At 40.2% G+C, this 144,179-nt stretch overlaps 1 protein-coding gene across 3 annotated transcripts; it reads left to right on the top strand.

Annotated features, from left to right (window-relative positions):
* Positions 1-34,813: 34,813 nt before the first annotated feature.
* Cntrl (centriolin) lies at positions 34,814-143,776 on the top strand. Of its 3 annotated transcripts, XM_045151244.1 has the most exons (44): positions 34,814-34,878; positions 54,151-54,401; positions 57,508-57,638; positions 59,932-60,062; positions 61,615-61,756; positions 63,250-63,436; positions 66,361-66,554; positions 71,905-72,024; positions 75,258-75,468; positions 77,543-77,652; positions 83,750-83,944; positions 89,074-89,227; positions 94,145-94,365; positions 97,401-97,577; positions 100,468-100,602; positions 102,194-102,339; positions 102,965-103,172; positions 104,149-104,328; positions 105,665-105,844; positions 107,959-108,075; positions 108,341-108,485; positions 108,912-109,063; positions 111,943-112,132; positions 113,549-113,862; positions 115,743-115,951; positions 118,028-118,220; positions 120,037-120,167; positions 120,311-120,451; positions 120,555-120,681; positions 120,841-121,005; positions 121,636-121,795; positions 124,095-124,210; positions 124,289-124,506; positions 128,705-128,862; positions 131,469-131,542; positions 133,211-133,399; positions 134,637-134,862; positions 136,392-136,597; positions 137,511-137,651; positions 138,648-138,914; positions 139,078-139,140; positions 141,122-141,328; positions 142,712-142,784; positions 143,359-143,776. In XM_045151244.1, the coding sequence occupies exons 2-43, from the start codon at positions 54,182-54,184 to the stop codon at positions 142,757-142,759; spliced, it is 6,999 nt and encodes a 2,332-aa protein (XP_045007179.1). In that variant the 5' UTR covers positions 34,814-34,878; positions 54,151-54,181; the 3' UTR covers positions 142,760-142,784; positions 143,359-143,776. The 3 variants fall into 3 exon arrangements, with proteins under 3 accessions (XP_045007179.1, XP_045007191.1, XP_045007187.1); XM_045151256.1 differs by lacking the exons at positions 34,814-34,878; positions 54,151-54,401; positions 57,508-57,638; ... (6 more) ...; positions 77,543-77,652; positions 83,750-83,944 and adding an exon at positions 86,464-86,659; XM_045151252.1 differs by lacking the exons at positions 34,814-34,878; positions 54,151-54,401; positions 57,508-57,638; ... (6 more) ...; positions 77,543-77,652; positions 83,750-83,944 and adding an exon at positions 86,716-86,825.
* The last annotated feature ends 403 nt before the right edge of the window (positions 143,777-144,179 follow it).

The following is a 144,179-nucleotide window of genomic DNA, read 5'->3' as shown; positions in this document are numbered from 1 at the left end:
GATTAAGGCGCATGCTGGCAAAGCCTGACAACTTGAGTTTGATTCTACAGTATCCACATAAAGCCAGAAGCACAAGGTGGTACATGCATCTGGAGTTCATTTGCAGCAGCTAGAGGTCCTGGCATGCCCATATTCTCTCTCTCTCTCTCTCTCTCTCTCTCTCTCTCTCTCTCTCTCTCCTCTCTCTCTCTGCTGAGCATGGTGGTGCATGGCTTTAATCCCAGCTCTCAGGAGGCAGAGGTAGGAGGATCACTGTGAGTTTGAGGCCAGCCAGAGACTACATAGTGAATTCCAGGTCAGTTTGGGCTAGAGTGAGACCCTACCTCAACCTCCCCCCACAATAAAATGTTATAAGTCTATCAGTGGAATGATACATTGATAAGTCAGAGCACTTCTGACCTAATTACTTCCTTAAAGCCCCATCAGCTCGCAAGAAGGCTTTAACATGTAATCATTTGGGGGATATTTCAGATTCTAGTTATGATGGTATCACTGAAGCACCCTACTTGTTTCTGATTAAAAAAAAAAAAAATTCCTAAATTTGTCTTCCTGGAGTAGGTCATAGAAGAAGTCAAGAAGAGAATTAGAAAATACATTGAGAAAGACTAGGGGTAGAAGTCAAAGGTAGAGAACAAGCCTACCATATGTGAGGCCTTAGGTTCAATCCCTACCGTGCGCACACAAGCAGTAGAAGAATAGCTGGCGTGCCTGGTGATTTAGGGTAACAGGTTTTATAATTAACTTTTGTCTTGGTAAGTTCAATGAGAACAGACATAAGGTCTAGCATACACAATAGGAACATGCCCCAGAACTTATCATGAGCTAAAAACATCTTGATTTTTCTACTCAGAGCCTGAAAACTCCCTTCTCTTAGGATCTACCTGTGTTCCTCATTCCATTAGAGGCGAGACAGCTAGTGTGTGTGTGTGTGTGTGTGTGTGTGTGTGTGTGTGTAACGAAGGGTCTCACTCTAGACCAGGATTACCTGGTATGCACTCTATAGCCCAGGCTGGCCTCCAATTTATGGTGATCCTCCCACCTCAGCCTCCTGAGTGCTGGTATTAAAGATGTGTGTCACCACGCCCAGCTCCCACAATAGCAACTCTTAAAAAAATAGCTAGCTGCTGTGTGTGGCGGCACACACGTTTAGTTCCAGTACTCAGGAGGCCAAAGTAGGAGGATTGCTGTGAGTGCAAGGCTAACCTGAGACTACATAGTGAATTCCAGGTCACCCTGGGCTAGAGCAAAACCTTACCTCAAAACAAACAAAGAAACAAATAAACAAAAAAAGGCTGACTATGGGGCTGAGCATATCACTCAGTGGTAGAGCACTTGCCTAGCATGCACAAGGCCCTATAATCCCCAGTACCATCACCAAAAAAGAACATATGTTATATACATTTAACTGTGACAGTATTTGATTTTGATGGTGTGTAAAGTATGTGTCATATAGCTGCAAAGGCAGATGATGGAAGTGCATAAGTAGGGAACAAACATTCTGATGCAAGCAATGTTGTGAACATTTGTACACATTTGATCTGACAAATATTTAACCATGGTTGAGTTGTGAACCAACTGAAACAAGATGTTGCTGACACAGTGACAGGTAAATTCCTGATCAATTTTGCACTGGAAAAGATGATATAATGGAAAGCGATCTAGGAATCAGCAGGTACAACAGGTACCTCCATCATTGATCTAGTCCAAAACATTGTCAGACCAGCAGTGAGAGAATGCTCTCACCTCTGACGAGAAGGATTGTGGCTGCGTTGTAACATATGCCCAAGTATCTCAGTAACTGATCAGGTGAGGAGAAAAGCTAAACTATCACCACAGGTATATGTAATATGGCATCAGCCTTTCTCCCCAGGTATCAAACATTAGGCCACAAAAGAATAATTTGAGGTTCATGTTTGGTCTTCATTCTTATTAATGGACTCACGTTATTACCAAAGAATAAACACAGAGATAAAGATTTAGAGCTAAATAAACTCTTCTGGTCAAATTTCACACTGTTATCAGTTGTTATGTAATTTAGCTCACAAAATTTGGCATTCTGAAATGCTGAAAATTTTTCCTATCTTGTGACAAATAGAAAAAAAAAAATAGCATAGCCGGGCGTGGTGGTGCATGTCTTTAATCCCAGAACTTGGGGGGCAGAGGTAGGAGGATCGCCTTGAGCTCCAGAATACACAGTGAATTCCAGGTCAGCCTGGGCTAGAGGGAGACCCTACCTGGAAAAACAAAAACAAAAATGAATGAAAAGAGCACAGGTAAGGTTATGTTTTTATTCCTTTTTCTAAAATACTGTGATACACTTCATGATTTTGTATTGATTAAAAAAATCCTTTCCTTGTTTATTATATATGTGCTATAGTAAGCATTCTTGATTTTTAAAATAATTTGTTCAAGAATTCCCAGTTTAAGTCTCCACGAGTGGTATTTCCAGGTCTGTGAGGAGCACACGTGTTATTAATATTTCTCAACTACAACCCTGTTGAAATTTCAGTTTAGGTCAAACATGTTCTTTATTACCATCAGCTGCCTTGGGCATTGTAGACTGCCCAAATGTGGTCTCTACCCACCAGTTACTGAGTAAGGACATAAAAATGAACCTGATAATACCAAATGTTCCAGGGTGGGAAGGGGGAGGCTTTTTGTTTGAGAAAATTACTGAGTTGTATGTTTGGTTTACAATTTGAGGGAGAATGAAGCCAAGTGTTCTTATCAAAGATGAAGAACTAACAGGCTTTAAGTGATTATGGAAGTGCTGGAGAGATGGCTTAGAGGTTAAGGCACTTGCCTGCAAAGCCTAAAGACCCAGGTTTGATTCTCCAGGTCCCACATAAGTCAGATGCACAGGGTAGTGCATGTGTCTGGAGTACCTTTGCAGGGGCTGGAGGCCCTGGTGCACCTATTCTCTCTCCCCCCACCCTCTGTCTCTAATAAATAAAAAAATAGACACTTTTTAAAAAGTGTTTAATTTAAGTGACTATGGAAAACTATTACCACCATGACCACCCTTTCCCAAACAAGGACTCATAACTTCAAATACTATTTCTACATTGAAGACTTCCTAATTCATGTCTCCTGGAGATCCTTCTCCTCTTCAATGTTGAAGTTCACTGACCTATTTTCTAGCTACATTCACTCACCAGCTTCATGCATTTGAGCATGATCATGTACACACCAACGTACTTCCACTTAATTCCAAGGATCTCTCTCCTAAACACCAGAATTGTCTATGCAATTGTCTTATGCAAAATCACCACATGCATGTCTAAATAGCACATAAAATCCAACAGCACAAAGTATGACCAGACATCTGAAGAAGCTATACAACGTAGAAGACAAAGACCAAAATATTTAGAAAAACTTGTTGACAGGAGAGAATGCACAAAGGGAATAGCACAAACCATTTCAGATACTAACAAATAATAAATAAAAATATCTTCATTAATAAACTCTAAAGATAAAGGAAGATCTTATATTCTTTTTTTTTTGTTTTTTGTTTTTTGTTTTTTGTTTTTCGAGGTAGGGTCTCACTCTGGTCCAGGCTGACCTGGAATTAACTCTGTCATCTCAGGGTGGCCTTGAACTCATGGCGATCCTCCTACCTCTGCCTCCCGAGTGCTGGGATTAAAGGCGTGCGCCACCACGCCCGGCTGATCTTATATTCTTGGAGTAAGAACAGGCAACCATAAAAAAAATTTGGGCTGGAGAGATGGGTCAGCAGTTAAGGTGCTTGCTTGAAAAGCCTGTCTACCTGGGCTCAACTTTCCAGTACCCATATAAAGCCAGATACACAAAGTAGTGTTTCTCTCTCCTTCCAAATAAATAAATAAAAATATTTTAAAAGAAATTTTAGATGGGCTAGAGAGATGACTTAGTGGTTAAGCACTTGCCTGTGAAGCCTAAGGACTCCAGTTCAAGGCTTGATTCCGCAGGACCCACGTTAGCCAGATGCACAAGGGGGTGCATGCATCTGGAGTTCGTTTGCAATGGCTGGAGGCCCTGGTGCACCCATTCTCTCCCTCTTTCTCCCTCTCTCTCTCTCTCTCTGTCTGTCACTCTCAAATAAGTAAAAATAAACAAAAAAAAATTTTAAAGAAATTTTAGAGAGCAGAGTGAGTTCTTCAATGTTAAAAAATAATAGCAGGGCTGAAGAGATGGCTTAGTGGTTAAGGAACTTGCCCACAAAGTCCAAGGACCTAGGATTGATTCCCCCATACCCATGTAAGCCAGATGTACAAGGTGGAGCATGCATCTGGAATTCATTTGCAGTGGCTAGAGGCCCTGTCATGCCCATTATCTCTGTATATATCTGCCTTTATCTCTGTCTCTCTCTATCTTAAATAAATAAAATATATATTTTTTTAAATGACAGCATAAATAAAACCTTTTAAAAAGGAAAAAACAAAAAAAAGACTGAAGCTGCCTGGGAGTGAACAAGCCGGGGAAGCTCAGCAATGGCAGAAAAAATGGAGGAGAACTAAGATCCCACTGATACCCAACTGCCCACCATAACACATGCCATCTCTACCACATCTATCAGGACCCGAGAGAAATTGCAGAGGAAGCGGGCATGAGCACTGACTGCTCTTACTGCTAGCCTGACACCAGCTCCAGGGTGATGATGACAGACGGTGTGTTGGGCTCTGAAAGGCCCAGGTGTGAGGCCTAGTGGAACTTCCTGAGCCTAGCTAAAGTTTGGCAACCTGTCTCTGGCCAGGTAGGACTCAGCAAGACACCTAATGGCTTCTGGCCTGCCACTTTCACGTGCCAATTGTAATTCCCATTTCAATAGTCACAGTTTACTATTGGCCCTTACCTCTCCCCCATCCTAAAATCCCCACCTTCATCCCCAACATGATATAGGCAGCTGCTCATAGCAATAAAGCGAGTTTTTTCTGTAAGTTCCTGTTTTGAAAAGACTCCCGACTCAGTGTGGTTTTTCTCTGGTGACCAGGAGAGGTTTCTGAGCCATCGTACGCTCATCTTCCTCCTCAACCCCTACAGAGGAACCAGCAGGCCTGGTCCTTCCTCAGCACTACCTGTCTGCTGGCAGTGCCTGGCATTTGGCGCCCAATGTGGGGCTCTGGGAACCTGGCAGCCTAGTTCCCCCGTGAGAGGCAGTTGTTGAGGAGGTAATCAGTGTACATGTATGGGTGAGCATACCCCCATGAGTTATAAGGCAATCTTCATATTTAATGCGCTAAACTTTGCTTCTATAACCTATACTTGTTTGTCAACATCTCTTCATTCCCTTTCTCTTTCCCTTCACCTTCGGTTCGCTGGTGGATTTTATATTTCTAAAGGCTTATGCTTCTCTTTCTCTCTCTCTGCTTGGACCTATAAAGGCAGGCCAGATTTTTCTACCATTATGGAACTTCCCCTGGATCTGTAAGCTTCAATAAATATTCCTTCCTCCATAACTGTACCGGGTCTGGAAGTTTATCTCAGCAAACCTAAAACTGTCTAATGAGCTGAGATAAACCTGACCATGTGGATGTTGATCTTTTGGAACCTTTGTTTTAAAGAAATAGGCATGGACTTGGTGCTTACAACTAAAGGTGTCTTCTTGAGTGGTAGGCCAAATTTTATGGACTATTCAGATAAAAATTTAAAAATTCTAAGTACAGACAACATTAAACTTCGAGGCTTAGCTTATGAGCTTTCTAAGAGGAAAGAAAGACTACAGGGAACTTCATTACAACTGGGCTACTGGCATAAGGGCTGGCTGCGTCCTGCTGCCCAGGCCCAGAGAGTTTAATCAAGGTTAAATTTGTAATAGACTGATATGCTTAGCTAGAGATATTGGATTAAGAGATTTAAGTTTTTTTTTTTTTTTTTTTTTTTTGGTTTCTCGAGGTAGGGTTTCACTCTAGCACAGGCTGACCTGGAATTCCCTATGGAGTCTCAGGGTGAGCTAAAACTCATGGTAATCCTCCTATCTCCACCTCCCAAGTTCTGGGATAAAAGGTGTACACCACCACGCCCAGCTGAGATTTAAGATTTTAAGCTAGAAAACCTCAAACAAGTTAAAATTATAAACACAAAAATTGGCTTTAGATTAAAAGTGTTTAACTTATTTAATTTTACAGATCTTAATATCTTAAATTGGTCAAGACTGTGGAGACCTTTAAAATTACTAAGTACAATTTATAATATATAATAGTTATAAATCTACTGGGAGCCAGGGGCAAAATTTGGTAATTTAAATAGATGGCCCTCCTCCTGACAGCTTGTGCCCAACCCTCTCCTACTGAAAAATGGTGGGCAATCCACCTCCTGGGGGACTGCCACGTGGCCCCCTTGGAAAGACCCAGGTGGGGACAGGGAAAAAGTCCGCCCTCTCATGGTGACTGGGCTTATTGACTTTTCCCGCACCTACTGGGCATCAGTACATGCTGAAAAATATCTAAACAACTATTAGTCATATACTTCAATGTTTTGCCACTCTCGGGCTGCCTAATCAAATTAAAACAGATAATGGCCTCTGCTTCCTAAGCAAGGCCTTTATAGATTTTCTCTAGACCTAGAAAATCTCACATTCCACAGACATTCCATACAACCCCCAGGGCCAGGCTATTGTTAAAAGATATAATCAAACCCTCAAGTCTCAATTACAAAAACAAAAGGGGAAATCCTTACCCCCACACAACCAACTAAAAAAACCATTATTTACCCTAAATATTTTTGAATTTTTCTAACAATTTATAATGTGTGATGGTTATAAATCTATTGGGCTCCAGGGGCTAAATGTGGAAATTTAAATAAATGGCCCTCAATATATTCAATTGTTTATGCTAAGGTGTGATGGTGGGTTTCAGATTTCAATCTAAAGATATACAAAGTGTGCCTAACAGGAGTTCCTAAAGTGTACTGTGGCTTTTGGCTTTAGGCTTGTACTTTTAATGTCTAACTATCCTTCATACTCATAGCTTTAAAGTAGCTCCTGAAAAAGTTCAAACTGTGCCTCTCTTTGAGATCTTGGGCTTGATCCTTACCCTAGATACAGTTTCACCTGTTAAATGCTCTATATACTGGGTTAAAAGTTAAAACTCGTTTGGAGTGTCATGTAGACTTTCAATGGATTTGTGTTACTTCTAAAAAATATAATAACAGTCAACAGCATTGGGAAAATGCATTTAAGAGATATCTGATTCAGTTATATTCAGAGATTTTGCCTTTACAAAATAATCATCTTACTTTTGATGCAGCTAAAGCTGCTGATGACTTAATATCTGCTTTTAAATCTGCCTTGTCTGGATGAAATTCTCTTACTTCTTGGATAGGAAGCTTTGCTACTGCAGGTGTTTGTCTTTTGCTCATTCTGTGTCTGCTGCCCATACTCGTTAAGTGCCTCTTGAGATCCATTATAGATATCCGTCCAGAAGTACATAGAATACAGCTACAAACCCAACCCCGGCTTCCTGAGACATTATCTTAAAGCCCCTGCAGAGGCTGGTAGTCAAAGATGGGTAAGATTCTCTCGAGTTAGGTCAACCTAAGACAGGGCATGAATGATGGAATTCATGTACCAATGACGGGTAAGGCCTAAATATCGTAGAGAACAACCTAAGACAGGCACAGTCTTTCTGCACCGAGGCCCGGAGGGGCCCGGTTCATAAAAAAATAATAATAAAAAAGGGGAAATTGTCTAAAACCATTTGGCTGGCCTTGTATCCGTACCTCTTGGCCATTTGACAGCAAGACTTCAGCACCTACATGTAAGCAAGATTATAAACTCAGAGTTACTGATAAGAGCTGGCCATTCCTTAATCTTTATGTTTATATTATTAAAATCAAAGGGTTTGTTTGTTTCCCAACCTTTGTACTGCGAAGTAATTAAAATACAAAAACTCTGTAACGAAAAGGAGTTTTTTGATAGAAACTTATATAAAGCTCATAGAATTTTTGTCCATGGGAAACTTTATAAAAAGGAAAACACCCATTTGGTTATCACTGAGAGACCTAAAATATTTGTCCCAACAAGGGGACACTGACAATCACTTCTCTAGGGAGTGTCCCCCCCCCGAGGACTGTTCCTAAAAGGGTCCTTCACCCTGATAAACTAAATAACTCCCTCCCTTGCGGAGGATTGCTGGCTTTGCCTCCAATCTAGGCCTCTCTGGCTGCTTGCAGTACAATTGCCCATACGACCTTAAAAAACTGCTCAGTCCCCTTCCCCATCCCCATCTAGCTTTTCCCAATGTTTCTTCTGGAACTAACATTTGGGCCCTGCCTTCCCCTAATAATCCCAGTGTAGATGTGGGATACATTCATCCTTCTTTCTGTACTTTTAACACAACTGAGCTCAGTGCTCAATGCTGCCCGCCTACTGGAATGGTTTATGTTTACAGAGGCAAGATGGCCTATGACTTTCTGCCCACCAATTGGACGGGCCTTGTGCCCCAGCCACCTTAATCCCAGATGTAGATATCAATCCTGGAAGCTACATTCCCTGGCTAAGGTAGTCCTACAAAACAGGAGAGGACTAGACCTACTACAAAAGGGAGGTGTATGTTTGTTTTTACAGGAAAAATGCCATTTTTATGCCAATAAACTGAAAATCATCCAGGACAAGATTAAGAGGCTCCAGGAAGGCTTGGAGAGGAGACAGCGGGACCCCCAGGACAGCCCACTGCGGACAGGCCTACATGACTTCTTATCTGACCTTCTCACTCTACCTGTACCCCCTCCTTCCCCTCCTAGACCTTATCCTCACTTCGGGCCTTGTGTAATTAACAAAATTACACAATTTATTCACCAGCAGCTAGAGGCAATAAAACTTCATCAGGTCAAAATACATTACCACAGGCTGGCAACTCAGGAATTAAGTTCCTCAGATGACACACTGCCACCTCCCCTGCCCTCCATGTGACCAATGACGGGTAAGATCCCCAGAAGGGGACAACCTAAGACAGGGGCCATGGTGACTAATGCTCTTACAAAAACAAAAGGGGGAGATGTTGGGCTCTGAAAGGCCCAGGTGTGAGGCCTAGTGGAACTTCCTGAGCCTAGCTAAAGTTTAATGGCCTGTCTCTGGCCAGCTAGGACTCAGCAAGATTCCTAATGGCTTCTGGACTGCCACTTCCATGTGGCAATTGTAATTACCATTTCAATAGTTACAGTTTACTATTGGCCCTTACCTCTCCCCCATCCTAAAATCCCCACCTTCATCCCCAACATGATATAGGCAGCTGCTCATAGCAATAAAGTGAGTTTTTTCTGTGAGTTCCTGTTTTGAAAAGACTCCCGACTCAGTGTGGTTTTTCTCTGGTGACCAGGAGAGGTTTCTGAGCCATCGTACGCTCATCTTCCTCCTCAACCCCTACAGAGGAACCAGCAGGCCTGGTCCTTCCTCAGCACTACCTGTCTGCCGGCGGTGCCCGGCAATGGTGATCATCAAAACCCATCAAAGCAGAAATCCAGAGGCTACAGAGAAGTCAACACTAAATCAGACTTCCAACAGGCCTGCCATGGCTCAGAGAACATTGCAGAACCCCAACGGGTGGAAAAAGTGTAAGAGCTACTAAGCAGGTGGAAATATCCTGAGTCATCCCACAGGATTTGACTGAGGCCTTCATGACCTGACCCCACAGTGAATACTGTAACTCCACTGAGGAGGATGCTGGGCAATGAGGGCAGGAGAAAGGGGATAAAAGAGTGTAACCCATTATAGTATATGTAAAATAAAAAGTAATAAAAATATTTTTAAAGGAGGGCTAGAGAGATGGCTTAACAGGGGCTTGCCTGTGAAGCCTAATGACACAGGTTCAATTATCCTATAGCCATGTAAGCCAGATGCACATGGTGGCACATGCTTCTGGAGTTCGTTTGCAGTAGCTGAAGGCCCTGGTGGGCCATTCTCTCTCTCTCTCTCTTCATATATATATATGAGACTCCCTCTTGCTCAAATAAATTTTTAAAAAATTAAAAAGGAGAAAACATATAGTTAAATGAAAGAAAAATAGAACAAAGATCAAGGCAGCAGTTCCAGCAACTGAAAGAAAGGAATCTCAAAAAAGAAGACTAGTGAGAGCCATCAAGACTCCATTGGAATACTCTTAGAACAGATAAGCACTTTCAGCAAAGTGGCAGATTAAAAAATGTATATACAAATATATATATATATATATATATATATGCACATACATACATACACACATATATGCATGTATATATATATATATATATATATATATATATATATATATATATATATATATATATATATATATATATATACATACACACATTGTGGTGGTTTGATTCAGGTGTTCCCCATAAACCTAGGTGTTGTGAATGCTAGCTCCCCAGCTGATGGATATTTTGGAATGAATGCCTCCTGGAGGGAGTGTATTGTTAGGGGTGGGCTTAAGGGCTTTATAGCCAGTTTCCCCATGCCAGTGTTTGGCACACCCTCCTGTTGCTGTGGTCCACCTTATATTGGCCAGGGGGTGATGTCCACCCTCTGCTCATGCCATCGTTTTCCCCTGCCATCGTGAAGCTTCCCCTTGAGCCTGTAAGCCAAAATAAACCTCTTTTTCCCAGAAGCTACTCTTGGTTGGGTGATTTCTAACAGCAATGCGACCCAGACTGCAACATACATCATCAATAACAAGCAAAGCTGAGAAAGAAATTGGGTAAGCAAATCCATTCACAACTGCCACCAAAAAAGAACAAAAATAAACATATGAGTAAATTTAACCAATAAAGTGAATGACATCTGTAATGAAAAATTTGGGCTGGAGAGATGGCATAGCAGTAAAGGTGCTTGCCTGAAAAGCCAAAGAACCCAGATTTGATTCCCAGGACCCATGTAAGCCAGATGCACAAGGTGACACATGTGTCTGGAATTCCATTGCAGTGACCAAAGGCTCTAGCACACGAATTCTCTCCCTCCCTCCCTCTCTCTCTCTCTCTCTCTCTCTCTCTCTTTCTCTGTGTCTCATTCTGTCTCTCTGTCTCAAATAAATAAAATAAATAAAAAATTTAAAAATCATTAAAACAGTAGAGAGACTAGGGATGGAGGGATAATCTTAATACAATAAGGGCTATATGTAACAGACCTAAACCTGTATCATATTAAATGAGTAAAAACCTGAAGCATTCCCACTAGTGTCTGGAATAAGACAGGGGTGTCCGTTCTCCCCACTGCTATTTAACATAATACTTGAAGTCTTAGCTCAAGCAGTAAGAGAAAGAAATAAAAGGGAGAAAAACTGCAAAGGAAAAAGTCAAATAAGCCTTATTTGAAGATGATATGTTTTCGTACTTAATTGTCCCAAAAGACTCCATCAAAAAACTCCTAGAGCTGATAGACACTTTCAGCAAAGTGATAGTTTATAAATCAACACAGGGAGCTGAGAAGATGGCTCTACAGTTTAAGGTGCTGGGATTAAAGGCATGGGCTGCCACACCTGGCTTTACCTGCCTCTTTTGTCTCGGCTCTAATCTGAGTTCTCCTTCCCTCCTTTGAGCCATGTCACTGCTGCCCAAGAAGGCTATGTCATAGTCCTTTACCATGAATCTGACACTCCTCGTAGATGCTTAGATGGAGCCCCCCATCCCTGGATTTTTTTACCCTCTAAATACCCTATCTTCCCCTGGGGCCCCAAGTCCTCATGCATCATTGCACAGCTGGCACGGGGCACCTGAGATCTCAGGTAAGATTCTAATGGCCTTCCTTCTATGGGGGAATGTCAACGAGCCCAATCTGAAGAGTCTCTCATGTGTTGTCCCAGCTGCTTTTCATAAAGCTGGCAATAGTTGTTTATGCTTTCAGTTCAGAGGGATTTTCCATATAACACATGGTATTGAAAACATAGTCAAAAACCTATGGCTGGGGAGGTCATAAACCCTAGGGGGAAATGAATACTGTTGTATGCTAGATTGATATATTATGCTCACCCAATTGCCCTCTAAATACTTATACTTATGCCCATATATTAGTGCTGCTCTCACTTAGAGACACTTCTCTTTCAACGTGGTGCTGACCACTGGGGAGACTCAAAATTTGTCAAAGTGCTGAGACATGACGGTTGAATTTTCAGCCCTAAATAAGACATCTCTATCACCCCTCTGAGATTTAGGGACCACTGTGGTAGAGGTGGCAGAGTGAATTTAAGAACCAAGGGATGGGAAAGAGTGCTTTGCCACATTATCTATCAGACACAAAAAGACAGTTGCATTCATGATCTCAGTGACAGTTGTTACTTGCACAAGACCTGAGTAATATTGACCATCAACATGTCATGGATGATGGAGGAGGGAAAAAATGAAGTTAAAATAGAAGAGGGAGTAGTTGGAAAGAAGAGGGGCCTCAGTGGAAGTGGATGGGAAAGGTGGACAAAAGAGGATGCTGGGAGGGGATTATGATTAGGGTGTATTGTGCATATGTTGGTTGTCAATAAATTTTAAAATATATATGTGGCCTAGGTTCAGTTGTTATATGATGGTTCAATTGTTAAAAGCACTTGATTACAAAGCCTGCTGGCCTGGATTTAGCCTACGTTCATATCTTCAGTACCCATGTAAAGCCAGATGCAAAAAGTGGTTCATCAGAATAGAGGACCCAGATATAAATCTGGGTAGCTATAGCCACCTGATATTCAATAAAAATACTCACTGGAGAAAAGACAGCCTCTTCAGCAAATGGTGCTGGGAAAACTGGATGGTGCTAGAACAAGGATGAAAATAGATTCTTCTCTCTCTCCATGCACAAGAATTAAGTCCAAATAGATTAAAGACCTTAACATCAGGCATGAAACTGTGAAACTGCTAGAGGAAAAAGTAGGGGAAACCCTTGAACATATTGGTCTTGGCAAAGACTTTCTGAATATAACCCCAGTTGCTCAGATAATAAAACCACAGATTAACCACTGTGACATCATGAAATTACAAAGATTTTGTATGGCAAAGGACACTGTAAATAAAGCAAAGAGGCAACCTACAGAATGGGAAAAAAATCTTTGCCTGATATATATCTGATAGAGGATTAATACCTAGGATATACAAAGAACTCAAAAAATTAAATAATAAGAAATCAGCTGGGCGTGGTGGCGCACGCCTTTAATCCCAGCACTCGGGAAGCAGAGGTAGGAGGATCGCCGTGAGTTCAAGGCCACCCTGAGACTACAGAGTTCATTCCAGGTCAGCCTGGACCAGAGTGAGACCCTACCTCGAAAAACAAAAACAAAAACAAAAACAAGAAATCAAACAAGCCAATTAAAAATGACCAAGTAGGCTTTATCCCAGAGATGCAGGGATGGTTGAATATATGCAAATCTATAAATGTAATACATTATATAAATGGGTTGAAGGATAAAAATCACATGATCATCTCATTGGATGCAGAGAAAGCATTTGACAAAATCCAATATCCCTTCATGATAAAAGTCCTACAGAGACTGAGAATAGAAGGAACATATCTCAATATAATAAAAGCTATTTATGACAAGCCTACAGCCAACATATTACTAAATGGGGAAAAACTGGAAGCTTTTCCACTAAAATCAGGAACAAGACAAGGGTGTCCACTGTCCCCACTTTTATTTAATATAGTTTTGGAAATCTTAGCCATAGCAATAAGGCAAGAGACACACATAAAAGGGATACAAATTGGAAAGGAAGAGATCAAGTTATCATTATTTGCAGATGACATGATTCTATACATAAAGGACCCTAAAAACTCTCCTAGCAAACTGTTAGAGCTGATCAAAACCTACAGCAATGTAGCAGGATACAAAATAAATAGACATAAATCAATAGCCTTCATATATGCTAACAACAAACACACAGAGGATGAAATCAGAGAATTACTCCCATTCACAATTGCATCAAAATAAAATAAAATACCTTGGAATAAACCTAACCAAGGAAGTAAAGAATCTCCACAATGAGAACTTTAAAACACTCAAGCGAGAAATTGCAGAAGACACTAGAAAGTGGAGAAATATCCCCTGTTCCTGGATTGGAAGAATCAATATTGTGAAAATGGCAATCTTACCAAAAGCAATCTACACATTTAATGCAATCCCTATCAAAATTCCAAAAGCATTCTTCATGGAAATAAAAAAAAAAATCCAAAAATTCATTTGGAATCACAAAAAACCTCGAATATCTAAAATAATACTGAGCAACAAAAATAAGGCTGGTGGTATCACCATACCTGATTTTAACCTATACTACAGAGCCATAGTAACAAAAACAGCGTGGTACTGGCACAAAAACAGACATGCAGATCAATGGAACAGAGTAGAGGACCCAGATGTAAGCCCAAGTAGCTATAGCCACCTGATATTCAATAAAAATGACCAAAATACTCATTGGAGAAAAGACAGCCTCTTCATCAAATGGTGTTGGGAAAACTAGGTATATATATATATCTGCAGAAGAATGAAAATAGATTCTTCTCTCTCTCCATGCACAAGAATTAAGTCCAAATGGATTAAAGACCTTAACATCAGACATGAAACTCTGAAACTGCTAGAGGAAAAAGTAGGGGAAACCCTTCAACATATTGGTCTTGGCAAAGACTTTCTGAATACAACCCCAATTGTTCAGGCAATAAAACCACAGATTAATCACTGGGACCTCATGAAATTACAAAGATTTTGCACTGCAAAGGACACGGTGAAAAAAGCAAAGAGGCAACCTACAGAATGGGAAAAAATCTTTGCCAGCCATATATCTGATAGAGGATTAATATCTAGGATATACAAAGAACTCAAAAAGTTAAATAATAAGGAATCAAACAAGCCAATCAAAAAAATGGGCTATGGAGCTAAAAAATAGAGCATTCTCAAAGGAAGAAATACGAATGGCATATAAGCATCTAAAAAAATGTTTTACATCACTAGTCATCAGGGAACTGCAAATTAAAACTACATTGAGAGTCCATCTCCTATCAGATTGACCACCATCATGAAAACAAATGATCATAAATGTTGGCGGGGATGTAGAAAAAAAGGAACCCTTCTACACTGCTGGTGGGAATGCAATCTGGTCCAGCCATTGTGGAAAACAGTGTGGAGGTTCCTAAAACAGCTAAACATTGATCTACCATATGACCCAGCTATAGCACTCCTAGGCATATATCTGAAGGAATCATCTCATTTCCTTAGAAGTACATGCTCAACCATGTTTATTGTTGCTCAACTTATAATAGCAGGGAAATGGAACCAGCCTAGATGTCCTTCAACTGATGAGTCGTTAATGAAAATGTGGCACATTTATACAATGGAGTTCTACTCAGCGGTAAAGAAAAATGAAGTTATGAAATTTGTAGAAAAATGGATGGACCTGGAAAGGATTATACTAAGTGAGGTAACCCAGGCCCAGAAAGCCAGACGCCACATGTTCTCTCTCATATGTGGATCCTAGCTACAGATGACTGGGCTTCTGTGTGAGAATGAAAATACTTAGTAGCAGAGGCCAGTAAGTTAAAAAGGAGACATAAAGGGAAGATAAAGGAAGGGAGGAGGGTACTTAATAGGTTGATATTGTTTATATGTAAGTACAATGATTGTGATGGGGAGGTAATATGATGGAGAATGGAATTTCAAAGGGGAAAGTGTGGGGGGGGAGGGGGGATTACCATGGGATTTTTTTAATAATTATGGAAAATGCTAATAAAAATTAAATAAATAAATAAATTTAAAAAATAAAAAAGAAATCAAACAAGACAATTAAAAATGGGCTATGAAACTAAATAGAGAGTTTTCAAAAGAAGAAATATGTATGGCATATAAGCATCTAAAAAAATGTTCTACATCCCTAGTCATCAGGGAAATGCAGATTAAAACTACATTGAGATTCCATCTCACTCCTGTCAGATTGGCTACCATCATGAAAACAAATGACCATAAATGCTAGCAAAGATGTGGCAAAAGAGGAACCCTTCTTCACTGTTGGTGGCAATGCAATCTGGTCCAGCCATTGTGGAAATCAGTGTGGAGGTTCCTGAGACAGCTAAAAATAGATCTACCATATGGCCCAGCTATAGCACTCCTAAGCTTATATCCTAAGGACTCATGTCATTACCTTACTCAACCATGCTTATTGCCACTCAATTCACAATAGCTGGGAAATGGAACCAGCCTAGAAGTCCCTCAACTGATGAGTGGATAATGAAGGTATGGAACATTTATACAATGGAGTTCTACTCAGCAGTAAAGAAAAATGAAGTTATGAAATTTGCAGGAAAATGGATTGATCTGGAAAGGATTATACTAAGTGAGGTAACCTGCCGCGGACTGACTCTCGGGGAGATCAGGACCGAGGGAGAACAAGGGCGAAGGCTCAGGGAGAACTCGGGATTCGGCGAGGAAATGACAGACAGACACACTCAAGTTGAATATGCTGCTGTAATTTACTGAAGGTTTCATGAAGATTTTATACAGATTGAACAGGGAAACTTAGCAAGCCAACAAGTGATCTCAGAAATCATTAATCTAAACAATCTTAAGTATTGTTCTATTGTAAGCATACATGTAATATTTATCAGGCAGGAATGTACCCATTTTTTAAGAAGGACGCCTTGCATCATTGACCACAGCTTTACATGAATAGAAGCTTGGGGTAAGGGATGTAAGGTGAACAATAGGTTATTTATTTTTTATAAACCGAGCAGAGAGCCATCTCTTTTCACTTATAAGATTATTTATATAATCCTCATATTTATTATAAAAGTGTTTCTATCCAAAAGACCACCAATATTTTAAGGCTGGTTTAATGTTTTCTAGGAATTCTTTTCTTTCTTGTCTAGAGTATAAGCACCAAGGCTTACATGTCCTTGCTAAGCATTTCATAAATGGAAGAGAATGCCATAGCCTCCTTATTCCTTCATAATTCACCCATCTACTACCGAATTCATCATATCCTCCCTCATAGGGGAGTGGAACTAAGTAGATTCCAGCTCTAGGAGTCCACCATCTGCCCTTGATCAAGTACTGAACATATCCCCCAGGAAGTTTCCTGGTGGGAATGTCTAAGTTTTGTAACTCCTTATCTGCAGAACTGTCATGTTTCTTATGAACACTACCGATCAACATTTCTACTTTCATATTCTCAGGCTCAGTATCGTTCTCAAACATCATAAGCTGTTTTTACTTTACACCATCTAAAAACTGTTCTAGAGTTAATTTTTTATTCCTAGTAGAGTTATACATTCTCTCCATTGCCCTAATCATAGGAGGGGCACATTCAATACTTAGATTGTTTCTTGTACTCTGATTGCGTGCATGATTACTAATAAGTGTTGAATTAGTTGTTCTTAGACAAACAGCTAGAAGAAAGCAGGAAAGAAACAGCATTGGCGCCAGCAATTAGGTCGTCGTGACTTCATGGGCAGCAGGAACCTTTACAGTAACCGACTGCCAAGGGGTCACCGGGGGCATCCCTCCGAGGAGTGCTGGCCCTCTGTCCTCAGCTCTCTTCCAGTGCAGAAGCATTTCTGCTTGCTACACAGGCGAGGTCGCCGTGGACGTAGCAGTAACCCAGGCCCAGAAAGCCAAGCATCACATGTTGTCTCTCATATGTGGATCCTAGCTACAGCTGATTGGACTTCTGGGTGAGTAGGAAGAAAACTCAGTCTCAGAGGCCAGTAAGCTAGAAAAGAGATATAAAGGGAAGAGAAAGGAAGGGAGGAGGGTACTTAAAAGGATGGTATGGTATATATGTAAGTAGAAGGATAGATTAATGGGGGTGAAAAGGCCCAAGTAAGGTCAGGGGAAGAGATTGAATAAAGGAAAGGTGGAGAGAGGGCCAATCAAAATCTAAGAGGATATAAATAAATTATATGGAAACCTGCTTTTTTGGACAATGGAACACTCAGGAGCCATAGATTGTTGCTAACAAATTTTCAGTGCCAAGTATGGGAAACCTTCCAGTGAGTTGTTGGCCAGAGAGGTTCCTGAGCCCTCAAAACATTATAGGCCATTGCCGATGCCCTTGGTTTCCCACCAGGAATAAATAGTAAGACCCTAATGCTGAAGACTCCACATACTTGGGCTGCAGGGCTACTGAGAAATCCTTCTGGGACTGAGCTGATAACCTCCTCCATATAGACCAGCTGACAGAAAGCTGGAAGAAGCCATTCTGCATGCAGTTCAATGGGAGAGAGAGAAATCACCAGTGAAGATACTCCACAGAGGATACCGCAAGCCTTATATTTGGCCAGCCAGGCCAAATAATCCAATGGGTATAATAGTGGCACATCTGTCATGGTGGAAACCAACTGCCCTCTAATTGGACTGGAGGCCTGCTCCATGGGAGAGAATACATCCCTGATGCTGAAAACTTAAAACAGGGGTAGTCATGAGCCCTAGGGGTGTAATGTCTGCCACTGTCGGGCTAAATGTATATACTATGCTTATCAAACTGCCCAGTAAGCACTTCCCTTAATGTTCATACCCTTATATTAATGCTACTCTCACTTTTGGTAAAGAATATTCTCTTTTCAGATGGCAGTGACCTTGGGATGACTCAAAAGGCATCATGGTACTGGAAAGAAGTGACTGGAGTACTCAGTACTGCAATATCTCTATCACACCTTCCAAGGCTCAGGGTCTATTGCGGAAGAGATGGTGAAAAAATGTAAGAGCCAAAGGATGGGTAGGAATCCTTACAACATGCTCCCCCCAGACACAAAATGGCCTGGGTACCCATGACCTCTCAGTGCCTGACACTACCTACATAAGACTACCATAATAGGGGGAAAAGATGATAACATCAAAATAAAAGAGAGCCTGATTGAGAGGGGGAGGGGATATGATGGAGTTTCAAAGGGGAATGTGGGGGGAGGGAGAGCATTACTGTGGGGTATTTTTTATAATCATGGAAGATGTTAATAAAAAAAAAAGTGGTTCATGCATCTGGAGTGCTTGCAATAGCAAGAGCCCTGGAACACACATTCTCTCTCTCACTGCCTCCTCAGAAATAAATAAATATTAAAAAATAAAAATCATGTTACACAATTTTTACCATTATCAATGGGTCTAAAGAGCTAATCAGACTTCTCAAAAAAAGAAATACAAATGAACAATACATCTTTTTTATTATTGAAATCATCACCTTTTAGCACCTTACATCCTGAAATCCAAATGAAAACAAAGAAAACCTTCCCTGGATTCTGCAGCCAGATATGTCACCATTTTCTTGCTTTTCTTTATAACAAAACTTTTCAAATAATTACTTGCACTTCTTCCTCTCTGTAGTGTCATTACTTCCTCTGAAGTGAAACATTCCAGCCTACAGCAGAAGAGAGGCTTATAAAATTCAGGAAGTAGGGGCTGGAGAGATGGCTTAGCAGTTAAGTGCTTGCTTGTGATGCCTAAGGAACCCTGTTAGAGGTTCGATTCCTTAGGACCCATGTAAGCCAGATGTACAAGGTGGCACATGTATCTGGAGTTCATTTTCAGTGGCTAGAGGCCCTGGTGCGCTCTCTCTCTCTCTCTCTCTCTCTGTGTGTGTGTTGCTCTTAAATAAATAAACTAAAAAATTCAGGAAGTAAATGATTTCTTACAAGGCTCAGGAAACTTCTGAAATTTATAGGATTCACACTACCCTTCCCAAGGCAATAATAACTGTTGGCAAGAGGGAGCTCCAGGGATGCAGCTTTTGCGATTTGTCTCTCATGGTGGGGTGGGCTTTGAGTTACCCATGCTCCTATAAGTAACCCCAATAAACTACACTAAACCAAGCTGAACTTGGGTGTCAATGTTTTCATCTGTCATCAGTGCTTTATCTGGGCTGAGTAGACATTTGTTCACTTCTCCTAAGGGCAAACTGTAGTAGAAAAGAAGCTAAAAGTTGAACTGATTCACTTAAGAGTTCATTGCTGAGGTGCTAAAACTCCTTTGTCAGCAAATGGAAAAATCCCAAAGAAGGAACTGTCCAGAAAGAGCCCAAAGAGATGGTAAGAAGGAAAGATAGTTTAGGCTAAACCAAAGTAAAATGGAGTTCATTGTCAGGGTGGGCTGACTACAGAAATAATTGATATGCAAATTGTCACATCTTGTTTGTTCACTTCCCCTTCCTCTTAGCTATGAAAACTATAAAATGGAAATAAAATCTCTGCTCAGGGCCAAAGCTTCAGAGGGTTACCTCAAGCTTTTTGACCCCCAGGTAATAAGCTTTCCCTCATTCTGGCGTTGGAGTGATCTTTCCAGAGAACTCCTGTCTGTTCTGCAGCACTAACACTGTGGGAGGTTCACTGTGGGGAAGTCCTCCACCCAGCCCACTGTCCTAGACCGCATGGTCAGAAACACACCATACTTCAGCCGGCGTGATGGGGTGTACCTTTAATCCCAGCACTGCGGAGGCAGAGGTTAGGAGGATCACCGTGGATTTGAGGCCACCCTGGCACTACAAAGCGAATTCCAGGTCAGCCTGTGCTAGAGTGAGATCCTACATTGAAAAAACTGGAAAAAAAAAAAAAACTTCAGAATGGAATATTCAGGGGACTATAATACTAAAATGACACCAGAAAAATTAAAGGCCTCTGTGAATTAGGAAGGCCAGATTTTAATGTTGAATGGCCCCCGGAGGAAACACTAAAAGTAAGATTATAGATAGGGAAAGATGCAAAATTCTCCTACTCTTAAAAGTTACAGAATGGCAAAATCAAGGAACTTCCCTGTAGCCAAGAAATAAATCCCCAACTCTCCCTGGGGTGGAAGGAGGGGACACTCAACTAGAGTCAGAGCAGAAGCTTCAAGGCCAGAGATCATCCCCACACAGCTGCCTTCTAATACACACTGGCAGAACTTAAAATTGGAAAAACCCAAGGCCACAGAAAGTGGGGGGGGGGGGTGAGTAGATAAAGGAGATAATGTTGTCTGGGCTACTGGAAAATTCCACCACTCTAGACTCTGACACTGAAGAAGAAATTAAATGATAGAAAAGGCAAACCAAGAAAAAAGTCTCACTGTAAGGTTTCACAAATGCTTCTGAGTTAAACAAATGTGATGAAAGTCAGTCAAGCCCTAAACTCAACAGTACACCTACCAGAAGAGGGAGAGCCCCTCCACACTTGCAGAGAGGGTCATGCTGTCCTGTTGTGTGCCCCAGGGGCAGAAACGTCAATCAGGAATAGCTAAATTCTGGGGCCAGTCCCAGGCAAGTTCTAGAAACTTGGGGAAACTCTATCTTGCTCTCACATGCTGCAGCTGGAGCAGCTCTCCAAGCTTAGAACAAAATGGGAACTACACATGAGCAGGTGCCTGCAATTGCAATGTGCCATTTAGTATCTCCCCTGCATGGCTTGACCTACGTGATGGCCAGATGGCCCTGGAATAGGAGGGGGAACCTGACACACAAGTCTCACTGGACAGGGAGACAAGCCACAAGTCTCTCTGGGCTTATGTCACCCCCAGGGAAACCCCCGATGGCTCTGCTTTCATGGCTTCCTTGCCTTTCAGAGCCACAGGGATCTACAGGCACAGGGAATCACAGGGTCCTGGTCCCAACCTGATGATGGAGGAGTACGAAATTGCTGCCAACAGATGGGGACCTCTCATAAGACATGTGTAAGGGACTTTATCTCTCTACACTTCTATGGAACTGCTAACAGGCAACAGCCCCAAGATTTGTGTTTAGATTGAGAACTCAATACTGAGTTTAGCTCAACAATTGTCTGGTTTGCCTTTATTCTTAAGCTATGTATAATCAGCCTCAGTCAAGGTTTTACTTAAGTAACTGTCTCATTTCTTGTGTCTTAAGTTCATTACTTATAGATATGTTGATACTTAAGACATGTTCCCCACTCTAGAAAAATGATCTTAAATGTTGCTGTTCTGCTTCCAGTTTGTGCGGTAATTGGTAACTACGTAAGTATACAGAGTAGCCAAAATTGTTTTCAAACACAGATGCCAAGATTTTATACTGTCTTGTCTTTTCCTATCATACAGTTTCTAGATCAAGTCAATTGATTTAAAGTTGTGGATAAGGGCTGGAGAGATGGCTTAGCGGTTAAGCGCTCGCCTATGAAGCCTATGGACCCCAGTTCGAGGCTCGGTTCCCCAGGTCCCATGTTAGAACCAGGTCCCATGTTAGCCAGATGCACAAGGGGGCGCACGCGTCTGGAGTTCGTTTGCAGTGGCTGGAAGCCCTGGCGCGCCCATTCTCTCTCTCTCTCCCTCTATCTATCTTTCTCTCTGTGTCTGTTGCTCTCAAATAAATAAATAAAAAGTGAACAAAAAATAAATAAATAAAGTTGTGGATAAAATATTGTTTCCAGCCGGGCGTGGTGGCGTACGCCTTTAATCCCAGCACTTGGGAGGCAGAGGTAGGAGGATCGCTGTGAGTTCAAGGCCAACCTGAGACTACATAGTGAATTCCAGGTCAGCCTGAGCCAGAGTGAGACCCTACCTCGAAAAACAAAAAAACAAAACAGAACAACAACAAAAAAATATTGTTTCCAAATGGAATTTCAAAGGGGAAAGTGTCAGGGGATGGGGGAGGGAGGGAATTACCGTGGGATATTTTTTTATAATCATGGAAAATGTTAATAAAAATTTAAAAATTAAAAAAAAATTGTTTCCAGGGTGGTTAACATGTTCTGCCTATACTTATAACTGACAGATACTTAAAAGATAAAATATGTATGTTTTATATGTTCCAGATATAGCTTACACTGTCACCTGACAACTAAACTTAAATGTTACTCAGAATGACTTTAAACTATTGTGTCATTCACTGACAAGATCTGCTTTGCTAACCAGATATGTCCTGTACCTTTTAAGCAAAATATGTTTTGTTAATAATATATGTAGTCTCTTTTAGTGATTAATAACCATATGTAGAAGCCAAGATCAACTGGAAACATTGGGGTTAAAAGGATAACCAATAATTTGGTTCCTGCTCCCAGATCAGAAGGCCACAGGAGATGATGGGACACTTGCTAACTTCTAGCCTCTGGTAAATTGCCTGTCTTCTTGATCATGGAAGACCCACAGACCCGGAGATGGACTCCACATCAACGTATCTGCAACAGCAGAGTCACATCAGAGAAAAATCAGTCCTCCAGGCTTTCCAAAAGAGGGCCACTTGGTCAGCACGGCCTTGAGTTATCCTAGTAGATGACAATGCTGAGAGTCACAGAACTCCTCACAGGTCCCTAAAGTCTCTCCTACTGAGCCATGAATGACCTCTAAAATATAATACATAGTTAATTTTTGCTGCCAACATGGTCTTAAACACCCAGTAGAGAATATATTTACAAGATATTACTATATAAACCAAGATTCAGACAAACAGACTGCCCTGCCTAATGTTGTCTTATAGAACTAAACTAACTCATGCTTTCTGCCTCTGCCTGGCCCTGATTAGCCAGCCACTGTTTGCCTTTAAATCAAAGGTCCAAAATTGTCCTCACTGATTATGTTTGCCTGGTAGTTATTGATTTGTACTAGTCCAATCTTTCCTTGACATGTCTTATTAAAAGGAGGTATATCACTAAGGACAGATCTCAGAGCCAAGCCCTAAAGTACATTTAGGTCAAATATAGAGCCCAGCCCTAAGATGTAACATCAGTTTAGAGTTCTGGCTGTTTGTACTTGCTAATGTTGGTGGTGCTGGTCGTTTGATGGTATCTCTTTGCTTGGGTTTATAGAAGTAAGCCAGACTCTCCTTCCACTGATGATGCTTCCTTAAAATTTGTAACACAAGGGGACCCACATACCCTTGCAAAATTTGGTCCACACCCACCAGTCAAGTGATATAAACTCATCACACCAAAATCAAAAGGACAGTATCTTCAGTCAATTGTAACAATTAACAGCTCACTAGGGACCCAGAGGTCCCCTCAAACTCTGGAGGACATCTGCCCCTGCCAAAAAGACTGCGGCCCTGCTCCATACATGACAGAGCCTGAGCACTTCAACATGAGATGCCAAAAAATCAGACACATGCGTAGGATACTAGCCCTTTCCATTTGCTGGCCAGACCAACTCATTTGATAACCTCTCTCCATAGAGAAATTTTGGTTCCAATAGACTTTTATGTCTTTCACTCCTGAGCAGATTCAGTTATTTACTATTGCCTCATATTACATCCTTTTTCTTCCACAGAAATATGTTTCTTTTTGAGGAATGTTACCACCCCTCCTCTACTGCATGAATGTCCTGTGCTCTCCTCACAATAGACTTAGTCACAGTCACTCCTGCTCCTGCTGACTAATCTTGTACAGAGCAGACCCTCCTTGTTCTCTGTCTTTTATTATAATAAGTCTTTTGTGTTGCTATTCATATTTTTTAAGGACAATAATCATGAACTACTTCCTGCTGCTGAAAATTCAATACAAAATTTAATGGTAACAATGTCAGCATTCCCAATAACAACTGACATATGCTTGGCCTTCAAATTCATGCTTACACAAGACTCTGGAGGTCTTACAGCTGATGTACTCAAGATCTCAGGCCTGCCCACTATATGGATTACATGAGGACACTGGCTAGCTCCTTTAATGTAGCCTCTCCTAATAACTATGCTGGGATTCGTGTTAAAAATCCAATGTTCTAAATGCTCTATCCAGGTTCATCCAGTCTCGGATGGAAATAATTAAAATACAGCTGATACACCAGGTATACCAGCCATAACATACAAAATCATAAGGTGTTAGGATGAAAAAGAGGAGAGAATATGGTAGAAAAGAAGCTAAAAGTTGAACTGATTCACTGTAAGAGTTAATTGATGAGGAGCTAAAACTCATCTTTGTCAACAGACAGAAAAATCCCAGAGGGAACTGTCGAGAAAGGGCCCAAAGGGATTTAGGCTAAAACAAGATAAAATACAGTTCATTGTTAGGGTAGCCTGACTACAGAAATTATTGACATGCAAATTGTCACATCTTGTTTGTTCACTTCTCCTTCCCTTTAGCTATGAAAACTATAAAATGGGCCAAAGCTTCTTTGGAGGGCTACTTCAAGCTTTTTAGCACCTGGGTAATAAACTCCTCCACTTTCACTCATTCTGGCATTGGAGTGATTTTTCCATAAAATTTCTATAATAAATCCACACGACAATTTTCTTTTCTAAAAATCTATTTAAGCTGGGCTTTCATTTCCATTCTATTGCTGAAATCACTCATGTTCAAGTTGCCAGCAATCTTAAGTCTTTCTAACTCTATTAGATTTCAAAACATCTTTTCCTTGAACTCTTTATACAGCACAGATGATTGCTGTGTCCTTGAAACACACCTCATCCAGTCCGACACCAAGGTCAACTAGAGATCCAAATCATCTCTATTCCCATTGTCCTATTCCTATCCCATTAACTTTCATCTCTCATGTGAATTACTGCAATAGACTCAGTCTTTTAAAAAATATTTTATTTTTATTTGTTTGACATAGAAAGAGGGAGAGAGAATGAATAGGTGTGCCAGGTTCTCCAGCCACTGCAAACAAGCTCTAGATGCATGAGTCCCCTTGTGCATCTGGCTAATGTGGTTCCTGGGAAATCGAACCTGGGTCCTTTGACTTTGCAGGCAAATGCCTTAACCGCTAGTCATCCCTCCACCCCTAGACTCAGTCTTCTATAGTAAGCAATTTTCATTTTTGATGGCTTAGTAGCACCTAACATCCCTTCCAATTATATCCCCACTTGATTACAAGGATTTATACATAGATACAGAATCAGAGATTTTCTCCTTCCCAGGATGTCTGGCAATATGAGGCCTGTATATAATCATCCAGAAAAACCAGCATGAAAAAGACAAGAACCATCTTAAAGTTACGAGTTTTAGCTAGGCATGGTGATGCATGCTTATTGATAGCCAAACATCATGGACTTTGTATAAACCAAATCACAATATTCTGATGTCTGGAAAAGTCTGATATTAACAAAGAGTAGAGTTTACATATTTAAGGCACATGAGGCTACAGAGTAAATTATGAACAAAAGATCTGTTTACAGAATTTAAAATAAACAAGAAATCTATATTATGAAGTAACATTTTTGGCTTAAATATAAAGACATGAAAAATTTTATAACTTTTTAAAGTTTATCAGAAGTGGGATACTTTTATATAATATATACAAATATATGTTTGAAATGAGGAGATTTAGCACTTTTAAAGGAAAAGACAGGGAATGGGCACACCAGGGCCACTTGTTACTACAAACAATTTCCAAATGTATGATCTACTATGTGCATCTGATTTTACAAATAAGCACCTTTAACTGCTGAGCCAAAAATTATTTTTAATCTCTTTCAAATCAACTTTATAGAACTATATTGAATTCTAAACATACACAATTTTTTTTTTCTGAGGTACAATTTCCCTCTAGTTCAGGCTGACCTGGAATTTACTTTGTATTCTCAGGGTGGCTGTGTACTCACGGTGATCCTCCTACCTCTGCCTCGTGAGTGCTAGGATTAAAATGTGTACCACCACGCCTGCACACAATTTTATGACACAATCTCATAACTATTTGAACCTTAACCAACTCTATAATTCTGCCTGTAATACTTTGGTAAACTTGTTCAGTAATGATGTAAATTAAAACTAATGTATTAAGACTGATTGTTGGAAAAATTGAGGAATTGCATCTTAAATCACAACATAACTTTGTTTAGAATTTCTTTAAAAATTTTTTTTATTGGCAACTTCCATAATTGTAAGCAATATTCCATGGTAATTCCTTCCCTCCCCCCCCCCCTTTGAAACTCAACTCTCCATTGTATACCCTTCCCATCTCAATCAGTCTCTCTTTTATTTTGATGTCATGATCTTTTCTTCCTATTATGATGGTCTTGTGTAGGTAGTGTCAGGCACTGTGAGGTCATGGATATCCAGGCCATTTTTTTGTCTGGAAGAGCACATTGTAAGCAGTCCTACCCTTCCTTTGGCTCTTACATTCTTTCTGCCACCTCTTCTGCAATGGACCCTGAGCTATGGAAGGTGTGATTGAGATATTTCAGTGCTGAGCACTCCTCTGTCACTTCTTTTCAGCACTATGGTGCCTTCTGAGTCATCCCAAGATGACTGCCATCTGAAAAGAGAAGGTTCTATAATCAAAAGTGAGAGTAATGGAGCTGGACAGATGGCTTAGCAGTTAAGCGCTTGCCTGTGAAGCCTAAGGACCCATGTTCAAGGCTAGATTCCCCAGGACCCACGTATGCCAGATGCACAAGGGGGCAAATGCATCTGGAGTTCATTTGCAGTGGCTGGAGGCCCTGGCATACCCATTGTCTCTCTATCTGCCTCTTTCTCTCTCTGTCTGTCACTCCCAAAAAAATAAATTAAAAATGAACAAAACGTCACCATATTATAATCAAACTACCAAACACACAATCCAAAGAAAAAAATATTGAAAACAGTCAGAGAGAAAAATCAAGTTACCTACAAAGGCAAGCCCATCAGGATTACAGCAGATTACTCAACACAAACTTTAAAAGCCAGAAGGGCTTGGAGTGATGTATTCCAAATTCTGAAAGATAACAACTGTTAACCAAGGTTACTTTATCCTGCAAAGCTATCCACTCAAATAGACAGAGAAATAAGGACATTCCATGACAAAAGCAGGTTAAAGGAGTACTTGAAGACAAAATGAGCTCTATAGAAAATACTTGAAAGAATCCTCCATGCCAAAGAGAAGGAAAAGCACACATATAAGGAACCTGGAAAAAAACAATACTCAAATACTAATTCACACAAGAGAGCAAAGGTAGAACCGGAACCACAAAAAAAAAAATAAATAAATAAAAAGTCAAACATAAATACACACCTTTCAATGATATCACTTAATATTAATGGCCTCAATGCCCCAACCAAAAGACATATGTTTGCAGACTGGGTTAAAAAGCAGTATCCTTCAATTTGTTGTCTCCAAGAAACTCACCTTTCTACAAAGGATAGACATTATCTTAGGGTGAAAGGTTGGAAAACGGTGTTTCAAGCAAATGGGCCTAGAAAACAAGCAGGGGTTGCTATCCTAATATCTGACAAGGTAGACTGCAGTCTAACGTTAGTCAAGAAAGATAAGGAAGGTCACTTTATATTGATTAAGGGCACACTCCAACAGGAGGACATTACAATCCTAAACATAGATGCACCTAACATTGGGGCACCCAAATTCATCAAACAAACACTATTAGAACTAAGATCACAGATAACACCAAATACAGTGGTAGTGGGTGACTTCAAAACCCTCTCATCAATTGACAGGACATCCTGGGAAAAAATAAACAGAGAGGCATCTGGACTAAATGAGGTCATAGAAGGAATGGACCTAACAGATAGATACAGGACATTTCATCCAAAGGCTGCAGAATATACATTCTTTTCAGCAGCACATGGGACATTCTCTAAAACAGACCATATATTAGGACACAAAGCAAATCTTAACAAATTCAGGAAAATTGAAATAATTCCTTGCATTCTATCTGGCCACAATGGAATTAAACTACAAATCAATAGCAAGAAAGGCTATAGAGCATACACAAAATCATGGAAACTAAATAATACACTACTAAATGATGAATGGGTCAATGAAGAAATCAAGAAAGAAATCAAAAAATTTATAGAGTCAAATGATAATGAGAACACAACATACCAAAATCTCTGGGACACAATGAAGGCAGTTCTAAGAGGTAAATTTATAGCTTTAAGCACCTTTGTTAAGAAATTAGAAAGGTTGCAAGTAAATGACCTAATGCTTCACCTTAAAGCCTTGGAAAAAGAAGAACAAGGCAAACTAAAAATCAGTAGATGGGAAGAATAAAGATTAGGGCAGAAATTAATGAAATAGAAACAAACAAACAAAAAATCCAAAGAATCAATGAAACAAAGAGTTGGTTCTTTGAAAGGAAAAACAAGATTGATAAACCCTTAGCAAATCTGACCAAAAGAAAGAGAGAAGAGACACAAATTAATAAAATCAGAGATGAACAAGGTAACATCACAACAGATTCCAGAGAAATTCAAAAAATCATAGGGACATACTATAAAAGCATATACTCCACAAAGTATGAAAATCTGAAAGAAATGGATGAGTTCGTTGATTTATACGACCTACCTAAATTAAATCAGGATGAGATGAATCACTTAAATAAACCTATAACAAGCATGGAGATCTAAACAGTTATCAAAAATCTCCCAACTGAAAAAAGCCCATGCCCAGGTAATTTCACTGCTGAATTTTACCAGACCTTCAAGGAAGAGCTAACACCATTGCTTCCTAAGCTTTTCCATAAAATAGAAAAAGCAGGAATTCTACCAAACTCCTTCTATGAAGCCAGCATCACCCTGATACCAAAACCAGACAAAGATAGAAAAAAGAAAAAAAAGAAAATTACAGACTACTCTCCCTCATGAACATAGATGCAAAAATTCTCAACAAAATATTGGCAAACAGAATACAAGAAATATATCAGAAAGATCATTCACCTTTACCAAGTAGGCTTTATCCCAGAGATGCAGGAATGGTTCAATATACGCAAATCTATAAATGAATATACATCATATAAATGGATTGAAGGACAAAAATCACATGATCATCTCATTAGATGCAGAAAAAGCATTTGACAAAATCCAGCATCTCTTCATGATAAAAGTCCTACAGAGACTGGGAATAGAAGGAACATATCTCAATATGATAAAGGCTATTTATGACAAGCCTACAGCCAACATATTACTAAATGGGGAAAAACTAGAAGCTTTTCAACTAAAATCAGGAACAAGAAAACAGTGTCCACTGTCCCCACTTTTATTTAATATAGTTCTGGAAGTCTTAGCCATAGCAATAAGGCAAGAGACACACATAAAAGGGATACGAATTAGAAAGGAAGAGATCAATTTATCATTATTTGCAGATGACATGATTCTATATATAAAGGACCCTAAAGACTCTACTAGCAAAGTGTTAGAGCTGATCAAAACCTACAGCCATGTAGCAGGATACAAAATAAATACACAGAAATCAGTAGCCTTCATATATGCTAACAACAAACACACAGAGGATGAAGTCAAAGAATCACTCCCATTCACAATTGCATCAAAAAAAAAAAAAAAAACTAAATTACCTTGGAATAAACCTAACCAAGGCAATAAAGAATCTCTACAATGAGAACTTTAAAACATTCAAGTGAGAAATTGCAGAAGACACTAATAAGTGAAAAAATATCCCTTGTTCCTGGATTGGAAGAATCAATATTGTGCAAATGGCAATCTTACCAAAAGCAATCTACACATTTAATGCAATCCCCATCAAAGTTCCAAAGGCATTCTTCATGGAAATAGAAAAAAACAATCCAAAAATTCATTTGGAATCACAAAAATCTGCAAATATCTAAGATAATACTGAGCAACAAAAATAAGGCTGGTGGTATCACCATACCTGATTTTAACCTATACTACAGAGCCATAGTAACAAAAACAGTGTGGTACGGGCACAAAAGCAGACATGTAGATCAATAGAGCAGAATAGATGACCCAGATGTAAGTCCAGGTAGCTATAGCCACCTGATATTCAATAAAAGTGCCAAAAATACTCATGGAGAAAAGACAGCCTCTTCAGCAAATGGTGTTGGGAAAACTGGATATGTATCTGTAGAGGGATGAAAATATATTCTTCTATCTCTACATGCATAAGAATTAAGTCCAAATGGATTAAAGACCTTAACGTCAGACCAGAAACTCTAAAAATGCTAGAGGAAAAAGTAGGGGAAACCCTTCAACATACTGGTTTTGGCAAAGACTTTCTGAATACAACCCCAATTGCTCAGGCAATAAAACCACAGGTTAATCACTGGGACCTCATGAAATTACAAAGATTTTGCACTGCAAAGGACACAGTGAAAAAAGCAGACAGGCAACCTACAGACTGGGAAAAAATCTTCGCCAGCTATATATCTGATAGAGGATTAATATCTAGGATATACAAAGAACTCAAATAGTTAACTAATAAGGAATCAAACAAGCCAATCAAAAAATGGGCTATGGAGCTAAATAGAGAGTGCTCAAAGGAAGAAATACGAATGGCATATAAGCATCTAAAAAGATGTTCTACATCACTAGTCATCAGGGAATTGCACACTAAAACTACATTGAGATTACATTTCACTCCTGTCAGATTGGCTACCATCATGAAAACAAATGATCATAAATGCTGGCGGGGATGTGGAAAAAGAGGAAACCTTCTACACTGTTGGTGGGAATGCAATCTGGTCCAGCCATTGTGGAAATCAGTGTGGAGGTTCCTAAAACAGCTAAAGATTGATCTACCATATGACCCAGCTATAGCACTCCTAGGCATATATATCCGAAGGAATCATCTCATTTCCTTAGAAGTACATACTCAACCATGTTTACTGCTGCTCAATTTATAATAGCAGGGAAATGGAACCAGCCTAGATGTCTCTCAACTGATGAGTGGATAATGAAGATGTGGCACATTTATACAATGGAGTTCTACTCAGCGGTAAAGAAAAATGAACTTATGAAATTTGCAAAAAAATGGATGGACCTGGAAAGGATTATACTAAGTGAGGTAACCCAGGCCTAGAAAGCCAAGCGCCACATGTTCTCTCTCATATGTGGATCCTAGCTACAGATGACTGGGCTTCTGCGTGAGAATGAAAATACTTAGTAGCAGAGGCCAGTAAGTTAAAAAGGAGACATAAAGGGAAGAGAAAGGAAGGGAGGAGGGTACTTAATAGGTTGATATTGTATATATGTAAGTACAATGATTGTAATGGGGAGGTAATATGATGGGGAATGGAATTTCAAAGGGGAAAGTGTTGGGCGGGAGGGAATCACCATGGGATTTTTTTTTATAATCATGGAAAATGCTAATAAAAATTAAAAAAAAAAAAAGAAAAAAGACTGCTAGGCCACTCTGACCTGGCTCTTATTTCAACCCTGGAGATCAATGGGTAACAGATGTCACAGTTAACCTGTGCTAACATCTCCCTCACCAGTATTTTTATTGTTAATGCAATTCAAACAAAAAACTTCTTCATATTACAGAGTAAATTATTATGGAATTATATATTAGTACAAGTTAGTATAAAATGCAAGAGTTATCCTCACTACTCCATCCTTACTACTTTTGGGTCAGGTCTTTTAGTATGCTAAGAATGACTATTGATTAATAGTTAATTAGACAAAGGTGGCTCTGAAGTCTCTTAAGGCCTGAGATACACCCAAGGTGTCTACCATGCTAGACACCAGAGTACTGGTTTTTGTATGAAGAATAAATATGGCAACATGAAACTGGTGAGTACCTCTGAGGCGAACTGTATATAAACAGAAACAACCCAGAGGTAAAATAAATGCTTTGTATCACCCTTTGGATATTGTATTTTTTGAGGGCTATTAATGAGATTGATAATGAATCAATTAGTATGATTTGACAATAGATTTCTCCTAAATACTAGTTCAGACTTTGAGGGGCACAGAAATGAGCTTACACAATAGATCCAAAGGGTTAGGGCAATGGCTCAGTCAGTAAAGTGTTTGCCATGCAAGCATGAAAATTTGTGTTTAGATTGCCAGCACCCATGCAAATGCTGGGGTGGGGGTGGAGAGATATGTGCACCTGGAATTTCATTGCTTAGAAGTTGGAGACAAGAGAATCCTGGGGTGTGCTGGCTAGCTAGATAGCCAAATCAGTGAGCTCTGAGATCAATAAATAAGGTGTAGCGGGATTCAGGAAGCCTCAATGTTGACTTCTTGCCTCCATACCCATGTGCATACACCTGCACACACATATGCATCAACACATATCTGAACGTGCATAAGGACAGTCATACATACCACAACACAAATACACAGTCTCTAGTCAAAAAGACAATGAAAAATAAATAAAAATCCAGGCATGGTGGAGCAAGCCTTCAAGGATTACTGTGAGTTCAAGACCAGCCTGAAAATACAGGGTGAGTTCAAGGTCAGCCTGGACTAGACTGACTCTACCTTGAAAACAACCAAAAAACAACAACAATTAAAAAGATATGATGGCTGGCCAGATGGCTTTGATTAAGCTGTTTGCTTGCAAAGCCTAAGGACCCAGGGTCTGATTCCCTAGTACCCATGTACAGCTAGATACACAAAGTGGCACATGCATCTGGAGTTCGTAGTGCGAGAGGCCCTGGTGTGTCCATTCTCCTTCCCTCTCTCCTTGCAAATAAATAAGTAAATACATTTTAAAAAAACAGTCACAAAGGCCAGGCCACAACTTTAATCCCAGTACTGGGAAAGCCAGAGGTAAGAGGATCAACATGAGTTCAAGGCCAGCCTGGGGCTACAGAGTAAGTTTTAGGTCAGCCTGGGTTACAGTGAGACACTACCTTGAAAAAATAAAAACTACAAAAAAGAGAGTAACAAAAGGGACAAAAAACCAGAATTGAATCTCAGCAGTGTACACGTTCTGAACTAGCATATAGCATTTGAACTTTGAATAAAAATGTATAAATTTCCTTTCAATATTAAATGGAGCTTTGCAGGAATTTTGCTTTGTTTTTGTACAACTCCAAGGACTGTTACAACAGTGGTGTAGAGCGGAGCATCATTCAGAAAGTGAATGGTGCCCCCTTTTGGAAGTCACTAAAATTTCCTTCGGTGAAGTTAGTTCTACCATAAGGGAACATCAAATATTTAATCCCGCTTTTAACACTCCTCTTCCATCTTTACCCTCTCTATCCAGATTTTGTTTGGTTTTTCTTGGGTCTCGCTCTAGCCCAGGCTGACCTGGAACTCACTCTGTTGTCTCAGGTTGACCTCAAGCTCGCAGCGATCCTCTTACCTGCTGGGATTAAAGAAAGGCATGCGCCACCACACCCGGTTCTACACCAGATTTTTTTTTTTCTGCACCAGCCATACTGAACTACTTACCATTTCCATGTTGTTTTGCTGCAGCCACACTGACTTACTGAACATCCAACTCAACTCATTACCGAGTTCTTCCCCCCTGTACTTCCTGAGACTTGCACAAGTTGTTCTCTTTGTCGAGCAAACTGCCCTCCACTTCCCTATGCCTTGACTAATTTTTTTCTTTCAGACAGAATGAAAGTGTTAAGAAACCATGCCTAATAAGAAAATAACTAGAACATGCCGGGCGTGGTGGCGCACGCCTTTAATCCCAGCACTCGGTAGGCAGGGCTAGGAGGATTGCCGTGAGTTCGAGGCCACCCTGAGACTAGAGAGTTAATTCCAGGTCAGCCTGGGCCAGAGCGAGACCCTACCTCAAAAATAAACAAAAAAAAGAAAATAACTAGAATATAATGAGAATTTAAGGATCAGCCACTGATTGCCCCATTTCATGAAAAAAAAAAAAAACAAAAAAAAACCTCAGGTAGCGCGGGAGCGAGTTTCCAAAGCAGCGTTAGAGAAGCGAGCCAGACAGCGTGTGGTAGAGGAAGTGAAGACAGGAAGGCACGATTGTAAGAAAACGGTTAACGACGGACTGGAAGACAGCAAGGTGGTTAGGTACGCTGGCACAGGATCTTTTCGTAAAGGTAGCGGCCTCACGGCGATACGATTCACGGGGATGGAAAGGGCAAGCTGGGGAGGACGGTGTTCTCGATCTCGGGCATCCGAGCGCGGGGCGGGCCGCACACGGCCGGCAAGCGCTCTGGCTTTGGCCCCGCGCTCTCTCGTACCCCGGAGAACACTCGCGCGGCCGTCAGCCAGCGCCGAGACAGCGCGCGCCCCGGCTCTCCCGCAGGCGCGAAAGGCGGCGGAAACTCTCCCCGCGCGGCCGACCGCTCCGAGGAGGGGGCGTGGCTCGCCCAGGCCCCGCCCACCGCGAGCGCGCGGGCCCCCGGCAACCGGCACCACACAACAAGATGGCGGCCGTGCCGCGGGTCGCCTGAGGGGGAGCGCCCGCGCGTCGCCGCTGCCGCGAGGCGGTTCGGCTCGGTTCTTGGGCGGTGAGTGTCCGTCCCAGCTTCAGCGAGTTGTCCCTCTGGCGTCCCGAGCGAACGGCCCGGCGAGGCGAGCAGGCCCGGGGCCAAGCGTGCGGCGGCCGGCCCGGGAGGGATGGATGGGGCGGGGGGCGTGTTCTTGGGACCCGAGGATTGGACGCGGAGGGTGGGAGGACCCGCCGCGGCGCGGGCAGGTGGATGCGGGCGGAGGTGGGGTTCGAGGACGGGGCCCCGAGCGGCGGAGGGAGGGAAGGGCCACCCCTGCGCACCGCGGTCGGAGGCCCGGGTGCCCTGAAGGTGGTGTCGGAATTGAGGAACGGGACAAAGTGCTAATAGGAGAGGAAGAGCAAATGCTCTGTGGTACAATGGTTAAGTGGCCATTGCATGTTGAAGGCAGATAGGATTCTTGATTCTGTGATCTTGTGTTAGTCTCAGCTCTGTGGCCCGAGCCGGCTCCCTACCTGACCTGTAAAGTCAGTAGCTAATCGCCTTTGATTGTTCACAAGTGTCAGATAAAGTTCTGTGTATTTTGTATGTATTAATTCATTAAGACTTTAACTGTTGACATACACATTTACAAAGTGACGTCACTGAGTAAAGTCACTAATTTGTCTAACTGTAAGCAAAAAAATCAAGATTTCAATTCAAGCCGTATAGTTCTATAATCAAGGTATTGATTGCTAATAATATACTTGTAAGTAAGATTAATAATTCTGTAAGGATTTAAATTTGGTAATTTAATAAATAATAAATAAAATAATAAATAAATCTGTAGCATGTTTGGCAGGACCCTTGAGTCAACAAATATTTTTGCTCGTAGTCTTAAAGTCTACAATCTTTGCTCATAGTCTTATGGTCTGGTAAGAGAAATACACTAACCAAGTAGTTTCATAAATTATTTATTAATTTTAGTTGTATAAATGCTTACAGGGGAGACCACTTGATGTGTAATATAATACAGAGATAGTGTAGAAACCTTGCCTTCTTAGCTCTATTCCTAGAATCTAACACAGTCCTTGACACATAAAAGTTGTTTGATAAAATTGGATATAAATTAACGGAAGGGGATGGTAAATTTGGTTTCGTGTGTCTGAGAATGGGTGAGATGAGAAAGAGGAAATGCAGGTTAGAGAGCAGAGGAAGTCACAAGAGGCCAGGGTTACAACAGAAAGGCAATTACTAGGACACAGGCTGAGAAAAAGAAGAATGAGTGAAGATGTTGTTTAAGTAGGGGAGTAATTGTAGGTAAGAGTGTTAGAATGGATGTCAGAGTGCTTTCTGGGTTGAATAGAGATAAGCAGCTCAGGAAGACAGGATGGACACAGCAGTGTTGGGTTGGGGTACTAGAATGAATCAGAGAAGTGAGGGCCACTACTGTGGTGCTGGGAACTGAGACAGAATCGGGGAAGAACTTTACAAGTCAACTAGGAGAGGAAAATGAGAGGCAAAAGTGGGCAGCACAGAATGAAGAATGAAGAATGAAGAATGAAGGCTTTAGAAAGAATTGTCATAAGGTTAGAGATGAGAATAAAGGAAGACAAGAATAAAGACAGGATTTCAGAGTGTTAAAGAGCAAGGGTGTTTAAATAAGTCCGGGAGTGTGGAATGAAGTGAAATCAGAGGGGATGTATTGACATACAATTAAAAGGTTAAGGAAGTGTGGGAGATACAGAGTCACAAAGTGTTACGGGTATTTGTATGTTAGGGTGATCTGGAGGGAGAGTTGGAAGATTTGGAAGTATTGAGATTTCCTGCAGTTGACAATCAGGGAACACAGTGAGGGGAAAGCTAGGTTGAATAGAGAAGGGGTTGTTTTCTGTACTAGCTGTGGTGGGCAGGGTTGTTGATGAGGACAAGTATCTGGGTTTGTAGGTAGTAGAATAGGTAGTGTTTTATAGCCTAGTCATCTGATTATAATTGGTCCAGCATTCCAGTGGCTCTGTGCTGCTCTGCAGACCTTCTCCTGGCCTTTAAAATGAGTCTTTAGGGCTGGAGAGATGGCTTAGCGGTTAAGCGCTTGCCTATGAAGCCTAAGGACCCTGGTTCAAGGCTCAATTCTTCAGGACCCACGTTAGCCAGATGCACAAGGGGGTGCATGCGTCTGGAGTTCGTTTGCAGTGGGTGGAAGCTCTGGCGCACCCATTCTCTATCTCTCTCTCCCTATCTGCCTCTTTCTCTCTCTGTCACTCTCAAATAAATAAATAAAAAAGGACAAAAAAATTAAAAATAAAATAAAATAAAATAAAATGAGTCTCTAGCTCAAGACTCATTCACTAACTCTAGCTGTACCTCTTACCTGTCTTCTCGTTTCCCTTATGTGGTCTTGGTTCATCCTAGTATTAGAAATGAGTTTGGGGGGCTGGAGAGATGGCTTAGTGGTTAAGCGCTTGCCTGTGAAGCCTAAGGACCCTGGTTCGAGGCTTGATTCCCCAGGACCCACGTTAGCCAGATGCACAAGGGGGCACATGAGTCTGGAGTTTGTTTGCAGTGGCTGGAGGCCCTGGTGTGACCATTCTCTCTCTCTCTCTCTCTCAAATAAATAAATTAAAAAAAATGAGTTTGGGGGTCCAAGACTGACCATACCATCCAAGGTACATGGAAGGGCAAGGCAATGTTTATTTCTGCAAAAGGGTACTTAGACTTTTTTTTTTTTTCAAGATAAGGTCTCACACTAGGCCAGGCTGATCTGGAACTCACTATATAGGCTCATGGTGGCCTTGAACTCTCAGCGATCCTCGTACCTCTGCCTCCTGAGTGCGCCACCATGCCTAGCAAAAGAGTACATAGATTTTAAAGAGTTCCAGCAAGCAGGCACACCCAGTGGGAAGTCCGCTGGATATTTATCCCCATCTGAAGGGTCCTGGGCTTTGTTGTGGACTTCCTACTCAGGAGGAGCTTTTCACTAAATGATGTTTTCTAGTGATGAGTTTTCCTATCTTATTTAATCCTTTGATTAGAAAAGACAGAATGTCTTTCATAATTCTCACATTGGGGACAGTCTTCTCATTGTTTTAATGTAACCCCACCCTGAGTTTCTTTTCTCCTTTAAAAATATTTTTATTTATTTGCAAGCAGAGAGAGAGAAGAGGGACAGAAAGAAAGAAGGGGGGGGAGGGAGGGAGAACAGATATGCCAGGGCCTCTAGCAACTGCAAAAAACGCCAGATGCACGTGATGCTTCAAGCATCTGGGTCCTGCAGAATCAAATCCCAGTTGGTTAGGCGTTGCAGGTAAATGCCTTAACCACTGAGCAATCTCTCCAACCCTTACTTTTTTAAAGCTGACCTTGGTTCTGATTCTGCTTTTGTTGTTGTTGTAATTATTTGTTTGCAAGCTGAGATAGACAGAGAACGAGAGAGAGAGGGAGGGAGGGAGAGAATGGGCACACCAAAGCCTCTAGCCACTGCAAATGGACTCCAAATGCATGTGCCATTTTGTACATCTGGCTTTATGTGGGTACTAAGGAATTGAACCCAAGTCTTTAGGCTGTGCAGGCAAGCACACTTTAACCGCTGAGCAATCTCTCCAGCCCTGATTGTCTTTTTTAAAATTTTTTAAAAAATATTTATTTATTTGAGATAGAGAGGGGAAGAGGCAGATAGAGAGAGAATGGGCACACCAAGGCCTCTAGCTACTGCAAATGAACTCCAGACATATGTGCGCCCTTGTGCATCTGGCTTACGTAGGTCCTGGGGAATCGAACCGAGGTTCTTAGAGTTCGCAGGCAGTGCCTTAACCACTAAGCCATTTCCCCAGCCCCTGATTCTGTTTTTTGAAGACATGAGGATTTTAACTTTATTTTGGGACTTTGATATCTACAGACCCTGGCATGCACTGAGTCACTTCACAACCTGTAAATTTCCACCCTAGACAAAGGAATCTTTTTTTTTCTTTTTTTTTTTTTTTTCTCGAGGTAGAGTCTCACTCTGGTCCAGGCTGACCTGGAATTAACTCTGTCATCTCAGGGTGGCCTTGAACTCATAGCAATCCTCCTACCTCTGCCTCCCAAGTGAGTGCTGGGATTAAAGGCATGTGCCACCACGCCCGGCCGACAAAGGAATCTTAACAGCAGGTGTTCAGTACCTCTAGTTTGTTAAGCCTGTAAACTCAAGTGTACACACACACACACACACACACACACACACACACAATATCATATTCTTATTTCTTACACTAGGGTCAAACTTCAACCTATTGCAGACCGCAATCTCATAGGCACTATGGTAACTTTTTTTTTTTCCTTTTCTCCCCCCCCCCCAGGTAGGGATCACTCTAGCCCAGGCTGACCTGGAATTCACTATGTAATCTCAGGGTGGCCTTGAACTCATGGTAATCCTCCTACCTCTGCCTCCCAAGTGCTGGGATTAAAGGCGTGTTCCACCTTGCCCGGCTCTATGGTAACTTTTGAGAGGGGATCTGGGAATGCACTGTGATTCTGGACGCACCACTTAATGTTTCCTTTTATAATTCATAAAAGCAAGGGTTGATGTAGGTTTCTGGAATCTATCACAATATTTATTCAACTCTAGGAAGGAGTAAGTATGAGTTTTCCTAATCAGGAGAACCTCATGGTAGGTAGGCTGTAGGTGACTGTTGTTTGGCCCCCAGCATCTCCCATGGAGCTTTCTAGCACTATGAGGGCTTTTTTTTGTGATAGGGTCTCACTCTGGCTGAGGCTGACTGGTACTTACTCTGCAGTCTCAGGCTGGCCTTGAACTCATAGTAATCCACCTACTTCTGCCTCTTGAGTGCTGGGATTAAAGGCATGCACCACCATGCCCAGCCAAAAGGAAAGGAGGGTTTCTATGGAACTGACTCATGTTATCTTAAGTTTTGTGTAATTCCTCTCCCCACCTTACTTACTCCCTATCCCTCCAAGATCTTCCCTCCCACCCCCTATATTCTGTCCCTCCCCTAGTCTGTCAAGTATCTTCTCCCTCTTTCCTCAGAAGTTCGATCTTAAAAGATTAGGACTAGTAGGGGGAGGCAGAAACTGAAGTCTCCAGTTAATCACCTCATATCCCAGTTATCTCTCCCTCCCCCCCAAAAAAAAACAAAAAAAAACAATGTAATAAGTTTATTGTACTGGACATTTTTCTTATTTTTTTTAGGGCTTTGGCTTTTATTGGTATTCATTGTGGCATATTGAGCGCAACAGTCAGTCTCTATGGGAGGATCCTTCCCACTCTGGCTCTTACAATTTTTCCACCATGTCTTCCACATTAGTGTTCCTTGAGTCTTAGTGGGTGTATTATAAGTCTCCTTTAGTGCTGAGCTCTCTGCATCCTCTGAAATTCTACTTTGATGAGTTTTGAGTCTCCACAGTGTCTACCACCATCTCCCTGGAGGAGGTTATCAGGCTAGCATTGCTAGAGTAGCAGTCCTGTTTAAATTACCACATCCTCTGTAGTGTCTCCTGGGTCTGGCGGATGTGATAGAGATGACTCATGCTGGGCAGTTGGCTACCTTTTCTTGTCACATTGATGGATCTTGAATGTTGCCAGTATTTGCTGCCATCTGTAAAAAACAATTCTCCAACCAAGAGTGAAAGTAACATGGATCAAATGGGATAAGCATAGTTATTTAAAAGACTTTTTGATGGGTGTACCCTCTTTACCTAGCCAAAGAACAGAGGAAGCTTCTCCCTAGAGTCTGTGATCTTCCTGTCCATAGGGTTCTGACTTGGTTCTCATGACCAGGCATGAATTCCCTCTCATTGAGTGGCCCTCATATCAAATCAGATAGAAGTTGATTACTGCCATAGCATGCATACCACTATTGCATAGGTATGTACATCTTGCCCCATTGGTTGACTTTGTAGCTTGCAGGATCCACTGCTTGTTCACACTGTTGGTAGCCATTATCCCCCAGCAGCTTGCATAGCACTTTCCAGTACTATGATGGCTAACCAGCAGAGAACTGGCTTACTTCTCAATTCCAGGATAATATTTCTCTCTCTTTCTTTTTTTTTTTTTCTTTTTTTCCTTCTTTTGGTTTTTCGAGGTGGGGGCTCATTCTACTTCAGGCTGACATGGAATTCATTATGTAGTCTCAGGGTGGGCTCTAACTCACAGCGATCCTCCGACCTCTGCTTCCCACATGCTGGAATTAAAGGCATGTGCCACCAGGCTCTTCTAGGATGATCTCTTGATGTCCTATGACCACAGCCTGTGATGTCTTCAGCAATAGGGTCTTAATATTTAGCTCAGGTGGGTAACCAAGTGCCTTGGCAGTGGCCTGTATTGTTTTGGAGACCTCATGGGCTTCCCTGACAAATAACTATGTGTGGGGGATATCCCAGTTCTGACACTGGGATATCTCTAGAGCTCATGGCTTTAGGGTTAGGCTTTCTATACCTGCTACAGGGCACTTATACCCAGACTATTTACCCTACCTCCTGTATTTTTTAAAGTTATATCTTGGGCTGGAGAGATGGCTTAGCAGTTAAGGTGCTTGCCTGCAAAGCCAAAGGGTAGGTTCAGTTGTCCAGGACCCATGTAAGCCAGATGCATAAGGTGGCACATGTGTCTGGAGTTCGTTTGCAGTGGCTAGAGGCCCTGGTACATGCATTTTCTCTCTATCTCTGTCTCTGAAGTAAAATAATTAAGTTAAATTTAAAAGTTATATCTTTTAATTAGCTAACCAGGAAGAAAGTTTCTATGGCACCGATTCATGAAGTCTTGATTTTGTGTGTCCCCCTCCCACTCCTGCAGCCCATTCTTACCCTTGACCCCTCCAAGTCCCTTCCAGCTCCTATATTCTGTCCCTCTACTGTCTGTCAAGGGTCTTCTCATCTCCTTCCCTGTTTCCATTCTCTCCTCACTTCATTTTAGTTCTTTGCCCATACTACTGATATTAACTACAGCTTACAAACAAATCAAGCTGTTTCATGTTAAGAACTGCATTTGAAAGAGAACATGCTGCATTTGTTGTGGGTGACATTTGTGTTTCTGAAACTGTGTGGCCTTGCTTAGTATTTTTTCCAAGTCCAACCGTTTTCCTCCAGATTTCATTAGTTCATTTTGCCTTACCACTGAATAGAATTTCATTATGTATATATGTACCACATCTTCATTTTCCGTTCATTAGTTGATGGGACCAATTCCAATTCCTAGCTATTGTGATTAGAGTAGCAACAAACATGACTGAGTAAGTATCTTTGTAGTAAAAAGTAGAGTCTTTAGGATATATGCCCAGGAGTTGTATAGCTGGATGAAATGGTAGGTCTGTTTTCAATTTTTTGAGGAGTCTCCATATTGATTTTCACAGTGGCTGTACAAATTTGCACTCTTACCAGCTGTGGTTGAGGACTCCTCTCTCCCCATACCCTCACCACCATTTGTTGTCATTTGCTTTTCATATGCTAGCCATCCTCACTGGAGTGAGATGGAATCTCAACATTGTTTTAATTTGCTTTTCTGTAATGACTAAAAATGTTGAACATCTTTTTAGATGCTTATTGGCCATTTGTATTTTTTTCTTTGATAACTCTGTGCAGTTCCCTGCCCCATTTTTTGAGTGAGTTGTTTGATTTTTTTATTGCTTAATTTTTTTTGAGTTCTTTATATATTCTAGATATTAAATCTCTGTTGAATGTATACCTGGTGAAGATTTTCTTCCATTCTGTAGGTTGCCTGCTAACTCTTTTGATGGCTTGCTTAGCTGTACAATAGCTTCTTAGTTTCATGAGGTCCCAATGGGTGAGTGTTTGTCTAATTCCCTGGAATACTGGGGTCTTACTCAGAAAGTCTTTCCCTATGCCTATATCATTGAGTGGTCTCCTTGTTTTTCCCTGTAGTTGTTTTAGAGTTTCAGGTCTTATCTCAAGATCCTTGATCCACATGGAGTTGATTTTAGCACAGGGTGAGTAAAGAGAGTATAGATTTATTTTTCTGCATGTGGTTATCCAATTTCTCCAGCACCATTTGTTGAAAAAGCTATCTTTTCTTCAGTATGTGTTAGTGGCTTCTTGGTTGTAGATCAGATAGCTGTAGTTACTAGAACTTAAACCTGGATGTTCTGTTCCATTGGTCTATGTGTCTGTTTTTCTACCAGCACCATGCTGTTTTTATCACCATATCTTTGTAGTATATCTTGAAATCAGATATGATGATACCACTAGAATATTCTTTTTGCTGAGGACATTTTTGGCTATCAGAGGCTTTTTGTGCTTCCATCTTAATTTTAAAAAATCATTGATTTATTTTAATTAAAAGGTTCCAAGCCAGGCATGGTGGCACATGCCTTTAATCCCAGCACTTGGGAAGCAGAGGTAGGAGGATCGCTGTGAATTCGTTCGAGGCTACCCTGAGACTCCATAGAGAATCCCAGGTCAGCCTGGGCTAGAGTGAGACCCTACCTTGAGAAAAAAAAGAAAAGGTTCCATGTTAATTTTGATGTTGCTTTGTTGCTTTTGTCTAACTCTGTGAAGAATGTTGTTGGAATTTTCATTGGAATTCCATTGATTGTATGTATCACTTTTGACAGGGTGGCTATTTTCACAGTAGTCTTTCAATCCATGAGTATGGAAGGTCTTTCCATCTTCTCATGTCTTCCTCAGTTTCTTTCGTCCGTGTCTTTATGTTTTCATTGTCTAGGCCTTTCACTTCCTTGGTGAGCATATTCCAAGATATTTAATTTTTTCTGGCTATTGTTAATGGTAACTGCTTCCCTGACTTCTTTTTTTTTAAGTTTTTATGTATTTATTTATTTGAGAGTGACAGAGAGAGAAAGAGGCAGATAAAGAGAGAGAATGGGCGCGCCAGGGCCTCCAGCCACTGTAAACGAACTCCATACTCATGCGCCCCCTTGTGCATCTGGCTAATGTGGATCCCCCTTTCTAGCTTACTGGTCTCTGTTATTGAGTTTTATTCCAACTCACATAGAAGTCCAATCATTTATAGCTAGGATCAACATTTGAGAGAGAACATGAGATGTTTGGTTTTCTGGGACTGGTTTACCTCACTAAATATAATTATTTTCAGATCTAACCATTTCCCTACAAATTTCATTTTTCATTACTGCTGAGTAGTACTCCATTTTATAAATGCACCACACCTTCCTTATCCACTCATCAGTTGATGGACATCTAGGCTGGTTCCATTTCCTAGCTATTGTGAATAGAGCAGCAATAAACATAGTGGAACAAGTATCTCTAAGGTAGTGAAATGAGTCCTTAGGTTGTATGCCTAGGAGTGGTATAGCTGGGTTTTATGGTAAATCTATTTTTAGCTGTCTCAGGAACCTCCACACTGATTTCTACAATGGGTGGACTAGATTGCATTCCCACCAGCAGTATAGAAGGGTTCCTCTTTTTCCACATCCTCACCAGCATGTGTTGTCATTTGTTTTCATCATGATAGCCATTCTGACAGGAGCAAGATGGAATCTCATCTTAGTTTTAATTTGCATTTCCTTGATGGTATATTCAGTTATTATTATTATTTTGGGGGGGGGGGTTCGAGGTAGGGTCTCACTCTAGCCCAGGCTGACCTGGAATTCACTATGGAGTCACGGGGTGGCCTCGATCTCATGGCAATCCTCCTACCTCTGCCTCCCTAGTGCTGGGATTAAAGGCGTGCGCCACCACACCCAGCTTATTCAGTTATTTTTAAAAATGATTTGTTTATTAGAGAGTGGGGAAAGAGAGAATGTGCGAACTAGGCCCTCTAGCCACTGCAAATGAACTCCAAACACATGTGCCACCTTGTGCATCTGGCTTTACATGGTACTGAGGAATCAAAACCAGGTCCTTAATGCTTTGTAGGCAAGGACCTTAACCGCTAAGCTCTCTCTCCAGCCCCTATATTCAGTTCTATGAGTGTGATAATACATGTAAAAAAGTTTATCACAATATTTAGAACATTACTAGTAACTAGCATACTGTTTTTTAGAGTTAGCTGCAGTGATAGCAGATCTTCATCTTTTCAGAGATGCTTAATAAAAATGCATTTGGAGTCAAGTTGACTGAATAAGATTTATGATCAAGATGGGAAAATAAAAACCAAGTATAGCTGCAATTATGAATGTGATTTTTTAAAAAATATTTTATTTTTATTTATTTACTTATTTGACAGAGAAAGGGGGGGGGAGAGAGAGAATGGGCTCACCAGGGCCTTCAGCCACTGCAAACAAACTCTAGACACATGTGCCCCTTGTGCTTCTGGCCAACGTGGGTCCTGGGGAATTGAACCTGGGTCCTTTGGCTTTGTAGGTAAACACCTTAACCACTAAGCCATCTCTCCAACCCATGAATGTGATTTTTTATGAGATATTAATTTAATATTAATTAACTTAATAGTTTATTTCTGAAAGCAATATCCAAATAAGCATTTCAAAAAGGTTTCAGGAAAGATTAACGTTCCTAAAATGACTGTGTGATCATTGAAGACAGATACATCTGCTAAATGCTACTTAGTTGATTAAATATATTCAGTGATGAATATTAATGGAAGCTCTTTTTAATATATACTTTAATGTTCAATCACTTTAAAAAAGATTTTTATAATACCAGACTATATAATACCCATATGCCTGTGAAAGTATGTTATATATTAACAGATAGATAATTACATAGTAACAGAGATATGAAAAACTCAAATTTATATTTTTCCTACTTTCATAAACCACCAGTATGCACTTATGACATCATATGTATGTTGGTGGCTTCCACACACAACAAATACTTCTTTAATCCACCTCTGGATATCATTTCTTTTGCCCAATTCCATTATTATCTACATGGAGACAGAGGTAGATTTGAAAAGCTGTGGACTCAGTCCCATAAAACTGCCACCAACATTACATGCCAATTCCAAATAGTAGGTTATCATTATACATCACATTGACTAGCTGCAAATTGCGGCTCCCTCTCCCTTCTCTGCGGGTTCAGTTAATTTGCTAGCCCTTTGCATATCTTATATTTATAATAAAGGATTACCAATGATTCTTGTGAATAACTTAATGCAAGAGATGCACTGACAAGGTGTATGGAATGGATCATAGAACTTCCATTTTATCTGTGGTAGGTACTTGAGGTATGTCCTCACATTCAGCTATTCTGAAGCTCTCTGACCCGCCTTTTAATCTTATGTAGACCCTTATTTCATAAGCATGGTTGTTATTATTTGCATGTGTGTTTGTGGGGAGCCTCTTGTTGCTGAAAATGAATAACAGATGTGCGTGCGTGTGTGCGTGCGTGCGTGCGTTCTTTCTCTTTCTTTCTTTCTTTCCTTCTTTCTTTCTTTCTTTCTTTCTTTCTTTCTTTCTTTCTTTCTTTCTTTCTCTTTCTTTCTTCTTTCTTCTTTTGCATCCAGCTTACATGGGTTGCTTGGGAATTGACAGCATTATACTGGCATGTATATCCTGTCAGGGTGTTTGCTTTTCAGTAGCTTAGACTTCTGGTTGCTCAGACCATTGTTAGTCACTTTCCCCCAATAGCTCATCTAGTACTTCCCAGCACAAGACAGGCTAACTGTCTGGGTACTGGCCCTGTTCTGGATTCCAACTAGGTCTCTCCATACTTGGTGTGGGCAGCATATTGTGTCTTCAGCAATAGGGTCTTACTTTTTACCTTAGGCGGGTACTCAAGTGCTCTGACAAAAACCTGTTTTGTTTGGGAGATCGTGTAGGCTGATAGGCTTCTCAAGCAAGCACCTTTAACCAACGAGCCATCATTAACCTTTTTTTTCTAATTTTTTTTTGCTTTGTTTTTAGATTTTAAGCAGGGAGAATAGGAGAAATTACAGATATTGAACAAAGATGGAATAATTTTTAGCTAACCCTTGCTCCAGATCTGCCTAAAAGTTTTTTGCCTAGAAATATGCCAAGTTTATAGTATTATGATTATTAGCCAAAATGTACTTATATAAAAGAAACTATATATATATCATTAAAATCTTGGTTCTATTTTTGTTTTTTCTAAACCTAATTTTGCAGAGTAGAACTCTTAAAGCTATTCTTTTGTTGAGGTACTGAATAATACAAGCCTCATATTTTCTATGTTGTATGTCTTTATTCAGTAAATTTTTATTACTTAATATCTTCTAAGCATTAGTATAGACCTGGAATATAGTAGTAGTTCTTTCATGGAGTTTACAAGCAAGCATCTTTAGTCCCTGAGCCATCTCTCTAGCCCATCCATGGAGTTTATATATTATTGGATTAATTATGTGATTTGACTTAAAAATTAGTTTTAGAGAGGAATTAATTTCATCCAAACTAATTATAGCATGATTACTCACTGGGTCATATTGCATTCTGAGTCTCAAGCTTTCTTATGTGAAAAGTAAAGGAATGTGATCAAAGTTCCTTAAATCAGTAAATGCTTTCTCTCCCTTCTACAGGATCTACATTTCAGTAAAATTTATTTTGTGGGTAAGTAATATAACTAACTGCAATGAGTTTTGATGAGTCAAAGCCAATGAGCACAATTTGTAGATAAAAGAATGGAATGGGGTTTATTACTTATAGCATGTAAGGAGAGCACTAAATTATTTTCAAAGCAGTCCTCTCCTCAAAGAAAGCAAGGGGATTTTACTGAGGACTGACATAGGAAAACACCTTAGAGATAGGTAGACACATTCTTGAGCATGTTCCTTAAGGTCATAAATCACATGTTCAAAAAGGAAAGATGGGCCAGGTTTGGTGGTGCATGCCTTTAGTCCCAGCACTCGGGAGACAGAGGTAGGAGGATCGCTGTGAGTTTGAGGCCACCCTGAAACTACAGAGTGAATTCTGTGTCAGCCTGGGCAAGAGTGAGACCCTATTTCAGAAAAAAAAAAAAAAGAAAGAAAAGAAAAAAAGAAAAGAAAGAAAGATGGTGGCACATTTCTGAGATGCTCAGTTAAGAGTTATCACATGTCCAGAATGGAAGAAGGCAGAAAGACATGCTTCTGAGCAGAGACTTAAATATTATAAGAAGCAAAATTTACTTTAGGTCATCTAAAAGAATGAGTCTGACTTTGTGACCTTTGCTGGCTCATTGTAAGTTTCTCTAAAGAGTTATAGCTGAAACAGCAACAGAGAAAAAAAAAAAAACTTGGAAGGGAGGGTGGTAGATTTAAATCTTTCCTTCTTAGTTTAGGAGTTTACCTTTAAAAGTGCTGCCTCTGGGCTGGAGAGATGGCTTAGCGGTTAAGCGCTTGCCTGTGAAGCCTAAGGACCCCGGTTTGAAGCTCGCTTCCCCAGGTCCCACGTTAGCCAGATGCACAAGGGGGCGCACGCGTCTGGAGTTTGTTTGCAGAGGCTGGAGGCCCTGGCGTGCCCATTCTCTCTCTCCCTCTATCTGTCTTTCTCTCTGCGTCTGTCGCTCTCAAATACATAAATAAATAATTAAAAAAAAAGTGCTGCCTCCCTTTAATGGCTAGCAGCACGACTAGAAACCTGAGTTTAAAGTGATCATGTATTCATATAGCATGAGATGAACATGAATGGATATCAGAAACATTATGTTTAACAAGAGAAGATATCCTTAAATGATACTGTCTAATTTTTAATGTAAAATTCAAAAATAGTTGTAAAATCTGGTGTAAGAGATCATGATAGTGACTAGAAGAGGGCATATGGGCTTCTGAGATTCTGGGTTCTTTTTTTTTTAATATTTATTTATTTGAGAGATAGAGAGAAAGAAGCATATAGAGAGAATGGGTTCCAGGGCTTCCAGCCACTGCAAATGAATTCCAAAAGCATGAGCCACCTTGTACATCTGGCTTACATGGGTACTGGTGAATTGAACCTGGGTCCTTAGGCTTCATAGGCAAGTGTCTTAACCACTAGGCAATCTCTCTAGCCTGGTTCTGAGTTCTTAATCTGAGAATGTGGGCACACCACGATTTCTTGCTGCTGCAAATGAATGCCCATCTGGTTTTATGTGTGTGGCTGGGGAATTGATCCTGGAATAGCAGACTTTGCAAGCGCCTTTAACCTCTGAGCCATTCCCCAGCTCCTGATACTGCATTCTTTACCAGCAAAAAATAATCATTAATGTGATAAGTAAGAGATTAGTTTTGTCTGAAAAAGTGACTTTCTGGAATCCTTTCACAAAGTCACATTTCAGTTTTTAGAGAGAAAGGCATGGTGCTCTTTTGAGGAGAGGGAATTTCATGAGCAAAACCCATGTGGTCAGATAACAATAAAAATATGACTAGAGAATAGAGTATGTGGTGGGGAGGTGCAGGAGATAAGGCCAGAAAGTTGGAGGCAGACTATGATAAGTCCTTTGGATAGTGCTGAAATGTTTAGGTTTATAGGCAGTGAGAAGTACCAGGCTTCTTTTGTTTTTATGAAGTAAGTAAAGTCGGGTGGAAGAAGAGTTGAGGGTAAAGAAAAAAAAGACTAGGAAAATAGTAATCTAAGGAAAACATAAATGTTGGATCAGAGCAGCGACTATGAAGATCTGTAGAGATGATTTTAGAATTACTGCACAGGTTGCATAAATATCTAGAGCGAGAGAAGCAGTAGTAGAATAGGTCTTCTTAAGCCTGTCCCATCATGACCCTTTTTGCTTGAAATTTAGGTACGTAAAATAGATATGCAAGTAGAAGATTTTGCTGCTAATAAATCATACTGAAATTTATTTTAAAATATTCTTGGAGCCAGTGTGGTGTCACATGCATTTAATCCCAGCACTTGGGAGGCAGAGGTAGGAGGATCGCCAGGAGTTTGAGGCCACCCTGAGACTACACAGTGAATTCCAGGTCAGCCTGAGCTAGAGTGAGACCCTACCTCAAAAAACCATATGTATGTATATATGTATGTATGTATACATATAGATACATATTTATTCTTCGGTATATGTATAATTTTACCATTTATTAAAAAGAAGAGACAAATTTGCATGCTAATAAGATGGATGTGCTTATTTGTTTTTACATAAAGAATTGAATCTTGGAACTGGAGAGATGGCTGTGCAGTTAAGAACACTTGTGTAAGCCCCCAAGAGGCCTGAGAGACTTCTCGAGTTTGGTTCCCAGAGCCCATGTAAACAGCTGGATGCAGCCACACAGTATCTATAACCCCCAGTCCTGTAGGGGCACAAAGTCCTGAGAATCACCAGAGCTTGCAAAAAAACAGTAAGCTCTGGGATCAGTAAGGGACTCTGGCTCAGATAACAGCAGACAGAAGAGCTATGACCCAGGAAGGACGTCCACTGTTCCACTCCAGCCACCGCAGGCGAGCACATTCTGCCACAGGTGAACACATAGGCACCACTAGAGTGCGTACACATGCATGTACTACACACACCAGCAAAAAGACTCACATGGGGAGAGAGAAAGAGAAATTAAGTGTTGAATAGATATTTGATACTGCAACATTTTTCACATCCCCAGGTACTTTAGTTTCATAATCATCAGTGCTGAGAATGCCACTATGCAAAATACATAGTTAAAAAAGGCAGAAATATACTTAGGGCAGTTTCAAAAATTGGTTGGAAAATCTGCTCTAATACACAGTCAAGATTAATTTAATGATTTTTTTAAAATGAAAGTCAAGTTAGCATCTCAAACAGCAGGGTTTTTTGTTTTTTTTTAAATTGAGGCAAGCCCAACAGATTGGCCTTTTTTTTTTTAAATGTGAGAGTAGGATCAAGAGAGAGAGAGAATTAATGATTGAGATGGGGAGGTAATATGATGAAGAATGGAATTTCAGAGGGGAAAGTGCGGGGGGGGGGGAGGTATTACCATGGGATATTTTTTATAATTATGGAAAATGTTAATAAAAATTGTGAAAATAATAAATAAATAAATAAATAAATAAAAGTAAACGGAAAAAAATAAATAAAAGCACAAGATCAGTGGAAAAAAAAGAGAGAGAATTGGCGTGCCAGGGCCTCTACCCACTATAATTGAACTGCAGACTTATGTGCTACCTAGTATGCATGTGCAACTTTGCACACTTGTGTCACCTTGTGTCTGGCTTACATGGGACCTGGAGAATGAAACATGGGCTTCCTTAGGCTTTGCAGGCAAGTGCCTTAACCGTTAAGTCATTTCTCTAGCTTTCTAACAGCATTATGTAAAGTTAAACATTTATTTATTCATTCATTCATTTATTTATTTATTTGGTTTTTCGAGGTAGGGTCTCCCTCTAGTCCAGGCTGACCTGGAATTCACTATGGAGTCTCAGGGTGGCCTTGAATTCAAGGCGATCCTCCTACCTCTGCCTCCCGAGAGCTGGGCTTAAAGGCGTGCACCACCACGCCCGGCTTTAAAGTTAAACATTTAGACTGGAGAGATAGTTCAGCAGTTACATGTGCTTCCTGTGTAAGGATGGGTTTGAATCTCCAGAACCTATATAAACAGCTGGGGCCATGCACACCTTTAACCCTAGCCCCACAAGGCAGTGAAAAGCTGGAAGCTTTAGGATCAGTAAACAAGAATGGGCAGAAGAGCAATGGAGCAGGACACCCAACTTTCTACTCTGGTCACCATAAGCAAGTACATGGGGCACCATAAGGGCACTTACATGTGCATACCTCATATACACACTACACTCACAGAAACAGACCCCCCTCAAAAAAATCAATCATTCTACCATAGTATAATCCAAAGGCACACTAATTTGATAATTTGCTATATAATAATATACTGAAAAATGATAATAGGAAAATCTGAAAAGTCTTGTTTTTTATAGTTAAACCATTATATTTCTGTAAGACCAGAAACTTTGCATAGTAAAAATGTTGCAATTCATAACATGTCAGTAGCCTCAAGTCTGAGCTGAGGCATCAGGCAGTGTCCGTGCTGTTTGCTTCACAACCAAGGCTGAAGTGAATTCACAAAAATGCAACATAGAGTGACTATTGCCTGAAACACCTTGGATTCATGATATGTTTGATTTTGATTTTTTTTTTTTGGTTATTGCATGTTAATAAACCTTTTATTGTTCCCAAATTTTTGTTTGTTTGTTTTTTCGAGGTAGGGTCTCACTCTGGTCCAGGCTGACCTGGAATTAACTCTGTCATCTCAGGGTGGCCTTGAACTGATGGCAATCCTCCTACCTCTGCCTCCCGAGTGCTGGGATTAAAGGCGTGCACCACCACGCCCAGCTGTTGCCAAATTTTTATTTCACAGTTTAAAAAACTTTGGAGTAAAAGACAGTTCTTTTGATTGAATAGGTGTTTATTGAGTGACAGGCCTTATGCTAGATTGCAGAGGCAGTGATAAATAAAACAGAGGCATGGACCTCACAGGTCAGTAGAAAGAGAACTGTCAAGCAAGACCAAACAATTATATAATTACAAACTGTTACTGAGAAATGAATACAGATGGATTGACACAATAGAATTGGGGATTTGACTGAGTATGCCTTAAGCCAGAAGCTTTTCTGAGGAAGTAGCAGTTCAGCTGAACTGTGAGGGAAGACTGCAAATAAACACAGTTTAAAAGAGTTAAGTATTTGAGGTAGGAGTTACTTGTGGAGACTCAAAGCAGAGGGAATAATTGACAGGTGAGTAAAGAGACAAGGCCAGATCATGGGAGACCTTGTAGTTCACAATAAATATTTTGTTCATCGCAAACTTCTAGTTTACTTTTTAAGTATGTCACTCTGGTTGTCTGACTATAGTGTGTAGTGATGGAAAGGAAAGCAAGAGAGCTTGTAGACTGGTCACTTAGAAGCTTGAATTAAAGTGGATATGAGTAGAGATGGAGTAGAAGAATTTGAGGTAAACTTTGGTCTAAAATTAATAGAACTCAGTGAAGAACTGGTATAGGGAAAGAGAAGAGAGGTGTCAGAAATGACTCCCAGGATTTTGAGTTGTTTGAGTAAACACTGTTGGTTTGCGAGCACTGGAGGAGGAAAAGTGCAGAAGCAGGGTGAAAGAAGAGTGGGGAAATGGTAAGCTGGGCTGAGGTTTAGGAGGTTAACTTTAGAATGCCATTGAGATACCAAATAGACAACTAGGAAGAGGACTCTGGAACTCTGAAAGGTCAGATTGAAAACGTAAGTATCAGGATACAGGTAGCATTGAGAATGTTGAAGAGATGGCTTAGCAGTTAAGGCATTTGCCTGCAAAGCCAAAGGACCCAGATTCAGTTCCCCAGAATCCGTGTAAGCCAGATGCACAAGGTGGTACTGAAAGGCCCAAGAATTCAGAAGCCCAGAAATACTATCACGCTCCAAAGGGAGCTTAAGTGGGCCCCTGCATACCTCAAACTCCAGGCTTTACTCTCTGTTGAAAGCAAGTAAAGAATCCCTCTTCTCATTATATCAGAGCCCGCTCCTAATATAAAACTAGGTAAAAAGGGCATGAGATAGCCCTCAAGGATGGGAAATGAATAATAAAGTGAACCACTTATTTGGTTTCTGTAAATAGCCTGCACCATAAGCCTTAATAGCCCACACTGTAAGCCTTAGTAGCCCGCACCATAAGCCCTAGCAGCCTGCCTCAGACCACCAAGGTCATAGGAGACTGATACCACACTCTGCTACCCCCACCCAAGGACCTGCGCAAATGCTGACCACCAAGGTCATAGGAGACTGATTGGTCTAATGCACAGGCTTTGTTAGAAACCCTATAAAAACTGTCTCGTTCCTGCATTCGGGGCTCTGCAGTCCTCTACCCCTGTGCAGTGTACGACTGTGGGCCCCAGCACGCTTGGAATAAAATCGTCTTGCAGTTTGCATCAAGACCGCTTCTTGTGAGTGATTTGGGGTGTCGCCATATCCGGGCAGAGCGTGGGGTCCTCGTTTTGGGGGCCTTACAGTACAAGCATCTGGAGTTCATTTGCAGCAGATAGAGGTCCTGGTGCACCCATTCTCTTTATATATCTACCACCCTCTCTCTTTCTGTTTCTCAAATAAATAAACAAAAATTTAAAAAAAGAAGTAGCATTGAGAACCAAAGATACATATCAGAGATCTAGGATAAGATTAAAGAGACACAAAGGAAACTGGGAGCACTGACATTCATGCTAAATGGGGGAGAGAATGGTTTCAGGAGAATGCTCACGAGTACTGGTTACTAAGTATTCCCAGCTTCTGTGTTCTGTACCCCACATGTACATAGAAGGGGCCTTGTGACTAGCTCAAGCTGACAAGTAACACTTCTGTCTGGAGCATGTGTCTATACTAAATCTTCTGGAGGTTTCTGCCCCTTGGCAGAGTGATCAGTGGTATTTACAATAAGGTGTGCTCTGTAACCTTATAGAAATATGAGTCCTAGCATCTGTAGCCCTGAGTTTATAACGTAGTGCTCTTGAAAGCTCTAGCAGTAATCTAATACTTTTAATAGCTGTAGAAACTTAACCTTGTTAAATATGTTGAACATTCTTTACAGATGCTGATGGCCACCTAGATTTATTTTTGCAATGAAGAAAGGTTCTGTACAAAACAAATTCTCCAAAACAAGGATGCCACTGTCATCGCACTCTCCTAGACCATCATCTCTTATGGCCAATATGAGATCTAGGTCACTTTCACCTTTAATTGGATCTGAGGTGCTGCCTTTTCATTCTGGCAAACAGTGGTGTGAGCAGGCTGAACTTACAGATGAAAACAACATACCTTTGGAGTCCCACAACCATAAAGGTATTTCTTTCTAATCTAATAATTTGTTCAACCTCACACATAAGTAGGGATGGAAAATACTGAACTGATATATTAGGCTCAAATGTAATCCTCATCCTGGATTATTGTTTATCTATTGGCATTGTGTAAGAGTAGGAGAAGATTGAGGTTCCTGGATGAGGGGGAAAGTATCTGAAAGGATTAGGGATGAGGAGTTTTCAGAAAGAAGGAGGGGACTGTCTTCAAGCTCATTCTTTTTTTTGAGGTAGGGTCTCACTCTAACTCAGGCTGACCTGGAATTCACTATGTAGTCTCAGGGTGGGCTTGAACTTACAGTGATCTATGTTTGCTATCCTCTTCATTAGTTAGAGTTGGGCATATCTCTTCATTTGATAGTAGAGTGTTGTCATCATAACAGTTCAGGATAAAATGGTGAGAGCATACTCGGGCTTGCAGCAGTGTGCTTACTTTCAAACTGCTTACCTGTGAGTGGACTGATTTCCACGTGTATTTCATATGTTCACTAGCTTTTTTGGTTACTTTTTCTTAAAAAACAATTCTGTTATTCTAGGACTATAGTTTTTTAAGTGTCTGTCCTTTGCTAGGTCATGAAATACAGTTATAGTTATCAACCTCTATTGACTGGAACATCTAATGAGTTTGTGTTAATAAATACTGTTGTAGTCAACTCCACATTGCTGTGACAAACTTCCAAATAGACACAGTTTATGGGAGGAAGGGATTTATTTTAAGTGTACAGATCCAGGGGACGTTCCATCAATGGAAGAAGCTGCTTACTTCCACACATCTAAGCAGAGAGAAACAACTACAGTAAGCAGACTCCAGCAGACACCAAAAGCAGCAACAAGCACAGCCAGAGCTCATACTTCTCTCCACACTTTTGGGCGAGAATCAGTTCTGCCTTCCAGCATGCTGCTAGAGACTTCAGCAGGAAGTTTAATCTTAAGCAAAAAAAAAAAAAAAAAAAAAAAAGCCTGAACACTGGTTGTGGTGGTGCATGCCTGTAATCCCAGCACTCTGGAGGAAGAGGTAGGAAGATGGCTGAGTTCAAGGCTAGCCTGACACTACTTAGTGAACTCCGGGTCACCTTGGGTTAAAGCAAGACTCTACCTCAAAAACCTGAGGCTATGGGGGACATATGTTCATCATCAGACCATCAGAGCCACTATCAGTGTTGAGTTTATACTGCACTATATATATACATCTTTACTGTCTGTTAGTCCATGGTTAGTTTTTATTTATTTATTTATTTAGGTTTTTCGAGGTAGGGTCTTGCTGTAACCCAGGCTGACCTGGAATTGACTATGTAGTCTTAGGATGGCCTTGAACACATGGTGATCCTCCTTCCAAGTGCTGGGATTAAAGGTCTGCACCACCACACCCAGCTCATGGCTATTTTTGAATTCATTGCTATTTCACACTCTAGTTCTGGTCATTTGCATTTTTAGAATCAACCAAATTAATGAAAAAGATTATTTTATTTAGAACCCCAGTAAACTTAATATTATAAAATAATCATACAGAACCTTTAGTCCGCGTACTGAATATGGACCCAAGATTAATTTTTGCAACTCATAAAGCAAGAACCAAGATAATTTTCTTTTTATGGGCACTTACGTAAAATGAAATACGGCTTTAACAGTCTTTGACAGCAGTATCCACAAAGGCCATAAAAAGAACTGCTATCACTTATTAAGTTAGTACTCTGCCTATAAAGTATATTGTGATACTAATTCATAAAGCAACAAATGTAGTTTCTCATAATAGAAAACAGAAAATAATTTTTTTTTTGGTGTTTTGAGGTAGGGTCTCACTCTAGCCCAGGCTGACCTGGAATTTACTATGTAGTCTCAGGGTGGCCTCAAACTCACGACGATCTTCCTAAGTGTTGGAATTATGGCATATGCCACCACACCTGGTGAAAATAATTTTTAAGAATATTTATATTTCTTAACTTTATGTTGTCATTTATAAACAACAAACCCAGCTTAAAGGTAGTGCTTAGAAACATACTTCAGTGCTGCTTATGGTTGGAAATCTAAGTTTGTATTTAATATGCTTGAGTTGAAGTTTGTAGTTGTGCCATATTAGAGGTTGGGTATTTAGAATTTTTTTTAAAATATTATTTATTTATTTATTTGCAAGGAGAGGGAGAGAGAGAATGGCCACTCCGGGGACCCTTGCCACTGCCAACGAATTCCAGACACATTGTGCCACTGTGTACATCTGGCTTTACATGGGCCATAGGGAATTGAACCCAGGTCATCAGTCCTTGCAAACAAGTGCCTTAACCATTGACCCATCTCTCCATCCTCAAAAATATTTTTTTATAAATGACAATACTAATAATGTCTATCTCAGAGGTTTATTGTACAAATAAAAAATTAGAATGGGACTGGAGAGATGGATTAGTGGTTAATTGCTTGCTTGTGAAGCCTAAGGACCCTGGTTTGAGGCTCAATTCCCCAGGACCCATGTTAGCCAGATGCACAAGGGAGTGCAAGCGTGTGGAGTTCGTTTGCAGTGGCTAGAGGCCCTGGCGCGCCCATTCTCTCTCTCTTTCTCTCTCTCTCTCTGCCTCTTTCCCTCTCTGTCTGTTGCTGTCAAATAAATAAAATGCACACAAAAAATTAGAACGTAAAATATTTAGTACAAAACTTGGCACATAGCTAAAATTATGGACTGTTAACATAATACTGAAGGGATAGGAAGTAAACTAGTAAGGCATTGTGATTAGCAGTAGTCAGCTATTGTCTTTAAACTTCTATGGATTTAGAATCAGTTTGTTGGGCTGGAGAGATGGCTTAGTGGTTAAGCTCTTGCCTGTGAAGCCTAAGAACACGGGTTTGAGGCTCAATTCCCCAGAACCCATGTTAGCCAGATGCACAAGGGGGCACACGCATCTGGAATTTGTTTGTAGTGGCTGGAGGCCCTGGTGTGCCCATTCTCTCTCTCTCTCTCTCCCTCTCTTTCTTTCTCTGTTGCTCTCAAATAAATAAAAACAAGCAAAAAACTTTAGAATCAGTTTGTATATAGCTTGAAAATGGTCTGTTTTTGTGATGTTAATTTCTCCCTCTACTAATAATGACCCATTTCTGTGATTCAGGAGCCGATTCATACATAGGAGTCCGATACATTACAGAAGCCCTCATTAAAAAGCTCACTAAACAGGAAGATTTGGCCTTGGTAAAATCTCTGAACCTCTCACTTTCTAAAGACGGTGGCAAGAAATTTAGGGTAGGCAACTGACAATTTCTAAATTTTTATGTTGATTTAACTTTTTTATGCTTTAAGCCTGCCAGAATGTTTTTGTAATGTCATCTTCATGTTATTAATTTGTAGCAGATCTTTTATTGTTTCCAGGTAAAGTTCTACATCAGAAATAGGATGTCTCCATATGTGAAAGAGCCCATTGCTCAATATTATGTACATAACTGACTAGAGAAGGGACTGTCAATCTACAGCTTCCAGGCCAAGTTGTGTTTTGTAAATGTTTTTATTGGAACACAACCACATTAATTTGTTTATGCATGTCTATAGCTGGTATTGCACAATAATAAAATAATAAATAATTAAGGGGCTTAGTTGTGGCCCATAAAACCAAAGGTATGTGCTATCCAGTCTTTCATAGAAAAAGCTTGTTGTCCTTGATCTGGAGTTCTTGTTACTTTATTCTCAAGCTATGTTACATGAACACATTTAAAATTTTTTTTTTGTTCATTTTTTATTTATTTATTTGAGAGCGACAGACACAGAGAGAAAGACAGGTAGAGGGAGAGAGAGAGAATGGGCGCGCCAGGGCTTCCAGCCTCTGCAAATGAACTCCAGATGCGTGCGCCCCCTTGTGCATCTGGCTAACGTGGGACCTGGGGAACCGAGCCTCGAACCGGGGTCCTTAGGCTTCACAGGCAAGCGCTTAACCGCTAAGCCATCTCTCCAGCCCAATGAACACATTTTAATAGACACATAACTTTTTAATGAAAAAAAATGAAATGTACACTCTGACATATTACAAGCAAGAGTAAAGAGCTAAGTTGAAGCAAGGCAGAACAAAAAAACTAAACCAACTGAGACAAATGCTTTCAAAGTACTAGAAAGAATGTAAGGACTGTTTTTAATCTTATAACAAAATAAAGTAAAATATATATAATATAATATAAAATTATAATCTTATAATAAATAAGTAGGGAAGGCACTCCTATGTCAACACTAATGCTAATACTACCAAGAAAATGATGAGTTAGCTGAAAGATTTAGGAGTTGTGTTAATGGGGGCTGAAGAGTTGGCTTAACAGTTAAGGTACATGCCTGTGAAGTCTCAGGATGCAGGTTTGATTCTCCAGGTCCCATGTAAGCCAAATAAATGCACATGGTGGTGCATGCGTCTGGAGTTTGCAGTGGGTAGAAGCCCTGGCATACCCATTCTCTCTCTTATCTCGCTCTTCTTCTCATAAATAAATAAATAAAAACAAATCTTTTTTAAAAAAGAGTTGTGTTAATGGAACACAACTTTTTAAATATTAAAAAGAGCAAAAACCTGGCAGTTATTGTTTATAATATGTAACAGTGTTCAGATAATATAAAAGGTCTCTCACAAGTCAGTAATAGAAAGAGACAAAAGAAATATGCAAAATTAACAAAGAATGTGAACAGGCTATTCAAAATGATGTAAGTGACCAGTATTACAATGAAGGCTAAAGGAGGAGGAACTTCAGATAGAAAAAGATAATTAAAAAGGTTACAGAATAACTAAAAGGTAAGTCAAAGAACTAGGCAACAAAGTCTTTCCTTGTGTTTGTGTCAATCTCATCAAGTTTATTCTTTTAAGGCCTCCATTTCTTTTTCTTTTTTTTTTTTTTGTAAATCAGCCTGGTATTCTCTACTCCTAGAGAATACTTCATGCTAGTAAAGGCTCATCTTGGTATCCTTTTGGGAAGCCCTGCTTTTCCACCCAGTTGTAGTTAGACACTTCTCATTCAGTCAACAAGTCATTTACGTTGTAGCACCCAGTACATGGCAGGCAGCAGTGTATACACAGCCTCTGCCCTCTTGGAGTCTTGTATTCTATATCAAGGTATTTTCCTTATTTTTTTGTTTGAATTGTTCACTTTCTGAAAATCTTATTTGCCTATGTATTGTTTATCTTTGCAAATGAGGCCCAGGAATTTTAATGTCCTTATTTTGGTCTTAAGATTTCTTTTACCCATTTAAGTTTCAAGGGCTATTGACTCAAGGGGGTCTTCCTGTAATCTGGTCTTTTTTTCAGAGCCACCCTTAGACAGAAAAGACAGTATGACTCATTTTTCATATTCTTTAAATTAACATATAAGAAGTCTTGGCCAATACTAAGGGCAAGGAGTGTGTGGAGACTCAGAGACTTGCTACTTGAGGTCAAGGCGAGCTGTCCAGGAGAACAGGAAGGCTTATTGTTCTCTAGTGACTGACCAGAACAACCCAATGCACATATGTAAGTGTGCTTCATGTGAAGACATCTGTTGTGTGAAGTATTTATCATTGTTTCCAATTCTAGTACATTGAAAATTTGGAAAGATGCACTAAACTTGAAGTACTGAATCTCAGCTACAATCTAATAATAAAGATTGAGAAGATGGATAAGCTGTTAAAATTACGTGAGCTCAACTTATCATATAACAAAATCAGGTGAGTAAATACTTCTCTAGGTAGCATCTTAGAACCTTTCTTGTTAGAGAGATAGACTAATGCTACCCATGTCATAGAAAGAACACACTGAAATAGCAGATGTCTGATTCTTATTTAGTGACATTTCAGCCCCTCACATACTGTTTTATGTTGCAGCACTAGTTCAACACAGGAAAATATCTTGTTTAGCATTGTTAAAGAATCAGATACTCTTATTGAGCACCAAACTTTCTTTTTTTTTTTTTTTTTTTTTATTTTATTTATTTATTTATTTATTTGAGAGCAACAGAGAGAAAGAGAGAGAGAGAGAGAGAGAGAGAGAGAGAGGGAGGGAGAGAGAATGGGCACACCAGGGCCTCCAGCCACTGCAAACAAACTCCAGATGCGTGCGCCCCCTTATGCATCTAGCTAACGTGGGTCCTGGGGAATCGAGCCTCAAACCAGGGTCCTTAGACTTCACAGGCAAGCGCTTAACTGCTAAGCCATCTCTCCAGCCCTGAGCACCAAATTTTAACTTGGGTTTTGGCAGGATCTTTCTTCAGATGTTATCTGTGATTTACTGCCTTATTACATGAATAATGTTGACAGGAAGAGAGTGTTTCAGTCCTGCCATTTTGAGCCCAGAGATATTCCAAATCATTTGATCCTTTGTATCTGGCCTTATTTTCTTTGCTCAGTAACACAAAAATGACACTTCAAATGTTGTTTCTAATTCAAATACACAAATACTTTTGAGAAACAAATGTAATAAAGCCTAGTGATGAGTAAAGTTACATATAGAAAACTTGTTTATAGGGGGAAATGATGCAAGAATAAAGTCTTAAATATCTCTATACACCCTCCATCCAAATCAGACTTCATGAAATGATGACCAAGAAAACAATGAAAGAATTTCTAATTTCTAGTCATGATGTGAAGTTTGTTTAAAACGAACTGATCCTAATGCAAATGATTTCAGCAAAATAGAAATGAAAAGAGAAATTTAGGAATCTTTGCTCAGTATAGAAAATTGACTAGGGAATTAAGTTGACAGCTGAGTTGCAGGTAACTTGAGGAATATTCCATCAATGAAAACTGATAGAATGTTGACAAATGTTTAATTTAAATATTTTAGTGCTATTTAGGACCTCCCATGTTTTGCTTTCACAGTTGTCTTTTGTGATGATGTAATGTTATAACCATGGGCATCTCTGGGACAGGAGTGTGGTCCATAGCAGTGTGATCTACTGTGTTTTCCAGCCCTCCCTTGGCTGTGTGTTAGTGCTCTTTGCAGTTGTCAATGATACTGTGTTACATACACACTTCTTCCCTGTGCAAAGTCTAATAGTAAGATAGGTGGGGTTATTGCACATAGTAACCAAAAGTTGGCAGTTTAACTCTTCTGGTAAATTTGGTCTGGGACTCTTTCCTTGGCTATCATTTATAAAAAGGTTTGATAAATTATAGTTTTGAAAAGTAACTTCATGTTCAGCCAAGAATATTTGCTATAAAATTATAATGAAAGAACTTTATCATTTTACTTATGAAATTTTGTTTTGCTCTTTGGTTGCAGCAAAATTGAAGGCATAGAAAATATGTGTAATCTGCAAAAGCTAAACCTTGCAGGAAATGAAATTGAGCATATTCCAGTGTGGTTAGGGAAGAAGTTGAGATCTTTGCAAGTCCTTAATCTGAAAGGCAATAAGATATCATCGGTAAGTTATTCAAGGCAGCAAGATTTATTTTTTAATTGTTTTTGTTATATTTTTAAAATATTTTATTTTTATTTTTTGTTTATTTATTTGACAGAGAAAGTGGGGGAGAAAGAGAATGGCAAGCCAGGGCCTCCAGCCCTGTTAACGAACTCCAGATGCCTGTGCCCCCTTGTGCATCTGGCTGATGTGGTTCCTGGGGTATGGAACCAGGGTCCTTTGGCTTTGCAGGCAAATGCCTTAACTGCTAAGCCATCACTCCAGCCCTTTTTGTTTTATTTATATGTTTTTGAAGCAGGGCCTGATTTTAGCTCAGACTGACCTGGGACTCACTCTGTAACTCAGGTTGGCCTCTAACTCATGGCAATTCTCCTACCTCAGTCTTGTGAGTATTAGGATTAAAGATGTGTTCCATTGGCTACTTTTTCAAATATTTATTTGGGAGAAAATATTTTCTTGTGTTAGCTATTTGGATTAGTATTTCTATATAAGTTCTTATTACAATGAAAATAAGAAGGCTGGAGAGATGGCTTAGTGGTTAAGGCACATGCCTTTGAAGCCTAAGAACCCAGGTTCAATTCTTCAGGTCCCACGTAAGCCAGATGCACATGGTGGCACATGCGTCTGGAGTTCATTTGCAGTGGCTAGAGGCCCTGGCATGCCTATTCTCTCTTTCTCTCTCTCCCTCCCTCTCCCCCTCCATATATATATATCTTTCCCTCTCTCTGTTGCTAATAAATAAATAAAAATAAAATCTTTAAAAATAGAATGAAAATAAGAATCTTCAAAGAATATAGGTATCTCTACATGTTCTTGTATTTTTAAATTATCAGTTTAGCTAAAATATCTGAAAATATACTAAAACCTTTTATAATAATTTTTAATTTGTTTCTTATTTTAATTTTATTTATTTGCAAAGAGAGAGAGAGATCAGAGAGAAAATATGGGTGCACCAGGGCCTCTACCCACTGCAAATGAACTTCAGAAGCATGCACCACTTTGTGCATCTGGCTTTGCATGGGTACTGGGGAATCTAACCTGGGTGCTAGGCATTGCGGGCAAGCATCTTAACCACTGAGCCATCTCTCCAGCCCACGACTCATTTTTTAATTGATTTAGTCAATATAATGAGAAAACAATAGGTTTATAGTTGCAGACTTGAATTCAGATCTCGCTATATTCATTTATAGGCTCTGAGCTTTAGTCAAGTCACATCTTTGAACTTGAGGTTCTTCCCCTGTGAAATTCAGATGGCATTTATTTTACATGGTGATATGAGGAGCTACAAGTGAAGTGATATGTGAAAATGTGCAACACCTGCCAAACACCAAATGCTCATATGCTTCTCTTCCTGTTCCTCTCCTACACTACTAGTTTTCTGTAATGTGTTTTATGAATAGCTCTCTTACTATATTAAGACCAATTCTCTTAGTTTAGTACTTTATTAATTTATTTTTAAAGTAAACTCTATCAATCCTACTATTATATCATTTCAGCTTCAGGATGTAAGCAAGTTGAAACCTCTTCAAGATTTGACTTCTCTGATCCTCATTGAAAATCCAGTTGTGGCCCTTCCTCATTACCTTCAGTTTATTATTTTTCACCTCCGTTCACTGGAAAGTTTGGAAGGTCAGCCAGTAACCACTCAAGATAGACAGGAGGCTTTTGAGAGATTCAGTTTAGGTAAGATGAAGAAATAAAAGGAAAAAATTTGTCTTCAGAAATTATTTAGAAAAGTATGTTGTATTATGAACTTTATAATCCTGTCAAAGTTAGCTTGGAAAATGGCACCATAAGTCAGTTAATTCAGAAGGTGTTTACTGATCATATATACCATGTTCCAAAAGTACTGTGCATCATAAATGATCTATTATATGTAAATGAGATCACTGTGGTATGGGATTGGATCTCCAAAATGCTGAGAGAGACTGGGCTCTGGGTGAGCTTCGAACTCTGAAGTCAGTGGCTCTCAAGTCTTGAATTCTTGTCCACATTTAGCAAAGAACTAAAATAATGTAGGTACCAGAGAAGAGTAAGTTATGAAAGATTTATTTTAGAGAGAGTTGAGGTTAAGCAGGGAAAAAAGCAGGAAAGCTCCCAAGCTAAGAGGAGTTCCCCTCCTCATGTGGAGGCTTATATCAAGTCCTTTTATAAATTAGGCATCTGATCAGTTCAAATGAATATATGGGCCTTGATTGGTTGCCGGGTCCAGGAGGAACACTGACTCAGGAACAACCTGTCCACAGTGCCACACTCAGTTCAAGAACAAGGAAGCTACTTCTTATCACCATCCTGGATCAGACAGAACCAGAATCAAGCGCTAATCTTTCCAGGCAGGGTGGCATCCATGTTCTTCTTGGACCTGTACCCCTAAACTTATTACCTGCAAGGAAGCTCCTGAGCTCCTAATACTTACTGACTACTTGACATTAAGGATTCCTGAGGCACTGAGGACAATAGTGAACAATAAACATGGTGGTGGCTTTCACACTGCTTATGTTTATAGAGCAGACATTGAAAACATGTAAACCCAGGTGTGGAGTACAGGAATAGCTCCTTGAGGAAATAACATGCTGAAAACAAAGAGAAGAAAGGATTAGCTATGTTGAGAACAGAATTCAAGGAGAGGGAACAGGTTGTTCTTTGAAGTTGTTGAAACCCAGTGAGTGTAGGGAACTGAAGGTGCAGAAATGGGGAGTGTCAAAAATGGACCATTGCTGAAGTATATCTGACCAGATGGTTTGGGTCTCTAGGACTTGTTTGTAGGAGGAAAATGAAAAGATTTGGCACTTTGGACTAGAGGAGCCTGGCAGTGCTGTAAGTAGGTGGTTGATACCCAAATGAAGGCACAGTGTCCATGTCAGAGCTCCTCCTCCTGTGAACTTGGAACTAGAGTGTTCCTTCAAAGTGGCCATCTCTCTACGGGGATTCAGACAACCTGGCTCCTTGGGCTATACCTCCAGCAGTCTCCCCCACTGTCCACTGCCCACTTGCCAGCTTCCGTGCCCCAAGGAGTACAAAAGCTCTTCTACCACCAGCTTCTCTCTGTTCTGTTCCCTCTTACCCCCAGGTCATATGTCTTTTCATCTTTATGTCTATAATCCCCTGCTTTCCCCTTATGTGTATCTCTCTCTGTTATTTCTCACTCTCTCTCTGCTTCCCTTTCTCACTCCCTTCTCCTACTCTCCTTCAGCTTGCAGGACCCCCTTCCAGAATCAACATTCTTGCTTGTAGCCACAGCCTACATTGTATACATGGAGGCTGATAGCAGCCTTCCTCTCCTCTCCTAAACTTCTCTCCTAAACTTCCTCTCCTCTCCTAGACTTCACCCTCCCCTACTTTTAAAACTACAGCACCATTCAAATCGGGGCAGATAAATAAAGTGCTTTTGATGTATAACACCCACATTTCATCTTAGAACCTCTTTCACAGAACCCACCCACCCCACCCCAAAAAGAAAAACATACCCAACACAGATAATTTTGAAGGTAGACTCAGTAAAACTTTCTTAGGCTTCTGGCTTATGTGGCTATAAGGTATCACTTATAAAAGTGAGAGAACTCAGAGTTGCATTTGAGAAATGATGAGTTTGAGATGTCTGTGGGACAGCAAGGTAAACAGAAATATGAATGTGGAGCTTAGGCCTGGACCGGAGATACAGGATGAACATCCTTAATCTGGACATAAGCAAAATGCTCCAACATCTGAAACTTTATGAGTATTGACCTGATGCCACATGTGGAAAATTCTACTCCTGACCTAATGTGATGGGTCACAGTCAAAACACAGATGCATTGAAAACATTTTGTAAAATTACTTTTTGGCTATGTGTGAGAAGAGGACGAAAGGCAGCCAGCTAAGAAAAGTATACATAGAAGACCAGCAAAGGTCAGAGTGACAGGAAATGGTAGATCCTGGAAGACCAAGACAGGAAATGGTCTCCATCTGAACGTGGCTGACTCATGGAATAAGACTAGCACAGAGAAATGCTTTTGATTGGTTTTGATGATTTTGACAGGGGAGGTTCAGGATGATGGGCACAGCTTCTAAATTGGGGTAGATTAATAATGGGAAGGGGAAAAAAAGAATGGGAAGGAGACAGACATTTGGCTGAAGATGTGAAATTTCCTCCTACAGTTTCTCTAATACTAAATAAGTGTGCTTTTTAAGTTCAAAAGTTCTAAAACAGTCTCAAATAAAAAAAGTCAACAGTAGCTTCCAGACCAGGAAATGGGCATAAGAGGTTAACCACAAGGTTTGTTGTAATGAACAAACAGTATTTCTTATTACAGGGAGGAGAGGCAAAACTATGCTGTTATTCTTTTAATTCTTAAAAATGAGACTGGGCTGAGGAGATGGCTTAGCGGTCAGAAGGACTTGCTATACAAGCCTAACTACTGGAGTTTGGATCCCCAGAACCCTTATTAAGCCATTAGCAAGTGGCACACACATCTGTAATTCCCAGTGTGCCTACAGTGTGGGAGGCAAGATCAAAAAAGTTCCAAAGCTTGTGGGCCAGCTGATCTGGTGTTAGCAGTGGCAAACAATTAAATGTTTTTCAAGGAGAGAATGTAATGCTGAATGAATGATTACATTGTTATTGACAGAGGAAGTGGAAAGACTGGAAAGAGACCTAGAAAAGAAGATGATGGAAACTGAAGAGCTTAAGAGCAAACAAACAAAGTTCCTTGAGGAAATTAAAACTCAAGATAAACTAAACAAATCATTAAAAGAAGAAGCCATATTACAGAAACAGAGCTGTGAGGAGCTAGAGAGTGATCTAAACATGAAAAATGAATTGGTAAGTTTATATTTTATATTTATTTGGCTATATTCTATGAAGGTAGAGAATTCTTTACCCCATGTTTAAAAATACAATTTCCTGACATAGAATCAGGGAGGTGTGTTTTCATACAAATATGTGCAAAAACCTTTACAAATTGTAGTTGACTGTGTGATAGGCTACTGTCACATGAGATTCTGGAGATGAGGACTCTGAGCCCTCAGCTTTCTTGAGGTAATAATCTGCAGTGGGAAAGTGGGTACAGCTCAGTGTGGGAGGAAGCTGGAAACGAAAGGATTGGAGCCAAACGGAAAGGAGCAGGCCAGTGGTATAGCAAAGAAGGAAGGAAAAAGTGTAGACAGAACTTTTACCCAGGAAGTGGAGAAAACAGAGAGGGAAAAAAAAACAGAAAGAGACAGGAGAGACTAGAAGGAAGCTTTATGCCCCAGAGAGGGAGAGAGACACAGGCACAGAGAAAATAGGAATGCACCTTTGGAAGAAGCCAAAGAAGGGAGCCAGGGAGTGAAGGAATAGGCTTTTGTACCCCTTGGGGAGGGGCAACTGTCCTGGGAGGGAAGGGCCTGGGGAGGTGTGTAGGGAAGGCTAGACAACTCCCCCTCCCCGCCCCATTGAGCTCTTTTCAAAGAAATAGGACCTTTGAAGTCTCACTTTCTGCAGCTGGTAGTTTCCAAGCCTTAGGTGGTAGAGGAGAGAAAGGGGGAATGAGAGCCTTAACCCTGCCCAGAGGAGATGTGTGAAGTTTATGGTATCCAGCACAAAGGGGAAGGTGGTGATGCCTCATTGTGAAGATTTGATAAGGCTTTCCCGTGTGTGTGTGTGTGTGTGTGTGTGTGTGTGTGTGTGTGTGTGTATTTTTAGCTTTACAGGTTTAAAAAAAAAACCTGTAAGGTTGACAAAATTATCCAAATTTTAGACAGACATGCCCTATTTCAAAGATATTCCTTTTCCAGTATATTCTATATAAATGGTAGAATGTGTAAAGATAAGTGTGTGCACACATGCGTGCGTGCACACACAGCATATTCATTATAACATTTATATAAGCAAAAATTGCAAATAACTAAATGTCCCTCAGTGGACACCCATGTGGTAAGTCTGTATGTCCTGACATGGAATGATGTCTGACATATTTTACTATGTGAAAAATATCAAATTATAAAACAGTAACTCAAATATGATTCTATATTAAGAAATGTACAGTAGAATATTTAGGAGAAAAAAGGCAGACTATATATTTATTACTCTTAGTAGTACCTATTTCTGAGGGGTAGAATTATAGAGCATTTCATAATGACATTTATGCATATCTATGCTGTCTAGGTTTTGTATAATTTGGCTTTAAGGTTGAAATAGGGAAAAACATTAAAACAAACTATATAGCATAATTTGAGAAGGCATTTGACCAAGAGGCTTCCAAGGTCTTGAGACCACACTATGAAGTAGGGGTAAAGGAAAGGAGTGATTAGGCAGGACAAGAAGAGACTTCATAAGCTATGACAATTGTATAAGATATTTAAAAGTCTGTTTCATAAAAGAATTGGAATTATGAGTCAAGCCTCAAGAGATGAGATTCAGGAAATAAAATTACAAGAGATACATTTTCATTTAGTAATAAGCTTCTAATAGCCGTTCTGAAATAAAATGTAATAATTAAAATGTTTACTGTCTCTGAAACAGGCAGAGGCTAACCATATACTCAGGATTTTAGGGAAAGATTGAGAACATTAAATGGGAAAGTGGACTGAATGACTGTAAAGGGCCTTTGCAACACAGAGAATCTGATTTTGTGTACTCAGTCATCTGTTTTCCCTAAAAGAGAAAAGGAACTACTGGTATTCTCCCTTTCTTTTCTTTTCTTTTTTTTTTTTTAACAATTCTTTTTCTCATTGTGTATAGAGAATTTTATTATTTATCATGTAAATAATGAAGTCCTGTATATACTTATCCTTTTTAAGATTGGCAATCTTTCTTCATTACTTTGTTCACAGAATGATTCTACGTAATCACTTGCCTTTTTCTTAACAAAGTGAAAAGAGTGTTCCCTTTGTATGTAGAAGAAATTATTCCTTGAGGTATACATACATCTTATCTCAAGCCCTAAATTATGAACTCTTAACTACCTCTTTAATTCCTGCTTGCCTAATAAAAATTAATTTATGCCAGGGGGACATGCTGAAAATCTGAGATAGCTTCACCATCACTTTTAGTCACACATTCAGAGCATTGTGAGTTCATTCATATGCCAGTTTACATTAATTTGTTTAGTTTTTGTATCCTAAAGACTATTAGATATGTTTAAAAGAACTGTAGGTTTTGTTCTGAGAGCTTTTATTTGACATTTTTCATTATCTTTTGCAGAATATCTAGTTATAGTATCATCCATAGCTGTAAAATGATTTCCAGTTTTGTTAAGTAATTGCCTATGCATTAAGCCTGTTCCTTTATAAAAGAAACATAGTATAAAAGTAAGTCTTCTGGAGGCCATCTAAACTGTAGTAGTCCCCATCACCATCATTAGCTGACCTTCAAGTTGTTAATTTTTTTTTTTTTTTTTTTTTTTTTAGTATTTTATTTTGAGCCAAGCATGGTAGCACAGTTGGGAGGAAGAGGTAGAATGATCACCATGGGTTTGAGGCTACCCTGAGACTGCATAGTGAATTCCAGGTCAGCCTGAGCTAGAGCGAGACCCTACCTTGAAAAACCAAAAAAAAAAAAAAAAAAAAAAAAAAACAAAAAAAAAAAAACACCACCAACAACAACAAAAACAGCCCATATGTATGTATATACACATTTGAGAGAGAGAGAATGGGCATGCCAGGGCCTCCTGCCACTGCAAACTAACTCCAGATGCGTGTACCCCCTTGTTCATCTGGCTTACATGGGTCCTAGGGAGACAAACCTGGGTCCTTTCCTTAACTGCTAAGCCATCTCTCTAGCCCAAGTTGTTAATTCCTATCTTTCAGTGTTGTACTTTTAAAATAGGGACAGTTTACTTCTTCTGCCACTCTCATAAACTTGTGAGCATTTAATGAGGTTCTGAATGTGAAAATAACTTGAAATAAATCAAGCTAAGTAATGGAAGGTGGTAAAGTGATAACTCAAAGTGATGATAAAATGTGCTCACGTAAGAACAATTCTAGTACTAAGAACCGTCTCTTCTGACATCAGGTTATCAATAAAGAGAAACTTGTGTACACAGAGCTTAACTCTGTAGAGTTTGTGAGATGACAGTATCTGTTTGCTTCTTTTAGCCCTGATCTTGGTTTCTTGCAGGTCCCTTTCTACTGAGTCTTTATTCTTCTTTAATAAAGGTAGTTCCTTCAGGACTGAACTGCACACTGGTTTTTGTTTTTTGCATGATAATTTATATTAGTATGCTTGTATACTTTTTAAGTTTTGAGACTGGCTTGCCTTCCTTTGGAAATGTGATTGTGTTTGTATATATCATTTTTTAATGGATTATGTACATAGGAGAAAAAATTTGAATGTGAAGAAAAATTTGTATTATTTTTCCTATTGGTAAATATGTTAATTGCAGCCATCTCTTGATTATCCATAGCCAATCGTGCAATGAATCTACTTTCTAGTTCCTTTGATTCCTAGTTTGCTCTCATTTATGCATTTCTTTCAAGAGACTTTTACTGAGGGCTTACTGTATACTAAGTCTAAGGTTATTTAAAAAAAATCACACAAATATTTTGAAATGCATAGATTATTATAGAAAGTAGCTCATGCATATTTCATGGCCCTGCTATCAGTGAGCTTGAGGAAGAAAAGCCCAAGATTAGTTGGTGCTGTTGATTCTGAGTTGCTTCTTTGACATGCTCAGGACCTAATGCATTTGGAGGAAACACCAGTGGGGATAATGTGCTAGTCACCCTGTGGTGGGATGTCAAAGGGAGCATGGGACAACAGAATATTAAGTCTGAAACCAGATGATGTGGCTTTGAACACTGCCTTTACTACCATTTGCACAACTGGGCAAGTTATTTAACTTCTCCGTGAGGATTCAGTGAGATAACATGTCCATTGTATAGGCCAGTGTCTGGCACACAATGAGAATTTGGATCAATGTTATTTCCATTTTGATGGATACTCAGGAGGTGACTGTAAGCTAAACTGTGCACGATTTTGATTTCCTAGCCCTGTAAAATATTCATGTTTAATGTTTTCTTCTCTTCAGCTTGCATTTTTCTTATTAATGTAATGTTTCTGCATGTTTTTTTTTTTTTTTGGTCTGATCTCAACTAGCAGATATTCCTCCCCTGCCCCCCAAAAAGGACAAAAATCAAAATCACCTAGTGGACCTTTGAAATGAATTCAAAGCACTGGTTACATATAGAATTTGTAGTTATGTAAGTTTTGATAAATCAGTTCACCAATTTGAGGCTCAATTTTTTTGTATTTATAAGTCAGATTGGATTGTTTTTACATTCTCCTAGCCAAAAAATATCTTGAGAATAACAAAAAAATTATAATTAGAGTACTTATTAAATGTAATATGATATTGATCTCATTGAGCTTATTTACATTTCTTTCTCTCCTACAAAGGATGATATATTCTAGCCCAGTACTCAAAAGGCAGGAAGGCCAGGTGTGGTGGCGCACGCCTTTAATCCCAGCACTTGGGAGGCAGAGGTAGATGGATTACTCTGAGTTTGAGGACACCCTGAGACTACATAGTGAGTTCCGGGTCAGTCTGTCAGTCTGGACTAGAGTGAGACCCTACCTCGAAAAACCAAAAAAAAAAAAAAAAAAAAAAAAAGACAGAAAGGTCACAAATTAGGCCATTCTGAGATACAAGCGTGTTTCTGGCCAAACGATGTTACATAGTGGGATCCTATCTCAAAAATGTTGTGAACACTATCCGTGAACACTATAATAATGACAGATTAGAGCCAACCTTTATTTTCCTTCTCCTCACTGTTTCTCATGCCTCTGTAGTTAGTGTTAAATATCATTTCACATCATGATTTGGTGCTATCACCAATATTGAAGAGTAAATAAAATTAGTGCTAATTATTGGGAAATCAGGAAGGAGGTACTTAAATATGGTTGACACAGAGTTATTTTCATATTTAGATAAAGCAAATTTAAGTGGTTTTTAAAATCATTATTTTCTATGTCTTGAAATAGCATCAAACTTCAAAGGTCTTTTATGTGATATCTTCTGAAATGGTAATTTTGTGTTTTCTTTTTACTAATATAGTACTTAAAATATTCTCAGTGTTATGTTTTCTGATGTGGAGTTTTTAAAAAATTTAAGTGTTAGTTATGATGAGGCCTTTCCCTGCCATCATATACTGACATACTGATATTGATTTGTCTTATCACATTGGACCAATAGCTAAAACAGAAGACCATGGAACTAACGCGAGCATGTCAGAAGCAGTATGAGCTAGAACAGGAACTGGCCTTTTATAAAATTGATGCTAAGTTTGAGCCATTAAATTATTATCCATCTGAGGTGAGTTGTTTTAAGCTTCTTACAGTCTAAAGTTAAGCCATCAGGGGGGTGGAAGTAAGACAAATGGCAGGGACATTAAAGGGGTCGCTCCATTTTCTTGATATGAGGGTTTCATCATAGTAAACTGCATTTTGGTTCAATCTGTGCTTTAAGGGACTAGAGAGATAGTCCAGTGTGTAAAGCATTTGCTGTGCAAGCATGAGGACCTGAGTTCACATCCCCAACATCCATGTAAAGAAAAAGAAACATAAACATAAACATAGTGTGTAGTTGTCATACCAGAACTGGAGAAGTAGAAACAGGAGAATCCTTAGGGCTTGTTGGCTAGCTAGTCCTGCTGAATCAGGACTAGGTTCACTGTGAGAGCTGGTCCAAAACAAATAAGGTGAGAGCAGTTGACCTTGGGCATTCACATGCATGTGCATACACATGTACCACACTTGCATACACATGTGCCCCTACTCACAAACACATGCAAAAGAAACTCTCCAGAAACTCTCCAGAAAGCTTTTTACCTGTAGCCGTAACCAAAATGGCTGGCTTAACTTTCACCTTGCTCTATAGTATGGGCTGATTAAATCCAAATTCTTGGGCTGGAGAGATGGCTTAGCAGTTAAGTGCTTGCCTGTGAAGCCTAAGGACCCAGTTCAAGGCTCAATTCATCAGGACCCATGTTAGCCAGATGCACAGGGGGCACACACATCTGGAGTTCGTTTGCAGTGGCTGGAGGCCCTGGTGCGCCCATTCTCTCTGTCTCTCTCTCTCTCTCTCTGCCTCTTTCTCTGTCTGTTGCTCTCCAATAAATAAATAAAAGTAAACAATTTTTTTTTTAAATCCAAATTCTGAGCAAACATGCTTTAGCACTTTGAGTAGTAATCTCCCAGCATGGCTTGTTCACTGTTTGCTGAGTTCAGCATTGGTCAACCATTATTAGTATAAATACCATAGAAACTGGGGAGCTGGACTGGAGAGATGGCTTTAGCGGTTAAGGCACTTGCCTGCAAAGTCAAAGACCATTTCAGTCCCCTAGTACCCACGTAGAGCCAGATGTACAAGGTGGTGTATGCATCTGGAATTGGTTTGCAGTGGCTAGTGGCCCTGGTGCACCCATTCTCTCTCTCTCTCTCTCTGCCTGCTGCCCCCCCCCCCCAGGAAATAAATAAAATATTTTTTAAAAATAGGGGAATTGCCTGACTTCTAAGACTGTTAGTTACAATAGTATCATATGCTATTTGGTTTTTAAAAGTTCACCTAGTGAGTTGGAGAGGTTGCTTAGTGGTTAAGGCACTTGCTTGCAAAGCCAAAGGACCCAGATTTGATTTCCCAAGACCCATGTAAGCCAGATGCACCAGGTGATGCATGTGTCTGGAATTCATTTGCAGTAACTGGAGGCCCTGGTATGCCCATTCTTTTTTTCCTCTTTCCCTGTCTTCCTTCCTCCCTCCCTCCCTCTCCTTCTCTTTGTTTCTCTCTCCCCCTTCTCTCTTTCAAATAAAAATATATTTTTTTAAATCACCAATTAAAGTTTATTAAACTGAGATTATTATCAGTCAAGAAACAAAACAATCAGGTTGCTGATTGAGAGCTTAAGCAGTGTTAAGAAAATCACTACACTGTAGTAGTTCTTCAATCAATTTATCTAAACTTTAACTCTTTGGTCAGTAAAAGGAATAATCCTTTTTAGATCATTTTTAATCCTAATTGCTTTTAGGTGTATTAAAAAGAAGAGACTGGGGCTGGGAAAATAGTTCTATAATTAAAGGCCCTTGCTTGCAAAGCCTGCTGGCTGATGTTCACTTTTAAAGCCATCAACATAAAAGCCAGGCAGAAAAAGTGGCACAAGTATGTGGCATGCGTTTGCAGTGGTAAGAGGCCCTGGTAAGTCCACCACACAAATAAATAAATGATTTTCTAAAAATATTTTATGTATTTATTTGACAGAGAAAGAGGAAAAGAGAGAGTGAGTAGCCTCCAGCTACTGCAAACGAACTCCAGATGTGTGCACCCCCTTGTGCATCTGGCTAACGTGGGTCCTGGGGAATCGAACCTGGGTCCTTTGGCTTTGCAGGCAAGCACCTTAACCGCTAAGCCATCCCTCCAGCCCAAATAGATGATTTTTGAAAGAATTTATTTTAGCTGGGCGTGGTGGCATATGCCTTTCATCCCAGCACTTGGGAGGCAAAGGTAGGAGAATCGCTGTGAGTTTGAGACCACCCTGAAACTACATAGTGAATTCCAGGTCAGCCTGGACTAAAGTGAAACCCTACCTCGAAAACAAAAAAAAAAAAAATTTATTTTTAAGTATGTATTTTCAAGCAGAGAGAAGAGAGGTGGGGGGGGGGGAGAAAGCGAGAGAATGGGTGTGTCAGGGCCTCCAGCCACTGCAAATTATCTCCAAGTTCATGTGTCACTGTGCATCTGGCTTTGCATGGATTCTGGGGAATCAAACCCAGATCATTAGGCTTTGGAGGCAAGCACCGTAACTACTAAACAATCTCCGCAGCCCACTAAATTACTTTTTAAATTTTTAATTATTTATTTGCAAGTAGAGAATGATAGACACATAGAGACAAAGGGTGCTCCAGGGCCTCTAGCCACTGCAAACAAATTCCACATGCATGTACCCCTGTATACATCTGGCTTTTACATGGGTATTAGGGCATTGAACACAGGTCATAAGGCTTTTCAGACAAGCACCTTAACTGCTGAGCCATTTCTCTAGCTCTAATTAGTATTTCTTCTTTAAAGAAGAATACTTGCTGCATGAGTACCTTAGACTTCCTGAATTTAATTCCCCAGGACTCACACAAACAGCTGGGCATGGCAACATATGTCTGTAATTCCAGTCCTGTGTGGAGCAGAGACTGGAAAAATGGTGGGACTTAGAAAAATAGTAGTGCCTTGCAGCTTCATGTTCAGACAGACTCTGTCTCAAAGGAATTATGTGGATGAATGATAAAGGAAGGATGCCTAACGTTTTCCTCTGGTCTCTGCACACGTGTGTGCACGTCTGCACATACACATGCATATAACACACACACATGCACACCATCCATCTACACACACACAAATGAAGATACAAAAATAGTGTTATATTTTCAGTATCTAGGCATGTAGGATAAGTATCAATGTAGGCAATCCTATGATATGTATGCTACTCATAAAATGAATGGTATCATTTGACTAGAGTTTCTTCTTAATCTGTAAATTGGCTAATATGCTTGTTGTTTTAGTATGATGAAGTTGATAGAGGCCCTGATGAAAGCCCTTACATTGGCAAATCCAGATACAAGAGAAACATGTTTGCCACTGAGAGCTATATTTTCAGTGATCCCCAGGCAGTGCACACTGAGAAGATGGGGCCGGATGGAGGAAAGCAACATAGAAGCGAGCATGTGAACTTGGACATGCAACTGGAAGAGAAAGAAAAAAAAATCAGTGCAGGTTAGACAATCTCATCATCATCATCATCATCATCATCATCATTATTATTATTTTGGTTTTTTAAGGTAGGTTCTCACTCTTACCCAGGTTGACCTGGAATTCACTATGTAGTCTAAGGGTGTCATCAAACTCACAGCGATCCTCCTACCTCTCCCTTCTGAGTGCTGGGATTAAAGGTGTGTGCCATGATGCCCAGCTATCAATGTTATTTTTAAAGTCTTATTCTGAGGGATTGTCTTCTCTGCTGACCCCCCCCACACACACACATAGAAACTGATTGATGCATGCATGACCCACAGTGATCACCGATAACCCCACTGAAGAGGGCCCTCAGTGGAATGGGTTTGTGTGTTGAGGGGGGGGCATAGGAGTATAACATGGGAATATGACCAATATGCAATATGTTCATATAATAAAGTTCTCAATTATAAAAAAGTAAGAGACTGGGCTGGGGAGATGGCTTAGTGGTTAAGACGCTTGACTGCAAAGCCAAAGGACCCAGATTTGATTCCCCAGAACCCATGTAAGCCAGATGCACAAGGTGGTGCATGCATCTGTAGTTCATTTGCAATGGCCCTGGTGCACCCATTCTCTCTGTCTCTCTCTCTCCCCCAAATAAATAAAAATAAAAAATAATAAGAGACTGAGTATATCTCAGTGGTAATCAATCATTGCAAAGCCCTGGGTTCTATTCCCAGTACCATGAAGAATAATAAAGAATAAAATGATTATATTGCTGGAAAACTTTATAATTTGGGGTTTTTTTTTAATGAGAGAGAGAGAGAGAGAGAGAGAGAGAGCACGCACGCGCATGCACAAGAGAGAGAATTGGTGCACCAGAGCCTTCAACCACTGTAGATGTATGTGTCACCTTGTATGTATGCATAGCCTTGCCCATGCATCACCTTGTGCATCTGGCTTACGTGGGATCATGGATCCTTAGGTTTCTGAGGCAAGTTCCTTAACCTGTAAGCTATCTCTCCAGCCCAGGTTGATGGTATTCATTGTTAACATGAAAAACCTAAAGCAAAAGAGTGATTTATTGAGCCTATTGTTTTTAGAGACTTCTGTCATGATTGAGAATCAGGTTTCTGACTGTAATTTGATGGCAACTTGTTCTTTCTTGTTCTCTTGTGCATGCTATGCAAATACTCTTCCACTGAGTTATATCCCTAGCTCTCCAGTGACCTTGATACCAAGTTTTGTCATAAATATTTGCCTGCTGTAAGGGTGGTTTTTTTTTTTTTCATAACCTGAACCTGCCGTGGTGGCACACGCCTTTCGTCCCAGCACTCAGGAGGCAGAGGTAGGAGGATTGCCATGAGTTCAAGGCCACCCTGAGATCTCATAGTGAATTCCAGGTCTGCCTGAGCAGGATTGAGACCCTACCTTGAAAAACCAAAACCAAAAAAATCCAAACAAACATAAAACCTAATTATGATTTGGTGAGACATAAAGTAAATATTTCTGATTAAAAACTTGTTTTCTTAGCCAGGTGTGGTGTTGCACGCCATTAATCCTAGCACTTGGGAGGCAGAGGTAGGAGGATCACCATGACTTTGAGGCCACCCTGAGACTACATAGTGAATTCCAGGTCAGCCTGAGCTAGAGTGAAACCGTACCTCAAAAAACCAAAAAATACCAAAAAACAAAACCTGTTTTCTTAAAACAGTTTACTAGTGTTAAGAAAAATTAGGTAAAGCCCTTTTTATTTTAAGAACTGTACAAACAAATGGATCAATTATAGCTCTATAGAGTAGTTTTAAGTGATTGAAAGCACTAGAAGCCATCATAAGTAATACTTTTCAAAATTTCTGTGCTAATGAAGTAGTTGAATTGAAGGGGTGGAGGTTATTACAAAGAAAACCTGGTAAACACTTAACAATGCAAAAAAATTTCTTTTTGAGGTAGAGATTCACTGTGGCCCAAGCTGATTTATAACTTACTTGGCTGGCCTTGAACCCACAGGAATTCTCCTACATCTGCCTCCTGAGTGCTAGTACTAAAGGCGTGTGCCACTACGCCCGGCTAGAATACAAAATTCTTTATGTGAGTATTGCTTTTAAATTTACAGCACAAATTCGACTATCAGAATTACATAATGAAATAGAAACAGCAGAACAAAAAATTTTAATAGCTACGGAAGAATTTAAGCAGCTAGAAGAAGCTATACAACGAAAAAAGGTATGTAAAGGCAAAGCAGCTATGCCAAGAGGAAATGAAGAGTGAAATATTTTTCCTTATATAGGCATATAAATGTACTTTAATTGGGGGATAATAAATTTGAAAATTAAACAATGGTAGTAGCATTTCCAAGACCTTAATTTTATTTTCCTTTTACTCATGATGACATCCTTTTAACATTTTGTAGTGTGTAGAAATAAATTACATAAATTTCACATAAAAAGATATATTCAGCCCACTATATTATGTTGCTTCCTGATACAGCTTTTCTAATTTTGCTAAGCTTCGTCCACTCTTAAGATCCTGGGACCCAGGTTAAAAACCAGAAAACATCTCTGCTGTAGCATGGACATTATCAAACACAAGAAGAAAATACACTCTCAGCAATTACCACTGTGACATGGAAAAGTAAGAGGTTCAAGCCATGACATAATTGCATAGAGGAAAATTTCCAAAAAATAAATTATTACATTAAAAAATGTTTTATTGGGCTGGAGAGATGGCTTAGCGGTTAAGCGCTTGCCTGTGAAGCCTAAGGACCCCAGTTTGAGGTTTGATTCCCCAGGACCCACATTAGCCAGATGCATAAGGGGTAGGTTGTGTCTGGAGTTCGTTTGCAGTGGCTGGAAGCCCTGGCACGCCCCCCCCCCCTCTCTCTGTCTCTCTCTCTGTCTGTCACTCTCAAATAAATAAATAAAAATAAACAACAACAAGAAAAGGCATGTGTCACCACACCCAGCCCAGATCTAAAAAAAGAAGCAAAAAAAAAAAAAAAAGTGTTTTATTGGGCTAGAGAGATGCGTTAGCGGTTAAGCGCTTGCCTGTGAAGCCTAAGGACCCGGGTTTGAGGCTAGATTCCCCAGGACCCACGTTAGCCAGATGCCCAAGGGGACGCATGCGTATCTGGAGTTCGTTTGCAGTAGCTGGAGGCCCCGGCACACCCATTCTCCTTCCCCCCTCCCCCTCCTCCCCTCTCTCTCTCTGTCTCTCTCTCTCTCTCTCTCTCTCTCTGTGAAAGTAAGAGAGAAAGAGGCAGATATATAGAGAGAATGGGTGCAACAGGGCTTCTAGCCACTGCAAACGAACTCCAGATGTATGCACCCCCTTGTGCATCTGGCTAACGTGGGTCCTGGGGAGTTGAGCTTCGAACCGGGGTCCTAAGGCTTCACAGGCAAGCCTTTCTGTGTCTGTCACTCTCAAATAAGTAAAAAATGAACAAAAAAGATTTTAAAAATATGTTTTATTTATTTGCTTGCAGAGAGAGATAAACGGAGAAGAGAGAGAATGGGTGCACCAGAGCCTCCTGCCACTGCAAATGAACTTTTTTTTTTCACCAGCTTTGACTCAAGTTTATTAAAAATCTACTATGTGCCAATCACTGACTAGGCTGGGTCCCGAGTAATTTGGAAAATGAACAGATGTCCCTCCATTTGACAGACTTATGGGGAAAAAGACACTTGACAATCTTTTAAACACACACACACACACACACACACACACACACATATGTATGTGAGAGAGAGAGAGAGAGAAAGAGAGAGAGAGAGAGAGAGAGAGAGAGAGAGATATTTGAGAGACAGAATGGGCATGCCAGGGCCTCCTGAATGTGCAAACACAGACTCCAAAGGCATGTACCATTTTGTGTGTCTGGCTTTATATGGGTACTGGGTAACTGAACCTGAGTTTTCAGGCTTTGCAAGCAACACCTTTAATTGTTCAGTCCCAACAATTTTTAAATATTTTTTTGATTTTTTGTTTATTTTTATTTATTTATTTGAGAGTGATAGAGAGAGAAAGAGGCAGAGAGAGTCACAGAGAGAGAGAGAGAATGGACGCGACAGGGCCTCCAGCCACTGCAAATGAACTCCAGATGCGTGTGCCTCCTTGTACATCTGGCTAATGTGGGTCCTGGAGAGTCGAGCCTTGAACCAGGGTCCTTAAGCTTCACAGGAAAGCACTTAACCACTAAGCCATCTCTCCAGCCCAAATATTTTTATTTTTAAAAATTTAGTTTATTTATTGGGCTAGAGTGATAGCTTAGTGGTTAAGGCATTTGCCTACAAAGCCAAAGGACCCAGATTCAATTTCCCAGGACCCACATTATTCAGATATACAAAGGGACGCATGCATCTGGAGTTCATTTGCAGTGGCTGGAGGCCCTGGTGGGCCCATTCTCTCTTCTCTTTCTTTCACTCTCTCTTTCTCAGACAAATAAATAAATTAAAACTATTTTGAAATTTATTTATTGGTTTTTCGAGGTAGGTAGGTCTCACTGTAGCCCAGACTGAACTGGAATTGACAGTGTAGTCGCCAGTTGACCTCGAACTTACAGCGATCCTTCTACCTCAGTCTCCCAAATACTGGGATTAAAAGCATGCACCACCATGCCCAGTGATTTTTTGTTTGTTTGCTTTGTTATGTTTTTTGAGGTAGGGTCTCACTTTAGCCCAGGCTGACCTGGAATTCACTATGTAGTCTCAGAGTGACAGCAGTCTTCCTACATCTGCCTCCCAGTGATATTTTTATTTTTGAATTTGCAAGGGAGAGAATGGATGTACCAGGGCCTGTAGCCACTGCAAACTCTAGATGCACATACCACTTTGTGCATCTGGATCTTTACATGTGCATTGTGTAATTGAACCCAGGTTGTCAGACTTTGCAGGCAAGCACCTTTAACTGCTGATCCCCAACAAAGTTCTTTTCTTTTCTTTCTTCCTTTTTTTTTTTATGGCAAGCCCAGTAGACTTCCCTTTTATATAAGAGAGCCAGATGGGGTGGGGAGAAAGAGGGAGAATTGGCATGCCAGGGCCTCCAGCCACTGTAGTTGAAGTCCAGACAACATGCATCACCTTGTGCATCTGGTTTACATGGGATCTGGCAAGTTGAACTAGGTCCTTAGGCTTTGCAGTCAAGTGCCTTAATCGCTGAGCTATCTATCTAGCCCCCAACAGTGTTTTAAAAAATAGAAAATGGGGCTGGAGGGATGGCTTAGTGGTTATAGCGTTTGCCTGCAAAGCCAAAGGACCCAGACTTGATTCCCCAGGACCTGTGTTAGCCAGATGCACAAAAGGGGCACACACATCTGGAGTTCGTTTGCAGTGGCTGGAGGCCCTGATGTGCCCATTCTCTCTCTTTCTCCTTCTCTGTCAAATAAATAAGTAATACAAAAGGAACATAGAGTTAAATGGCAATAGTATTGTAGGAAAAACATAGAATTAGGAGAGAGAATAAGGAAATGAAGTTTAGGGGCTGGAGAGATGGCTTAGCAGTTAAGTGCTTGCCTGTGAAGCCTTAGGACCCTGGTTCGAAGCTCAACTCCCCAGGACCCACATTAGCCAGATGCACAAGGGGGTGCATGCGTCTGGAGTTCGTTTGCAGTGGCTAGAAGCCCTGTTGCACCCATTCTCTCTCTATATCTGCCTCTTTCTCTCTTACTTTCTCTGTCACTTTCAAATAAATAAAAATAAAATAATTTTTTAAAAAAAGAAAGAAATGAAGTTTAGCTGGGCATGGTGGTGCATGCCTTTAGTCCCAGCACTTGGGAGGTAGAGCTAAAGAGGATCATTTTGAGTTTGAGGTCACCCTGAGACTACATAGTGAATTCCAGCTTAGCTTGGGCTAGAGTGAAACCCTACCTTGAAAAACCAAAAATTAAAGAAGGAAGAGGGGGAGCTGGAGAGATGGCTTAGCAGTTAAGTGCTTGCCTGTGAAGCCTAAGGACCGCGGTTCGAGGCTCAATTCCCCACGACCCACGTTAGCCAGATGCACAAGGGGGCGCATGCGTCTGGAGTTCGTTTGCAGTGGCTGGAAGCCCTGGCACGCCATTCTTTCTCTCTCTGCCTCTTTCTCTCTTTCTGTCTGTTGCTCTCAAATAAATAAATAAAATAAACAAAACAAAACAAAATAAAATAAAATAAAATAAAAAGAAGGAAGAGGGGGAAGGAATGGAACTGAAATTGTGGGGATGAAGGACTCTAACTAGGTGATGTTTAGGCTAAGATACAAAAGAACTAGTGAGCCAAAGTTGGACAGAGAATTTCCAGAGAGGTGACAATGTGTGCAAAATCCTCTGCAGAGGGAGAGTAGTAGAAAATTTGTAAGTGGGTGCTGGACGGTAGAATAGCGGATCCTATTTGTCCTTATATAAAATTGCTTTGGCTACTGATTAAGAATCAAAGAGGGGCTGGAGAGATGGCTCAGTAGTTAAAGGTGCTTGTTTGCAAAGCCTGTTGGCCTGTATATGATTTCCTAGCACGCACTTAAAGCCAGATGTACAAAGTGGTTACATGTATCTGGAGTTCATTCCCCAGTGGCAAGAGACCCTGATGTGCCCATACATTCTCTCTCTCCCTTTCTGTCTCTCAAATAAATAAATAAAAATACTTTTATAAAAGAGTCAAATGGGTAAGGGAGATGGACAGCATGGAGATTTGTGCATGTCTTAGGAGGCTGGGTTCAGACCAGGCAAGAGATAAATAATGATTTGTTCAGTTAACCAGTAAGATGGAGGTGGCTGTGAAGAGAAAGCAACTGATTCTAAGTCACATTGGGAAATTACAGCTTCTAAATGAAGGAGCTGTGAGGATGATTTTAATAGTCAAATAAGAAAGTTTTATAAAAGCGCTGAATAAAGCTTTACAAAGAGACTGGTAATAGATGTTTATTTTTGAGGGAAAGTTTTTTAAATATTTTTATTTATTTATTTGACAGAGCAAGAGTAAGAGAGAGAGAGAGAGAGAGAGAGAGAGAATGGGCGCGCCAGGGCCTCCAGCCACTGCAAACAAACTCCAGATGCATGCACCCCCTTGTGCATCTGCCTAACATGGGAATCGAACCTGAGTCCTTTGGCTTTGCAGGCAAATGCCTTAACCACTAAGCCATCTCTCCAGCTTAGGAAAAGTTTTGTGTGTGTGTGTGTGTTTTTAACGGGTAAAATAAGCCTAAGTTTGTCTTTACTGTTCACTTATTTCATTTACCTAGGAATGAAGGTAAGTTTCAGCCTGGTTCTTATCAATAAAATGAAAGTCTCACTGGGTATGGGCAGCCCTTGCCTCTAATTTCAGCACCCAAGAGGCTGAGCAGGAGAATTGCCAAGAGCTGAAGGGTACAGAATGAGACTGTCTCAACCAAATAAATATTTGAAAATCCAATTTAATAAAGGCTTTCTATACTTTATAATTCTGTATTACAATGATCTTGCCAGGTAAATTCTTATTTTTTTCCTAATTACAAAGATATTGTAATTATGGGGAATTATATATCATCCTCAATATTTTAGCTTCATTCTAAACTTTCATCTACACCTTTTTCACACTTTTATACACACATTGTTTATCTCTTATTTTGAGATAGGGTCTCATTTAGCTCATACTGGTTGCAAGCTTGCTATATAGTTGAGGACAGTCTTGAGCTCCAGCTCATATTCCCCAAGTGCTGGAATTACAGGTGTGATATACCACACCCAGCCCTACACTTTTAGAAACATTTCTACATTTGTTCAATGTTAAAAATTGTTAGAGGTAACACATGAGTTATTACATCAGTACTCAGAATTTACTATTAGACTCTCTTCACATTTAAATTAATTAGGAAGCTATAGGATAGTAGCTAGTAAAATAGTCTGAAGTCAGAATGTTGGTTCTGTAATCTCCTAATATGACTTTGGGCAACATATCTCAATTTTTCATAATTTAGTTTTCCTACCTATAAAATTGTGGTAAGTATACTTTCTACCTTATATATTTTGAGGATTAAAGTATATGAAGAGTTTAGCAGAGTGCCTTGGCATATAGTATATGCAACATAGTTAATTATTCTTACTAATATGATTGGTATTTTATAAGTTTCTTGTACTGGAGTGACAGCTTTCTTTGTAGTTGTGATTAGGTTTTATAACTTTTATAAAAATAATGTTTTCTGAATATAATTAGCATAAAACTATAAACTATGTCTGGAATACTTAGATAATTTTCACATTTTACTTTTATTGTAAACCAGACATAAAACAAAGAAAATTTTTTAACATTATAGGCATTGACTTTATAAATCATCCTTGCTGTCCTTTGTTAATTATGTGTTAATGTGTGGGGAGGGTTAGATTTCAGAAGCAGAGAAAGACCTTCTTTTCAAGCAATTGAGTAGTAGAATACAGCTTCTTAATAAGTTACGCCAGGAAGCTCTGGATCTAGAAATGCAGATGGAAAAGCAAAAGCAAGACATTGCTGAAAAGCAGGCGGAAGTCAAGAACCTGCAAGTATCCATAGAGAGTCTGGATTCCAAAGACCCAAGACATGTAAGTAAATTAAGAAATTTTGACTTGTTCTATGAAAACTAAGCCATTACTCTGTCAAGGTAGTACATGCCTCATCATTTTTAACAAGAAAATCCTTTCCAAAAGTCTCCGTTTGGTGCACAAATTTAAGCAACATAGATGTATGCGTGTAGTTGCGCATGCATATGTGTACATATGTGCAAAACAAAACCACTTACAGTTTGAAGGAGGTAGCTTTTAGTAGTACTCTTCTTAAAGTTTAAGGGGTTGAGATTCATTGTATTTCAGAATAAGAGAAACTTGCTGTAAGATACCCACTAGACTTCTTTCTCCTTTCCTTCTTAAGAGAAAGAGCTAGCTCAATAGGGTTCAGAAGCCTTTTCCTACCTCTTAACTCCTTTTTTGTTTTTGTTTTTGCTTTTTTTCCAAGGTTGGGTTTTGCTCTAGTCCTATGTAGTCTCAGGGTGGTCTCTAACTCAAGGCAATCCTCTTACCTCTGCCTCCCAAGTGCTTGGATTAAAGGCATGTGCCATCATGCCTGGCATACCTCTTTGCTTCTATATGCAAATATTACACTAAAATTATTTGCCATTTCTATTTTTTTGTCCTTAGAAATCAAACATTTCATAGTAATATGTCTTCCTAAGTTGTGGTCATATTTAGTCAGATCAAGTTCTTGTCTCTGTCAGTCAGTACCCTAGGAAATCTTACTAATGGCTTATATTTTAGCTAGTATGTCTAAAATAAGTAAAAAGTATTTTTTGTGTTTTCCTGGTAAAATTTGAATTATAAAGTTATATATTTTAAAAGACTAAGATCTCTGGATTAACAGGAAACAGCATTTAATGTGACAAGGATAATAAAGTATAATTGCCTTAAGTACTTGAAAAGTAAATTACTAGTTAAAAACTGAGAGTACACATACATATATGTTAATAAAGGATAGCCTTATTGCTATAGATATAAGCACTTTCCTTATAAAAGCCTAAGGCATAGAATTCTAAACACATCAAATAAAAGTCCTGATTCTTTTAAAGAATTTTTGTTAAATGAAAAATCAGAGATCTCTTTTTCAAGTAAATATATTTATTTAAGAGAGAGAGTATGGGTACACCAGGGTCTTCTGCCACTGCAAACAAACTCTAGACTTATTAACCACTTTGTGCATCTGGCTTTACATGGGCACTGGAAGTTAGGCTTTGCAAGTAATTGCCTTTCACCACTGACCAATCTTTGCAGACCAAAAATGTGAGAACTTAAGTACTGTGCTGTGTAAACATAGTTTATAGTATATTGCTTTTTAACATTTATGTGTTCAAAAATTGCCATGTATGGAAAGCCAGCCCCTGGGGACAGAAACTATATCCTACTTGTGTCTATGTCCCTCTTTTGTTGATGAATGCTTGCATCTGGGAAGCAAGAAGGAACCAGCCTGCAGGGACCCTACCCAAAGCTATGTGCTACAATGCCAAATCTTATTAGAATCTGGCTTGTGTGCTTGCTTTTAACAAACAATAACATTCTTGAATGGGATTTTAATTTCACTGTGTTTCTATAAAGAAGTATACACAGAAGGGGGCTAAATGAGCTCCTAGGAATGGTTTCCAAAATCAGTCTGAGTGGGGATGAAGCATGCAATCCAGCTGCCTTCTTTCTTGGCCTTACTAAAACTCCCCCAGCCTGGCTCCAGGGGGGTCTGTTCTGATTGTTCACCCGGTCTTCTAATTGGAAGTTGTTGTATGGTAGTCTCAGGCAATCCATTTTAGGCTACAAAATGTGAGCCTTTTAGCAAAAGAGAAAGAAAAAAGTGGAATTACTGAATATTTTTCTTTAGATGTAGATGGATTTTATTTAACTGATAGGTATTGTCTAGTTATGAAGTCTCTTTCTCAGTAGCAAATAGAATTGAAAGTAAAAGCTTGATTGGTGAGCATTCAGAAAATATAGTTAGTACCCACAGAAAATATAGTTAGTACCCAGTATCCCTATTCTGATGTTTTACATATGCCAGTAAAGCACCTTATAGCTTTGCCATCTGCCTGAGGCTGATGAAATTATCTTTTTCAATTTGCAGAGGAAGAAAATGTGACTTACAAAAACTAAATGATTTTACTCAAACCACTCTGATAGAAGGGACAGAGGCCCTTGCTTAAGCTACTACCCTCTCACAAAGGGATTAAAAGTCTAAAGAAATTATTTTAAAATTCCCTCGAAATGAAGACTTGTAAGGTTTTTTTTTTTTCTAAGCATTTCGTTTGTTGTTCTTCAAAGAACAAATATTATAGGGGCAAGCATAATAAAGATATGAGCTGCTCTCCAATCAGGAAACGCCCCCATGGAAACAAACAAACAAAAATCAACAGTTCTCTAGTGAATTAGCTCGTAGTGATCTCAGCAGCTTTAGGGCGTGATTGGCCCTCGGGAGCTTCCTGTGTTTTGATTTAAAGTTCAGGGGTGGGGCCGCCAGCAGTGATTGCTGCTGATTGGAAGGGGTTGGCTGCCAGTCACTTTTAGCCAGGAACGTGGTTTGAGGCGCTGGGAGTTAACTGAGGCATTTGCAAAAATGTGGCTGTCAGAGAGGGAAGTGCACAAGAACTTGAAAACAGGATTAGAAAGCGTCCCGCCCGCAGTTTTTCTATTCTCAACGGCTTAGTTCTAACAGCACTGAGTGGAAGTTAAGATATGATCGTCTTCTCTCTCTGTACAAAGAACTTGGAAGGAGGCGGAGCCAGAGATGTAAGTTCCTGTTTTTACAATAACTCACTTGTGAGCACCGTGGTGGTGAGATACCGCGCAAAGTGCTCTTGCACCCATGTGTTTAATACACATTCTTGACATCTTGAACCAGAGTTTTGTCCTGCATGTAGAGATTTCAGTGGAAATTTTCGCCGTGAATTTTAAGGTTTGTTGATGTAAATACGAGTATAGTCTTTTTAAATTTAAAAAAAAAATTCTTTTTTGAGACATGAAAATCCTGTTTCCTCCAGATGTAAGCTGTTATTTGCAGGTACTAGATTTCAAAAGAAAAATCACTGAGATTGATTTCAGATGGGTATTTTTGGAGTGGAAGGGAAAAGATTTATTTGAAAATCCCATCAAGTTTTCTAGTAGTCAAATAAAAGCCTTCTAGTCACTTTGCAGCTTGTTCTTCAAAAATGTGGACACTTCTCTTTCTAGGATTTGAGAGAAGGAGGCATCTAAAATTGAGGAACTTAAAAATAATTAAATGGTTTGAAAACCCTTGGCATTTGTTGTTCTAGTGAAAATTACAATTCTCTGTCTTGATTTTTTTCCCTGTTATTCTTTGATCCATTTGGGCACATTTAGTCATTGGGGTAGGGGGTGAGTGGGAGGATGAAGTTTCTTTGGGGAATTATTTTGTCTCTGTATGAACAGTTGCCTAGGGAGACCACAGAAAGTCATGTGCTGTACCAGATACTCTGGTTTGTCATTTGTAAAATGAAGGGTTAGACTGGGTCATTAGTTCTCTGTTTTCCAGCACACCTGAGAAGTATAATCCCTTCCTGTCAGTTGTCAGTGGCTCTCTAGCTCCATAAGTGTTGGGTTATGAGAGTGGCTGTGCTCCTTCAACCTATATCCACTCCTCAATAACAGTTTGGAATATACTTTTCTAGTTATGCCAGTATAATAGGTATTCTGGAAACCTTTTGTTAAAAGACACATTTTAATGCTGTGCAAATAATACTAAACTTTTCTATGTCACCTACTAGTTGGGTCCTTGGTAAAATCACATAGCCTCCATAAAGTGGAGGTGATTCTCATATCATGTTATCTTGAGGTCTTAATGGAAACTACTTATGAGAAAACATTACAGGTCCTGATTTAGAATAAATGCAGCTGCCACACTTGCTACCCTTCCTTTTAAATTTAATTATTTATTTCAGAGATACAGAGAGAAGGGCATGCCAGGGTCTCCAGCCACTGCAAACAAAACCCCAGATGCATGTGCATCTGGTTTACAGGGGTCCTGGGGAATTGAACCTGTGTTCTTTGGCTTTGCAGGCAAGCACCTTAACCTCCAAGCTATCCCTCCAGCCCAGGTGTTTGTTTGTTTGTTTGTTTGTTTGTTTTTTACTTTTTGTTTATTTATTTGAGAGTGACAAACAGAGTGAGAAAGAGGCAGAGGGAGAGAGAGAATGGGTACACCAGGGTCTCTAGCCACTACAAATGAACTCCAGATGCCTGCACCCCCTTGTGCATCTGGCTTATGTGGTTCCTGGGGAATAGAGCCTTGAACCAGGGTCCTTAGGCTTCACAGGCAAGTGCTTAACCGCTAAGCCATCTCTCCAGCCCTGTTTGTTTTTTAATATTATTTATTTATTTATTTTGGAGAGAGAGAAAGAAGCAGAACAAACTCCTGGTACATGTACCAGCTTGTGCATCTGGTTTACTAGGGAATTGAATCTGGGTCCTTAGGCTTCACAGGTAAGTGCCTTAACTGCCAAGCCATCTCTCCAGCCCTGTTTGTTTTTTAATATTATTTATTTATTTATTTTGGAGAGAGAGAAAGAAGCAGAACAAACTCCTGGTACATGTACCAGCTTGTGCATCTGGTTTACTAGGGAATTGAATCTGGGTCCTTAGGCTTCGCAGGTAAGTGCCTTAACTGCCAAGCCATCTCTCCAGCCCCTATCCTTCCTTTTAAAATGTTGTTAGAGATTATTACTTTTTTTGTTTGTTTATTTGTTTGTTTTTTGAGGTAGGGTTTCACTCTAGTCCAGGCTGATGTGTAATTCACTATGTAGTCTCAGGGTGGCCTCAAAGTGTTCCTCCTACCTCTGCCTCCCAAGTGCTGGGATTAAAGGCATATACCACCATGCCCGGCTGAGATTATTACTTTTTTATTAAAATTTTATTTTTATTTATTTATTTATTAGAGACAGAGAGAAGAGGGGAGAGAGAGCGTGAAAGAGAATGGGCATGCCAGGGCCTCTAGCCACTATAGACAAACTCCAGATGCATATGCAGTGATGTGCATCTGGCTTACATGGGACCTGGAGAATCAAACCTGCATCCTTAGGTTTTGCAGGCATGTGCCTTAACCGCTAAGCAATCTCTCCAGCCCTGAGATTATTACTTTTAAGAGCTTAAAGGACTTGAAGTTGTATTGATTTTCTTTTTTAATTCAGTCCCATATGAAGGCCCAGAAAAGGGGAAAAGAACAACAGCTTGACATTATGAGCAAGCAATACAAACAAATGGAAGGCCGATTGGATGAAATACTTTCTAGAATTGCTAAAGAGACTGAAGAGATTAAGGATCTTGAACAACAGCTGACTGAAGGTAAGAATTTAAGTGGAATTTAAGATAAATGGTTTCAGTATTAACAACAACAAAATGATGGTACCCAGGCAGATACTAACCTGGATATTACCTGAATACAGTTCAGTTACTAGTTTACTTAGTGGTTAAGTGGCTTAGTGGTTAAGGCACTTGTCTGCAAAATCACAGAACCCAGATTTTATTCCCCAGGACCCAGTAAGCCAGATGCATATGGTGCATGTGTCTGGAGTTCATTTGCAGCTGCTGAAGGCCTTGGTGCATCCATTCTCTCCCCCCATCTGCCTCTTTCTCTCAAACAAATATAATAATTTTTTTATTTAAAAAATTTCTATATTATGATAGCATGTTACATTGATGCCTAGTGAGTTAGATCACTGCGGTCAGTATGTAAAAAATGAATAGGTGATCATGATGAGCTTGGTCATGTGGTTGTCTAATGGCATAAGACTCAGGAGCCTGCTGGCATCAGGAAATTCAATGTTCAGCTACAAAAAAGTATAAAAAGAAATATAGGTTACACTTTTATAAGTCAAATTTTAATGAGTATATACTATTTTATATGGAAATTAAATTTTTTTAATTTTTTTTTATTTATTTGTACTTTTTTATTGACAGCTTCCATAATTGTAGACATTAACCCATGATAATTCCCTCACTTCTCCCAGTTTCCCCTTTGAAACTCCACTCTCCTTCGTATCCCCTCCACCTCTCACTCAATCTTTTTTATTTTGATGTCATGATCTTTTCTTCCTATTATGATGGTCTTGTGTAGGTAGTGTTAGGCACTGTGAGGTCATGGATAGCCAGGCCATTTTCTGTCTGGAGGAGCACGTTGTAAGGAGTCCTACCCTTCCTTTGGCTCTTACATTCTTTCTACCATGACTTCCACAGTGGACCCTGAGCCTTGGAAGATGTGATAGAGATATTTGGTGCTGAGCACTCCTCTGTCACTTCTCAGCACCATGGTGCCTTCTGAGTCATCCCAAGATCACAACCATCTTAAAAGAGAAGCTTTTTTAGGGCTGGAGAGATGGCTTAGTGGTTAAGCACTTGCCTGTGAAGCCTAAGGACCCTGGTTCGAGGCTCGGTTCCCCAGGTCCCACGTTAGCCAGATGCACAAGGGGGCGCACACGTCTGGAGTTTGTTTGCAGAGGCTGGAAGCCCTGGCATGCCCATTCTCTCTCTCTCCCTCTGTCTGTCTTTCTCTCTGTGTGTGTCGCTCTCAAATAAATAAATAAATAAATAATTTTTTTTTTTAAAAAAAAAAGAGAAGCTTTTTTAGCCAAAAGTAAGAGTAGCATTAATATATGGGTATGAACATGAAGAGAAGCGCTTACTGGGAAGTTTGGTGAGCATAGTATATACATCTAGCCAGATACCAGCAGATATTATACCCCTAGGGCTCCTGACTACCCCTGTTGTAGGTATCAGTAGCAGTATCAGGGATGTATTCCTTCCCATGGAGTGGGCCTCCAGTCCAATTAGAGAGAGGTTGGTTTCCCCATAACAGAAATGCCACTATTTGCATCTGTTGGCTCATTTGGCCAAGTGGCCAAATTTAAGACTTGTAGTGTCCACTGTTGAGTAACTCCACTGGTGACTTTTCTCTCTCCCATTGAACTGCATGTAGGATAGCTTTTTCCAGCTTTCGTTCAGCTGATCTACATGGAGGAGGTTTTCAGCTCAGTTCCAGCAGGATTTCTTAGTGATCTGGCAGCCTAAGTATGTGGAGTCTTTAGCAATAGGGTCTTACCATGTACTGATGGCATTGGCCTGTAATGTTTTGTGGGCATCCCTGGCACTGAAAATGTTCTAGTAACTGTCTGTGGCTTCTGAGTGTTCCATTGTCCAAAATAGTAGATTACCATGTGACTTATTTTTTTTTCTGATTGTCTTTTTTTAATTTACCTTTTCTCAATTTTTATTAACATTTTCCATGATTATAAAAAGTATCCCATGGTAATAGCCTTCCCCCCCCCACTTTCCCCTTTGAAATTCCATTTTCCATCATATCCCCTCCCCATCTCAATCAGTCTCTCTTTTATTTATTTATTTATTTATTTATTTATTTATTTTTGTTTTTGTTTTTTTGAGGTAGGGTCTCACCCTAGCCCAGGCTGACCTGGAATTCACTATGGAGTCTCAGGGTGGCCTTGAACTCATGGCGATCCTCCTACCTCTGCCTCCCGAGTGCTGGGATTAAAGGCATGCGCCACCACGCCCGGCTCTCTTTTATTTTGACATGTGACTTATTTATATCCTCTTAGATTTTGATTAGCCCTCCCTCCACCTTTCCTTTACTGAGTCTCTTCCCCTGTCTTCACTTAGGCCTTTTCACCCCCATTAATCTGTTCTTTTACTTACATATATACAGTGCTATCCTATTAAGTCCCCCCCCCACACACACACACCCTTCCTTCCCTTTCTATTCCCTTTATATCCCCTTTCTAGCTTACTGGCCTCTGCTACTGAGTTTTATTCCTACTCCATAGAAGTCCAATTATCTGTAGCTAGGATCCATATATAAGAGAGAATATGTGACGTTTGGCTTTCTGGGCCTGGGTTACCTCACTAAGTATAATCCTTTCCAGATCCATCCATTTTTCTGAAAATTTCATTGTTTTTTTTTTTGTACCACTGAGTAGGAATCCATTGTATGAATGTACCACATCTTCGTTATCCACTCATCAGTTTAGGGACGTGTAGGTTGATTCCATTTCCTACCTATTGTGAACAGAATGGCTGGATCTTTTCTTCCTATTATGTTTTTTTTCCTATTATGTATTTTCTTCCTCACATAATTGAGCAAGTATCTCTAAGGGAGTGAGATGAATCCTTAGGATATATGCCTAAGAGTGGTATAGGTAACTGGGTTATATGGTAAATCTATTTTCACCTGTCTCAGGAACCTCGACACTGATTTCTACAATGGCTGGACCAGGAATGAGATGGAATCTCAGTGTAGTTTTAATCTGCAATTCCCTGATGGCTAGAGAGATGTAACATGTTTTTAGGTGTTTATATTCCATCTGTATGTATTTCTTCTTTTGACAACTCTCTATTTAGTTCCATAGCCCATTAAAAGTTTTTTTTTGTTTATCTTTATTTATTTATTAGAGAGTGACAGAGAGAGAGAGAGAGAGAGAGAGAGAGAGAGAGAGAGAGAGAGAAAGGCAGGCACGCCAGGGCATCTAGCCACTGCAAACAAACTCCAGATGGGTGTGCCCCATTGTGCATCTGGCTAATGTGGGTCCTGGGGAATCGAGCCTTGAGCCAGCATCCTTAGGCTTCAGAGGCAAGCGCTTAACCGCTAAGCCATCTCTCCAGCTCCATAGCCCATTTTTTAATTGGGTTGGTTGATTTCTGATTATTTAGTTTTTTGAGTTCTTTGTATATTTTGGGTATTAATTCTCTGTCAGATGTATAGCTGGCAAAGATCTTCTCCCATTCCGTAGATTGCCTCCTTGCTCTATTCACAGTGTTCTTTGCTGTACAAAAGCTTTGTAATTTCATGAGGTCCCAGTGTGGTTTTATGTCCTGAGCCATTGGAGTTAAATTCAGAAAGTCTTTGCCAAGACCAATATGTTGAAGGGTTCTGCCTACTTTTTCCTCTAGCAGTTTCAAAGTTTCAGGTCTGATATTAAGGTGTTTGATCCATTTTGGACTTAATTCTTGTGCATGGAGGGAGATAAGGATCTACTTTCATCCTTCTACAGATATACATCCAGTTTTCCTAGCACCATTTGTTGAAGAAACTGCCTTTTCTCCAATGAGTATTTTTGGCATTTTTGTGAAAGATCAGGTGTTTATAGCTACCTAGACTTACATCTGGGTCCTCTATTCCGTTCCATTGATCTGTGTCTGTTTCTGTGTCAGTACCATGCTGTATTTGTTACTGTGGCTCTGTAATACAGGTGAAAATCAGGTATGGTGACGCCACTGGCCTTATTTTTGTTGTTCAAAATTGTTTTAAGTATTCGAGGGATTTTTGTGCTTCCAAATGAATTTTTGGATTGTTCTTTATATTTCCATGAAGAATGCCATCGGAATTTTGATGGGGATTGCATTAAATGTGTAGATTGCTTTTGGTAAGGTTGCAATTTTCACAATATTGATTCTTCCAGTCCAAGAACAAGAGATGTCTTTCCATCCTTCACTTCCTTAGTTAGGTTTATTCCAAGGTACTTTATTTATTTTGATGCAGTTGTGAATGGGAGTGATTCTCTGATTTCATCCTCTGTGTGTTTGTTGTTAACATATAGGAAGACTACTAATTTATGTGTGTTTATTTTGAATCCTGCTACTTAGCTATAAGTGTTTACTAGTTCTAACAATTTGCTGGTAGAGTCTTTAGGGTCCTTTATGTATAGAATCATATCATCTTCAAATAATAACTTGATCTCCCCTCACCTGGCTTTTCCTGAAGCTTAGGCCAAGCCTGGAGTCAGCAGCCACATGGACCTGGAGCTACCACTGCTGGAGCCGCTTTTGCCTGCTTCTGTGGTCTCTAGACACAAACACACTGGATCTCTCCTACTTTTCTGCTGTGGTTGATAATTTCTTACACATCTTCACTTTTTAGTAGAAGAGTGTATTTTCCTGTTTTTTTTTTTTTCTTTCTTTTTCTCCCCTAGGCTGCTTTGTCATGATTCCTAACATTACCATCTTAACCAAAACTGGAAATTAGTTTTTTTTTTTTTTAATAGAATGAATCGGGCATTCTGTATTTCTCATAAATGTGCCTATATTATTACTACTTAACACTCCTGTACCATAGAAAATAGGAATAAATTGTATCTTGAAATAGAATAAGACAAGATATAACTGTAAATTTAGAATTTCACATTGTGCTAATAACAAATTGCTAAGTAGACAGACAGTGTTCAAACATTGATTCTCTCTTTCTGTCTTACATAGGCCAGATAGCAGCGAATGAAGCTCTGAAGGCGGATTTAGAAGGTGTCATCAGTGGGTTGCAAGAGTACCTGGGGACCATCAAAGGCCAGGCAACTCAGGCCCAGAATGAGTGCAGGAAGCTACAGGATGAGAAAGAGACATTGCTCCAGAGATTAACAGAAGTCAAGCAGGAGAGAGATGAGCTAGAAATAGTTGCCATGGATGCAGAAAATATGAGAAAGGTAAAATTTGTTTCTTCCTGCCAGCTTTAGTTCAGAAGTAAACTATGTTCAAATTTCATTAGTTGAAAAAAACAGTGCAATTGTAAGTTGTAAAAAGTATTAGTGGCTATTTGCTGTGTTTGTCCTTTAAATTTTATATATGTATATATTTTTTATTCATTTGTATGTACATGTGTATGGGTGCACCAAGGTCTCTTGCTGTTACACACTGGAGGACTAGACACATCACTTTTTGCCTCAGGCTTCACGTGAGTGACTGGGAAATTGAACCTGGGCAGGCAGGCTTTGTAAGCAAACATTTTTTTTTTTTTTAGTTTTAATATTTATTAGTAGAAATAGATCTTCTGTACATACTTTGTGCTTATATAAATTCTACATTCTTAAGCGTTTTTCTTTTGACTTATTTGGAGTTTTCTGGCCACCAACTTAGCAAACATTTTCTATGCATTTCATTTTTTATACTAATTTTTAAAGATTTTAAAAGTAAATTTGAGAAATCATGCATAATGCATACTCTACTTAATCCAAAGAATTGTTTGAAATTTCAAAAAAGTCACAAAAAGAATGAACATCAAATAATCTATGTCTACCTTTTCCATGTTGCATGTACAAATAAAGAAATATTTGTTCCATATTAAATATTGCTTGCTTTATAAGTCAGATTGTCAGAGACGTGTAAGCAAGCATTTTTAACTGTTGAGCTGGAGATTTTTTTCTCCTTTTTTAGCAGTGTTACATTTGGAATAATTATTTTACCTTTACTTGGGAAGGGAAGATTATTTTAATCATTCAAAGATACTGTTGGGCTAGAGAGATGGCTTAGCGGTTAAGGCACTTGCCTACAAAACCAAAGGATCCCGGTTGAACTCCCCAGGACCCACGTAAGCCAGATGCACAAGGGAGTGCACATATCTGGAGTTTGTGGCAGGAGGCCCTGGTACACCCATACCCATTCGCTCTCTCTCTACCTGCCTATTTCTGTCTCTCTCTCTCTTTCAAATAAATAAAAATTTTTAAAAAAAGATAGTGTTGCCAAATAACTAATGGTCATAAAATTATATCTGCTGTTCAAAATGCTATATGAAGTGATTGCGTTTTATTTGTGCAGCAGAATTATAAGAACAATGTAATTTATCTTACTGTTATTTGATAACTTTGATAGCCACATTGTATTAAATTACAGTTTTCCATACCTGATTTGTTGCCCATTCATTTGGGGATTTCACTTACTCTATTTTAGTGGTTTGACATATTTTATCTTATAAAAGTGTCAAAAATATGTTTAATGCCATTCACAACCTGGCTTAAGAAATAAATCTGCCAATCTGCTGAGCTTTAAAGAGCATCTTTTTCTATCTTTGTTTTATGTAAAATTTCACATTTATAGGAAATTTGAAAGAATAGTTCAGTGAACATCTCTGAACACTCTTAGATTTAATTCTTTACTTAAAAAAAAAAATTCTTTTGAGGTAGAATCTCACCTTAGTCCAGGCTGATCCTGAATTCTTTATGTAGTCTCCTACCTCTGCCTCCCAAGTGCTGAGATTAAAGGTGTGTGCCACCATGCCTGGATTTTGTTTTTTTCTGTAAGTACACACCTTTTAGTTCCCGTTCATTGGAAAGTTGCAAATATCATAATCTTATTCTTTTAGCACATATCTCTTCAAATTAGATTTCTGCCTCACTACAGTACCATTGTTATAGCTAGGAAAACTAAGAGTAATTCTCTAGTGTCACCTAAGATCTGAGTCATACTCTTTTTCTCAGCTACCCTATGAATGTCTTTCCTAGTGTGTCTGTGGGAGGGGCCGTAGTCCATGTTGGTAATACAATAGACTGTCCCACATTCTGTACTTGCCTGCTTATTTATTGTGCATTGAATTTGCTCCTCTGTGCTCCATAAAAGTAGTACCTTATCTTAACTTCTTTTCCCTGACTACTGGAGAGGGTAGATGCCTTTTGTTTCTTATTTGCCACTCATGTCTTAATGAATTCTCTTTTATACTTAATAATTTTCAAGAGTTCTGTATATTGTCTTGATATTATTCCTGTGTTGGATATATGTAGTATCTGGATCTCATACTAGTAGCCTAAATGATTCCAGTACCAAGTAGTCTTTAATTCAGAGTAGTTTGATAGAGTCTTCAGGATTGCAAGTGAATAGGTACAAGCTATAACATTTAATATATGGACTAAAATGAGTTAGAACTTATATAGTCATTCTCTACTTAATCTATAAAACAGTTTCAAAGATGCAATAAATCAGTGACTGTGAAAATATAAAGTTCAATTTCTGATGGAAAACAGGTTTGAAATTTTATTCTTTTTTGAAAATTTTTTAATCCTGTCGTTATCATATGTTTTCCAATTCATTTTATTTATATATTTATGTATTTTTAATATTTTAATTTATTTTTTTGAGAAAGACAAATGGGCAGACAGAGCAAGAGAGAGGATGAGCATGCCAGGGCCTCTTGGCACTGCAAACAAACTTGATTCGTGCCCCACTTTGTGCATCTGGCTTTACATGGGTACTGAGGACATCAAACCCAGACGTCAGGCTGTACAGGCAAGCACCTTTAACTACTGAGCCATCTCCCAAGCCCTGTTTGAATATTTATTTATTTGAGAGTGAGAGGCAGGCCATGCCAGGGGCTTTTGGCCCTGCAAAAGAACTACAGACACATATACCACCTTTTGCATCTAGCTTGCTGGCAGGCTCTGCAAGAAAGTGCCTTTAGCTCCTAAGCCATCTCCATAGTCCCTTTTCAGATTTATTTTACACAGTAGTTACTTTAGAAAGCAACATGTTAGTAGCTTTGTGACTTTTCAGGTGAAGTTTACTCAGGAGTTTGTATTACACCTACGTTATGCATACGTTATGAGGTTTCATCATGTTGCTAATGAAAACATTCTGTGTCAAGCAGCAAATTCTGGCCATCCATTTGGTACTCCAGTTAGTTGTGATGACTTCCAGATGCTTAAGTAGCACAGTCATTCATGATTCTGCAATTAAACACACTTTATCCTTCCAGGAGCTTGCAGAGCTAGAAAGTGCCCTTCAGGAACAGCACGAGGTGAATGCGACTCTGCAGCAGAGTCAAGGAGATCTCAGTGCCTATGAAGCTGAGCTTGAGGCTCAGCTAAAACTAAGAGATGCTGAAGCCAACCAGCTCAAGGAAGAGTTGGAAAAACTCAGAAGGCATACTCAGGTAAGTAGGAGCATATGCCATATAAAAACTAAGTAGCCCATGCATTAAAATAGCAATTTCCTGTAATACCAATTTTGTGTGCGTGTATATTTTTTTGAGACAAGGTCTCATTCTCCAGCCCAGTCTGGCCCTAAACTTTCTATGTAGCTAGTGTAGGCTGGCTTCAAGCTTGGCAGTCATTCTGCTTCAGCCTCCCAGTGCTGGAGTTCCAGGAGTGAACCACCACATCCAGCACTCTTCACATGTATCTTAATACTAAATACACATGCAAACAAACTCCAGATGCATGCGCCCCTTGTGCATCTGGCTTACGTGGGTCCTGGATAACTGAACTGGGATCCTTTGGCTTTGCAGGTAAGCGCCTTAACCACTAAGCCATCTCTCCAGCCCCAAGAGACTTCTTTTTAAGTTGATGTTAAGTTTTAGTTTGCAACTTCCTTTTGCAATTGTTTGAAATATCTAGGAATTTGTTATACTTGTAAATTAAAGAAAACGTCGTCCAATTGGTACCTACTAAATGGCCATTGAGGGCCAAGTGCATAGTCATTGCCCTGAGGAGTTGATAGTCCAGCAGGAGAAGTAGGTGAAAGAGAGAAAGGAACAGGGTTCTGGAGGGCAGTAGTCAGGGAAGATTCCACTCCCCTTTAGAAAGGATGTTTCAGCTGAGGCTGGGAGAACAAGTAGTATGTGACCACAAGAAAGGACAAGGGTGAAAAGAATAGAGGTAGGAAGGCGTGAGTGTGATTTAGAGATGGGGAGAGAGGAAAAATGCTGTAGGTGTCTCCAGAATTCCAGGCATAAGGGGAGAAAGAAGAGTGGGGAAAAGTAAAAGACAAAGGTAGCCGGGCATTGTGACACATACCTTTAATCCCAGTCCTGAGAGGCAGAGGTAGAGACCACCATGAGACTGCATAGTGAATTCAAGGCCAGCCTGGGGTACAATAAGACCCTACCTCAAACACCAAAAAAATAGATAGATAGATAGATAGATAGATAGATAGATAGATAGATAGATAGATAGAGGTAGAAAGTGGAAGAGGCCATCTGTGATAAATTCTCTATCAGATTAAAAACAGAATTTTTAGCCAGGCGTGGTGGCACACGCCTTTAATCCCAGCACTCGGGAGGCAGAGGTAGGAGGATTGCCATGAGTTCAAGGCCACCCTGAGATGACAGAGTTAATTTCCAGGTCAGCCTGGACCAGAGTGAGACCCTACCTTGAAAAACCAAAAAAAAAAAAAAACAAAACCAGAATTTTAAATTGTTAGCCAAATGGCTGCATCTTTCCCCAAGAAGCCCACCTTAACCTTCCCTTGCTCCCTGCTAAAAAGCTGGGTTAAGACTCTACCTTGGTTTTCCTCCCACCTAGGCTGAGTCAGGGCATTTTTCGTGTACATAATGACCAGATGTCTGCATAATCTGTGTTCTCTCTCCCCTGAAGCTCAACTCGGTCCCAGTGAATATCCAGGTTGTATCCTTTTTTTGTTTGCTTGTTGTTTTGAGGTAGGGTCTCATTCTAGCCTAGGCTGACCTGGAATTCACTATGTTGTCTCAGGGTAGCCTCAAACTCACAGTAATCCTCCAATTTTTGCCTCCTAAGTGCTGGGATTAAGGGTGTGCCACCATGCCCAGCCCAGGTCGTATCTTATTGTTTCTGCTCTCTCAGTGCCTGGAACATAAAAAGGATCAACATGATCTTGGTGTGTGAAATAAAATAAGTTAATTTTAGGGCTTTTTGGTGGTTTAAGACAAGGTCTTGCTATTTGTTCCAGAATCACCCCTGACTCATCCTGTCATCCCTTCCTCAGATGGGCAGGGATGTGCCACCACACACAGCTAATAAACATAAGTCGGCTCTTCAAAATGTATGCTAAAGAGCACTCATGTGATTAGGAAGGAACTAAACACAGACCTGTTTGTTAAAGGAGTTACGTTGTCATATTTCTTTACTTACCTGATATCAGTCACTTGCCAGTTGTCACAGTTATTTTTCAAGAGCACTAAGTTTTACAAAACTACAGTTCTTAAAATCAGAGTGACACAAATGGGAAGTTGGGGGGGCAAAATATAAATAAAATACATACTTAAAAATAATAGTAAACAAAAGTTTTAAACGACATCTCCTCAGAATAAATCTTTCTTCTTTCAAGTCAGCCCTTACTTGATATATATTGTCCTTTGTACTTCTGTTGTCCTTTACTTTTTGTGTGTATCTTGATTTTTGTTTTAACTAATTCATATGGTATTAAGATTCTGCACCCTTTAGCACCAGGATTGGTCTTTAAACCATGCAGTGAGAATGTGGAACATAAAAGAACTTGTCCCTCTGATTGGCCTATTTTAGTTATATGAAATCACTTGTGAAGTTTGTTGCATGCAGATTCCTGGGCCCTGCCATTGAAGTCTGGCTTATCATGGGTCTTGGTTTTTTTTATTTGTAGTTAGGATTTTTGTTTTAGCTCTTTTAAACAGGGTCTCAGTGTATATCCAGGTCAGCCTCTTTAACATGGGTGCTGAGGATATGAACTCAGGTCCACACTCAGGTCCTCATGCCTGTGGGCAAGTACTTTACTTACTAAGCCATCTCTCTACTCCTAGTCTCTAATTTCTAATCCTCCTCTTCCTTCCAAGTGCTGGGATTATAGTACGCACAACCATGCCTGGCTGCATCTGCATTTTTAACAGGCATACCAAGAGATTTTGATACAGATATTTGAGGACCATATCTTGGGCATTTACAGATACATGCTTGGGACTGCCCTAATAGGATACCTTGGTTGAACTGATTCTGAGCAAAGGCTTGTGTGAATATGTAAATTCATTTGTTCATTTTTGGATCATAAATTACAATTATTTTATACTTTTATATCATTGCTTTCTCTCATAATAGTTGGAACAGTCTGCACTTCAAGCAGAACTTGAAAAGGAAAGACAATCCCTCAAGAATGCACTTGGAAAAGCCCAGTTCTCAGAAGAAAAGGAACAAGAGAATAATGACCTCCGTGCACAACTTCAGCAGCTGCAGGTAGGCATTTGTTTGCTTAGAATATATTCAGACATAGAACACCCAAAGATGATGGTTTCCTTACTCAGGCATTTAACAGCCTGTTCTAACATGTACTTGAGACTGGACCTGTGAGGGGGTGGCGGGCGGGGGGGGAGTTGGGGGGGATAGGGATATCTAGGTAGAACAGTACTACAGTCTCTATTCTCTTGTGACCCTAGCTTTAAGATTAATATGATAGTATAAAGAGATGGAGGCAGTGTCCGTTTTGTTGTTTGGTTTGGTTTTGGTTTTTCCAGGTAGGGTGTTGCTCTAGCCCAGGCTAACCTTGAACTCAGGGCAACCCTCCTACCTCTGCCTTCTGAGTGCTGGGAATAAAAGCGTGTGCCACCATACCCAGCCTAAATATTTTTATGTATTAGAGAGTAAGGGGAAAAAGAGAGAGAATGGGCATACCAGGGCCTCTAGGCACTGCAAACAAACACCATTTGCATGCACCACCATGTGCATCTGGCTTACATGGGTTCTGGGAAACTGAACCTGGATCCTTAGGCTTTGCAGGTGAGAGCCTTAACCATTAAGCCATTTCTCCAGCCCTGGTGTCAGTTTTAAACAATATATTGTGCAAACTCATGTGTAAAAGCAGTACCTTACATTTCTCCAAAAAACAGATTTGTTACCAGATGGAGCTAAAACTACTACATTTGGTACATTCTTCTTTCACTGAAATATCTTGTAATTATCTATAGCAAGGCTTATGTGTCTGTATGAAAATTTGTCTATGGGTTGCAGTAAGATTTTTAAATTGTAAATAGTTTTCACAGTCATCTTAGAAAGGATGCTACTAGAAATGTGATCATTTTATATTTGTCAGGAATGTGTTACAGAATGCTTTTATAGCTGTCCTCACAACAATCTGCCCAACAGACTACAGGAGAAGCAGGAGATGACATCAGTGTACATGTTAGCCCTGGAAAATCAATCAAATTTAAAGTACAATTTCTTCCTCAAGTTGAAAAGCTGTAAGGGGTTGGGGGGGGGGCCCGACATCTGTTGTCCTGAAAAGGCTGCCTGGGGTAATGGACTCAAGGTGGCACAGACACTTCAAAGCATGTTACTTGCAATTCTAGAGTCTCTGTTGTAGTCAATCATATTATACTGAGTTTGTAGTCAGTTAATTACTCAGACATTACAGGCATTCAGGGAAACCCACGGCTTAGGATTTAGAAAAGAAAATTTTGTATAATTTTGGGAAGTTTTAGCAGTTTCTTTTATTTATTTATTTGAGAGAGAAGCAGAGAGGGAGGGAGAGGGAGAGGGAGAGGGAGAGAATGGACACACCAGGGCCTCTAGCCACTGGAAATGAGCTCCAGATGCATGCCAACTTATGTATCTGGCTTATGTGGATCCTAGGAAATTGAACCTGGTTCCTTAGGCTTCACAGACAAGTGCCTTATCCACTAAGCCATCTTTCCAGCCCTTAGCAGTTTCTTTATATTTGAAAGAGGCATCACCTGAATTTAGCTCTGTGGTTAAGATATGTTCATTTATTTGTTGTAGTAAAAGTAGGATAGTAAATAACAGATTCTACTCCATTTTATTCCCTCTGTAGGATGACAATAACCTATTAAAACAGCAACTTAAAGATTTCCAGAGCCACTTTAACCACGTGGTCGATGGCTTGATTCATCCGGAAGAAGTGGCAGCTCGTGTAGATGAGCTAAGGAGAAAACTAAAACTTGGTGCTGGGGAAATGAGGTAAGGGAGAATTCGTTTTGAAAGGCGGTTCTTTTAATGTTTCCAAAAGACTGTGATACAAGCTTGTTTAATTCTGATATATTTTTTTTTTTTTTTTAGTTTTATTTAAAAACAGGTAAAGGTAATGTAAAAAGTATTGAAAGTTCACTGTATGTGGTCAGGAATAAAGCCATATTACACATTTTAAGCAGATAATGAGTACAAAATAAAACAGGTCATTTCAAATACATGAACATTTACTCTTAGCCTGATATGAACCTGTTTTCAGAGTTGCCTCAGTGATCAGATGATGTGTACTTGGGTATAACTCAGTCACTTGCTGTGGATTGATGCCAGCCCCTTTGCACAGATCTTTCCCCCCACCCCTGAGGTCGGGTCTTGCTCTAACCTAAGTTGACCTGGAATTCATGAACTACGTAGTCTCAGGGTGGCCTTGAACTCTTGACAGTCCTCCTACCTCTGCCTCCCGAGTGCTGGGATTAAAGGCGTGAGCCACCACGGCTGGCTTGCACAGATCTTTTTATTATCGCACTGATGTAAACAGGATCTTTGCATCCAATATCAAAAATAAAATGTCACCTTTATTCTGACTGTCTCACTTTTTTTTTCTTCTTCTTCTTACTAGAATCCATAATCCTTCAGATGTCTTAGGGAAAAGTCTTGCTGATTTACAGAAACAGTTCAATGAGATCCTTGCACGCTCCCAGTGGGAAAGAGAGGAAGCACAAGTTAGGGAAAGGAAACTCCATGAGGAAATGACTCTCCAGCAAGAGAAATTGGCAAATGGACAAGAAGAGTTCAGGCAGGCCTGCGAAAGAGCCCTTGAAGCAAGAGTAAGAAAAGGAGAAGAGGCAACGGAGGGTGGGTGGGGTGAGGGGAGGGCAGCCTTGGCAAATACTGATGCTTCCTTTCTCGTAAATTTGGCATAACCATTGTTATTTTCATTCACAAGAAATCTAGGGAAGTGTTACTAAAATCCTGATGTCAGAGTCAGACCTATTTGTAACACTGCCTTCTTTTCTTTGAAAGCACATGAGATTTTTAAAATGACATTTTGTTTATTTTTATTTATTTATTTGAGAGCAACAGACAGACAGAGAGAAAGAATCAGATAGATAGAGAATGGGTGCACCAGGGCCTCCAGCCACCGCAAGTGAACTCCAGAGGCATGCGCTCCCTTGTGCATCTGCTTACATGAGTCCTGAGGAATTGAGCCTCGAACTGAGGTCCTTAGGCTTCACAGGCCAGCACTTAACTGCTAAGCCATCTCTCCAGCCCAAATGAGATGTTTTATAATAGGCAAATATCATCACTATGGCTGTGATTACTAATGTTAATAGTAAAGCAAACATTCAAACCCTGTAAGAGCAACATTAAAGCATCTTGTAGACAAATTTTATTGATTCTATAGTAAAGGAAAGATAACTCTGTAACATGTTTTTGTTGTTATTGCAGTGGGATTTTAGGGGCTGGCATAGAGTCACTTAAAACATTTTAAAACATTTTTCCCCAGGCATGATGCTGCACACCTATAATCCTAGCACTTAGGAGGTAGGAGTAGAAGGATCAGAAGTTCATGGCCAGCCTTGGCTCTGTAGTGAGTTTGAGGTTGTCTTGGGTTATATGAAATCCTGTCTCAAAACAAATGAGCAGAAATCTTCCCAAAGAGCCTTTTGTGATGGCTGAAGCCTGTCATCTCAGTGCTTGGAAGACTGAGGCAGGAAGAGTACATGTTCAAAGCCAGTTTGGGCTACATAGCAAGGTCTTGTCTCAAAAAAAAATTATCTTTAAAACTTGATTTCCTAACAGATTAGTTTTGATAAACGACAACATGATGCAAGAATCCAACAGTTAGAAAATGAAATTCACTATTTGCAAGAACATCTAAAAAGTATGGAAGAAATCCAAGGCCTTACAGATCTCCAACTTCAGGAAGCTGATGAAGAAAAGGAGAGAATTCTGGGCCAACTCCAGGAGTTAGAGAAAAAGGTGGGAAGGCTAGAACATAAAGTACTTAAATACCTGCTTCCCCAGTTCCTGTTCCTGCTGATAGGTCAACTGAGGAGTAGAGTCCAGACCCACCTCTGTTTACATTGCTGGCACAGTGCTGAACCTGATCTTATTGAGGCCCTGAGATAGGGTATCATGATAGATGGAAAGGAGAATTGGGAGTATGAGTACTAACCTTAGGGCCACGTCAGGTAAACTTTTAACAAATGATAGTGGAATGAGTTTGCCACCTTAGAAACTGCTTGCCTAATTGGACACACCCATGGAAAACTTCATCTTCCTTTCCTAACACCTTTGACTCTTTGATTGCCTTTCTCCATCCTCAACTCTATTGTCTTATCCTGGGCTTTATCAGATTCAGAAATTTCTCGCACCACTTCTGAAATCACAGTCTGGTGTCACAGTCTGATTGTAATATCTCTTCCTGCCACCTGATGCCAACAGTTTTTTCAAACTTCCAGCTCATTAGCCCCATCGTTGATGGCCTACTACTAATCCCCTCCCCTTTTTTATGAGATCCTCAAGTCCCTTGACTCTTCATCTTGTCTCACTTCCCTGACAAAGCTGCTTTCTTTGGGTCTGCGTTCATGTTCAATGTTCCTGAAGAGAGAGAGAAAAAAAAATTCACCACCAGCACAGTGGGGTCACTATAGTCTCATTGTTACCAATCTCACATGAGCAACATTGATTATCCTTTCCATCATTAAGCTCTCCTCCCATCTCACCATTTCAGGCTTTTGCCATTCTTGGATCCACCATCACCCTTCTAATCTCAGTGAATGATTTGCGGCACACTTCATGGAAACCCACTAGTTTCCAAGTACTTTTGAATCCACCTCTAGAATTTATCTGCATCTACACATTTCCTTCTCTCATGCTCCCATACTTACCTAGCCATCCCCTCCCGGTCCATTGCTGTGGCCATCTGACAAATTCCAGTCCTACGCATGTACCTGCTCCCCAGAGCAGCCAACATTAAGATCAGAGTTCTTAAGCCCCTGCGTGGTTTGCCCATTAGAGTCTCTTCCCTGCACTCCTGCTTTTACTCCCTCACTTCACCACCACACATCCGGACCCTGATTCAGTGATTTTGAAGACTTGTCTGTCCATTTATTGATAATGCCAAGAAATGTTTTTCCAGTGAATGAAGAAACTGCAGTTCTAAACTAAGAAAACATTCTTTTAAAAAGTTGACCTGTTTTGAGATTGTTTATTCTATCAGTTGTTGTAGACATGGGGCAAGCAGCAGTGGACAGAGCTCCTGGAGCGTACATCTTAATTCTTTAGTGTCAAATGATTCACTTTTTAATTGCAGAAGAAGCATGAAGATGCCAAATCTCTGGAGCAGTTTCTTGGTTTAGATAAAGAACTGAAAAGTCTGAAGAAAGCTGTGGCTGCTTCTGATCAACTAGCGGCAGCTGAGCTCTCCATTGCCAAAGACCAGCTCAAGTCCCTGCACGGAACTGTTAGGAAAATTAATCAAGAGCGAGCAGAGGTTAGTCCATGTGCTCACAGTGAGTTTCCATCAGTGCTGCTATTATTAAAAAACACAACTTGGGGCTGGAGAGATGGCATAGTGGTTAAGTGCTTGCCTGTGAAGCCTAAGGACCCCGGTTCGAGGCTCGGTTCCCCAGGTCCCACGTTAGCCAGATGCACAAGGGGGCGCATGCGTCTGGGGTTCGTTTGCAGAGGCTGGAAGCCCTGGCGCGCCCATTCTCTCTCTCTTCCTCTATCTGTCTTTCTCTCTGTGTCTGTCGCTCTAAAATAAATTAAAAAGAAAAAACACAACTTGTACACATACACAGAAAAGCTTAATAAATGTTCACAAAGCTAAAAAAAAAAAACTTGGATTACTTCTCTCTTTTACTTTTACTACTATGTGTGTGTGTTTTCTGTGTATGTTTATGTGTGTCTATATGGGTGGGCACATGCCACAGTGTGTTTGTGGAGGTCAGAGGACAACCCCGCTGTTTCTCCTCTCCCACCTTTGTAAGACAGTAGTCTCTCTTGCTTTTTTACTTGTCCAGAATCTCACCTCCTGTTGTTATAAGCACTTAGGGGTCGCAGTACAGATAGGTATGTGTCCACTTTGTCTCTCGCTTTATAAAGGTGCTAGAAAATGGAACATAAGCTGTCAGGCTTGCAAGCAAGTATCTTTAACTGCTGAGCCATCTTCCCAGCCCCAGTTTTGTCTATGTTATAAACTACTGTGAAGTTGTCTGTTTTTCTTAAGACCTGAAGGTTTATTTCTTCTTCACAACCCCCAAGGGTTTACTTGGGGCTGTTATGGGCTCAGTACTCTTAGGTCATGAAAGAAACCATTCCATGAAACAACAGTTTCTACTTTTAAGTACAGCAGTCTCCTTGTGGAGGTCACTATCACTGTTTCCTTCTGGAGTCACTATAGGGCTACAATGTAAGATGTGGCTGTTCTGGTGCTTTACAGGATGCCAATTTTTTTTTATATTGAATAAAATAGAAACTTTATTATATTTTGCATATTTAAAATATAGAAAATATGGGGCAAAAGTTTGTAAAACCAGTTTTACAGATGTACATGCTAATGTAATGTTCATCTTACAACTGTATAAAATACATTATACAAAAGAGTTATAGCTTTTGCATATATAAAATGAAATAAAGCATTCATATATTTCTATGATCTAACAGTGCAATATGCACATACTTAGAAGAAAAATACTGATTTCCTGAGCAATATTGTGATTCAAAATAATGATTTCCATGACAATGCAGCATTTCAATACAGACTTAAGCCTCCAGCTTCACCCTGTAGTGCTCGGACTAGATTTCCACTTCGTATTTCCAAAACTATTGTCCTTCATATTCCCAACTAGGTAATTTAGAAGTAGATGTTTAAAAAAATACTCAGTTAATGAACAGTGATTCACTTAAAGAAAAAGCAGAAATAAGAGTCCAGAAGAAGAAAAGTTTTAAAAACCAAAATCCACCGGAAAAGAAACTGTTATCATAAGTGTCTGTCTAATTTATAACATGGTCAGACCTTAACCCACCTGTTTTTCTTGAGGAGGACAACAAATATATTTAAATGCTCATAAAAAGACAACTCAAGTTAGTTCAAAACAACTTTTACCTACATGTACGCAGACTGGTAAAAAGAAAAAAAAAAAGAATTTGCCCTAATATCAGATTTTTCTTCAAATGTAAGTCCCACAAAGTTTTAAGTGAATCAAATACAACGATCCAGTTTTGTGACACAAACTTGTACACACATCCAAGTGTCAAAGTACAAATAAGGGTTTTAACAACACAGGATGCCAATTTTAATGAGATTAATATAGTAACTGTAGGAGGGAAAAAGAATCTCTTGAGATCCCAGAGAGACATCAGCTATGGAAGACTATAGAACAAGGAAGAAAATGCCCTTATTCCTCATATAGAACCTGCCCATTGGCCCCCCTCTTGGGGTGGACACACTGCCCAGCATAAGAGGAGGGCTTGGAACCACATAAGCCTGAGTAAGGTAGGCAGGGAAGGAGATAAAGACAGGAGAATCACAGTGAAAGCAGGAATGAATGAAGACAACCACCTCTGATGTCAGTGTGCCCTTCTCATACTCTCTCCCAGTAGGAGTTGCAGGATGTGGAGATGTTCAGCAGAAAGGCAGCACAAGCCATCAAGGACCTGACCCGAGCTGAAGCAGAGATCGAACTGCTGCAGAATCTTCTCAGGGAGAGAGAGGAGCAGGTTAGTGTTGTTACTGTGAGCTGCCCTCTCTATTTATTGGGTTCTTGTCAGATCCTAAAAGATTCAAGTACGGCAGATGATCTCTCAGAGTGCTCTGAAATGCTATCAGTGGTCAGTACTTTGTCCTCTGTGTGCAAAGAAAGTAAAAGTGGGGTGCTTACTTTGCTGGCAAAAAATAAGAAGTGGTGTGGTTACAATCAATTCTAAGAGAAAGCACACCTGGAAAAACATTCACTGGCCCTCTCTGTGTCTGTTTTTTTAATAGTTTCAAATCGAGATGGAGAAAGCAGATGTAGGTGCTAGAGGAGCAAACTCACAGGTGCTAGAAATCGAAAAATTGAACGAGATAATGGAGAGGCAGAGGACTGAGATCACAAGGCTTCGGAATTTGCTAGACCTCACTGGGACTGGTAAAGTGTTACTGACCTTTGATTTTGGGTGGTTTTGTAGTTGTAAAACTAAATTGCCTTACTTTGTGCTTTTAGCCAAAGTACCTAACTGATGGAAATCAATTCCATGCCTGACCTAATGAACTTAATTAATTAACAAATGAGAGACTTTAAAAGCATTCTGTGTAATTGAGGAGCTTAGATTGTGATTTCAAAAGATGTGATATTTGCAAATCTGATTGCTTTCTTTGAATTACATTGTAAGTGGTGGACAAAGGATGTCTTCTTATTGTTCACAGAAACTAATTGCTGAGGGCAGGCTTGGTGGAAAAGTCAGCCTTGAGGAAATGACAAAATTCATTGGTGCTCTTGGAGTCTAGTATGTTGGGACGGAAAGGAAGTGTATGATTTTTCATGCCAACTTTATAGAGTGGTGTTCCCTTGCAGATAACAAAGGAGGCTTTGAAAATGTTTTAGAAGAAATTGCTGGGCTCCGGCGTGACATTTCCTGTCAGAATGAATACATAAGCAGTATGGCAGACCCTTCCAAAAGACAAGGCTACTGGTACTTTATGCCACCACCACCACCATCATCAAAAGTAGGAATTTTGTGGTGCTAAAAGTGTGTTGTGAATTTTTTTTTGAAGAAAGTGACATGGTCCCCCCCCTAAATTTTTGAGCAGGTGCTAGGAACATTTCTATTTTAAGCTATACATTAAAGTTCCTTACTGCTTTTACTATTGGAGATGAAATAGGGCTTTCCCACAAAAGGTAGTACTTGCTCCCTGACTGAAGTTGCTATAAAAGGATAAGGTGACTTGAATCCAAAGAAATGATTGAAAATAATGATACAGCAATGGCCTCAATGCCCCAACGAAAAGACACAGGTTTGCAGACTGGGTTAAAAAGCAGGATCCTACAATTTGTTGTCTCCAAGAAACTCACTTTTCTACAAAGGATAGACATTATCTTACGGTGAAAGGTTGGAAGACGGTGTTTCAAGCAAATGGGCCTAGAAAACAAGCAGGGGTTGCTATCCTAATATTGGACATAGTAGACTTTAGTCCAACGTTAGTCAAGAAAGATAAGGAAGGTCACTTTATATTGATTAAGGGCACACTCCAACAGAAGGACATTCAATCCTAAACATATATGCACCTAACATGGAGGCTCCCAAATTCATCAAACAAACACTATTAGAACTAAGGTCACAGATAACACCAAACACAGTGGTGGTGGGTGACTTTAACACCCCACTCTAATCAATTGACAGGTCATCCCGGGAAAATAATGATACAGGGTTGGAGATATGACTTAGCAGTTAAGGTACTTGCCTACAAAACCTAAGTAAGGACCCATGTTCAACTCTCCAGGTCCCACATAAGGCAGATGCACAAGATGACACAAGCTCTCAAAGTCACACATGCACATATATCTGGAGTCCAACTGTAGTAGCTAGAGGCCCTGGATCACCAATTTGCTCTCTTGCATTAAAAAAAAAAAAGAAGAAAGAAAAGAAAAGCCGGGTGTGGTGGCACATGCCTTTAATCCCAGCACTCGGGAGGCAGAGGTAGGAGGATCACTTTGAGTTCAAGGCCACCCTGAGAATACAGAGCGAATTCCAGGTCAGCCTAGACTAGGGTGAGGCCCTACCTCAAAAAACCAAAAAGAAAAAGAAAAAAAAGACATGCCGGGCATCTTGGTGCATGCCTGATTTCCAGGTCAGCCTGAGCTAGAGTGAGACCCTACCTCGAAAAAGCAAAAAAAAAAAGGACAGTCTGTTGAGCTTGCCTCAAAAAAAAAGAAAGAAAGAAAATGATGATACAGTTGTACTGAGGTATAGACACAGAAATAGGCGCCTACATTTCATTTCTTTTATATAAAAATTGAGTACTTACCAGCCTAGGCCAAGTACTGGACTGCATTGGAGCTTATAAGCTGTTGTAGTTAAAACGTGCATATGACAAAATATTTGGACTGTCTCCTCTAGATGCAGAGAGGTATCAGGATTCAGTTGATTGGAGTTGTGAGGTGAGCACTTAGCAAGCATCCCAGGCAGGGTTTTACAAAGGAGGAAAAAGCTGGTATAGAAGAGAGAGTTGGCTTAGTTAGCTATGACAAGGAACTTTGTGGAGCCAGGAGGTTTGGGGATAACAACAAAAGACTAGCTGGAAATGGAAAGATTAGGTGAGGCCATGCTTCTCTAAAAAGGGCCATTAAGTCTCTTTTACTTAATTATTTAGGTAATGGGAAACAGGTTATGATTAATCAGAGTTCAGAAGAATATTTGGGCTGAGTATGGAGGGCTGGACTTATAGCATGGTAAACTTTGTGTAGGGCTGTTGGAACTCATTCAAGGGAATGATCAAAGCCAGAGCTAGATCAGTAGAGCTGGAAAACAAAAAAAGAAGAAATGGCAGTATGGACTGAAAGGAGACAAAATAATCAGGGTTTGTTGGCTGACCTTGGGAGTAGAGAGTAGACAGTAAGCTGGACTCATCCAAAGCCAGTGGTCTCAGTGACATCCTGCTCTAGCTATGGAGCAATAGTAAGAGAGAAACAGCTCTGACACTAGGATCCCAGGGACTTGAGCAGAACTGAGAGCAGAAACCTGCTCCTAGAAATTGGAAAGAAACCAACATCCTGGACACAACCTGGCTGGAGATGGAATTGCTTTTAGTTAGAGCAAAACCCTGTGAGCTGAGCCATAGGTGGGTTTGGAGGCTAGACCTAGAAAATGGGAAGCTGGGAGGGCAGCAGTAAAGCTTTAAAGCCTTCTCTCGCTCTTAACAGCAGAAGACTGTGTCCAGATTCCCGGGAAAGCTTGCCACTTTCTTTTGCCTTAGTTACTGGACTGTGAAAGATAACACTCAGAAGAGATCACTAGTGAAGATAAGCACAGGGAGACAAAAGACTGATGCCCAGGGCTCTTAACACATACAGAGCTTGTTTTCATTTCTCCTTCATGGAGAATTGTAGCATCAGATTATCCCAGGCAAATCACCAGATAACATGTCTTACCATTTCTGTATGATAAAGAGCTTATTATTTCTAGAAAAATGGACCAAAAAAAAAAAAAAAAAACCAGGATATAAGATGGAAGTTAAAGAGTGTCTGAGGATGTAGTAGACTGGTTTGCTTGCTTTCCCCATTTTGGTCCTTCACTTTTACAAAGCCGTCTGATGTGACTCCAGCCCGTGCATACATAGCCCTTCTGTCTGGTCAACTTCTCTGACATGCTGGGTTGATCAAGTCCAGAGGGATGGAATTAAGCTGAACTCTGTACATGAGCTTCAGTTTATGTATCCATGTAATTGCTTTGCACTTCCGACTGTGAAAAGTAAGAAATTGGATCATGAAAAAAAACAAATGCTTGCTCAGTTTTCCTACATCTCAGCTGGGCTCTGTATCTAGACATTTCTCCAAGTTAGCCTTTCTGTTTGTACCAGACAGTATGTTCTCCTGTTATTTATTTTAGGTTTCTAGCCATAGTTCCCAGGTCACCAAGGACTCTGGTGTGGGCCTAAAGTATACAGCATCAACTCCTCTTAGGAAACCACAGCCTGGACAGCAAGAGGGGGAGGACAGTAGTGGACCTCCACTTGCCTCAGGATATTGGGTCTATTCACCCATCAGGAATAGGTTGCACAAATCATTTTCAAATAGAGGTAAGTCACATTACATAAAGGAAATTGCATTTTCCTTTGCTGTTTAATAACCTATTGTTGTTTCCCTGAAACCTTTAGACACATTCCAAAATCCTTAGCTTACCCTGTGAAGTTCTCTGTGATCCTCCTGTGTTGGCCACACCCTGTCATATTTCCCATAGGATACTTAACTACAGATAGTCCCAGCAACCCTGGTTCTTCTAGCCTCTTGGGCTTTTTTTAAAAAATGCTGGAGATTGAACCCAGTACCTTCCATGCAGAGTAAGCACTTGATCACTGAGCTACCTCAGCCCCAAACCTCCATGTTTTAACTGTTTGTCTGGAATGTCTTTCTTCTTCCTTCCTCTCCCAAACAATTCCTACTCATTCTTCGAGAAGATTGTACCCTTTTTCTGGAACCTTTTTCTACTGTTCTTCCTCTAGCCCTTTGCCTGTACTTTTGGAGCTTGAGGACTTGTATCTTTTTTTTTTTTTTTTTTTAAGGTAGGGTCTCACTCTAGCTCAGGCTGACCTGGAATTCACTATGTAGTCTCAGGGTAGCCTCAAACTCACAGTGATCCTCCTGCCTTTGCCTCCCAAGTGCTGGGACTAAAGGCATGCACTATCACACCCGGCCTTTGTATCCTTTTTTTTTTTTTTTCCTTTAAATCATGGCATTAGCCTAGCTGTTTAAAAATTCAGTATTACAAGTCAGTCTTTTGGGAAGACCCAGTCCTGGGTAAGCTCCAGCTCTTACACTTAATAGCTGTGTAGTCATAGTCAAATTATATAGCTGCTCTGAAACTGTTAATCTCTAAAATTGGAATACTGCCTTCTGGTGATTTATTCACTCAAAAGGTATTTATTGAGATGGGGATGTATCTCAGTGGTAAAACACTGGCCTAGTGTGTGCAAGGCCCTGGACTCAACCTGTAGCACCACAAAAACAACACCCCCCCCCCTGCAAAAAAGCACCAAAAAAACCACAGACAAACCAGGAACTAGTTATTGAACAAGTACCTGCTGTGCACTTGGTTCTTTGTTGATCACTGATAAGAAGACACAGTTCCTGCTTTTAGTTACAGTAACCAGTGTTAAGCCATCATTGGAAAGTGGTACATGTGGTGACAGTGATAAATTCTGAGTGCAGTTTGATTTCATAGCACATCTGATATTTTATGTAGTGCAGGTAAGCAATTTCTGACTAAATTAACAAATGCGTAAATTAATGAAAGAAGTAAACCAAAATACACATAAGAAAAACCTAAATTTCAGCTGCTGAAAATACTTTGAATTTGTGTTTTGATCTGCTCCTCAGAACTACCTTTGACTGTTATAAGTGTTGCTTTTACATCACTAGTATCTTTGTGGAAATGCTGCTGTTCTCTCCTAAACCTTTTTATATACCAACACACTCTTTGGTTTATTTCTCCTGAGATGCAGATAGTGAAGGAGATAGCCAGGAAGAGACTGGGCTGGATGAGCAAGAAAATCTCCCATTTGTGCCTCCTCCTGGGTATATGATGTACACTGTGCTTCCTGATGGATCTCCTGTACCCCAGGGCATGGCTCTATATGCACCACCGCCTCCTTTGCCCAACAACTGCAGACCTCTCACCCCTGGTACTGTTGTTTATGGGCCACCTCCTGCTGGGGCCCCCATTATGTGTGGACCTCCTCCCCAGAATTTCGCTGTCCCCCTCATCCATGTGGGTCTGCTGCATTGCAACGTTCCAGAGCACCATAACTTGGTAAGTGGAAAAATACCCAACTCTATCCACACTGCTTCCACGAGTGCCAGGAAGATGAACACTTGATAGCTGACTGCTTGTAGATGGGTTATACCCCAGAAGTATGGTTATAAGGCTGGTATTTAGAACTAAGCAAGCATTCTCATATTAAAATATTATTTTAAACAGCATGTAAGGTTCCCAAGCCTCTCCAAAATTTGGGTTACATGTTTTCTAATAAAAGTGCTTTCAATCCAAAAATTAATATTTTTTATACATTTTTCTTCTTGTTTTAAGTTTCTTTTTCTTTTTTTTTTTTTTTTTTGTAGTTTTTCTGCCTTGAACTCATGGCAGTCTTCTACTTCTGCTTCCCAAGTGCTGGGATTAAAGGCATGTGCCACCATGCCCAGCTTAAACTGTATTTTAATGACTATATAACATTTCTTTATTTGTAGGTACAATAAGGGATGGAATTCTTACCATACCTTATATTCTTAGCTAGATTTCAAGAGATGATTACTTCCTAGTTTCCTTTCTAGCTTTTCTTTTATTTATTTTTTACTTATTAGAGAGAGAGAGTGTGAGCACACCAGGACCTCTTGTTGCTTCACATAAACTCCAGACGCATGCACCACTTTGTGTATCTGGCTTTATGTGGGTACTGAGGAATCATTGAGCTTTGCAAACAAGCACCTTTAATTGCCGAGCCATCTCTCCAGCCTACTTTCTTTTTATTTTTGTATATTATACATATATTTCTGTAACATTACATATATATAATATATGCAAAAATTTGAAGACTTTATAGAAAGCAGAATGTCTAAAAGGCACTGCACGATGGAGCTCAGAGTACTTACACTTTATGTACATGGGTAACTATGAAGTCATCTTTCACTGTGAATGTCTCATTCACAAATCCCTGCATCACAATTTTGTAATTCAAAGAATGCCTAAATATTGAAAAACTAATTAACTCATAACTTGTTTCCCAAAAAGAAATCAAAAAATGGAACAGTTCTTAAAAGACTGAATCAAAGTTTTCTTTTAAAATACATAAAAGTAAGTCCCATTACTGTTTACAAAACAGAAAGTACAAACATAATTATAGAATAAATAAAAACAAGGGACAAACAGCCACCTGACTCTACAACCATTTTTTTTTAATGCTTCTCTCCAGCCTACTTTCTAATGTGGCAAAGTTGCTCTTTCAAACTCAGAGCACCTACAGCCTTTGATTTTTTTTTTCCTCCTGTCCCCTCAACATATTGAGGGGTAGATAAAGACTGGGGTGCCTGATGCCAGGTCACAGTCCCATTGGAATAGGTTGTACTTGTTCCAGAAGTCCTGCATGCCTTTATGTGGTTAACAGTGGTACACATTCCTTTTTCAATGTATATTCTAATGTGTAGCAATTCTGTCTGTTCAGCATAATAAATAATCTCTTAAAATGGTTCTTCTACTCTCCAAACATGCACAGGTGCTTAAGTGGCTTCCCTAGTGTGCTTGCAGCCCTCCCTACATTTGCATGTTATTTCCCGAGCCTGAGTTTTCCCCTTATCATGTATTTTTGAAAATCTCTTCTTGGGGGCAGCCTTCTTAGATGACTCTCCTCTAGTATGTCCAGAGGAGGGGGAGGCCACTGTCTCTTCTGCTAGAGGCTGACCTCTTTGGAAGCAGAGAGGTTGTCTACAAGAAGCTTGGTAAATTCATGTGGAAAAGCTAAGTGTTCTGTCAGTCTGTCAATTTCTCCTATGGTATATGAAAATTTTGGCTTGACTTGATTTTTCTTTTCATATTTTCAGACTAAAGATACCACTTTAACTAATTAATTTCAACTTTTGGTAGCAAAAAAAAAAGAGGCACTGTCTGTTTCTGGAATGCTTTTTCTTTCCTTTGTTCAGGAGAATGAAGTGTCTAGATTAGAAGACATGGTGCAGCATTTAAAATCAAAACGACAGGAAGCCAGGTGGCTGAGAGCATCCATGCAGCAGTCTGAGAGAGAAGTAGAAGAACTGCATCATGATATTGATGATCTTATGCTAAAGAAGAAAGAATTGGAACATGAACTAGAAGAATTGCACAGAACCATCCAGAAACATCAACAGCGAAAGTAATTATTGGGCATTATATTTTTATACTTCAAATGGATATTGTATCAGTTTATGAAAATAACCTAAATCAGCACTGCCTAAGAAAACTTTGTTGTGATATTGGAAATGTTCAAGATCTGAACTGTCCAAATAGTAACCATTAACCACACACGTGTGTGTAGCTGTGGATTGAGAAACAGAATTTAATTTTAATTAATTTAGTGCTACACACTAGGTATCATTTTGGACAGTGCAAATCTAAATTCTCTTTCCCAATAATCCAAATAAGTTCCTAGCAAAACATGTGTCAGGGTTTCCAGTTCTCATTTCCACAGGCATCCAGTTGGCTTCCAAGTCCTTCTGACTGCTCACAAAGAGCTCTAACTCCAGCTGATTTCTTCTGCATTTCCACTGCCCTGGCCTTTAATCAGTCACATTCTAGGCACTGCAGAAGCATCCACACTGGTACACTGGTCTTCCATATCTTAATGTCTTTCCAGTCTGTTAGGGAAACACTGAAACTCTTAGGTCCATCACAGTGTGTATACTACCCTCCTGTCCGTCTATGTTATCCTTCTTCCTTACACAGTTCTTGTTCTGAACCATTTAACTTTGCTGTGGTCTCCTTGAGTACATTTTATCCTGCCTCCACACCTTCCTATGTGCTGTCCTCTGCCTGAAATGCCTTTTATACCCCCTGCCTAACTCCACCCTGTCATTCAAAACTAAGGTCCGGGACCCTCTTAACACCAAGCCTTTTTCTTCTCAGGTACCCACAATTGAAGGTTGGTAGCCTTTGGTATAACTCTATTCATACAATAATGTGAGGAGCCCAGGAGCTCCTTGAGAGTGATAGCTAGCCTCTGACTCTGAATTGTAGTACCTGGTGCAGGGTCAGTTGATGTGCACAGCATCTGTTAATTGGTCAGTTATGTGAAATGTTCTCTTCTGTAGTAGCCTGTGGATTATTGCAGTCCTTAGATTTTTGTCATTTAAACTAGACTAGACCAGGCCCAAGGAGTGTAGTGAGGCCTACAGACTGAGAAATGCTTACCATCATCTAGTATCAGACAGGTAACTGACAACCTGGTAGAAGATTGCAAGGGCCACTGAAAAGATTGGGACTAGATGTTTCTTTGTGTGGTATGCATGTATGTATATGGGTGGTAATATCTGTTACTTTTTTGAGTATATGTGATGGGGGAAGTTTTCTTTTTTGAGAACTTTTAAGGGGCTGGTAGGGCAGTAGGTTAACCAAAAACTATTCTGGCAAATTCTAGTAACACATAAACACTCAAAGAAAAATATAAAGATTACCTATGTGCCTTCATTTAAAAATAAAAATCTGGGCTAGAGGGATGACTTAATTGTTAAGGCATTTGCCTACAAAGCCAAAGGACCTATGTTCTATTCCCCAGGACCTATGTTAGCCAGATGCACAAGGGGTGTACTTATCTTGAGTTTTGTTTGCAGTGACTGGAGGCCTGGCACACACATTTTCTCTTTCTCTCTCTCTTTCCCCCCTCCCTCCCCTTTTCTCTGTCAAATAAATAAATAAAATACGTTAAAAAATAAAAATCTGTTAATGTGCTGAGTTTATTTTCATGTTTTTTTGTCATGCAGCCATGGATAGTTCCATTTTCAAATAATGTTAGCCTTGAGTTACTGAGTTTTGTGTTATGCTGTTTGTCTTGTCAAATACTAGGACAGTTTTACTCTTGACGGACTAGAGTCAGGCAGTCTTTGGGGCAGACTATGACCTGGGTCTTGAGGACAGTTTTCAGGAGGTAGATGATCACTGTGTCATGACTTAATTTTTCTTCTGAGGAATAGAAGTGTAAACATTGTATTGGCCAGATGCTGAAGCACAAGTCCACCATCCATCCTACATATTTTGCAATTAATATCATTACTATCCCGTGTTCATGGCAAGAAGCTAGAAATTGGCCTTAATAGGATATTATCAATTGCAATTGGCTCTCTTATAAAATTAGAAAATCGCTGTGCATTTTCTTCATAATCAGGTTTATAAATATCTATATTATCTACATTTAAATTTTCTTAATGTTTCTATATGTATATATATTAATTTTTAGAGACTTCATTGATGGGAATGTTGAGAGTCTTATGACTGAACTAGAAATAGAAAAATCACTCAAACACCATGAAGACATTGTAGATGAAATTGAGTGCATAGAGAAGACCCTTCTGAAACGTCGCTCAGAGCTCAGGGAAGCTGACCGACTCCTGGCAGAGGCTGAAAGTGAACTTTCTTGCACTAAAGAGAAGGTGTGTCCTGGTGTAGTTTTGGGCTTGAGCTCATTGTGGGTGAGACAACCAGCTTACTGTTGTCTACCTAAAGAGAACAGGAGGTAAGAACACAGTGGTAGAGGTCAGATGACCACATTGCAGGCTCAACTCTGCTAGTTTAGGAGCTGTGAGGACATGGGCAAGTCACTGAAACCCTCAGACTTTGCTTTCCTATCTTCATGTGCAAACAGGACATATAGGCTGTTTATTGTGAACTAAATGAAATAGCATATTTAAAATTCTTAAAATTATTTTGTTCTCAGCATGCTCTGCTTTCTTATCCTATGTATATGTATTTGTTATTATTTGGGCTCTATAACCTATTTTTTAATAGCCAATAAGATTCTTATAAAGCTACTGTGGACTTCACAAATCTTACTTTTTCTGCTAGTTGATAACATAAATTATACAAACATTTTATGATATAAAATATTTTCAGTCCCTGGGCAATATGTTTCTATTAATTTTAGTAACTCCAGGTTGAAATAAAAGTTGTCACTTCTGTGGTGATTCTTGTGTGTAATGGGTTTCCTACATGGAATACTGGGTGATATATTTTTCTTTAAGCAACAACACAGAAGAAAACTGAGGTAAAGAAACTTCTTTTAGTGAGCCTTTACTATGGCCACACATTGGTCATTTCTAAATACCACTTCATTTAAATTTTCTGGTAACCCTGTAAGATTGTGTTAACTCATTTTACAGATACAGCTCAGAACAAACCTTACCTAGCTCAGAGTCACATAACTGAAGTTTCACCTATCTTTTCTAAAAAAAAAAAAAAAAAAAATTTAGAGAGACAGACAGACAGATGGAGGTCTAGAGACAGAACTGATGCAGGACTTCAGCAATCGCACTCCAGATGCTTGCACCACCTAGTGGGCATATGCAACCTTGCACTTGCTTACCTTTATGTGTCTGGCTAATGTGTGCTGTGGAGAGTAGAACATGGGTCCTTAGGTTTTTCAGGCAAGCACTTTAATCACTAAGCCATTTCTCCAGCCCAGTTCTGCCTATATTAATTTATGTATGTTGTGTAAGCTTTAAAATTTTTATTAGAAAAACCAAGCAGAGGTAAAGTAAAAAGGTCCCCAAGCTAGGAGGGCTCCAGAGCAGGTAATCTGCAAGGCAACTGGGTATAGTTTTCTTACAACCTGGAAGATGTGTATAGGCATCCAGTTGGAATGAGCCTCATTGGTTAGGTCTAAATGTAAATGGTAGGCAAGGGAGGAGAGCACAGACTCAGAGAGAGCCTGCTGTAGAGGTGGAGGGGAAGGAAAGGAGGAAGAACCGGGAAGCTGTTGCTCATCGCCGTCTTGAATCAGATTAGGTGGGTAGGCATCTATGTTCTTTTGGGTCTGTGTCCCTAACTACCTGCAAAAGTCAACTGCCTTGCTCCTAATCTCTACCAAAGGGACTGTCTTCCCATAATTGCTCTGTCTTTCTTGACACAGATGTAGTTGTGTATATTTACACTGAGTGGTTATACAACTTAGAATGATTTTTCTTGAACATTTATGCATGCTGCTGTGTCGTCAGCTATTAAAGATTACACAGTAGTTTATTATGTTGATGCACTGCAACTTTATTTGTCAAGTTTTATATCATTGCTGCATATGTTTATATAGTTATTCTTTGCATATGAATTATTCTCTGAGCATTGAGAGTCCAAACAAATGGGCATTCGTATCTTTCTGTTTGGTCTTGTTTTCCAAGAGGTGTGTCAGTTTATACTGCCAATAGCTGTGGGTGAATATGGTAGCTGAATTGCTTTTAATGATAGTTTGTTTTCTAGACAAAGGATGCTGTTGAAAAGTTTGCTGAAGCCAAGAGAAATTTATTACAAACCGAGTCAGATGCTGAGGAGTTAGAAAAAAGAGCTCAGGAGACTGCTGTTAACCTTGTGAAAGCTGACCAGCAACTGAGGTAGGTAGAATCCCTCGGCTGTCATAGAGTGGTATATAGTGACAAGAGTGAAAGATTTGTTTCTTAGAAGGTAATAATTGGATTATGATAAATGATGCATGTTAAGTCTAAGGAGCTTGAGGAAATTAAGTGGTGTGTTTTAGATTACTCCAGGCAGACACAAAGGATTTGGAGCAGCACAAAATCAAGCAAGAGGAAATCTTGAAAGAAATAAATAAAGCTGTAGCAACAAAAGAAACAGACTTCCAGTGTCTAAGCAAGAAGAAAGAAAAACTGACCGAAGAGTAAGTAAAGCAGAGCTCTGGAGGCTATAGCGGGCTTGTGCAGGAAGACAGCTGTGGGGTTCAGGTGCTCTTAGTTTATGCTCAATACTGTTGATGCCTTTAGGCTTCAGAACCTGCAGAGAGACATTGACATAGCAGAACGCAGTGAGGATCACCACCTGCAGGTCCTCAAGGAATCTGAGACTCTTCTTCAGGCCAAGAAAGCTGAGCTAGAAACACTAAAAAGTCAGGTACGGCAACAGGTTCCTGGAGAAGAGTATTTAAAAACTTACTTATGCTTTATGACTAAGTAATTGTTATTTTATTATTTTTTAAAAAGATTGTAAAATACAAAATCAAGTATTAGGAAAAGGAGTCCTTGGTCAGACTTTGCACTTTTTCCTTCTCAGGTGGCAGGTCAGCAGCAGGAGATGGTCACCTTAGACAGCCAGCTAGGGCACAAGAAGGAGGAGCTGCTTCTACTCCAAGAAAGCATGGCCCAGGCAAAGGCTGACCTCCAGGAAGCACTGGCCCTGGGAGAAACTGAAGTAGCTGAGAAGTGCAGTCACATTAGGGTATGTTTTTCAGTAGACTTTCTTAAGAGTCCTAAGATACTGCTGTAGATTTATTTTGAAGTATTTTCATGTTTTCTCTAAGTGAAAATATAAATTCCTCCTCTGAACACCATTTTGGTTTGTGTTATGTGTTGGTGCCAGTGTTGTGTGCCTTTTGGATGTGTTCTGTATTCTACTACCTCTAGACTTTCTCATTTCACTTCTTGTCTAGGAATCTCTTTTGCCTCGTGTTACTAGCTAGGTCCTGCCCACCTTCTGACCTTTTCATTGGTTCTGAAAGGAGTTTCTTTCCTGAGTTTTGTGGTGTCGGTGTTTCCTGAGCATCTTCTCCTTGTATGGTCATGGATTTGGTCCCAGACTCTGGATGAGTGTTAACTCCATGTGGGGAAGTCCATTCTGAATCAGCTGTTTTCTCTGTAACACATGGCTTTGTATTATAAAAGTTACATATACATTTAAATAAGGACATGACCTTCTGTTATACAATTATATATCAGCACAAAATACAGCACTGCTGTGCTTACATAAAAGACAAAACTGAGGTTGCTTCTCAAATAGAGTGCTATGAAATGAGACAATAAAGGAATTTCTATTCATAATTTCACAGAAAGGATGACTTTTTTAACACAGGAAGTAAAATCACTTCTGGAAGAGCTGAGCTTTCAGAAAGGAGAACTGAATGTCCACATTTGTGAAAAAAAAACTCAACTTGCACTTATAAAGCAGGAAATTGAAAAAGAGGAAGAAAATCTTCAGGTAATTTTACGGCAGATGTCCAAACATAAAACTGGTAAGTTTAAAGAAAATTTTATAAAGTTTAATGTTAGAAATACCTGTATCACAGGTCATAGAAAAATACAAATGACCAAATAAACTTACTGATGTTAAAACCTTACTAATAGGCCAAGAAAAGGCATATGATGTTGTTTCCTGCCATTCAGTTTGATCAGGTTTATTTAAAAACAAAGTAACCATATTCACGGCTGAGCAGTGTATGCTGACTGAAATGTAACTGGGACATTCTCCCAGGGTTTCCAGACTTTTACAGTTCACACTTGTAAAATCACTGCGCCCATTTCTTCTAGAGAAAACAAGCTGTTATGTGCATTGTAGAAAGATCTATAATTACAAAATTTGGAAGCAAAGGCAGTTTAAAAGGTGTAGGGGGCCAGGTATGGTGGTGTATGCCTTTAATTCCAGAGGCAAAGGTAGGAGGATTGCTGTGAGTTCAAGGCCACCCTGAGACTACGTAGTGAATTCCAGGTCAGCCTGAGCTAGAGTGAGACCCTACCTTGAACCCCCCCCCCAAAAAAAGGTGGGGGGGGGGCTGGGGATGTAACTCATTTGGTAGATTGCTTGCCTAATATACATGAAGCTCTGGGTTTGCCCTCAATACCACATTAAACCAGGCATGGTGGCACATCTATAATCTATAATCGTAGCATGCAGAAGGATGGGGACAGGAGGATCACAAGTTCAGGGTCATCCTCAATCATACATAAGTTCAAGACAAGCCTGGGCTACATGAGACCCTGTCTCCAAAAAACAAAATGTTTTGTTTTTGGTTTTGGTTTTTTTGAGGTAGGGTCTCACTCTAGTTCAGGCTGACCTGGAATTCACTATGTAGTCTCAGGGTGGCCTTGAACTCATGTTGCTCCTCCTACCTCTGCCTCCCTAGTGCTGGGATTAAAAGTAACAAAATGTATTTTTAATACTTAATTACATGTAAACATAGATAAAAGGTAAATATGGAGGATAGCCCAGTTCATTTTAAATATGTTTTTTAAAATATTTTATTTATTTATTTATTTATTTGAGAGAGAGAAAGAGGCAGAGGGAGAGGGAGAGAATGGGCCTCCAGCCACTGCAAACGAACTCCAGATGCATGTGCCCCCTTGTACATCTGGCTTACATGGGTCCTGGAGAATGGAACTGGGATCCTTGGCTTTGCAGGCAAATGCCTTAACTGCTAAGCCATCTCTCCAGCCCCAAATATTTGTTTTTTAAGGGGAAACATTATCATATAAATCTGATCCTATGTTTTAAAGATTTTTATCTTTATCTTTATCTTTATTTTTATAAAATAAGCTTCGTTCCTTCCATGTAGAGAAAATTATTTTTAGAACCTGAGCTTTATTAAAATGTTTTAAAATGTTAACAAATTAACAGGGAATGGTGGCTCACACCTATAATCCTAGCACTCAGGAGGCTAAGGTAGGAATCTTGTCATGAGCTCAGGCTAACCTGAGCCTCAGAGTGAGTTCTAGGTTAGCCTAGACTAGAATGAGACCCTCCTGGGGAAAAATAAAAGTTTCCAAATTAAACAGTGTTTAACAATACTTTGAGATTTTTCCATTAAAAATAATACTAGATTCTGAACACTTGGGAACTTTCATCTATGGGTGAGATTTTCCCTTGGCTGGGCCAGGACTGTCGGCCCTGGCCCAACCAGGAGGGCCCCCAGCCCTCACTCTCCACATGAGTTCTTTATCCCTGTCAGCTCCCCATATGGCAAGAGCTCCTTGAGTTTTCTTTTCTCTCCTCTTCCCATATTTTTTCCAGGCCTTCCATGTGGGATCTCTGGCCACATGAGTGCCTTGCCTTGGCTCTGAACTTCCCTCAATAAATATAAAATAATAATAATAATAATAATAATAATAATAATAATAATAATAGTACAATTCTTAAAGTATTTATTTGAGAGCAACAGAGAGAGAAAGAGGCAGAGAGAGAGAGAATGGGTACCCCTCCACTCACTACAAATGAACTCCAGATGCGTGCACCCCCTTGTGCATCTGGCTAATGTGGATTCTGGGGAATTGAGCCTCGAACCAGGGTCCTTAGGCTTCACAGGCAAGCGCTTAACTGCTAAGCCATCTCTCCAGCCCAGTACAATTCTTTTGTTTGCTTTTTGGAAGCATGGTTTATTGAGTACAAGAGAACATCAAATCGGCCAATGACTGACTACTCCTTATCTCAACAAAATTTTGTATCTTTTGTTTCCAGTGTCAGTCAATAGTTTTCTGTTTTATTTTATATTTCCACTTTAATCTAAAGGCACTGGTTATGCCTTGTTTTCTGATTATTAGAGCTGAAGAATATTCTAGACATACTTCAGCTTGAAAGCAATGAGCTACAAGGACTGAAGTTACAACATGATCAAAAGGTGTCTGAGTTAGAGAAGACTCAAGTTGCGGTCCTGGAGGTAATGAAGACAGATTGAACCTGAAGAAACTGGAGGCTTTCTCTTTAGGATAATTGAGTCTTCTTTCATCTGTTTTAGGAGAAACTGGAGCTAGAGAATTTGCAGCAGTCTGCCCAGCAACAGAAAAGGGAAATAGAGTGGCAGAAGCAGGTGCTCGAAAGGGACAAGAGAGAAATAGAACGAATGACTGCTGAGATTCAGTCACTGCAGCCCTGTGTTGAATGTCTGAGCAAAGAGAAGGATGAACTCCAAGAAAAATGTGATAATTGGGAAACAAAGTTGTCACACACCAAAAGGTAAGAATGAGAATAAAAAACTGGACTGAAGAGATGGCTTAGTGGTTAAGCACTTGCCTGTGAAGCCTAAGGACCCTGGTTCAAGGCTCAATTCCCCAGAACCCATGTTAGCCAGATGCACAAGGGGGCACACGCGTCTGGAGTTTGTTTGCAGTGGCTGGAAGCTCTGGCACGCCCATTCACTCTCTCTCTCCACCTGCCTTTCTTGCTCTGCCGCTGTCAAATAAATAATTTAAAAATGAACGAAAAAAAATTTTTTTAAAAAAAGAATAAAAAACTTACAGAGTCAGTATTAAAAACAAGGACAAAACTGGGGATGGTGGCTCACGCCTTTAGTCCCAGCCCTTGAGAGGCAGAGGGAGGAGGATCACCATGAGTCCAAGGCCACTCTGAGACTATGTAGTGAGTTCCAGATCAGCCTGGACTAGAGTGAGACCCTACCTCAAAAAGCAAAACAAAAGAAAAAAACAACACAGAAGTTTTATGAGGTGGTGCATGTCTGTATTCCAGCACTAAGGAGGCTAAGGCAGGAGGACTGCTGTGGCTTCAAGTAGCCAGTGAGAGATCCTACCTTTACACACACACACACACACACACACACACACACGAAAACCGAAAAAAGGGAAAACCGGACAAACTTGATCTCTTAATTCTTGAGTGAAAATGTTCTTCTGGCTTATTTTTCTACCTTAAGGGCATTTGGGGGAACTGGATGGATTTCCCAGTGGTTAAAGACACTTGCATACAAAGTATGATAGCCTGGGTTTAATTCCCCAGCACCCACGTAAAGCTAGATGCACAAAGTGGCTTATACATTTAGAGTTCATTTGCACTGCCAAGAGGCCCTGGCATACCCATACTCATTCTCTCTTACACTGTCTCTCTCTCTTTCTCTCTTTCCTTCCCTTTACTCCCTCCCTTCCCTTGAAAACAAATGTTTTTTAAAAGCGCTTAACAAATATTTTATTCATTTGCAAGGAGAGAGAGAGCCGCCACAAATGAACTCTAAATGTATGCCCCACTGTGCATCTGGCTTTATGTGGGTGCTGGTAAATTGAATGCAGGCCTTCAGCCTTTGCTTGCAGGCATCTTAACCACTAAGCCATCTCACCAGCCCAAAAGGCATTTTTAAAAACATAATCTCTTTCTGGAAATAAATGTAGAAATAAACTTTGTCCATAGGTAAGAAAAAAAAAAAAAAGAATGTTAAGATCAGTCATCCTCAAATTGGTCGCTAATATCACCAAGTTTTAAGATTTCATATAAAGCTATAATAATCAAAACTGTGGGTTTGAAGTAGATAAACAGGTAACTAGAACAGAATAATGGTCCAGAAATAAATTCTCAAATATGGGCACAACTGATTTTGACAGAAATCAGTAGAGAGAAAAGAAGTTAGTAAAATAATTGAGTGTCCAGAACTGAAAATCAGAAAATTGATCCATATTTCACACTGTATTAAAAACAGACCATTAACATGTGAAACCTAATTGCAAAACTTTGTAAGAGAAGGCAAGTTTTTGTGATCTTGAGTTAAGCAAATTTTTGTGGATATGACACAGAAGGGGGATTTTTGGAGTCCAGGGAGGGATTAGGCTTCCATAAAGATGCAAGAGACCACAGGCCTGTGAATTCCCAACTTTTGAGTATTTGTCCAAGTTATCAAAGATTGAAAATGCAGATTCAGAGAATGGTAATATATGAATTCTAAGTTTTATTTTAGGTTAGAGTTAGGATCCACAGGGAAGGCAGCTAAAAAGGGAATGAGGAGATGGAGAAAGTCTCACTCTCTCCTCACATATGGGTCAGAGCTTAAGGGAGAGATTACACATGCAGCAAAGCAGGAAAGCACTCAGACAAAACAAGAAATCCTCCCCATTCCCACCAAAAGCCAGTAGCATGCAAGGGAGCAAGGGATCAAGAAGCTAGCACACAAATGCCAGGCCCATTTACATATATCTGACATCCAGTTGGAATGTGTCTTATCAGACTTAGGTGTGTAAGGGAGAGACCTGATTGAGTACTGGGCTCAAGAGGCTGGCTCAGGCAGTGCTAGCCCACAGGTATACTAAGCTGAGGAAGAAGCCAGGAAACATTGCTGAGTTGTTGCTGGCAGCTATCTTGGATAAGACTGGATCACACATGGGTTGTAGTCTTGCTAGAGCAGGCAAGGTAGCACCCATACTTCTTCTATGGACCGGCCCCTAGCTAACTACCTTCAAGAAAAAGAAGCTACCTTGTTCCAAACCCCTATCAACACCAAAAACATGACCCATGAAAATATTAATAATATTGGACATTTAAAAGATCTGTTCTCAGGCTGGAGAGATGGCTTTAGTGGTTAAGGCACTTGCCTGAAAAGCCAAAGGACCCATGTTTGATCTCTCCAAATATTACGCAAGCCAGACTCACAAAGGTGAGGCAAGTGCAAGGTCACACTTGCCCACAAGGTGGCACAAGCTTTTGGAGTTCAATTGCCATGGCTGACGCCCTGATGCACCAATTCCCTCTCCCTCCCTCTCTTTCTCTCACTGAAAAAAAATATTTTTTTCTCCAAAAATATGTTGTTAACCTAATGAAAACTCGTGAAATAGGTTAAGAGAAAAATCTTTGCAGCTATGGATCTTGTAAAGGACTTGTGTCCAGAATATCTATATAAAGAAATTTCAAGGGCTGAAGAGATGGCTCAGCATCTAAAGTTCTGGCCTGAAAAGCCTAACAACCCAGGTTTGATTCCCCAGTACCCATGCAAAACAGATGTGCAAAGTGATAGATGGATCTGGAGTTCATTTGCAGCAGCTGGAGGCCCTGGCATGCCCACTCATATTCATTCTCTCCCATTCATATTCATTTCCCCTTCTCCCTTTCTCGTCTCTCTCTGCTTAAAAATAAATAAAAATATGTTTTTAAAGAAACATCCAAGACCAAGAGAAAATAACCTAGTTATTTTAAAACAATTAAAAAAATTTTATTTATTTGCAAGCAGAGATGGGGGGATGGAGAAAGAATGGGTGTCAGTGCCTCTTGCTACTGTAAACAAACTCTAGACATATGTGCTACCCTGTGCATCTGGCTTTATGTGGGTACTGGGGAATTGAACCCAGGTTGTTAACCTTTGCAGGCAAGCACCTTAACCACTGAGACATCTCTCCAACCCTAAACAAAAATTCTAACATGTTGTGTATGTTGGGAAAGAGGGTACGTGTGTGTGCATGCACATGGAGGCCAGAGAACAACATGGGCGTCATATCTCAGAAACCATCCACCACCATTTTAAGGCAGGTCCTCTCATTATGATAATTAGATACATGCCACCACATCTGGCTTTAAGAAAATGTTTCATTTGAAAGAATGGGTGCACCAGGGCCTCCTGATGCTTCAAACAAATTCCAGACCCATGTGTCTCTTTGTGCATCTGGCTTTACATGTTACTTACTAGGGAATTGGATCCAGGTCATCAGGCTTTGCTAGCAAACACCTTTAACCACTGAGCCATCTTCCCAGAGCCACAACTGGCTTTTTTTTTACATGGGTGGTGAATGCATCTGGGATTTGTGCAGTGGCAAGATGCCCTAGCATGCCTATTCTCTCTCTCTCCTCTCTCTGTCTCAAATATTTTAAAAGAAAACAAACAAACCCCTCAAAACCATGCTCCTTCATGTGTGATTGCATGCTCATGTATGTCTGTAATATGACAGATCCTGTTGCACATGCAGTTGTGTTTCCTGCTTTGTCACTCACTGGGAATAAGCAGTCCATTTTTGCCACTCAGATTTTTTTTCAATATTTTATTTTTTATTTGAGAGAGAAAGAGAATATTGGGTGCTCCAGGGTCTCTAAGCCACTGCACATGAACTCCAGATGTGTGCACCGCCTGTGCATCTGGCTTATGTGGTTCCTGGGATATTGAACCTGAGTCTTTTGGCTTTGCAGGCAAGTGCCTTAACCACTAAGCCATCTTTCCAACCCTGTCACTCAGATTTTTGCAATTCTGAATATTACCCATGTATTTTTTTAATCCATGATTTTATACAACTTAGCCACCGTAAAAAATTGCTATTTAAAAAACTGATAAGATTTCTTTTGAAGTAGTTCCCGAGTTTTACATTCTAATGCTTCTAATCATCCAGACTTTCTGTTAGCTGTTCATTGAGAACAGGTCTCAGCCTTGTCTGGTCTGACTTACTCTGTGTGGCAGGCTTTTAGCAGCTACAGAAGAAAACAACAAAATGGAGCGATCAAACTTAGAAAAGTTGGAATTGAGTGTCCGAGAAGTGCAGCAGCAGCTGGAACAGCTGAATCAAGACAGGCTTTCAGTCCAGGGAGAGATTGCAGCAATGCAGCACCAGCTACAAGGTACGAGGCCAAACAGGAAAGGTGGGGTTCCCCCACCAGCTCCCTGTCACATTACTTGCCTCGGTGGTTGATTGTAAGTATTACAGAAGTAATTCATGAAAAATGGGGTGTGGGGTTTCTTTCTACTTATGGAATATGCTAAAAGTCTTTGAATTATCTATTTTAAGTGAATTGTATATTGAACTTTTTTTTTCTTTTGTTTTGTCTGTTAAATCCAATTCATGTTTCTTACAGAACAGTTTAAAAGGAACAACAAAAAAATCGCTTGGGCTACAGTGAGACCCTACCTTAAAAACTTTTTAAAAAAGATACAAAAGATGAAAGAAAAAAATCCCAGCACAACAGATGAAATAGGGCCTGTGGAGATGGCTTAGTCAGTAAAGCACTTGCCCCACAAGCACAAAGACTGGAATCCAGACCCCCAGAGCCCTCTTAAATGATCCAGCATGCAGGAGGCAGAGACAGGGAATCCGAGGACAAGCTGGGTATCTAGACTAGCTGCACCAGCAGCTACCTCTGCTCTCAAATAGAGACCTTGTCTCAGTACAGCAGAGAGCGAGATCAAGGGACTACCTGATGTCAATCTCTGGCCTCCACATGCACACACATGTGCACACACATGCATATATACCACACACACACACACATACACACACACACACACACACACACACACACAAAAGATAAAGGACTGGAGAAATGGATAAAGGTACTTCTACAAACATTAGGACCTAAAAAGGCCTAAAAGACCACTCCCCAGGACCCACATAAACATCCAGGTTTGGCTACACATGTCTAACTCCAGCCCTATGGAGAGCAGAGACTGGAGAATCACTATGAGGTTGGGGGCAGTGGGATAGGGGCAGCAGATTCAGGGTCAGTAAGAGACTCCAGCTCGAGAAAGAACAGCAGAAGGGCAATGGATGGGGGCACATAATATTCCCCTCCAGGCACACCAGGTGAGCACCTCCCACCACAGGCGAGGCACACAGGGCAGTGCATGGGCACATACACATCATATGCTACACACATATGCCACATTGCACACACAAAGAAGACGAGATAAAAGTTACTATTGGAATGGGCATGCTGGCACACACCTTTAATCCCAGCACTTGGGAGGCAGATGTGGGAGGATTGCTGTGAGTTCAAGTCCAGCCTGAGACTACAGAATCAGTTCCACATTAGCTGGGCTAGAGTGAAACCTTACCTCAGAAAAAGGAAAAACAAACAAAAAAAGCCAGGTGTGGTGGCACATGCCTTTAATCTCAGCACTCTGGAGGCAGAGGTAGGAAGATCGCCATGAGTTTGAAGCCACCCGAGAGTACATAGTTTATTCCAGGTCAGCATGGACTAGAGTGCATCCCTACCTCAAAGAAAATAAAAAGAAAAAAAAATACTATTGACTTAATTCTTCAAAGATAATTCCTATGAACAGTTGGATGAATACCCTTCAAGGTTGTGTGTGTATATAGTTTAATGGAAATAAAAGAGATGTCTTATATTACCAAAAAGTTGTAAATATTTATAATTTAGGAGAAATTGCTAAGTAACTATAGCTAATAATAACTTATTGAGCATTTATTATTATGTCCTAGGCATGATGAGTTTCTTACTTAATCCATGTAACACTACTGGGTCTGGTGGTACACACCTATAACCCAAATAGGAGGTTCACACGTGCAAATGTAGCCGAGCTGCATAGTGAAATCCTGTCTCAAAAGACAAAACCTTTGTAACATGTTTACAGGATAGCAACTATTATATATGAGGCTTTGATCTTCTTATGACTTGCTTAAAGTCACATAGCTAGCAACAGATAGAAAATTTATCCTTGGATTATCATCTTGAAAAGTTATACAAAATTTACATTTCAAGCAGTAATGTAGACTGTACCTTTTTTAAAACCATGCACCTCACCAAGTTTATATCTAAATTTTTTGAGGGGGTGTATATGTGCATGTTGTGTGCAGCCACACATGCGTACATGTGAAGGCCAGAGGACAATACTGAGTGTTGTTCTCTCCAGTGCTATCCTCCTTGTTTGAGTCTGGGTCACTCATTGATCTAGAGCTCAGCCAGTAGGGTAGACTGGCTGGCCATTGAGCCCCAGGGATCCACCTGTCTCACCCTCCCCAGGCTGGGATGACAGGTGTGCCAATACCCTGTTCTTTTCTCGAGGTAGAGTCTCGCTCTAGCCCACGCTGACCTGGAATTCACTATGCGGTCTCAGGCTGGCCTTGAACTCACAGCAATCCTACCTCTGCCTCCCGAGTGCTGGGATTAAAGGCGCCTGGCACCATGTTCTCTTTTACATGTGTTCTGAGGATTAAGCTCTGGTCCTAATTCTTGCAACCAAACATTTTACCAATTGAGGCATCTCCCCAGGCCTGTATAGTCTTTAATTTTTTTAATTGTGAGATTTTTAAATATAGAAGTCTTTCAAAACCCAGGCTCCAACCCAAATCTTTGGCATTTGAGAAAATAGTGTGGTGTCATTGCTTATTTAACAAAAATTCACTTCTGATGTACTTTTGGGAAAGGGGTCTTGTGGAAATCTGGCATGTATACATACTACATCTCATTTTATGAAAATGTTTCTGTAGAAAAACAAGAGGCAGTAAACTCACTTCGTGAAGAACTAGCTAATGTCCAAGATCATTTGAACCTAGCAAAACAGGTAAGATTAACCAGCAGGTCCTATTGAACCATTTTGTTTTTATTGTTTTGATTCTTTTCAAGGAAGGGTCTTACTCTAGCCCAGACTGACCTGGAACTCACTGTGTAGTTGGCTGGCCTCAAACATACAGCAATCCTCTACTTCTCCTGCCTGAGTGCTAGACTTAGGGGTGTAAGCCACCATACCCAGCCAATTGAACCATTTTATAATGCAACATAAAATAAGATGGCAAGGTGTATCAATAGTTTTCTACTCTGTTTTCGTCCTAGAACTCTTAATTCATATTTTACTTAAAACTAGGAAGTAGTAGGTGGTCGCTATACCAGTAGCAATTCCCAGCAAACTTTGGGGGACTATAAGGACCAGAAAGACTACCACTTTCCCATAACACAGGTGAGACCATAGGCTAGACTTAGATTTGACTACTCACTTAATTGCAGAGTGTTGGTTTTGTCAGATGCTGACTAAATAAGTTTGTGGCCCTTGTAGTGCTGATCACCTTCCTGAAGGTAGTTCAGTGTTGTCCTGTGAGACTAGTGCCATAGTTGGAAGTTCAGAGACCATCAAGCTCATTCTGGCCTTCATTTCTACTGTATAAATTAGAAATGAGATTCTCTTTTTTTAAAAAAAAAAAGTATTTTATTATTTATTCATTTGAGAGAGGGGGTAGATAGAATGGGCACACCAGGGCCTCTAGCCTCTGCAAACAAACTCTAGATGCATGTACCACCTTGTGCATCTATCTGGCTTTATGTGGGTACTGGAGAATCGAACCTGGGTCCCTTGACCTTAACTGCTAAGCCATCTCTCCAGACCTAGATTAAACATTTTCTTCTTGCACCTTTAAGATTGTGTTTATAAGACATACAAAACTTAAGCTGGGCACTGTAGTGCACACTTTTAATCCCAGCACTTGGGAGGCAGAGGTAGGAGGATCACTTTGAGTTCAAAGACAGCCTGGGATTACAGAGTGAAATTTAGATCAGCCTGTGCTAGAGTTGAGGCCCTACCTCAGGAAAAGAAATAAATAAAGAAGACATACAGAACTTAAAAGTCTAATGTCCCACAATGATTCTTAGAAATTTGAAAAAGCCATATTTTTAACAAAGAAAATTTCTAAGTTTTGAACTTGTATAAGTAGTTCAAATAGTAAAAAAAAACAAAACAAAAAAAAAAACCAAACAACAGGAATTAAGCCTGGCTCATGATTTTTCTTAATTCTCTCTTTTGTTTTTTTCAAGGTAGGGTCTCACTCTAGCCCAGGCTAACCTGGAATTTACTTGGTAGCCTCAGTGTGGCTTCGAACACACGGCGACCCTCCTACCTCTGCCTCCTGAGTGCTGGGATTAAAAGGCGTGTGCCACCATGCCTGGCTGATTTTTCTTAATTTTCTGAACAGTCTTGTGCTAGTTACAGAGGCTGTGTATTCCCACCTCTGAACAAGGCAGCTAAAGCTAAGATTACCTTAGTCTTTGCTAGAGTTTTATCATCTTATTTTTTAGGCACAAAAAGCCAATATTTGTCCTGGGTACCTTTCTATATGTTTAATGAGATGATAAACAATATGGAATTTGTTTCTCATTTTATTAGACTTGGTAGATGCGTGGCACTGAACACCCTAGGAAACATGGCTTTGTGAGTAGTTTTAATGTGTTTTTTCACATAAAGGACTTGCTTCACACTACCAAGCGTCAGAATGTACTACTTGGTGAGCAGAGCCAGCTTCAGAGGGACATCAGTGAATGGGTTGAGAGGTCTGAGAACTGTCAGAAAGAAATGAAGACAAAAGAACACCAACTCCAAGCACTTCAGAATGAGATCAAAAAACACAGGCTCACACTTGACCAACAAGAAATGGTACTTACTACAAGTTTGTAATTGGATAATTTGTATGAGTTTTTAAAAATATTTTTATTTACTTGAGAGAGAGATTGAGATAAAGAGGCAGACAGAAAGAATAAGTACAGGCACAGTAGGGCCTCCTGCCACTGCAAACAAACTCCAGACACATGCCACTCTGTAAATCTGACTTCATGTTGCTACTTGGGAATTGAATCAGGATTGTCAGACTTTGTGAGCAAGCACCTTCAACTGCTAAGCCATCTCGCCAGCCCTGTATGAGTTCTTTCTCTGTGGCAAGAAGCTGTTGGGAAAATTTCCCCATGGGCCTATATGTGTCTTTCCCCTCCACATGTGCTAGAGATTGAATTGAAATCAGTGACTTACAAATGCGCTGTAAACTGGCTATATCATACACAGTCTATGTGTGTCTTAAATTGTCTTGTGTAACCAGATGTGGATTTTGTGAATCTTTGATTAATATGTATGAACTATTCAGTCATAGGGCATTGTTCCTGCAAAGAATCTTAATCAGGGTTGGAGAGATGGCTCAGCACATAAGGTTCTTGCCTGCAAAGTCTAAATACCTGGTTCAGTTCCCCAGTACCCATGTAAAGCCAAATACACAAAGTCTGGAGCTAGTCTGCAGCAGCTAGAGACTCTGGTGTGCCCATTCTCTCTGCTTCCTCTTCTCCTGTATCTTGCTGCTTGCAAATAAAAATAATTTTAAAGAAAAGAGAATCTTAATCAGGACTGGAGAGGTGACTTAGCACCTAAGGTGTTTGCCTGCACAGCCTAACAACCTGAGTTCAGTTCCCCAGTACCTATGTCAAGCCAGATGCACAGTGGTGCATGCATCTGGAGTTCATTTGCACTGGTTGGAGATCCTGACACACCCATTCTTTCTCTCTCTGCTTGCAAATATATTTTTAAAAATTAGGGCTAGAGAGATGGCTCAGCAGTCAAGACCCTTGACTGCAAAGCCTAAGGACCCAGGTTCTATTCCCCAGGACCCACATAAGCCAGGTGCATACGGTGGCACATGCATCTGGAGTTCATCTGCAGTGTCTGGAGGCCCTGGTGTGCCCATTCTCTATCTGCCTCTTTTTTTCTCTCTCCAAAATATTTTTAAAAATAAGGAATCTTAAAATCAATCTCTGTCTTTTGTTTTCTGTCTTTCATTCTCTCGCCATCTTGTAGAACTAGAATCTGTCTCAGGTTTGTTATTTTATGACTAAGGTCGTTGTCTATTCAGATGTCTCAGGGACTCCAGAAAGAGAGGGAGCGTGAAGAACAAAAGCTAGAAGCTAGTAAAGTGGCACTGCAGACACAGCGGGAGCAGTTGGAGAAGGAGTGGACAGAGCAGAAGAGCAAGCTGGAGCAGGTGCTCACAGAGGTGGCAGTGGCTGAAGAGCGTGTCAAGACCCTGCGGAAAGAGGAGAGGTGTAGTGAGACCCTGGAGAAGACACTCTCCCAGACCAGTATGTATTCTGAAACAGTGCTCATGGGTAGGGTGGGCCAAGGAATGGCAGTGGTGCTGGCTGTCTTGTATGGTGTGTAAAGGAGACACAGGCCTCAGTCAGAGAGCCCAGGAAGAAGACAGGAGAAGCAAAGTGGGAGAAAAGCCCTGTGAGAAGCAGATGGTAAGGCAAAGGGAATTCAGATCTTTATGGAGAAGAGACTTGATCCTGAGACTGACCATCAGGTCTTTTTGTTTCCACCAGCCAGAAGACAATATTAACAATTCTTCTGTCTACAGCTGGCATAGGGAGTGAGGACAGAATGCAGATATTTACTCCAAAGTCAGTTTACTCTCACTTGAGCATGTATAAATGAAGTTGAAGTTAGGCACAATGGTGTCCCAACATTGGAGTTTGAGGAGACAGTATCAGTTGAGCTAGATTTTGAGAGTGGCCTGGGCAACATAGCAAAACCTCATTTCAAAAAACTGAGAAAGAGGGCTGGAGGGATGGCTTAGTGGTTAAGGCATTTGCCTGCAAAGCTATAGGACCCAGATTTGATTCCCCAGGACCCACGTTAGCCAGATGCATAAGGTTGCACATGTGTATGGAGTTGGTTTTCAGTGGCTAAAGGCCCTGGCGCATCCATTCTGTCTCTCCCCCTTTCTCTGTCAAATAAATAAATAAAAATTTTTAAGTATTAAAAAAAAAAAGAGAAAGGAAGGGAAGGAAGGTAGGAGAGAGAAGAGAGGGAGGAAGGTAAGGAAAGGGAAGGGGAAAGAGAAAAAGAAATAATTGTTGATGTTAAAATTCAGGATAAATGACCCTCAGTACATGTTTTTCTTATGCTCTAGGGCTTAACAAGGCTCAGAAGTATGGATTGGGGCATCTGAAATGCTTATTATTCCTTATTTCCTGGGAATCCATGATATGCCCAGACCCATGATTCTGAAACTACATTGGATGTGCTGGGTGTTGGTCATGCTAGCAATGATGAGAAGTAAAATGTGATCAGGGTGCTGCTCTAAGGAAGGTGATTGGAAAGCTTGTGGATGTCACCTCTACTTCTAAGCTTTTTTTGAGTTCTCATGTCCCAGATGTCTGCTTACATGATTCTATTTGGCATCAAGAAACACACTTCTCCCCTCTAAAATGGGGCACATACCAGTATAGAAGCCGGCCCCCAAACCCTGTACTCTTTCTACTGTGTACCTCTCTTTATTAAAAGCAAGGCTGAATAGAAATTTCTGCAGTCTCTCCCCTGTCCCCTGCACCTCAGGTTAAGGCCATGTTTATTTCACTGGCTTTAGAGACTCAAAGGGAAGATAGTTGCTGACTGTTGCTTTGGGATCTGGCCCTCTGGTGACCATTTGTTTCTTCTTTCCTGGGCCATGGAGGGGGTCAGGGAACACTTACAAGACTCAGTATTGGAAGACAGCACCAGAATGGGCGACCTGCCACTGTCAGGCAGTCTGCCCATGAGGAACAGAAAGCTATGCCCACAGCTGGCCAGGGATCCTGGCCAAGCCTCCTAAACATGCTTATTTCAGAACGTCAGCTTTCAGAACGGGAGCAGCAATTAATGGAAAAGTCAAATGAGCTGCTGGCCCTCCAGAAAGAGGCAGACACCATGAGGGCAGATTTCAGCCTGCTGCGGAACCAGTTCTTGACAGAAAGAAAGAAGGCTGAGAAGCAGGTGGCTGGCCTGAAAGATGCACTTAAGACCCAGCGGAGTCAGCTAGAGAAGAACCTTCTTGTGAGTACCTGCTGCCCTGGTAATTTATGAGGAAATGATACATGCATATTTTCACATTTGAGTTACATTTTCATTTTACTCCTGCACCACTTCACTGTAGAGACAATAAATTACTCCTTAGCCCAGCCCCTGACCAACTGTTGTCAGGTATATTTAGACACAGTCTGTTCTTGAAGCTCATGGTGAGTTTTGCCTGAGACTGGGCACTTAGCCCCAGAGCAGCTCTGGCTGCTGCCTGGGAGTTGTGAACAATTTCAGCCCAGTAGGCAGTTATGAGCAGGAATACAGGGTGTTGGAAAGGGTTTGGTGGACATTTCTACACAGCTGCCGTCAATGCTTGTAAATACTTTTTCATCCTGCATTGTTAGGTCAACATTTCCTTTAATTATTATCCCAAAGCCAGGAAGCTTAATCAACCATGCTTTTCTTCCTAAGATAAATTTGGAGGTGATAATCAAATCATTCAAAACCTTTTTTGGTGCGTGAAGGCAGATAGGTACAGTGGACTCTCCCAGGAATGAATTTGTCCACCTTCCATTCAGGGATTAGTGGAGCCCTGTTGTGTTTCCCAAAGGGTGATGTGCTTATAGCTAGTAATTAGACAAGATGTTTGCAATGATAGAATATAGATGCCTAAAATGTAATCTTCCCTACAAATGGTGATCATTACTGTTGCCATCTCACAGGTAATTAGTGAGTGCTCAGGATGGGAAAATGAGATATCAGAGATAATGCTGCAGATCAGAGGTTCCTAGTTGTACTGTGCCTGCTCCAGAAGGCAGGCTTAACTCTGTCTCACAGCTAGAGAAACTGAGGTCCAACTGGGAAATGAAGTTACAGAACTAGTGAGCGTGCGATGCAGCAACCACACTCCCACATACTTGACCAGCTCTTCATCTGCCTCCTGTGCTAGGAGCAAAAACAGGAGAACAGCTGCATGCAAAAGGAAATGGCAACAATTGAACTGGTAGCTCAGGACAACCATGAGCGTGCGAGGCGTCTAATGAAGGAGCTCAACCAGATGCAGCATGAGTACCTGGAGCTCAAGAAACAGGTGTGGACTCTAGAAGCCCAGCTGGCCAGCCATGGAAACAGGGGCTCAGTAGCATGCTTTTCTTTAGCAGTCCCATGTTAACATTGTACCTTTTCTCATTTGGGGTTTCTTTTATAGCTGCCAGTGAAATACTACTAAGGTGTTTCATATAAATTCCCACTTAGTTCTCATATTTCTGGGCCGAAGGTATTGTCACCATTTATAAATGAGGTAACAAATCAGAAACTAGCTAAGTTGCCCTAAGTCATATTGATGATGTTTGTGGAAAGTTGGACCTCAGCTCCAACTCCAGAGAAATTAACTTCTGTACAGTAATCCCTTCAAGGACCAGTGCACTACATGTCTTTTGAAATTGAAGTTTCTCTGCTCAAAATGCCAATAAGTACTCATTGTATAGATGTTCAGGTTTTTTTGTTGTTTTTGTTTTTCTTTTGTTTTTTGGTTGTTTTTGAGGTAGCCCAGGCTGACCTGGAATTCACTATGGAGTCTCAGGGTGGCCCCGAACTCACGGCAACCATCCTACCTCCACCTCCCAAGTACTGAGATTAAAGGTGTGCGCCACCATGACTGGCTCAAACATATTTATTTTATTTATTTATTTATTTTTTTTTCAATTTTTCAAGGTAGGGTCTCACTCTAGCCCAGGCTGACCTAGAATTCACTATGGAGTCTCAGGGTGGCCTTGAACTCACGGTGATCCTCCTACCTCTGCCTCCCGAGAGCTGGGATTAAAGGCATGCGCCACCACGCCCGGCTCAAATATTTTTTTAAAGTTACAAGTCTTCATAGTGGTAATCGTCAAGATACACAAGCTTCTTGGCTAATGATGGGGTTACACCTCAGTGAGCTCATTATAAATTGAAAATGCATTTAGTACATCTAACCTATAACACATGCAGTGAAGGTACTGGTGTTTCATTGTGACCCATTGGCTCGCTGATGCTGCTCTGGCTTAGTTTTTTAAGTGATGATGTTTGACTCTATTACACTGTCTAGATGGCAAACCAGAAGGATTTAGAGAGAAGACAGATGGAGATCAGTGATGCAATGAGGACACTCAAGTCTGAGGTTAAAGATGAGATCAGAACCAGCCTGAAGAATCTCAACCAGTTCCTTCCAGAACTACCAGAAGATCTAACGGCTATTTTGGAAAGAAATGAAAACCTAGAAGGAGGGTTGGAAAGTTTGAAAGAGAACTTTCCGTTCACCATGAATGAGAGACCTTTCGAAGAAAAACTGAGCTTTTCTCAAGCTCACATCCTGGTAAGGTTTATCCTTCACAGAACAGTATGCCTCCCACTTTTCCTACCAAGCTAAAAGATTTGGGGGTGCTTGGGTAGTATGAGGGAAGGTCAGCTGGCTCCCACTCTTGGTGCTTGGTAACTCATTGTTGTCTCCCCTTTTTCTTCTGGGAGAAAAAAAAAAGGATGAGCACTGGCGTGGAGAAGCACTCCGGGAGAGACTGCGCCACCGTGAAGATCGGCTCAAGGTTGCCCTTGGAGGGGACAGTATACCTGGCACTTGGGGATTGAGAGGGAAATTTTTCATGTTCACATGCTGCTCTCATGTCCACTTTGGTGTAATACCCAGAGAAAATTTATAGATCTCATGGTGGAGCTCCAAGAAACTGGCATGTCCGAGCCAGTAAAGAACAATCAGTACTCAAAACTAAGTTCTAGGGCTAGGGCTACAGTTTCATGGTAGAAGGCTTGCCTACCAAGTGCAAGTCCTGGGTTCAATCCCCAGCACCACAAAATAAATAGATAAAATAAAAACAGAAACAAGGGGTGTGGTGGCACACACCTTTAATCCCAGAACTCAAGAGGCAGAGGTAGGAGGATTGCCATGAGTTTTGAGGCCAGCCTAGACTACAGAGTAAATTCCTAGACAGCAGGGGCTAAAGACTGTACCTTGAAAAATAAAACCAGAAACAGAAAACATGAATTTTTCATTAAGTCCATTACTCTTTAACCTATATAGTGCTGCTTAACTTCAACTAAAACCAACAGAACCTAAGTATCAGGTATATCATAAAAATGGAAATAATGAGCTGGGCATGGTGACAAATGCCTTTAATCTCAGTGCTCAGGAGGCAGAGGTGGGAGGATCACCATGAGTTTGAGGCCACCTGAGACTAATAGTGAATTCAGGTCAGCCTGGACTAGGGTGAAACCCTACCTTGAAAAAAAAAAAGTCGGGGGGGGGGATATTGGAGACAGATAAAGAATTATTTGGCTCAGAACATGAGTTTAAAGGCCTAGTAAAAGAGATATCCAGAGAAAATCTCTCTAGACACCTTAAAATTGGAGTCTACAATTTAGTGGTTAGTATTAACCTAAAGATTTGGGAGTTAAAACCAGGTGAATGGCATATGCCTGTAATCTCAGAACTCATGAGGCCAAGGCAAAAGGATCATGAGTTCAAGGGCAGCCTGGGCTACATAGACCTTGTCTCAAAAAGCTAAAAAATAAAACAAAAAACATTTTGGAGGTTAAGAGTGTGAGCTGAAATGAGTGAAATAGAACAAGAGAAAGGACAGGGTCCCTTTTGTGGACTGGCGATGTCCATAGGCAACACGGGCTGAGAGGGTGCAGTGCTACATCATTCAGTGGCGCCAGATGACATTCAGTGATGATCTCATGTAGTTGTTTTCATATTATTCAATTACTGGATTGAATCAAATTAAAAACTAGCTCTTTAGACTGGTGTGGTGGTGCATGCCTTTAATCCCAGCACTTGAGAGGCAGGGGTAGGAGGATTGCTATGAGTTCAAAATTACCCTGAATACATAGTGAATTCCAGGTCAGCTTGGACTAGAATGGGACCTTACCTTGAAAAAAAACAAAACAAAAAAACCACTGGCACATTCCAAGTGCTCAGTAGCCACACGTCTAGTGGCTACTGTATTGATAGCCAGTTATGGAACACTGCCATTAGTGCAGAGTCCTGGTGGTCAGTGATGCTACAGACTTGGAGAGAAATTTCAAGTTTACACCATAAGGGAAAACCAAAACATAGTCTGGCACTGGGGAGTTACATACATAGAATGGAAAAGCTGAAGACATTGCAAACCAGCTAATCATCTAATTCTTGGGAGACAAAAGAATGAGCAGTCATTTAATGGGGATACAGAAATTCTAAGCACTGATGCACTACAAAGAACAGACTGAATAAAAGGTCCAGTTAGTGACAGAACCTCCTTTGGTTAAGGACTTGAGCATTACCAGCAGTCATCATTTTAATTTGCTTTTTATTTTTTAAAACAGGGTCTCCCTCTGTAACTCAGACTGGCTTACCAGACTCAGGGCAATCCTCCTGCCTCAGCCTCTCAAATGTTCAGATTACAGAGGCATAACACCAAGCCTAGTTCTCTTTATTGCTTTATGATAGATTCATCTAACCTGAGGAAAGTGAATAATAGTTTTGGTATATTTCTCCTGTGTAAAAGTAAATTTTTTTACATTTTTCAGGCTCAACTTCGACAGTGCATGTCCAAGCAAGCAGAAGTACTAAGCAAAGGAAAACGGCAGACAGAGGGCACTTTACATAGTCTGAGGAGACAAGTCGATGCTTTAGGGGAACTGGTCACTAGCACCTCTGTAGATTCAACATCATCAACCAGTCTGTCTCAGCTGGAGTCTTCCCTTGTAGAGGGTTCTCAGCTCAGGCAAAGTCAAGTAAGTCTGAAACTCGTTAAGAGTTTAGTTATCAAAAAGGTGAAAAGATGCTTGAGGGCTGGAGAGATAGCTTAGTCCTTAAGGCAATTGTCTGCGAAGCCCAAGGACCTGGTAGAATGTGGAAGGAACTCTGAAAAGAAAGAAAACTTTAGGCTTCCAACTCGATTTCCTCAATACCTATGTAAGCCAGATGCACAAGGGGGTGCATGCACATGCATCTGGAATCTGTTTGCAGTGGCTGGAGGCCCTGGTGCACCATTCTCTCCCTATACCTTTCTCAAATAAATAAATTAAAATATTAATAAATAAATAAAATATAAAAGGTGCTTGGAAGCTTTGGTACATGAGCCAAGGAAGACTTGGGATCAGAATGCTACCTTCAACTCTGGTTTGCTTTGTCGCCTGAGAAAACTAAATTCACCTGGTTTATAGATGTGCTCTAGGAAGTAGACTAGAACTTACAGTCAGTTCTTTTCTTCATGCTCTCCACTTTTGGGTGTCCTTGTTTTCTGCTTGACCAGTAGAGAGAACTTGAGGCCAAATCTGAGTTCTAGTTAAGTCTGTTTCCTTGTGCACTGGAGAAAGATAACTAATAGTGACTCATTTCACAACAAAAGTTTGAATGCAGACTTAACCCTGAGTCTATAAAACTGAATTTCACAAAAAGGTTTCCTATGTAAGGCTTAGATAAGATTAATAATCATTCAGGAGGAATATGAAATATATTCATGGAACTGATCAGCAGTAACACAGTATTACCATCAGGCAGAAAACAGCACCAATTTTTGGCTGCATACTCCGTGTACATATCACACTGAACACTTTATGTATAACTCCTATTTAGTCTTTACAACCTGTAAGGTACAAATTACCACTATACCCATAAACAAGGAAACTGCGAAGTGATAAATGACAGGTCAGGGATATTATCAAACCAGGACTTAGGGGCTTGTCTTATCACGGAGCAGCTTGTTGTGACTCTGTCATAAACCATAAGCAGCATTCAAGGATGCCTTTGGGCAGGAGGGAGGCAAGTGACTTACCTAGGTCATATGGTAAATTAGTAGCAGAGTTTTATGATATGAGTGTGATTATCTTAACACCTTCTGTGCTGGGGACCCAAGTGAGGTGACCACTTCCAGGTAGAGCTTGAGAGCATATGTACTGGAAAATGCATGGGATTTTTGGGGATAAGAGTCCAGCATTAGAAGAGCATGAAGGAGCCAGGTTCAAGGTTAGCCAAGTTGGCAGCAACAGGAGATGTTGGAGGCATTTGTAGGCTGTAGAAATTGTTTGAAGGTCTGGGGCTGTAATCCAAGCCTTTGTAAAATAAAGCTCTGAATTATGTTGGAGTTGGAAGCCTAAAGTTTTCTTTCTTTTCAGAGTTCCTTCCACATTCTACAAGGTCCATCAGATAGTTACCGACACTGATGCCATTGAATTTCCTGCTCACGGGGTGCGTTAACTTTTTTCTTTCTTTCCTGGTGTGAATATGGACACCCATGTGCCACAGCATGCAGTCAGAGAATAAATTCAGGTGTCAGTCCTCACCTTCCAGCTTTTGAGGCTGGTTACCTCCACTGCTGCTGCTTTCTTTAGGCTGCAAGCTTCTAGGAAACTTGACTATCTCCACCGCCCTTCTTACCATAGCTGTCTTGGGACTAGACACCTGCCACATCTGGTTTTTATTGAGTTCTGAGGAAATGATCTCAGGTAGCCGTGCTTGCTCCACTGAGACACCTTTCTAGCTCGGACTTTTTAAGTGGCACTTCCAATGGGAAGATCTTGAATTTTAGCTCTTAGGAAAAACAGCTTTTTAACGTTTTCTTTTCATGGTTTTGTAGTTATTAATCTTAGAATATTTTTTAGGCTGGCAATGTACTTCAGTGAGAGAGTACTGGGTTTAGTCCCAACTCTGCAAAACAAAAATCTCTTCCTATCAGACTTCATGTCATCACTTAGCTTTCAAGGCTGTTTTCATTGTTAAAAAGATGTAATTTATCCTTTCTTACCTTTTTGTCTTACTCTAGGAAAAAAATGGCGCAACACAAATAATACTGTCTTGCACACCAGTAAGAAAATAGCTACTCACTACCTCACTGATATTCTAATTAGAAGGCCACTGGTTATTATCGAGATCCCTGGAAGGTATACTGCAGATCCACTGCACTTATGCTTCTACCATTAGCGCCAAGGGTTTTGTTGATCACTTGTAGATGTGGAACTAGTTGTAAACAGTTTAAAACTAGGGTGCTACATGGATGTTTTACTGTTTTTAATCGTGAAATGTTTTTTGTAATGCCAGTGAATTGTTTTAAATGCATATATTGAATGTATACACTGGTAAATCTAGTTAAAATGAAAAAGAATGTACTTAAAGCTCCTCTTTATGCAATAGTTATTTTTGGATCCTTCTTAAAAGTCTATTTTTCATATGAAAATAAAGTAATGCCAACAACTCTGGTCTGTCCTCTGACTAGGTTTCACAGATCATTCCATCCAAGTTTTACCTAATTCCAAGAAAATGACCATCTTCCAGATGGCTTCCAGCGTGTACTTACTAATCAATGTTTCATTATTCAGAAATGTTATCAAATTTTAACCCAAAGTAGCAATTCTTTGGTAAAGTATGAAAACTTTGGAACCAATGGTAAATTCATATTCAGATTTTTACACTTTTTTTATTTTCAAGAGAGGTGTACCAGAGCTTCTTGCCACTGCAGATGAACTCCAGATGTGTGCACCACCTTATGCATCTGGGGAATCAAAACCCAGGTCGTTAGCTCAGCAGTTAAGGTGCTTGCTTGCAGAACCTATCTTCCTACCCGAGACTCTTTAAACTTCTATGGAA

The sequence above is a fragment of the Jaculus jaculus genome, chromosome 1 (genome assembly GCF_020740685.1).
Source record: "Jaculus jaculus isolate mJacJac1 chromosome 1, mJacJac1.mat.Y.cur, whole genome shotgun sequence".
NCBI classification, from domain to species: domain Eukaryota; kingdom Metazoa; phylum Chordata; class Mammalia; order Rodentia; family Dipodidae; genus Jaculus; species Jaculus jaculus.
Note: the sequence above shows the minus strand (reverse complement) of the source record. Positions and strands in the feature narration are given on the sequence as shown.

Coding starts and splice junctions, on each gene's coding strand:
- Cntrl (XM_045151244.1), top strand. CDS start 54,182: ATGAAGAAAGGTTCTGTACAAAACAAATTCTCCAAAACAAGGATGCCA. Junction 61,757..63,249: donor AAGGCAATAAGATATCATCG/GTAAGTTATTCA, acceptor ATATCATTTCAG/CTTCAGGATGTAAGCAAGTT. Junction 75,469..77,542: donor AGAAAAAAAAATCAGTGCAG/GTTAGACAATCT, acceptor TTAAATTTACAG/CACAAATTCGACTATCAGAA.